The 144,179-nt window shown below is 38.8% G+C and overlaps 1 protein-coding gene across 2 annotated transcripts; it reads right to left on the bottom strand.

Annotated features, from left to right (window-relative positions):
• Window positions 1-4,668: 4,668 nt before the first annotated feature.
• Window positions 4,669-119,003, bottom strand: LOC114464460 (NT-3 growth factor receptor-like). Of its 2 annotated transcripts, none has more exons than XM_028448678.1 (18): window positions 118,585-119,003; window positions 96,290-96,364; window positions 95,427-95,498; window positions 95,132-95,203; window positions 71,575-71,729; window positions 66,575-66,717; window positions 63,774-63,915; window positions 63,092-63,204; window positions 59,581-59,764; window positions 50,612-50,638; window positions 46,298-46,344; window positions 43,008-43,110; window positions 38,379-38,567; window positions 23,145-23,275; window positions 22,877-23,049; window positions 21,706-21,949; window positions 7,142-7,300; window positions 4,669-6,915 (listed from the first exon to the last, which is right to left on the bottom strand). In XM_028448678.1, the coding sequence occupies exons 1-18, from the start codon at window positions 118,920-118,922 to the stop codon at window positions 6,730-6,732; spliced, it is 2,553 nt and encodes an 850-aa protein (XP_028304479.1). In that variant the 5' UTR covers window positions 118,923-119,003; the 3' UTR covers window positions 4,669-6,729. The 2 variants fall into 2 exon arrangements, with proteins under 2 accessions (XP_028304479.1, XP_028304478.1); XM_028448677.1 differs by having other exon boundaries at window positions 50,612-50,641.
• Between the last annotated feature and the right edge of the window lie 25,176 nt (window positions 119,004-144,179).

The raw sequence follows: 144,179 nt of genomic DNA on the forward strand, positions 1-144,179 counted from the left end.
CAAATGACTAAATACACAGTCAATAACATTAAGAGTTAGGCCATCCAAGTAGTCAAAATGGTAAAATACTGTACATACCAAATATTTCCAGCCAAGGTTTCATTCCATCTTCAGCATGTTTTTCCCGCTGTTGTCTTGACACTGTTTCACCTATCACTCTCTTCTGATGCTGTTCACAAAAACAAAACAGTAATATTGTAAAGAGAAAGGAAAATGTATTTGAAAATTTGCCTTAAACGTGCCATACTTGGTACAGTACATGTCTATTTGCAGTCGGCTTCATTACACCTAAATAAACGTGGTTCATTCTGATGCAGTTTACAATGAAGCACGTAGCCCTTTGATGACTAAACTAATTTACCACATAAATTACAAGTCAACATGTCTTCAGGTACTTTGGTAATTCATCCCTAACAAATTAAGCACATCAAACACAGAAGTTAATCGCTGGCAATGCTTTCCTCGCCACAGTAATTGCTAACTCAATAAAATTATCTATCATAGCTGTGCTGATGGGTTTTTATAACAGATATAATTTTAAGTTACATGTACTGACCTCAAGAGTTAATTTAAAGCTGCCAGGATGACTAAAAAGTCCAAACAGCTAAAATGGCGCTGGTACAAATTCAAAACTGCGTCCGTTAGCGAGGTCAACAGGTGTCCAGGTAAAAAGAGCGGTCTGTACACGTCTCAGCAGCGCGCCACGCTATTGGTCTGGGGGGGGGGTTCTTTTGGCGAGAGGCACCTAGTGTTGCAGGTGCACTACCGCCACCTACTGTATTGGAGTGTACCTTCAACTGAGAGGATCCATCCAACTTTAAATTAAAACACTTAAAGGTGGTCTGATAATATGGCGTGAGACATAACAGAACATAAAGTTGACCTCTGGTTTGGGTTCTGGAGATGACAAAATCAGGGTGTTTGAAAAGAGTTTGAAAACTTAGCATGTAAACATTGACTGATCATTTCCTTTTGATCATAATGTAAAAGAGAAGTGATAACAGCAGCAAACTCTTCTTGGATTCTCCTGTTCCTCTGTTCGGACAGGAAGTGGGAGAAGGTCCCACAGGACGTTGGAATAAAACCAGCTTTCTGTTTCTCGCTCAAATGAGAACAAAGAAACTGTACTATGTTTGAAAAGTCACAAAGGAAAGCATTATTGGAATGGTTCCTGCAGAAATTGAAATTGCAAATATTGTCTGTCCTATGCCACTCTCTTCAGGTAATTCAATATCCAACAGAATGTTATTGTGGGAGAAGGTACGTTTGCATTTCACAGACCAGACCTTCTGACTCTAATGAATGGTGAAACTCGTGTCTCTGGGTCAGGGTTCAAATTGGAGGATTTCATTCCCTACAATATATATATATATTGGAAATTTAAACAAAATCAAATGGACATGTCTAGTAATGAAAATGTGATCACGTTCTTCAGATCAAATTAGGGAGTGAGGTGAATTAAAGCTAGACACAGTTACACAGTGAAAAGGAAGTAAAATAAATAAGTTATGAAGGATCAAGAACAGCAACTAGTGCTATTTTTTGTAAACCGAGCAATTGAGTAAATCAATTTAAATACATATGTATATTTAAATACAAATAAATGAAAATATTTTTTCAGAACATTTCCAAAAACTACTCCAATTACATGGGAAGCGGAACATTTATTCTACACTGAGTAATAAGTTTAATCATTTCCATTGCCATGATTAGATGGAAATCAAAATTATCAGCCTACTAAAGGCTGAAGAAAAACACAGCAAACATCAGAAAGATTTTTTAAAAATGTGGCAGGCTTGTCTTTTTTTATTACAGCAACTCAAAATAGAATTAAGTAGTTTTTATGGCCTCTGTGTGATTTTAAGTTTCCTAATAAGATGAGATAAGGTTTCTAGTCGGACTTCCTCCCAGACCTGGACCAGGGAATCACTAAACTCTTGGAAGGTTTGAGGTGGATATACTATACTACAATGTCCCAGAAGTGTTCTATTTGATTCAGGTCAACAACATCACATTCTTCATCCTCCAGCAACTTCTGCTTAAAGGTAGGGTAGGCGATTTTCAAAAGCTTGCATGATTTTGAATGTAGCCTACCTGACCCCTTTACCCCCTCCCCTCTGTGCTCCGTCTCACTCACGTGCATGTGCACAGCTGCTGCAGAAGCAGACCTCAGCTCATCGCTTGTGTTGTGTGGAAACTTCATTGTCTCATGTCTCATTCAACAGTAAGTAAACAATAAACTTTACCATCATATATGTTAAAAAACATGACCAAAAACTCTGTTTTAACTCTGTCAGCGGTGACGCGCTTTCAGTGTGAGCTTGTGCATGCGAGGGATCGAGAACGAGCAGGGAGACATGGAGACACGATTGGTTAGAAAAACAGTTCGTTTTTTTCCATTGGTCGAAGTAATTACAGGTTTACTGCTACAGTTGATTGATTTTCTTCATTCCTTTTTCAGAGCACATAAGATCTTAATTTTTATCAGGATATAAAGACAATTTCAACCAAGAACTTAAAAAGTGTATCTGGAGAAAATTGCCTATCCTCGCTTTAACTGGCTAGATCAATATCAAAGGAGCATATTGTTTTACTTCATCAGTTGTAACACTGCTTATTGTAATTACAGTTGTCCTTCACTATAACGCGGTTTACCTTTCACGGCCTCTGTATTTCGCGGACTTATTTTTACAGTGCAATTTTGCATGCATTTTTTTTTTTTTAAACAACGTATTAAGGTGTTCTGCATCCTGATTGGCTAATGCTGCGTTCACACCAAATGCGTCTTTTGCGGCACCAGATGCATTTGCCGCATGAAACATTCCACATGTGTCGCAAGATCAAAAAATGGGCTCCTTCTTCTCCTCTCATAAACATAAACCACCAGTGAAAAAAGCAGCTGTGATTTGCGGCTAATGCAATCCTAGCTTAGTGTTGTAGTCGAGACCGGTCTTGGTCTCGAGACCAAGTCTCGGAAAGCCTGTTCCATTTACCGAGGTCCGTGTGTGTTTAATAAGTTCGTGTGTGTCCGTGTGAAAATCTGCATGTTTATGCCTCTGTCCATCCACTCTTTTCATTATATCCATGTCTTTTAAGGCTTTTATCAAATAGTGTCGGCTGTAGTCCGGGCCGCCACCATCTTAAATTATGTCGTCACCAGCGCGTCATCACCGCAAGTCGCACAAGTGCAGAATGACTCAAATAACTGTAAAGAGGTCTAATATTACTCTATTTTCCTTTTAAAGTAGTGTTTTTTGTGGCTTTAGTCTCCAATTACATTTATGTTTTTAATATCCTCCCTACAATATTAATAGGTTCACAATATAACTATTTTTTATAGTTTCTGTTTCCACTGTATCCAGAATAATAATAATCTTTCTCAACAAGAACTGTTGATTGATTTGTCACATGATTGTTCCAGGGTTTGAGTTTGTCTTATTTAGTTTCACCATGTTATTTCTTGGCAGAAATACTACACTCGCTGTACATTCAGCTGACAAAAAAATCTTGTTTTCAAATATGTACAATAATTGTGAATTTATCAGTAGCAGTAGTAGTTTTAATATTTTCGTTAATTTTTTGCAGGCACCATTTTTCTCCGTCAGATGTACTTAAAAGAATCAAAAATTAAAGAGAGAATGTTATTTAACTGTCGAACCTTGTCATAATTTTATTTATTTATATATATTTTTAAAATAAAATAAAAAATGTTTATGGTCTTGGTCTTGACTCGGTCTCGGCTCCCGGAAGTCTTGGTCTTGTTTTGGTCTCGGTGCATTCTGGTCTCGGGCAAGTCTTGGTCTCGGATAGTGTGGTCTTGAACACAACACTGTCCTAGCTCAGTGCCGACTTTCAAAGATGTAAACTACAGAGATAACTTTTATCTGCTGCTACCACCTCCTCGCTGATTCTTCTCCACACCAAATCCTTCCTAGTCCCGGTTATAAAGGCCATGTCATACAGCTCCAGGTGGTCACACACAGCTTCTAGATTAAGATTAAGAAATGGACTTGTTGATGAATACAGTATTTTGCATTTGAGTATCTTACAGTTCTTAAAAGTATGTAATCCTGTGGGCAAAAATAATTTGCTCTTTTGCTTCTCACCACGCTAACTTGTAGATAACTTTGTGATGAATACTTTAGTCATATATACTGGTACATACTGTACATGGAATTCTTTCTCTGCATTTAACCCATGCCAGAGGGGCAGCCACAATGAAGCAGTTGGGCTTAACAGCCTTGCTCATGGCCCACAGTAGTGGCCTTGAGCAGACTCCAATCAGCAACCCTGGAGTTCTACTTCTTTACCAACTACTACTCTAAACTTGAATGGAGTCCACTGTTCCTGTGAAATGTGTAGAAAAATTTTGGGCTTTGAAAGCAAGAATGGCTAGCCACCCAGAGGACAACTAGCAGCTAATGTCTTTGGTAATATATTTTATTAATAGAGTTTTAAGTTGCAACAACCACAGAAAGAAGAGCAAGAATGTACAAATGTATTTATATGCATTACTTTTACAGCATAAATAGCACTCTAAAATAGCTCAAATTAGTATTCATTTCATTCGTCAAAACGTTAATTGTAGCAGTGTATAATTGTGTATCAGCATTAAGACATGGATAACCCCTGAAACACGTGAAAAAAGTGATTTTTTTTATACCTTGGTTAAACTTGGAAAGTACATCTTAAGTTAAGAAAAATCATCATTACATTATCTCATGTTAAATAACATTTTCAGGAGACCTATGCATGATTATGACATTCTGTTTCAAGGACATGTTAATCACAAATACCACTATCAATAACTTAAGACACTAAGACTATTTATATTTTTTGCTTTACAGTATGTACACAATTCATCTAATAATTCATCCCAAACTGGAGAATTAGACCTGTGAATGTCTAATTATACAATGCTTCTCAGTCTATCTAGCATAGGAGGCACACAGGCAACAGTAACTAAACTTAAAGTATCTTAAAGTGTTTAAAAAGCTGTTGGAGGCATTTAATGTCAGTTTTTAACATGCATAACAAGAGAAAAGCTACTCTTCCAGGAATTTAAAGTCAGGACTGTACTCATGTATAATTAAAAAAAAAAAAATGACTGAATGAGAAGGTTTGTTTTGGGTGAATAAAGAATGAACTATAAAAGGGGACACAAAAAGAGAGACAATGACACATCTATGTAGGGTGTTTAAGGTAAAGGAAGCAACAAAAAATCCTATGGAGATGGCACAAAACTTGAGACGGAACAGATAAAAAATAAACTAATCTAAAAAAGGCATTAAATTGCTTAAACAAGAGCCCTCAAAGAGTGCAAATTACTACCAAGTGCCAAATAACCTCATATATTGGCGTACGGGGACACCGGGGATTTTGGGCTGGGTCGGGGCATGAGAAATAGAAAAAGAAAGAGGGAATAAACATACTTGTCAAGTATCCCGTTTTGGCCGGGACACTCCCGTATTTTACCCCTCTTTCCCGCCATCGTCCCTTATTAGTATTTTCCCTTAAATGTATCGGATTTTAATGTAACACTAATTAAAAGATAAATTAATAAAAACATTCCTCTGTCTCTCTAAACTGAACACTGTCACTAGCCTTGTGAGAACTGCCACCCAGGCCATTTCAGGTGCGAGCCAATCACAAGCGCCACAAATACACTCCTTTCAAAAAGTGTTAAAGGATGTAAATTCTGCAACAAATGTCTAAAATAAGTTATTTGTGAATGCTAGAGAACCACATGAGTGAGCATGAGAAAATATAAGAATATGTAATGAACATAAAATATTAATGTGTAACCTAAAGATAAGCAATGTGAAATTAACACTAAATATGCAATGTGTTGTATATTAAATAAACAAATGTGCTTCATATACACATTTATGTTGAAATTTAGGCTGTATTATAATTTAGGAATTAGAGCTGGGCAATATATCAAGATTCAAGATGTATGGACCCATATCATGAGGCATGTGCATACTAAATTAGGTGCATGCGCACGCAATCTCCAGGATTTAAATTTTACAACACACCAGCTGGTGGGCACCTTTTTCAGAAGACTAGCCAAAACTTATGTGTGCACTACACTCCTGTTCAGAAAGACTTATTATTATGCTTGGGGAAATGGTCCTTCTAATCAACAGATGTATCTAAAACAATCAACGAAAAAAGTCAGAGCTCTGCAGCAGCTGAAATCCTGTAAAAACTCTAACCAATCCCTGCCATTCAGTCCTAATGAAAAGAACCAATCAGATACCTTCACATTTCGTCCTGTTTTATCCATGAAGTATAGACATGCTTACACCTCTTGCTTTCACTGGCATTTCAATGGTCAGATGCCATGTGAGATGATTATTCTGACCTATTCAAAAAAGATCAGATATCATTTTAGAAGATCTGATTATTCTGTGTGGGCTAAATATGTGGTGCCAATTTTGCCTGTATTCTAAACATAGCCATACCATACTGTCAGGTTCTGAGAATGCCAGATACTTTTGGGGGGAAAGATTAAATGTAGAACATTTCAATTTCCTTTAATTAAGATAAAAAAAACAAAAAAAACAAAACAAATATTTTGTCTAAATGAGATAAATTATGTCACAAGAAACTTACTTCGTCAGTCAGGTAAAATCACAGACCATTTCTAATTTATACTTCAGTATTCTTCCTGATGTAGAAATAGGGTTGAACACATTACAGTCATAGCTCTTTCTTGTAGCAGTTTCATCCCAGTATGTCTAGGTAAACTGGTGTGGCTTTCATTAATGTAAACAGTTTCTTCTGAATGTCTTTTATATTTAGACGCTGTTGTGGCTCCCTCTGCCAGCAGCCCAGCATCATATCGTAGACTTCGTTTGGGCATAGTCTTGGGCACTCCAGGACACGCCCCTGTGTAATACACTCTATTACCTGAGGAGACAAAGACACAAGTGATGAAACAAGACAAAATATAATTAGTTTACAAATAAACTGTTCTCAATGATAAATGCTTAATTTTTCTTTCCTTCTTGACTTTGTGTTTGGGGTGCACAATATACAAATTTACAAGACAATAAACGATAGGCTCACGATAACAATATGAGACACTATTTTTGGAGTTTGACAAAGATTCACAAAGTATTCAAGGATAGTTTACCTCGTTGTTAGCCAGCTGAAACCATGGTTGTTTTCCATAAGTGAAGATCTCCCATAGAATGACTCCGAAGCTCCACACATCACTCTCTGTCGTGAACTTGCGATACATGATACTCTCAGGTGGCATCCAGCGGATAGGAAGCATTGTGTGACCACCGACCTGTACACGGTCCAATACAGAGGGAGTCATGTATCTGACAATCACTCATTGCTATAGTTTAGATATCCTCTGAAATATTGAAATAGAGAATGCCTCTTGTGAAAGGGTTACCTTTCATAATATATTGTTCAATGTCTCACTATGGGATGTATGCTCCTCTGCAGCCCTCAGAAGCAACTATCTCAATATGCCAATCCTGGTTGGCTGGTGAAACGTATCCGTCCGCCACAGGTAGTCCCACCTACTTTAAGTAGTAGAGGCGGATGGCACTACGTCATTCAAAATAAGTACCTCTTCTCACTCGCCGAAGCACGAAGGGCAGTCTGGTGAGAATTTATCTGAAGGTAATTTGAAGACAACTAATTTTTGATGCAAGATACATATTCCAAGAACTCAGATAATAGGTTAAACTCTGAGTCATTGAAGGAGCAATACAAATGAATATCATCTGCATAGAAATGATAGAGCACATTTTCAAAACCATGGATCAACCAACCAAGAGGCATTAGGTACAACAAAAACAAATTAGGCCCCAGAACAGAGCCCTGGGCAACTCCACATGACAGGTTGGACGCATTCAACATTACATTGTTGATAGCAACATTAAAAGTTCTTCAATTTATACATAAAAAAACCCATTAGAGAACAGCCCCAGAAAACCCCATCTCAGATTTTAGTCGATCTACAGTATTGAAGGCAGACGTCAAATCGAGTAAAACCAAAACTGTGTAGCGACCAGAGTCAACGGTCATCATCACGTCACTGGAAACAGTGATATTTATCATAAAATTCAAGCTGTTCAAAAAAGAAGGTTAGCTGTTCAGCCACCACTTTTTCATTTGTCTTTGACATGAAGGGAAGTTTTGATATGGGCCGGTGATTTATAGGTTCCACTGGATGAAGATTAGGATTTTTTGGAATGGGATTCACCACAGCATGTTTAAAGAAGCTGGGGACCGAGCCAGATTGAAGTGAAAGGTTTATCAATTTTACCACCCAAGGACCGGCAACGACAAAAACATTGAAGAAGAGGGGAGTAGGAACAATGTCCACAGGGCTCGATAAGGGTTTCATCTTGCCCACTAAACCCAGAACATCAGAGAAGTGAAGGAAAACCATGAGCACACAGGCTAATGCAGTGCATATGCTATCCAAGGGAGGATTGATTCTGGCCCTTTGTTCACAAAGAAGTTTAAAAACTATTACAGTCATCCTGTGTGTACACAGGCACATGGGGAGGTGAGGGTGCAACAAGATTTTTAATAGTGTCAAATAAGACTTTTCATCCAAATGGTCTTTTCCAAGGTTTAAAGGGGTTTTCTCCCATAAAAGTTTACTTGCCTCTGCAAGATTGTGTTCTTTTTGACCAGGCCTGGCTTCTCTTTTAGCAAAAGGTCACACATGGATTGTAGCTCTTCCTCAAGCTACTGGAGCTATTCCATGACTGTTGTTTATTCAATGCCTAAGCTGAGTAGCTATCAAAGCTGCAAAGCTTTGCAGGGTTTTAGTCAAATATTAACTTTAACAGGTAAAGGCATCAAAAAATAGATCTGATGCCCTGGGGCCTCATGTACAAAGACTTGTGGAAAATGATTTGGAAAATTGAGAACATTTGTCTCTCCCTGTCCACACCTCCATTTAACCCTCACGTTGTGTTCATTTCATGTAAACTTTGTTGTGTCCCTGGTCAAAAAAGACCGGTCCATTGACTCTTCATTTAAATGGACGTAACCTATTTATTATCACTACCTTTAGTATTGGATTGTTTTATTATACAACAATTTTGTTAACACAAGTGTTTAACTTATTTTAGCTTTTTTTTTAATATATTAACTAAAAAATGTCAGGATTGTTTTTAATATAAAGAATAATCAGATTCAACAAAGTGTAATGTTTATCATAGACGACATTCAATTTAAAGTATCATGATTATTTGTATAAAGAGCATTAAAAATGTGTATACAATCACAAAAAGTTACTCCTTTTGTGTTCCCAGTCAACAGTGAGTGGAAAGATTTTGTTTGCGAAGGACATAATACAATTACAATGCTTGAAAATGTTATTACATTATAATGTTGTTAATACATTAAAGCAGAAACACAAGAGCAATAACATGATAATGTGTAAGTTTGCTTGTTTCAAATATTTTTGATGCTCCATGGCAAAACCAGGAACAAGTTGGCATGAGAGAAACAGAGAAAACCTGCAAAAAACTTTTGTTTTCTGAAAAAACATTGTGATTTGAATTTTTATGCAACACATGGCAGTTGAAGTCATAAAGAAAGCACTCCATGCTTCAATTAACAATATCAGATATTTTAAAATGGTAAACTTTGTGATTGAAAACGTCTTGCTTTTAGTGCCGAGGGACTTCCTTGTTTGAGGTGACCATTTCCGGCAGCTGAGCTGACAGCAACAGCTGACAACAGCAAAAGACCAGAGTGGAGCTCAGAGGAATTTATTTACTAAACATGAACTTTTTCTTCTGAGAAATTACACGATACTTCAACATCAAACTCTATCATTTACCATCTGACTCTGGCTCTGAGGTAATCATCTACTGCTTTTTTTATTTGCTGGCTCAACTGGAAAGATAAGTAGCAAGCTAGCTAGCTACAAGTAGCAAGCTAACTAGCTACAAGTAGAAAGTTAACTAGCAGAAGAATGGCTCTTTCCACAACAGAATACAGCAGTCTTCTCCAAAAAATTACTGAACTGGAGACTACAGTGCGAGGAATACAAGTAAACATTGAGGTTAATGGACACTGTGGATATGATAATGATACGACTGTGCCGCTGTTTCAAAACAGCGGAGTGGATAAAGCTAACTTGCTACCAGCCCGTGCTAACAAAGCTATCAGGCCGAGGGAGGATCCTGTTCCCGTTGATAAGCCAACAGGTGCGAGTCCTCCCTGGAATACTCTGGGAGCTAAGCCTAAGAAAAAGTCATATCCACTTCAAAGACTAACGGGCCGAGCAAAGCGCCCTGATATCAATAATGAGATGGACTGGCCTGCACTGACTTCGCAGACTGCAGCCTCAACATCAACTCCCTTGTCTACCCAGGCACTAAAGTGGACATCTGCTAAAGGCAGGAGTATCACCAAATCACAAACCCAGTTTCATGTAGAACTGGGTAATCGATTCGCCCCACTGCTGAATGACCTAGGATCTGGCTCTAATGAGGGCAACACACAACCTTCAGGAACTGCGAAGACTGAAAGTGCTTCAGGAAAACAAAAGCGACATGGTAGGCCAAAGCAACAACCTCACACACTGATAGTGGGAGATGTTTCTGTTAAAGATGCTCAGAAGATGTTCAGCAGCAACGTAAAAGTGATCTGCTTACCTAATGACACAGTATCAGACCTGGCTGACAAAATCTTGCATATTGTTGCAGATTACCCACATTTTAAAAATGTTGTGATTCATTTTGGGTTAAATGATTTAGCCAAGGAGGAGTCTGAGGTGTTAAAGCAGGATTTCACCCAGCTGCTAAAAACTGTGAGCTGTTTGCAGCCTCAAGTGTTCATCAGTGGCCCGATACCTCCAGTCCGCAAAGGAGATCTGAAATTCTCAAGGATTTACTCTTTGAATAAATTTTTGTCTTCGGCTTGTGCTGCCCTTTCACTAAATTTTATAGAAAATTTTCCTATTTTTTGGGAACGCCGTCATCTTTTTAGAGCAGATGGACTGTGTCTAAACAAGGCTGGAGTGAAACTTTTCACATCCAACTTATTTTACCTCACCAGTCACACTGCTATCAGTCCAAATAAAGACAGAAGACAACATGTACCATCGAAGAACAAAACAACAAGGAAAGAACATGGAGTCGATGAGCTTCCAGCAAGAAATCAAAATCGCCAAAATGAAGAGGTCAACCCAACCCCCACATCTCAGGTCCCACCTGCTTCACCCCAAAATTCACCTACTTCCACCTCATCCAGCTTCTCTCCTACCCCTGCCTTCTTGGATTTAACTGCCCAGATGAACGAGCTGGTTCTGGCTGGCACAAGATTGACACCCCACCCTTTACCACACCACGGTCCCATCTTATCTCCTTCTAAAGAACCAATCTGCACCACCCATCCCTCCTCGACGAAATCATTTCCAGGATCACTCTTCTCCTCAGCCCAGCTGTGTTCAAATTAGAGCGACACAGGTCTGATGTGTGCTGGGTCCGGACTGCAATAGCTCTATATTTAGGAAGAACCAGAAAAAGTCAGAGCCTTATGGAGTTAATGCAGCTTCTTTAATTCCTGTGGTGATGGGTAACACAGGTAAAATTGTGAAATGAAAGAAAAGCAAAAAGCTTTATAGAGATACAAATTTGACTCCTATAACATGTCATCCAAAAAGTCCACCAGTGTCTCCAGTAAAGTCTTTAAAATTAGCTCTTCTTAATGTTAGATCTCTTGTTAACAAGTCACTACTAATTAATGACATTATTTTGACACATCACTTGGACTTTTCATTTCTTAATGAAACGTGGTTGAATGATGGTATCAGCAATACTATTCTCAATGAAAGTGCACCACAAGACTTTATTTATTTCAATAAGTGTCGTATTTGCAGGAAAGGTGGTGGAGTTGCTGCCATTTTTAAATCAATATTTCAGTGCAAAGAAAGAACATTTGGTGATTTTATCTCCTTTGAATATATGTCATTCTTACTGAAGGGTGATTCAAGAGTTCTGTTTTTAGTCATTTATAGCCCCCCAAAATATTCTGGAGAATTAATGGATGAGTTCGCTGAACTGCTGTCAGTTGTATGCACTGAATACAACTTTTTAAGAATAACAGGTGACTTAAATATTCATGTAGACAATAACATGGACAATACTGCCAAAGAACTGTATGCTTTAATGGACACTTTTGGTCTTACATAACATGTGACTGGTCTGACACACACTCAAGGTCACACTTTGGATCTGGTTATCTCTAAAGGTAGCCAAGATAATTGGCTACCAACCAACTGAGTCAATTCTTAACATTCAACAAAATATTTGATAAATTTCAGTCAGGTTTTTGTTCTCATCACAGCACAGAAACTGCTCTGATCAAAGTGATCAATGACATAAGGTTGAAAACTGATTCCGGAAAAGTATCTGTTCTCATTCTATTGGATCTAAGTGCTGCATTTGACACTGTAGATCATACAATTTTGTTGCACAGATTTCAAACATGGGTTGGACTAATGGAAAAGTAATGCAATGGTTTAAGTCCTACTTGGAGGAGCGAAGTTATTTTGTAAGCATTGGAAACTTTGAATCTGACAGATTACCAATGTCCTGTGGGGTTCCTCAGGGCTCTGTTCTTGGACACCTTCTGTTTAGCCTATATATGCTTTCTTTAGGACATATTTTACATAACTGTAAGGTTGATTATCAGAGCTACGCAGATGACACAACTATATCATAACCCAGATGACTATGGTCCCATTGAGGTGTTGTGTGACTGCTTAGAAAAAGTAAACTGCTGGATGAGTGAAAACTTCCTTCAACTAAACCATGACAAGATGGAGGTGATTGTTTTTGGTAACAAGGAAAAGAGGACTGCTGTCAGCAAGTATCTTGAGTCTCGATCTTTAAAAGCTAAAGACCAAGTCAAAAACCTTGGTGTTCTGATTGACTCAGATCTTACATTCAGCAGTCAGATCAAATCTATCACAAAAACAGCCTTCTACCACCTAAAGAACATCTCCAGAGTGAAAGGTTTAATGACTCAGAAAGATCAGGAGAAACTGGTCCATGCTTTTATCTCCAGCAGACTGGACTATTGTAATGGTCTTCTGACAGGAATCCCCCAAAAGAGCATCAAACAGCTACAGCTGGTTCAGAACGCTGCAGCTCGGGTCTTTACCAGAACAAAGAGGTCAGAGCACATTACTCCAGTTTTAAAGTCTTTACACTGGCTCCCAGTCAGCCTCAGAATAGACTTTAAAGTTCTGCTGCTGGTGTATAAATCTGTGAATGGGCTTGGTCCAGAATACATCAGTGACATGTTAGTCAGGTATGAACCCAGCAGGTCTCTCAGCTCTATGGACACAGGTCAGATAGTGGAGCCCAGAGCTCACAGTAAACATGGTGATGCTCGCTTTTAGTTGTTATGCTGCAAAGAAGTGGAACAAACTGCCAGCAGAGCTGGAGTCAGCATCTAATGTGAACATTTTTAAATCAAAGTTAAAGGCACTTTTTTTCTTTACTGCGTATGATTGAGAGAGAGATTTTTGGTCATGTTGTTGATGTAATGTGTTTGTTGATGATTTTAATTGATTTTACTGATGATTTTAAATGTTCTTATTGATTTTAAACAATGGAATGTTTTATCATGTAAAGCACATTGAGTTGCCTTGTGTATGAAATGCACTATACAAATAAATTTGCCTTGCCTTGGCTTGGAAATTCACAGCTAATTAACATACATACTTTCTTTGGCTATTCACACACTTCTGTTATTGGTTTGGTAGACATTGAAGTAAAATACATAGCTACTTAAAGTTTGCCTTCTTGTTTCTTAAGGCTCCATGCCTTAACTGGGATGGAAGCAGAGTTGGTGGTCATTAAGTATATATAGTGATCCTGTGAGTGAACGTTGTCGCTGCTCACCGGAGACTTAAACATTTCTACGATTTGACAGCATCAATTGTGGCTGTGTGGCTTCACCTGTGTGGGAGCTGAAGTGTCCAAACTTTTCCCCGTTCTCCGATCCAGTTGGATTTATGTGCTTGCGAGCTGTCATTAGCTTACCTGCTGGAAGTTAGCACCACACCCTGCTGTTCTATCTGGCTGATCCCTATGTGATGTGCGCTGGCAGGCCTTTCATCTTTTCTGCACTTTCTGAACAGTATCTGGACCATTTAGCCATCACCTGATGACAAAACTGCTTCAGTACACAGCTGCTGAGCTCGAGCGGATCCGCTGGCGGCTACCTGTACCTCCACCCCACTCACCGCTGCACCACCCGGACATCGCTTTCCTCTGCTGCTGGATATACATCCATCGTGGGTCAAGCAGGAACTTTCACCTGAACAACCTTTCAGCAGCTATAAGATCCCACTGGTCCAATTCTCGTCATCCCTCCAGAAACTCCGGCAGGACTGTTGACCTGCTAGCCTGCCTGGCTAGGTCGGCTAACGCCACTGTCAATCACAACTTCTATTCATTTCGGCCTGTTTAACATCCGCTCTCTTACAAGCAAGGGCCATCTCATCCGGGATCTCCTCACCGACCGTAAACTTGATTTCCTCTGTTTACCTGAAACCTGGCAGCATGACTTCTCACAACTCATTAAATCCACGACTCCTGGTTTTGTTTACATGTGCCGTCCCTGTGGCAAAGTTCGCGAATGAGGTCTTGCAGTAATTTACAGCGAGAAGTGGTAAGCGCTTCAGCTCATTTCAATGTAGTGTGTTTAAACTGCCTGGCCACACTCCCACTATTTTTGCCATGGTGTATTGGCCCCCAACACTGACTTTTTAACTTACTTTGCCATCCTCCTCACTCAACTTTCCAGCCTCCCACCTCAGTTATTACTGCTGGGAGATTTCAATATACACATCAATGTCAATACCTTGCCCCTCACCAGACTTTTTACCATGCATTGACAGCTTTGGACACAATACATTGACTTCTCGACACCTTCCAAAGGAGACATACTGGACAGGTTCTGGCCTCACTCCCTCCATCTGCACTTCTGAAGATTTTAACATAACAGACCACTTCCTCATCACGTTCAACATTGCACTCTGCCTGTTCTTGATTAAATCTCCGCGTCTCTTCTCCTTCAGAAATATAAAGGACATTGATGTTGACACTCCTCCAAAATCAAAATTATCACAATTCCGGACTATCTCTCCAACCCTGATGACATCGCATTCATCAATAATGGTTTAAGCAGCATCCTCAACTCTCTCACCTCACTGAAAACACAGACTGTTTCTTTCTCTTCTGTTGCCCCGTGGCAAACCCCTGAACGCCGCACAATGAAAACAAAAGGCCACCAACTTGAACGGCTTTATAAACAAGTTCGGATGAACTACGGCCGGGCACTTGTAACGTCTCTGTGCCGAATAGCTTGTACAACGTTTCCGAGAATTCAGTCAAATGACGTTTCCACCGAGTAAAAAAAGGTCTCAAAGAGGCTCTTGACATTTGCTCATAGAATATCCTTGTTAAAATACAGCCCGATTCAACAAGCATTTACAGAGGAGTAGTCATTTGAAAAGGCACATATGGAGCAATGGACCCCATTCATATATTGATATGTGTCAATGACTCGGTACTACCAACTGTCACAATATTTGATAGAAATTGCCAAAAAAAGGAGGGTGGGCCCCTGGGCTCCTTGAGCCCCTAATCGAATTGTGCAAGGCATAATCATAATCTACGTTGAATTACATTTGAAACAATATATCACATCTCTCAGGTGGTAGATTGGTCTTCCTCTGATCGAGAGGTGGGGGGTTCAATCCCGGTCTGTCTCATTAGTATATGAATATGAGTGTGAATGAGCTGATATGTAAAGCACTTTGTGACCTCTGTCTGTGAAAGGTGCTGTATAAGAAAAACTTACTTACTATGTTCCCATAAATTTGGTAATTACTGGAAATGGGGGGTGGGTGCGGGCACCATTTCAAAAAAAGGGCTCAGAGGGTCTCATCATGTTCATTCATGAAGTATTCATACCAAACTGCATTCCAATCTAACAAAAACTAATGGAGGAGTAGTCATTTGAAAAAATGGGGCCCCCGTGACACGTACGGGGTAATGGGCCCCATTTATATATTGGTATGTGCCAATGATTCGGAACCCCTCCCCACAACTGTGGTCAAATTCTGCCATTCCCTTATCTCTGCCGTTTCCACTGCCAGTATTGTCTCCTCACTTTTCAAAACTGAAAGCTGTCACCCCATCTTAGAAAAACCTGGATCAGATCCCAACGACTACAATAACCTTTGTTTTATCTCTAATATACCTTTCACCTCCAAAATCCTTGAAAAAATAGTCTCATCTCAAATCCACAAACATCTCACCATAACAGCCTCTACAAGCCATTTCAGTCTGGTTTCCGCCCCGGTCACAGCACGAAACTGCCCTCATCAAAATCACTAACAACCTCCTCACTGCAGCAAACACCGGTTCACTCTCCATCCTCATCCTCCTTGACCTGAGTGTGGCCTTTGACGCCATCTCACACCCCATCCTCCTCAGTAGACTTTCTTCCATTGACATCACTCACACCCCCTTTCAGTGGTTCTATTCCTACCTCACAGGCCGCACTCAGTTTGTGCAGCTCAAGTCATTCACATCCAACCCCTCCTTAGTCATCACAGGTGTGCCCCAGGGCTCTGTCCTCTTCATCAGCTACCTCCTCCCCCTTGGTCATATACTAGAGAATTCCACATCTCCTGCAAACCCAGTTGCCCTCTTCCATCTCCTTCCCTCTCCTCCTGCCTCTCTGAAATAAAATCATGGTTCACAACAAACTTTCTTAAACTAAACAGTAACCATCAGCACCAAATCCACCATCTCCAAAGTCAACAACTTCTCACTTTGCATTGATGGTACCTCAGTTCCCCCCCTCTCCTTAGGTTGAGAAGTCTGGGTGTCATTCTTGACAGTACAAAATCATTCCAGTCCTTCCACCCGTTCTGCTTATTTCTTCGCCCTCCCTCAAAAGTCTCTTCATAAACTTCAGCTGGTTCAAAACTGCTGCCTGTATCATCACTAAAACACCCTCCTTCCACCACATTACTCTCATCTTACAACAGCTTCACTGGCTCCCAGTCAACCAAAAAATCATTTATAAAATTTAGAAGGCTATCCACAACCTCACCCCTCCATACCTCTTCTCCATATTGTCACTCCATCCCGCTCACTCCGATTCTCCTTCTCCATCCACCTCACCGTTCCCCCTGCCCATCTCAGCACCATGGGGAGTAAAGCTTTCAGTCAGTCTACTCCTCAGCTCTGGAACTCATTACCACCTGACCACCATAATTCCACCAACCTCCCCACCTTCAAATCCAATCTGTATCGACTCGCCTATTCACAGACAAGCAAACAACAACGGCATGAAAAAGGTGACAACAAACCCATTGTAGGGGTGTCTGGGGGGAATTCTCCCCCAGATAATTTTTTTTTGATTTTAACACAAAAATTAAATAATCTGGAACACTTTGAATAACACAATAAGGCAAAATATACTATTTTCTTCAAGCCTAAAAACATTTATTTACACCACTTAAGTTGTGGTTTGTGAAAAATTACAATATATGATATAAAAGTACCTAAAATTTGCAATATTGAGTACAATATGAAAATAAATACTAATTTTATTGCCATCTCTGAATTTAAAGTTAGTTCATTCTGTTGTGACATAGTCCCCAACTGCATTCCGTCGCTTTATACATTTGACATTAACATTAGTAAACGGTTTAAACCCATTAGATAATTGTAGATGTGTTTCCTAATTAATACAAGATGTAATAGCGCAGACATAGGCAACTGGCGGCTCGGGGGCCAAATGTGGCCCCCTGTCTAATATTATGTGGCCCCCAAAGTAAATGTACAAAATGACAGAAAAATATGGTAAAAAACAAGAGAAAAACACAGAAAATACTCTAAAAACACACAAAACTACTACAAAAATGAACAAAAAACAGAAATAAACAAAATTACAAAAATGACAACAAAAGTACAGAAAAATATAGAAATATACAAAAATGGCAGCACAAATACACAATTTGACTGCAAATAAACATATATTTTACAGGAAAAATACACAAAAAGACTACAGCAATGCACAAAATATCTGACGAATAAGACAACAACATCCATAAACAGAATGACAGAAAGACACAAAAATGCTGGTGCTTCAGCCATGGTGAGTGTGTTGTTGCGTGTTTGTGAAGGTGTACGTGTCTGGACAAGACAGAACATCAGCTTGTTTGTTTGTTTTGATCCGTATTGCTATCGAAGCGGAGTTGTCTTTGAACCACAGACATGAATATGTGCTCAACAACTGACAGAAACACACAAACAGCCAATCAGCTAACAGACGGGTGAAACCAGTATGCGGAAAGAGCCTATCATAACCCAGGACGTGACCAGTGACAGGCAAACAGCCAATCATTCAGCAGTTGTGTAGTTTAACATTTAACATATATATATGATATAGATGATTCACAAAAATTTGAGTTCAAAATGGCAAATTTTGCCGAAAGATGACTGATTTACATGTAATTACTCACTATAACTTTACCATTTTGTCCCTCACCCTTTGTATTGTTTGCTGTCTTATCTTTTTATCCTACTTGTATTTTCATCTGTTTTATATTGTTCTGTACAGTGTCCTTGGGTGACCTGACAGGCGCTTTTAAATTGAATGCACTATTATTAGGGGGCCAAGCCCGCAGGGCCAGGGAACAGCATTTGTAACCATACGCGGTTCCAAGGACCAGCGGTGCTAGGAACCCTATTGTAATCGTAAGGATTTTTATTAGGGGGCCAAGCCCGCTGGGCCAGGGAACCGTGTATGTAAGCATACGCAGTTCCTCGGACCAGCAGTGCTAGGAACCCTATTGTATTCCTTAGGATTATTATTAGGGGGCCAAGCCCGCTGGGCCAGGGAACCGTGTATGTAAGCATACACAGTTCCTAGGACCAGCGGTGCTAGGAACCCTATTGTATTTACTCCGATTATTAGGGGGCCAAGCCCGCGGGGCCTGGGACAGCGCATGCTTACGACCAGCGGCGCTAGAAACCCTATTGTAATCGTAAGGATTTTTATTATTAGGGGGCCAAGCCCGCGGGGCCAGGGAACTGGTGCATATCTTGGTCAAAATGAATGCTCACTACACCAAATCTGAGAACCTTGGTTGGCAAGTGACTGTGAGGGTATGAGCAAAATTTTAATAATTTAAGACACGAGGGGGCACTGCAAATATGGGAAATGTATATCGCTTAAATGGCATAACCGATTTTCACCAAACTTTGTAGGTATGACCTTGGGTTGCTGCTGAAGCCACATCTCGAAGTTATTCGCAATTGGTCAAAGTGGGTGTGGCTCAGTAGAACATAAACAACAAAAAAAAAACTCCGCTCAAGTATTATGTTGAGGGCTGTGAAATTTACATAGGGTTTATATAGAAAAGCTCACAGATCACCCATACCAAAAAGTGCGGCAGTAGGGGCAGCTATAATGGGTGCAAAGGCATTTTGGCCTGTAACTTTCACATCTTAAATCACATCTTCATGAACGTAATATCCACGTGTTCAGAGCAAAAGACACGTTGGTCTGTGTCCTGACGCTCGCCCTAAGCCCGTCATCCTTCGTGACGAACTTCCACGGGCTTTGCAAAGCCTGTGGGCCGAGTCGCGCGGGAAGGCTTGGCCCCCTTTCATAACTGCTTGCAGTTCTAGTTAGGGGGCCAAGCCCAGGGAGCCAGGGTACCGCATATGTAAGCATACACGGTTCCTAGGACCAGCGGTGCTAGGAACCCTTTTGTAATCGCTCGGATTATTACGGGGCACCTGCGGGGCCTGGGGACCGCGTATGGAAGCGTGCCCTTTGGATGTTGGGTCCAGACCCCTCCGTGTACCTTGGACGCATTAACTCACAAATGTCCTCCAGCAGGTGGTGCTATAACTAAGGTCAATGCGTTTTGGCCTATAACTCCCACACCGTTGCATATTTAAAAACTTCATATCCACAGATTCCCTGAATAGCACTGAATCAGCTGGGCTAGGCCACACCCATTTCCGCCTTAACATTTGTCGGGGCAAAATCGCAAAAACTGTAAAACCTATTTTTTTTAACTACTCTTTGGGAGTTTGTCCAATCAGCGAGAAACTTGGCACGAAGAGTCTTCAGTTGGACCTGATCTAAAGTTCTGCGACCGATTTTTACCAAATTTGGTGGGTATGACCTTGGGTCGCTCCTGGGACAGTAATTAATTGCGATTGGTCAAAGTAGGTGTGGCTTATTACAACATAACAAAAATAAACTTTTATTGCAGCTGAATTATTATGTTGAGGGCTGTGAAATTTACAGGGTACATATATAAGAGCACACAGATCACCCATACCAAAATGTGCACCACTAGGTGGCGCTATATTGGGTGCAAACACATTTTGGCCTGTAACTTTCACATTTTAAATCATATCTTCCAAAACTTCATATCCACCTGTTCACAGCAAATGGCACGTTGGCATGTGTCCTGACGCTCACCCCATGCCCGTCATCTTTTGTGACGTACTTCCTAGGACCAGCGGTGCTAATCGTGAGGATTTTTATTATTATTTTTCCCCCGGTAAAAGTGGTGCTGTAGGCTAAACCATGCAAGGTTGGGCAAACCCTTTGGAGAGTGGTTCCAGAACCCCCCGCGTACATTGGACGCAAAAACTTACATATGTCCGCCAGCAGGTGGTGTTCTAACCAAGGTCAACGCGTTTTAGCCTATTACTCCCACACTGTTTGTTGCACATTCAAAAACGCCATATCCACAGATTGGAACTGGGAAACCTACTTTTTCGAATTACTCCTTGGGATTTTGTCCAATCAGTGTGAAACTTGGCATGTAGATTCTTCAGTTGGACCTGATCTAAAATTCAGTGAATAATTTTGTTCGGGATAAATATGCGCAAAATAAAGTTTTCCAGTTAGCTATGAAAACATGAACTGGTACATATCTCGGTCAAAATTAATGCTAACAACACCAAATCTGAGATCCTTGGTTGGCATGTGACTGTGGGGTTACATGGCAAATTTGAATAATGTAGGTCACCAGGGGGCACTGCAAATATGGAATATTTATTTCTCTTAAATGGCAAGACCAATTTTTACCAAATTTGGTGGGCATGACCTTGGGTCCCTCCTGAGGCCATATCTCAAATGTATTCGTGATTGGTCAAAGTGGGCGTGGCTTATTACATCATAACTTATATATATAAAAAAAAAAACATTTTTTCAGCTGAATTATTATGTTGAGGGCTGTAAAATTTACAGGGTATAGAAGATTACACAGACCACCCATGGCGCTATAATGGGTGCAAACGCATCTTGGCCTGTTACTTTTACATTTTAAATCACATCTTCATAAACTTAATATCTGCCTGTTCACTGCAAATGGCATGTTTGCCTGTGTGCTGACGCTCGGCCCAAGCCCGTCCTCCATCGTGACATACTTCCATGGGACCCGCGAAACCTGGGGGCCGAGTCGCGCGACAAGGCTTGGCCCCCTTTTAAAACTGCTTGCAGTTCTAGTTATTATTATTATTAGCCAAAGATACTTATTTTAAAAAAAAAAAGTCAATGTTAAGAAATATGATTAATTTTAGTTGTTTAATGTAATGAATATTCGAAAAAAAATGCAGTCACAATAAAATTGTGAGTGAAACTTACCCTGTAATAATCAGTGCTGTAGATGTCTCGAGACATGCCAAAGTCCCCGATTTTCACAAGAAAGCCACTTCCGACCAAGCAATTCCTCGTTGCCAGATCTCGGTGCACAAAGTGTTGCGATGCCAAGTATATCATGCCAGCTGCAATCTGACTCGCTATGTGAAGCATCTGAGACAGTCCCAGCTCACTGTTGGTCTGCAGAGGCAGTCCATCCACCAGGATCATAGCGTCTGGTCCATGGGCTCTGAAGAGACAAAACAGCGTACATGAGGACAAGTAGAGTCAATTAACTGCTTTTGAAACCTGTATGTATTTTGGTAATTTTTTAACTATTTTGGATTTGATTCTCATATTTGACCCTTATAACCAGCTTACCTTGACATGTTTGAGTTTTCTTCAGCAGACCTATTTTTCCATACAATTTTTTTAATTTTCTTTTTTGTTTGATGATTCAAGATTGCAAAAACCTTTAAGATTCTAAGTTTTAACATGACAATGCCATGCTGCTCAAACTGCCAGTGTCTTTAAAACTTAAAATATTGAAATTTTTGCCAACCAATAAGCTTCAGACTCAGGTCATATCACCAAGTGGACGGCCTTGAAGCATCCATTCATCAGTATATTATATCAGCGTGTTGAGGAGTCAGCCCACACAACGCAGACATTTACACTAGAGAACACACTCGGCTGTGTTGTTAGAACTTGGTAACAAAGCAATTTGGAAAGAAAATGATGAGTGTTACTTTCTGGGTCCGTGGGTGCATGAGTTTCTGGTTTGTTTTTGTTCGGGAGTATCTTGTTCTATGTTGATTTGATTAAGTTCTGTTCGGTTGATTTGTGAAGGTTTCAGATTCAAAGCTCGTCATCTTGGTTAATGATTAGTTAAGTCAGCCAGTCTAGTTTTAGTTTTGATATCTGTATTTGTTTCCAACAAACACTGCACTACACTGCAACAGTGACTGGGATAAAGCGGGATTCAAGCTGCCAACCCTTTGGTTATTGAACAACCCAGTCTACCAATGGGCTAGCTGCGTGATCAGGCTGGCATGAAAGTATACTATTAATGTGTAATTAGTGTTATATTAAATTATATTTTTGAAGACTGTTTTTCTCACTCACATTAGGTCATGTCTTTGATCCCATTATTCTTCATTCTTTTCTTGAAACTTACCTGAGAAACTTATTTAGATCTCCATGCTTCATGTACTCGAACACCATGATGAGCGGGTCACCATCTACACACACTCCATAAAACTTCACAATGTGTTGGTGCTGCAGGTTGGTCAGAAGTTCTGCCTCACGTTGAAAATCCTTCCTGGCTGAAAGCGTTGGGTCCTTCAGAGTCTGTAAAGAGGTGACGAGAGAAGTTTAGTTTGTGTAAAATAATCAATGATATTTCTGTTAAAAATGTTAATGAACATGCACACACACACACACACCTTCACAGCAACTAGCATCTTGTCCTTGGTGGGACTCAGGTCGTAACATTCAGCGAGAAATACTTTTCCGAAGGCTCCCTCTCCCAGTTCTCTCTTTAAGACGATGTCTCGTTGTTTGATGTGCTGAACATCTTGTAGAAAAGAAATGGATGCAGAGGATTTATAAAGGCACTGCTTTACAAACTATGATTTATACAGCAGAGAGAGGCTGACACCTGAAGAGAAACAACATTTAAATAACAATTAACAATCTCAGATTTTGTGCTATGACGTTTTATTGTTGTAATTAGTACTATATATAAAATGAAATTGAAAATAGCCGTTAAAAATGTTGGTCAAAACAGACTGCTCTCCCTAACCTTTGGATGTTAAAGTAAATTCAGCTAATGTTACAGAAATGAAGATGAAAGCTTGTGATAATCTTTTCTTTGATAAGATGAAGTGAAATTTTATTGTTGTTTATTATTGTTATAAAATATTACAAACATCTAAATGATTTAATTTAGGTATTTTAAACCCCTTCCATGTATAAAATCCAGCGCCTACAAACATTTATGAAAGAATGGGTCTCAGCAGCTCAGTGAGTTAAAGTGATAGGTGTGAATGAATAATGGTTTCTTTCCCTTGTCCATCAGTCATACCGGCGGTGGTGAGCTACATTACAGCCACAGCTGCCCTGGGGCATACTGACAGAAGCGCGGCTGCCATTTGGCGCCTACGGCCCCTCTGACCACCACCAACATTCATGCACAATTCATACCCATTAATACGAGGCAATGTGGGTAAAGAGCCTTGCCCAAGGACACAACAACAACTTAGAAAGAGCGAGATTCGAACCCCCATCCCTTCAGTTATTGGACGACCCGAAGCCATGTACCTTCTACTGCTGCACACTTGAAAAACATAATGTAATACAGATGTTTTTCAACCTTGGGGTTGTGACCCCATGTGGGATCGCCTGGAATTCAAATGAGGTCCTCTAAAATGTATCGTAATTTATAATAATAAAAAATACTGATTAAAAACGTATTTTTTAAAATGTTCTAATTATTATTCGTTTTTAAATTATAACACCACACACAAAATAAATCTTTAACAACTCTATTTTATACTTTCACTTTCTCAACTTTAGTTGCAGTATGAAAATATCTGAGCTCGCACATCTTGTCACATTGTGCACTAATCCTGGCAACAACAAACATTATCAAAAGCTAATTCTAAAGAGATTTTTTTTTTTTCTTTTCTGGAGACGCCAAAAATTTGTGATATTAAAAAGGGGTCACAACCCAAAAAAGGTTGGGAACCATTGATATGTCACATACAATGTAGCGCAACAGTAAGATTTATCTCTAACCAAATCTCTGACCAAATCAAATAATGTTGCAAATTCCACTGAGTATACTTACAACTTGTGAGAAGATAAGTCATAGTGTTTATGGGAAAGACAATTGTGCCCAGATGGGAGGACATGGATGCTCACAGGCCACATCTAGCCTCATTATTATTTTTAGTTACGCAGCGGATGTTTCCTGGAGGAATAATTTAACACGAAGTAGGCGACGGATTGATGGATATTTTTTTGTTAGACTGAGGATATACTGTAACTCTGCAAACGGACAGTGTGTGTTCGTCTTGCGTTGGATGGAAGGCTTGCGTTTTGGTACTTTTTTCTCAAAGGATATAATGACAGTGAGTTCTAATAATATTCAGTGGAGTCGACAAGTGGATATGGATATTTCGAACACTCGGACTTTGGACTTGGGAGTACTGGGAACTGTACGGGACATCTCCAAATAGACAGGAGTTTTCTGCGTGCGTCTGATTGCGTGTTGTTTGTGCGCGTGTGTGTGATTGTCAGCGCGTTGCTTGGGCATAAATGTGGATGTGTACGTTGTGTGTGTACGTGTCCTGCGTGCGTGTGCATGAGTATGTGCTCCATGAGCGTGAGTGGTCCTGTGGTTGGGTGTGTCCAACGCTATGCGCTTTCGGGGGGAATGTGTGTGTATGATAAAACTAAAAACAAATGTATGACAGTGAGGATGAATTGAGCGAAATGGATATTGATAACAATGATACAGAATATATAAATGGTAGTGAAGACATTCTTTTGTACGATGATACAAATTATAGAGTAAATGAGTTTGGCTGTGACATAGATCCGGATAAGCATTTGTTTAATAATATAATTAATGATTGTGATTACTATACTGACGAGCAATTTAAACGCATTAATATGAATGGAGCCTTTAGCATTATACACTTTAATAGTAGGAGTTTGAACAAAAATTATAACGAAATTAAACAATATCTTAGTCAGTTTAATAAATTCAGTGTCATTGCTGTTTCTGAGACTTGGTTGGATGCAGATAGGTGCTGTGAAGTTCAATTAGATGGATTTGAATTGTTCACTACAAATCGGATAAATAAAAGAGGTGGGGGCGTTGCACTATACATAGATACAGATCTGAGGTTTAAAAAGATTGATAGCAAGTCAACCACCATCGATGATGTTTTGGAGTGTATAACATGTGAAATTATTGTAGAAAAGTCTAAAAATATTGTTGTTAGTTATGTCATGTCTAGACATTTTCAATAAAAAAATGGACAGCCTTTTTAGTAATTTAAACAAGGTCCATATTGTGTGTGGTGACTTTAATATCAATCTACTGAACCCTCAGAAAAATTTAAGAACAACAGACTTCATTAATACTATGTATAGCAACTCTCTTTTTCCCCTTATTGTTAAGCCAACCAGAATTACCACAGACACATCAACGTTAATAGATAATATATTTACTAATCAATTAGCAAGTCAAATTACAGCTGGAGTACTTATCAATGATATCACTGACCATCTTCCTATTTTTAGTATTTTTAAACAATTGCAAAATATTACAACCAAAATAAATGATTTCAAATATGTAAGACATCGAACACCTGAAGCTATTGCTGCTCTCAAGGGGGACTTATGTGCCCAAACTTGGGAAGAAGTGTATGCAACTCCTGACCCTGATAAGGCATACAATGCCTTCCTACTTACCCTAATCCAATTGTATGACCAGCACTGTCCGTGTAAGAAATATTATACTAAAAACAAAAACAGCCAGGATAAACCATGGCTAACCAAGGGCATAGCTAAGGCTTGTAAAAGAAAACAACAACTCTATAGAGTACATTTAAAGCAAAGGACTAAACAAACTGAAGAAAGATATAAAATGTATAAAAATAAGTTAACTCAAATAATAAGATTCAATAAAAAAGCATACTATCACAAATTGCTGGAGCAGAACAAGAGTGATATCCAGGGTACCTGGAAGGTATTGAATGGCATTATCAGGAATGGAAGAAAAAAGGAAGAATATCAAAATTACTTCACAATGAATAATTCAATCATCAGTGAAAAAAAGGAAATTGCTAATGCATTTAATAGTTTTTTTGTCAGTGTTGGGCCGAAGTTAGCCAATGAAATTGTGCTACCAAGCAATGCCAATGAATTTGAAGAAATGAATATTAAAAATAATCTAAACTCACTTTTCATTAAAAGTGTTAGTGAGAGCAAAATCATTGAAATTGTACATTCCTTCAAAACTAAGAGATCAACAGATGGATCTGATATAGATATGGTCCTCGTGAAAGATATTATTGATTTTATTGTTACTCCTTTCATGTATATATGTAATCAGTCTTTCTCAATGGGTATCTTTCCGAGTAAAATGAAAACTGCCAAAGTAATACCTATTTTTAAAAGTGGAGAAAAGCAACAGTTTACCAATTACAGACCGATCTCAATACTCTCGCAGTTTTCAAAAATACTGGAAAAGCTATTTGTGAAACGACTTGATAGCTTTGTAGACAAGCATAACCTGTTAAGTGAACATCAGTATGGTTTTAGATCCAATAGGTCCACTTCAATGGCAGTTACGGAACTAGTAGAAAAGATATCAACATCTATTGAGAACAGTGAGTATGCTGTTGGAGTCTTTATTGACCTTAGCAAGGCCTTTGACACAATAGACCTTTCATTGCTTTTAAATAAATTAGAAAGGTATGGTGTCAGGGGCTTAGCACATGATTGGCTAAAAAGTTATCTAAGTGACTGAAATCAGTATGTACATATTGATAATATCAACTCAATGGAGGCAAAAATAACCCACGGAGTTCCTCAGGGCTCCGTTTTGGGACCTAAACTATTTATTATGTACATTAATGAAATCAGCGAAGTCCTCAACAAATTACAATGTATTCTATTTGCCGATGATACCAGTTTGTATTGTTCGGGAAAAGATCTTGAGCTGCTTTTGAACACAGTAGGAACTGAACTTAAGATACTTAAAAAGTGGTTTGATGTAAATAAACTTTTCATAAATCTGCATAAAACTAAATATATTGTATTTGGAAACAAGTAAGTAAACAAACCATGTCGAATCAAAATTGGGGAGGTAGAAATTGAAAGGGTGTATGTTACAAAGTTTTTGGGAATCAATATTGATTAAGTTAAATTGGAAAGCACACATAAATGCACTAAAGACAAAAATTTCAAAACTTATTGCCATACTGTATAAAATAAAAACCTCTGTGAATCAAAATGCATTATATATACTGTACAATTCCCTCATCCTTCCATACCTTAGCTATTGTGGAAATATGGGGGAATACCTATAAAACTAATATACAACCCATCTTCTTATTACAAAAGAAAGCAATTAGAGTGATCAGCCATTCAGAATACCTTGCTCCAACAAATCCACTTTTTATTAGATTAAATATCTTAAAATTGCATGATCTTGTTGATGTCTACACAGCAGCTGTGATGTACAAGGCTCACAATCTCATGCTTCCTCACTGTTTACAAAAGATGTTTCAAACTAGAGAATCAAGATATAACCTCAGGGGAACTGATCTGCTACAAAAACCCATGGCGAAGAGTAATACTAAGAGGATGTGTTTATCAGTCAAAGGAGTTGATCTATGGAACGGTCTACCTATACAACTTAAGGGCTCCAAAACTATTCATGCATTTAAGAAAATGTACAAGTTAAATATTATAGAGAAGTATAGAACACTTGAATGAAACATTAGAAAAGAAGTTGATTGAGGATGCTTAATATAATTTTGATTGTTGACGTTTAAGTTTTGTGCTTACATGTTACCATCGTTGGTATGAGGGAAACTGTATAATTGTGTCATCTTTGGACATACAGTAGTGTTTCAGTTGTAAAAGGGGTTAGGCAAAATAAGTCTAGACTTCAGCCTTGGTGTAATTCTATGGGACATGATAAATGTGCTGTTTTTTTCACTCATTTTTATATGTTTGTCGTTTGGTGTGTTTTTCTGTAATTATTGTTTTTTGTTGCCATTGTAGTGTTTCTCGATTCATTTTGTGTATTTTTGTGTCTTTTTTGGTGGAGTTTTGTGCATTTCTGTTGTCATTTCAGTGTATTTTTTTGTGTTATTGTTTAGTTTTGTGTATATTGAATCATTTTCATATTTTTGTTGTTGTTTGGTGTATTTTTATGTAAGAAATGTTTTTGGAGTCAATTTGTGTGTTTTTGGAGCTTTTTGTATATTTTTCTGCATTTCTGTTGTCATTTTGTGTACTTCCTATATAAATGTTTAATTTTTTGTTTTACATCATTTGTGCATTTTTTGTTTAATTATTGTTTTTTGTTGCATTTGTAGTGGGATTCTGGAGTCTTTGTTTAGCATAGTTTTTTGCATTTCTGATGTCTTTTGTGTATTTTTTGTATAAATATTTAGTTTTGTGTATTTGAGTCGTTTTCATATTTTTGTTGTATTTTTCTGTAATGGATGTTTTTTGGAGTCATGTGTATTAATTTTTATCTTTCAATTGTCTTTTTGTGCATTTTTTGTATAATTGTTTTTGGTTGCCATTGTAGTGTGATTCTAGTCATTTTGTGTACTTTTGTGCGTTTCTGTTGTCATTTTGTGTATTTTTTTTATAAAAATTTAGTTTTGTGTATTTTGAGTCATTTTCATTTTTCTTTTTGTGCATTTTTTGTGTTTTATTTTAATCATTTAGTATATTTTTATTATAAATAAATAAATAAATAAATACCTTGTGTGTGTTCCGTGCAATGTTTGAGACGGTGATAACCAAACTACATAGGCATTTAGCGCCAATCAAAAAAACAACAAAACTGCGCAAAACAAAACGTAAAGTTCCAAACTACATGAGTGAGTAAGTACATTAAAGTATTATCTACAATTCGGCTGTCTTTTTTTCAAAAACAAAAATCATTGTTTACCTTCGGACCGAGTGGTCAGAGCTTAGCTTCCATGCACGTCACCACAGAGAATCTGCAGTTTTCCAGATGAAGCATTGAACGGGTTGAGGACAATATCAGACTCTAGTGAAAATTGCGCATTATTGAGCAATTACACAGACAGTTATATGGTTTAAACAATGGGAAACTTGTCTGCAAAAGACTCACCAGTGGCTGACAGTTTCAAATGATCTATACAGAGAGCTCCCGTGTTTTAGACGCTAAGGATAGCATGGCACAGGAGAAAGTGTAGTCTTTTCGTCTTTTAGTAAACTAGTACAGTGCCCGTCGGAAGTATGCATTCATGTGGGAGCATAAGGGGTATATTTGCGGGTGAAAAATGTGGGTGCAATTTTCCTGGTTTAATGTCATCATTATGTGTTTTTTTTTATCTTTCAGTTGTCTTTTTGTATAATTATTGTTTTTTGTTGCCATTGAAGTGTGATTCTTGTCATTTGATGTATTTTTTGTATAAATATTGTCTATTTTTTTGTTTTATTTTACTCATTTAGTATATTTTTATTATAAATACTGTGTGTGTCTCTCCATCCATTTCCGCCGTGCGTTATCCGTCGCAAGTTGTTAAGAGAGACACAGAAGTACCACTAAAAATAAACGTTTTGCAACACCAAAGTCTCAACTCTCTCTAAACGGCTCTGTGTGAGTTCAATATTTTCATCCCGGTGTGTGTGTGTTTACATTGTAGCTGCTAGCATCTTTCTTAGCACATAGAATAATATAAGAAAGACTCACTCTTGTGCAGAACAAACAATCATAGGTTGCCCACTCTCACCTTTGCTTTTTGCAATATTCGTTGAACCTCTCGCAGCAGCTGTACGTCAAAACTCTGTTATTAAAGGGGACATATCATGCTAAATCCACTTTTTTAGTCCTTAAATGCATTTTGTTGTATATTTAGAGTGCTTAGAAGTACAGAAAAAATCAAATTAGTCTCTTCAGGTGCTCCGTAGATAACTTTATATTCTGTTTAGGTCATATTTTTCAATCTGTTTCGATTTTTTTATTCTCTATTACGTTTTTTGAACTATTATGTCACAGTATTTGCAGCGGAACTGCCAAATTAGGACATTGACTTTAGGCCCAACACTTCGAGCAATCCGCCATTTTTATTTCTCGCTGTGATTTTGTAGTCCACGCTCAAGGATGCCGAAGTTACGAGAGGACAAGTCAAAATGTTCAGTTGTTGGATGTAGTAACCCACACACTTCATTACACCGTTTCCCAGCATGAGAACCTTTTCAAAGTGCCTGGTTGAGTTTTATTTTTCACGGAAATGTACCCACATCTGTGGGTAAGGTCATTTTTGTGTGCGCGAAGCACTTCAAGGATGACTGCTTCTGCAACCTCTGCCAGTATAAAGAAGGATTTGCCGGAAGACTTTGTCTGATTGAGGGTTCAATTCCTTCTATCTTTGGAGACGATGAACAGAGCACTTTGGTAAGCTGTAAATAACTCTAAAAAGTGTGATGATAAGACGTACCTGTCATTGTTTTTTTAGCATTAGCATTAGCAGTTGCACCGTCTTCATATGTTAGCGCTGTGTGCTCGTTTTACATCCTTGATATGGCCTCGCTCCGCTGGGTCCGACTCTCGCTCCAACAAGTATGGCTGGATGGACAAGTCTTCCGTTGACATTTTGTAAATAATGTGTGAATAAAAAGTTTCAGCGCCGCTACATAGTCGCATCTCTTTTATCAAACTACAAAAAATGGGCGAACAGGGTGGAGTTGAACCGAGTGTCACCTCTGCAACCTGGAGAGGGGGCGGGGTATGAAGTGTCTCATTTGCATTTAAAGAGACCGCACCAAAACGAGTTGCTCTCAGAGGCACATCAGAAAAGGGGTAGAAAAGGGGCCTGTGGAGCTATAATAATGAGGAATTCAGACCCAAGCATTGCAGTTCCGCTTTATATAGACCACAACTGTATGATTTATATGTAAAAAAAGAAGGACTTAAAGGCATGATATGTAAAGAATCCATTCATCCATCTCAGAACACAATATAAATCTTAATGCGGATGACATATTACTCTATTTGGAAGAACCCCAATCTTCATTAGAAGAAGTATTTAAACTAATAAACAGCTTCTCTAAATTATCAGACTATTCCATTAACTGGTCAAAATCATCAATCCTCCCTTTAACAAAAAATTCATGGAACCCAGTAAGCCAAAACCCACAATAGCCCTCCCCCACAAATACAATTAAATATCTAGGCTTAAATATATCACCAAACTTAAATGAATGAATTAAACTAAACCTGGATCCGCTGTTGGATAAAGTCACAGATGATCTGCGAAGATGGAACAATCTCCCCATCTCACTCCTTGGCAGAATAGCCTCAGTTAAAATGAAAATCTTACTTAAAATAAAAAAAATGTTCTCTATGATCCCACTGAAACCACCAACACAATGGTTCCAAAGATTAGATTCAGCAATTACAAAATTCTATGCGAGGAATAAAAAACCTAAAATAAGTCTTTCAACCAAAAAAATAAAAGCGAGGGTGGTTTAGAAGCACCTAATTTCATGCATTATTACTTACCAAACCAAATATTATACTTAACAGAATGGCTAAAACCAAAAGATTATTTCAACACCTGGTTAAAAATAGAACAGCTAGACTGCAAACATATTAAACTCTCTGATCTCCCTTTTATCACTACGACCCTCAAATGTCACAACTGTTTTAAAAACCCACTGATTGCCTGCACCCTGACTGCGTGGTGGAAAGCTTTGGACGCTATGAATATTCAATTAAAAACTAGCATGTTGTCTCCAGTCTGGCACAACCCCGACTTTAGAATTAGAAAAACACTGCTCTATCTGAAGACATGGGAAGAAAGTGGAATCACTCATCCCTAAGACCTCTTTGTTATATGTCATGAGCTTGTTATTTTCAATCTAACCCAAAAATTCAATATGAATAAAAGTAATTTTTTTACAGTACTTACAAGTAACAGAAACAATCAAGAAAAACACTTCTCTAGATCCAATTACCTGACAACCTCCAGAACTGGCTATATATATGAAGAAAATCTCAACAAAATAAAAAAAAAAACTCTCAAAAATCTCGAACACTAACTCTAATCACTTACCAATCGCTAAATGGGAGGCTGAACTTTCAATCACCACGAACACCGATTTCTGGACAGAAATTTGTTGTAATACTTTTAAGATGACAAAAAACACAAACCTACAGCTAATTCAATACAAAGTCCTCCACAGATCTCATATTACCCAACAGAAAATGCATAAAATGGGCTTCTCCCCAACAAACATCTGCTCTCAGTGCACCCAGGGAACTATTGATTCTTATTTACATGCCTTATGGCTCTGTTCCCCAGTTCAACAGTTTTGGTCTCGAATTACTAAAAAACTGTCCTCCATTTTGGACTGCAGGATTCCTCTCTCTTCAGATCTATGTCTGATAGGAAACCTGACGAAGCTGATCTTCCAGCAAACCAATCACAATCCATCCTCGCGACACTCACCATAGCTAAAAAAAAAACATTAGTGAATTGGAAAGATAAAAAATCCTTAAACATAAACCAATGGCAAAACCTCCTCATAGAATATATTTCCATGGAAAAGATGCTTTGAGGAGCGCTGGACTCCTTTCTTAACTGCATTTAATCTTGATTTTTTTACCCTAATAATCTAGCCTGCAAGCGAACTGCCAGCACCACTCTTTTCTAACACACTAATCAAACTGTAGACCTGGATCTCCCTGGGCTTGTGGGGTGGCCTGGGTGGCTTGGGTGAGTTGCCTGGGTATCTGGGTGCCTCTTCGCGGGCGTGCATTCCTACTGGATGTCCTCCGGACACTGGGCAGTTTGATTTTGCTCTCCTGCCCCCTCCGTACATGCCTGGGAGGACCGTGGGGCTGGGGGCCTTCGTGTTTTTCTGCCACTCTTTCCCCTTGCTCTCTGTCCCCCTGTCCCGTTCTCCCCTCCTCCTTTTCCTTTGCTCTGGCACCTGCTCTCCTGTTGGGTTGGGCGTTGGGGGGCTCCTGTAGGCCCGGGGTACTGGTGGGGGGGCTGTGGCTTTCGCCGAGGGGGCGGGCGGGGCTGCATCGGGTGGGCTAGCTTGGGGGGCCTGGTGTGGTGGGGTTTGTGGCTCCTGGCTGGGGGGGTCTGGGGTGGGGGTGGCTACTGCTCTGGGGTCGCTGGGTGGCAGGGTGCTGCTGTGGGTCGTGTTTGTCCTGCTATCTGCGGATCGGTGGGTGGGTCCGGGGCGCCCTTAGTTTGGGACTGCTGTTCCGCACTGGGTGGGTGAAGTTGAGGTGCCTCCTTCCTGCGGTGGTGGCCGCCGGTCGCTCGCGCGCGCGCGCCGATGGGTGGCATTGCCTTGTGGCATTTTCATTTATACTATCATTCTTTACTCTATTTATTCTTTAAGGGCTTAACGGTGAAGTTGGGGATGTTATTTCATCATGTTCATGCACATGATGACAAATAAAAATCCTTGAATTTTTTACAGATTTCGGTGAATATATATATATTTTCATCTATTTCAGCCCAAGGCATGCCAGTGCCTTTGGCTAAAATAGTGTGTGGGCTAGACAACCCCCCACTTCTGTCCTTGTTTATGATGTCCACCCCATATATCATTACATGTGACCAGTAGTGGTAACATTTCAGAGCATGGAGGACGCCACAAGACGTTTAATGTTAACTTAACCACTATGAACGAGTGTATCATGTTTTTCCTGCAGTCTGTGCCTTTTCGCCCTCTGCTCTCTTTTCTGTTTCAGGTGTCTTGATGCTGGAGCTGGCGGTTCCTGATCGATGGCTCATGGCTCAACTAGTCTGGAACACTTGGATGGACTGATCAATGGTTCGCGGCTCAAATAGTCTGGAGCACTCGAATGGACTGATCAATGGTTCATGGCTCAACTAGTCTGAAACACTCGGATGGACTATCCTTCTATCCTATTCTGTTTTCCCCTCTGTCCGGACCATTGCGTTCTTATTTTCCAGGTTTTCCAGAGACGTGGAGTGCAGTGGATATGGCATCCTCGTTGGAGTGGTTTGGGCAATATGCAAATGGCAGTGGGTCGAGTGAAGGGGGTAGGATGTAGGTGATGTGAACTTTGACCAGTCTTCAGGATTGAATCAGCTCAATTGAGTCAATGTTGACTACATGTCAACATTGAGCTGTTGAGGGAATTATGACATCATCAACATTCATCACATCCATCATCACATTCTTTTGGTGGCCAGAACATCACCAAAATGTAATCATCTGTTCCTTGTTCCGTTTATCAATTTTCCTGAAAATTTCATCCAAATCCGTTTATAACTTTTCAAGTTTTCTAACACACTGACAGATAAACAGAGTGTAAAAAATTACCTTACCGCTCTGCGGCGCTTCTGCGCTTGGTGGAGGTAATTAGTTTGTTAGTAAAGAGTGGTGCTGGTAGTCACTTGCCGGCTAGATAATCAGGCTATAAAAAGAGGATTTAATGCATTAAAAAAAGAAATCCAATACTCCTCAAAGCAGGTTATTTTATTTTTTCTAATGGCAGACATCTTTTCCATGGAAATTAATTCTATGAGGTGATTTTGCTATTGGTTGATGTTTTTTTTAGCTATGGTGAGTACCGCAAGGATGGATTGCGATTGGTTTGCTGGAAGATCAAGCATCGTCAGGTCTCCTATCAGACAAAGATTTGGAGATAGAGGAATCCTGCAGTCCAAAATGGAGGACAGTTTTTCAGTAATTAGAGACTGAAATTGCTGTACTGGGGAACAAAACCGTAAGGCATGTAATTAAGAATCAGCTGTTCCCTGGGTGCACTAAGAGCAGATGTCTGTTGGGTAATGTGGGTTCTGTGAAGGACCTTATATAAAAGCCCTTTAGCTAATTCAATATATTGAAATAGCTAAAGGTTTGTGTTTTTTGTCATCTTAAAAGTATTACAACAAATTTCTGTCCAGAACTCGGTGCTAGCGGTGATTGAGAGTTCAGCCTCCCATTTAGCTACTGTTAAGTGAATAGAGTTAGTGTTCTTGAGAGCTCTGTACATTTTTGAGAGTTTTTTTTTATTTATTTGAGATTTACACCAGTGTACCTCAAGGAACTCATCAATAGTCATAAACCAACCTGGCATCTCCGCTCCTCTGACTGTCACGAACTCCTTGCCCCAAAGACAAATCTCCACACTATGGGCGATAGGGCCTTTCTGGCGGTTGCGTCTCGACTGTGGAATGCCCTCCCCAATCAGCTGAGGGCGCCAGTTTATTGAGGCTTTTAAAATTAAACTAAAGACCCACTTATTTTGTATTGCATTTTCCTAATGTGTTTTTTTTTTTTTTTGCTGTTTTTACTGTTTATATGTTTTTACCTGTAGCACTTTGAGATGTGTTTTCATGTGTAAAGTGCAATACAAATAAAATTTATTGTTATTATTATTAGAGGGCCAAGCCCGCGGCGCCAGGGATACCTATTGTATTCGTTAAGATTATTAGGGGGCCAAACCCGTGGGGCCAGCGAACCGCGTATGCTTTGTTCCTAAGACCAGCGGTGCTAGAAACCCTATTGTATTTGTTCTGAATATTATTAGGGGGCCAAGCCCGCGGGGCCCGGCAACCACATATGTAAGCATACGCGGTTCCTAGGACCAATGGTGCTAGGAACCCTATTGTAATCGTAAGGATTTTTGTTATGGGGCCAAGCCCGCGGAGCCAAGGAACCGCATTTGTAAGAATATGTGGTTCCTAGGACCAGCGTTGCTAGGAACCCTATTGTAATTGTAAGGATTTGTATTATTATTAGGGGGCCAAACCCGCAGGGCCAGGGAACCTAGGACCAGTGGTGCTAGGAACCCTAATGTAATCGTTCGGGTTTTTATTATATTTATTATTTTTCCCCCAGTAAAAGTGGTGCTGCCGGCTAAACCGTGCAAGGGAAGGTGGTGCCCTTTGGAAGATGGGTGCAGGACCCTTTGGATACCTCGGACGCAAAAATTCACATGTCCAGCAGGTGGCGCTATAACCAAGGACAACATGTTTTAGACTATAACTCCTACACCGTATGTCGCACATTCAAAATCTTTATATCCACAGACTCCCTGAATAGCACTGAATCTCCTGGGCTAGGCCACGGCCATTCCCGCATGCACTTTTGTCGGAGCAAAATCGCAAAAACTGGAAAACCTATTTTTTCAAACTCCTCCTTAAAGTTTTGTCCAATCAGCGTGAAACTTGGCACACAGAGTCTTCAGTTGGACCTGATCTAAAGTTGATAATAATTTGCTCATATTTTACCCGAACAAAATTAGTATTAAAGTAAAATTTTCTAGCTCGCTATAAAAATGCAAACTGGTGCATATCTCGGTCAAAAGAAATGCTAACACCAAATCTGAGATCCTTAGTTGGCATGTGACTGTGAGAGTATGAGCCAAATTTGAATAATGTAGGTCACTAGGGGTCACTGAAAATATGGGATATTTATATCTCTTAAATGGCAAGACGAATTTTACCAAATTTGGTGGGTATGATTTTGTAGCCCTCTTAAGGCCATATCTCAAATTTATTCGTGATTTGTCAAAGTGGGCGTGGCTTATAACATCATAACATATAAACATTTATTTCAGCTGAATTATTATGTTGAGGTTTGTAAAATTTACAGGGTAGATATAGAAGACCACACAGACCACCCATACCAAAAATTGTGCCACTCGGTGGTGCTATAACACTTTTTGGTCGCTAACTTTTACATTTTAATTCACATCTTCAAAAACTTCATATCCACTAGCTCCCTATATAAAGTCACGTCTTCTGACATAGGCCACGCCCGCTCCCGCGGCATATTGCTCTTTGTAAGTCACTACATATCAAAAACCTACTTTTTCGAATTACTCATTGGGGTTTTGTCCAAATAGCGTGAAACTTGGCATGTCCTTTAACCCTAACCCTAGGTCCTTTGGACCTGACCTAAAGTTCAGCGAATAATTTTGTTCTGGCAAAATATGCGCAAATTAACGAGAAAAATTTCGAGCTGGCTATAAAAACACGAACTGGTGCATATCTCGGTCAAAATAAAGGCTAACAACACCAAATCTAAGATCCTTGGTTGGCATGTGACTCTCGGGCTATGAGGAAAATTTGAATAATTTTTCCCTCTAGGGGCGCTGCAAATATGTAAAATGTCTATCTCTTAAATGGCATGACTGATTTTTACCAAACTTGGTGGGTATGATCTTGGGTCGTTCCTGAGGTCTTGAAGTTAGTCGCGATTGGTCAAAGTGGTTGTGGCTTATTACAACATAAATTATAAATAAACATTTATTTCAGCTGAAGTATTATATTGAGGGCTGTGAAATCTACAGGGTATATATAGCAGAGCGACCGTGGCTCAGGTGGTAGTGGGTCGTCTTCTGATCGAGAGGTTGGGGGTTCGATCCCAGTACCTGACTATGTGTCGAGTGTCCTTGGGCAAGACACTGAACCCTAAGTTGCTCCCAGGGGTCGACTAGCGCCTTGCATGGCAGTCCTGTCCCATTGGTGTGTGAATGTGAGAGTGATTGGGTGAATGAGCTGATATGTAAAGCGCTTTGAGACTGCTTCAGTGTGGTGATAAAGCGCTATATAAAATCAAGTCCTCAAGTCCATACAGGTCACCCATACCATAGTGTGCCACTCGGTGGCGCTATAATGGGTGCAAATGCATTTTAGCCTGTAACTTTTACATTTTAAAACACATCGTTCAAAACTTCATATCCGCCTGTTCACTGCAAATTGTTCTGTGTTTTGAGGCTCGCCACAAGCCCATAATCCTTTGTGACTTACTTCCATGGGCTCCGCAAAACTTGGGGGCCGAGTCACGTGGGAAGGCCTGGCCCCCTTTCATAAGTGCTTGCTGTTCTAGTTGTTATTATATCTAATAAAGCCCTGTACATTGTAGATCTAGATGTGGTTACTTACAGGTGGCAGGTTTGTTGCAGTTGTGTCCATGTCTGAAGTATTGTGGGTTTTCTATGATGGGGATTCTGCTCATTCCAATCACAACAGCCTCTGAGCCATTATCCAGGGAACAAGGGCTGATGATTCCATGGTTGACATGATGAAGGGGGCTGGCAGAGCCATCTTCACCACTCATCACTGCTGCTGTACCTTTATATGGGTAAGCAACAATGTCATACTTAACAACTTAAGGTACATAAATTACCCTGTCTAACAGATCCACAGACAAATTCCATACACAGTAATGCATGTTTAAAAAGTACATAAGCCATGATCGTATCATATGTAACTCAGTATGTTTGACCAGCATAAAGCAAATATTTGGGAAAATATTTAAAATACAATGTTTTACAATACCCCGCGACCCTGTTAAACGAGAATAAGCGGGTATGAAAATGGATGGATGGATGGATGTTTTACAATAGCAACACCAACATCTAGCATGTTTAAGGAAACTATCCCTTTTTAACATTGAGAAAAATACATTGACTGTTTTATTGAGCTTTTATTAAATCTGTCTATGTGGTTTGGTTTACTGACCTGGCTCTAAATGGGCAAAAGTATCTTAATTAAATCGTTTGTGGGCTGGTAAACCTATTGGTGAATCGAACCAGTGTCAGTACTTCACCCATAAGCAGAGGAAAGGCAAACTGTTCCCATCTTATGGCCCCCAAGGGCCAAACAAAAAGGTATGGACTGAGCTTTGAGCCTTCAGTGATCTCTTTTTTTAAATAGCTGGGCTCCGTTATTGCTCTTTTATCTTTATGCACAAGCACTTTTTGACAAAGTCTGATTAGTGTGAAATTGTCCTGCAAAGTTTAAAACATGTTGATAATGTGTTCCATCCTTCTGATGCCTCATGTTGGTCCTGTAAAGTCGCTTTTGTAAGTTTTATGTCAGTCTGCCATATCCCTCTGTAAAACCATTTTATCTCCCTATACAAATAAAGAAACCTAGCCTCGAATAAGTTACAACCTCATCCAAGTTAAATATTTGACCAATGGAGTGTTCTAGACTTTTTTAGTCTAACCTTGCTTTTGTCTGAAGATAATTTATATTTAAAAGTCTTTACGTATCTTTCACTATGCCAAAGTTTATCTAACTTTATACAATGGTGTGTAAAGTTGCATGGTTCTGCTGGCGAAAGTGGCAAGTGAGTAAATTATCTATCTATAAAAGCAAGAACGGTCTGCATGCGTGTGTGTGTTTGTGAAGCGAATTTCACCCTGACGCGGCGTCTGTTCGACCTGAAACATGAACAGCTTGCACATAGCCCGAGTGTGTGTTTGCGTCATTTGGGACTTATTTGGTGATTTCAAAATGTTTATTTTCATGTTTGTTTGACCGTTCCTGTTTAGACCGGACGGACGGGACCCGGAAGTTATGACGGGACTTGGAAGTTATTGGAGAGCAATGGCCGTGGCTGTGTTGAAAGCGAACGGCCAAAAATGCACATTTCTCCGAGGATACGGCATTATAAATGCTGATATTTTCACCACATGCTAGCAATCTATAAAAGCAAAGAAGGTCTGTGTGTGTGTGCATGCGTGCGTGTATGAGTGCGTGCTTGGAGCGAATATCTCCCCGACGCAGTATGAGTTCGACGTCAAACTTAGTCAACGGCTTCCAAAAACCCTGTGTGTGCATCTGTTATTTTGGAGTGATTTGGTTCTGCAAAAAGTTCATTTTAATTTTAAGATTACAGCTCCCTCTCGGTAGTGAGTGCGTTATAGAGTGTGTGACTTCCGATTCCGGGTCTGGGTCATATGACGTCACTGTGTCGCAGTTTGTTTGGGCTTGAGTCAATACTAAAATATTAAAAACTTTTTTGTAGCGCTAAAAGTTATTTAAGTTATTATGTCATGGTCATTTAAAATTATCCCCGTGATCCCAAATTTCCTTTAAATCGCGAGTCACGGAGTTCACTTGCTCTTCCGTCTCAATCACTGTACCATGCTATCGTCGTGTCTCAAAAACGGGAGCTCTCTGAATAGATCATTTGAAACCGTCAGCCACTGGTGAGTCTTTTGCCGACAAGTTTCCCACTGGTTTAAACCATATAACTGTCCATGTAATTGCTCACTAACGAGCTGTTTCACTAGAGTCGGTATTGAACTCAACCCGTTCAATACTCCATCTGGAAAACTGAGAATTCTCTGTGGTGCTGCGCATAAAAGCTAAGCTCAGACCACTCGGTTCAAAGGTAAACAATGATTTTTTTTTTTTTTTAAAAACACAGCCGATAATACTTTAATTTACCTACTCACTCATGTAGTTTGGAGCTTTACATTTTATTTTGCGCAGTTTTGTTGTTTTTCTGATTGGCGCTACAATGGCTATGGAGTTTGGTTATCAGTGTCGCAAACATTTCACGAGAACACACACACACACACACACACACACACACACACACACACACACACACACACACACACACACACACACACACACACACACACACACACACACACACACACACACACACACACACACACACGGTATTTATTTATAATAAAAAATATACTAAATGAGTAAAATAAAACAAAAAATTAAACAATATTTATACAAAAAGTACACAAAATGACTCCAGCATCACACTACAATGGCAACAAAAACAATAACTATACAAAAAATGCACAAAAACACAACAGAAAGATTAAAAAAAAAAAAAAAATACATGTAATGACTCCAAAAATATTATTTTGGAGTCATTTGGTTGCAAAACGTTCATTTTAAGATTATGGCTCCCTCTCTGTATTGATCGCGATATTGAGCGTGCTATTTCCAGTTCTGGGATGCTGACGTCACTGTTATCGCAGTTTGTTTGGGTTTAAAAAGAAGGTAATTATTAAAAAACGTTGTTGTACTGCTAAAAGTTATTTACCTCAATATTTCACGGCTGATGCACGTGCGTGTGAGAGTGCTGGTGTCACGGTCTGAGTGTACGTGGCTGCTACATATTGAGATCTACCTGTGCTGGATTAACCATGCACAGATATTGCTGTACTGATTTGAAAAATGCTTAAACACCACATCAGTCGACCATTGATTAAAAAAAAGCCGACCAATAAAAAAAAACTGTCATGAACAATATTTACACAAAAACTACACAAAACAACAACAGAAATGCAAGAAACTATACAAAAAGGCTCCAAACACACAGAATTACTACAAAAAAAACATTCATTACAGGAAAAAAAAACACCAAACAACAACAAAAATATTAAAATGACTCAAAATACACACAACCAAATATTTATACAAAAATACACAAAATGACAACAGAAATGCACAAAACTACACCAAAAAAAATACAGAAATACACAAAACAACTTGAGAATCACACTACAATGGCAACAAAAAACAATCATTATACAAAAAATGAAAAAAAAAACAAAAACAGAAAGATACAAAAAAACACATGACTCCAAAAAACATAAATTATGGAAAATACACAAAATGAAACAAATATAAAAATGAAAAACATTTATCAGGCACATGTCCCATATAATTAAACCAGGAAAAGTGCACACGCTATTTTACTTTGCACCTGCAAATATACCTCTTTATAGCACTACAGAGTACAGAGTATATACACCTCTTTGTACATCCAACCTTCAAACACATGCAATTATTTGGCCATAATTGACAACTCTACTTAAGCCCCAACTACTGTATATGAATACATACTTCCAACTGGCCCTCGAAACCCCACGCATGTTGGGACATGGCGCACGTTGAGGTGTGTTGCATATCGGGGTGTGGCAGAAACGTGAGTGGGTGTTGAGACGTAGCTGACCATTTTCAAGAAATATATCACAACCTTTCCTGCAATGTTCTGTGCAAATACAATGTCTATGATTTCCTTTTACCAACAGGTGGCGATATGACTCTGACTGTTGGGTTAAACCAACACACACCAACACACACACACACACACACTTATAATAATATACTAAATGAGTAAAATAAAACAAAAATCTAAACAATATTTATACAAAAAGTGCACAAAAAGAAAAAATACACATAATGATGAAAAACACACATTACAGAAAAATACAACAAAAATATGAAAATGGCTCAAAAGACACAAAACTAAATATTTATACAAAAAATACACAAAACTAAATATTCACACAAAAAAAATACACAAAATGACTCCTACAATGGCAACAAAAATAAGAATTATACAAAAAATGCACAAAAACACAACAGAAAGATACAAAAATACACATGACTCCAAAAAACATACATTACAAAAAAATGTAAAATGAAAAAAAAAAAACAGCAAACATTTATGCACAAAAAGACAACAGAAAGATACATAATTACACATGACTCCAAAAAACATACGTTACAGAAAAATACACCAAACAAAAAAATATAAAAGTGATGATGAAGTCATGCACATGTCCCATAGAATTAAACCAGGAAAATTGCACCCACATTTTGCACCTGCAAATGTACCCCTTATGCTCCCACATGAATGCATACTTCCGACGGGCACTGTACTGGTAAGTAGAGATTACTTCAAGTGACTTTTTAATCAGAGGAACTTTGGACTCCAACATAAAAGACATCAAAACTTACCTTTAATGCCAAACTTTGATCTTCGTCCATATTTGTTGACAAGTAGGAAAAGAGCGAGAAGCATTAAACAAGCAAACCCTCCGAGGCCAACAGCTATAGATACCTGTAAAGAGTATATAAAAACAGACAGATAAAGTGATTAAAATAAAAAAGATTATTAAAACTAAAACCTAATTGATTCTATAGTTGTGGATATAATTTTGATTTTGCTTATTTTTTTTTTTGCAGCTGTGGTCAGGGAACCATCAAACTGGTGTCAGACTTCATATTCGTCTTTATAGTCCCTTGATGTGCTCAACTAGATAACACATAGTTTCAACATTTTATCTGTTTGCTGCTCTGGTGAAACGTTTAAGGATGCTACTCGTTCACATTTGAATTTTCTTTGAGTCTGGTGTGGTGGCAAAATTGATTAATTATGTATACTCATATATTTGCTTTTTGATCTCATTCAACTTAATACCCCAATTTGTAATTTTCCACTCCTGTCTGATGTCTTTTCCTCTTCCTGCAAAGTCAGTGGGCCCATACTCCCATGATACAGCTTCTCTAAAGGATTGTCAGTTAGCCTCAGTTTAATCTCCAAGGCCAGAGCACGTCCAAACCCACCCCAGACATCACATACACACACACATACATCATATACACATACACACATACATACACACTCACTCACACACACACACACATCTAACTTTCACCCCGACATCGGAGGTGTCACCTCCGGCAGACTGACCTTCCCCCCCTGGTCTCTTCTTTGTTGTCTGTGGAAGGGGGGAGGTGGGACAGTGGGGTATAAATGTGTGTGAACGGAACTTTTGGTCCCTTCTTTTTCGTGCCTCTCCTCTGGCCAGAGGAGACCACTTCTTTGTCTATCCCGCTTTGTACCTTTTTATTTAGTTTAGATTAAATCATTTTTTTTTACTTCATCATCTCTCCTGTCTGGTCTTTGTCATTTATCACTGCAGAGTGTGTCAAAGACGAGGTAACCGTAAATTTCACCGTAACACTGGTAAACTACAACAAATGGATTAACAGTTAAAATAACATTTTAAATATGAGGACATCTAACAAAATCTAAGCCTGGATGGGCAAACTATTTGACTCAAGGGCAGCATTTGGTTTTAAAATCTGATCATAGGCAGATGGATGTTTGTTGACAAAAATAATAAAGATAATATACATATATAAGGACATTCTGCTTGGTTTGATTTTACTTCGATTTAACATTGCACTCTTGGACTGGCGCCCTGTTCAGGATGTAGCGCTGCCTAGCGCTGGAATTACTATTTAAAAAATAACAGTTGTATCGGATATTGTATAAACAGTCTGCACTTTTAATGTATATTTGATGTGAATATACACTTTGAAAAGCATCTAAAATAAACGGCTGACATAACATAATTAAAATAAAAGAAAATTAGACAAATGGATTACATTTAAAAACAAAGACATCAGCATTTGAAAGATAATGTGACTTGTTTTCTTTTTTTATATAAATGAAGATGAATGTAAACAGGAAGCCCATTTGTTCTGTGTTCACACACACACATATATATATATATATATATATATATATATATATATATATATATATATATATATATATAAAGAAATAATACTAAAGTGAAAACAAATTATTTGACTTGTGTGTGTGACATCATTGCAAAGATTAGAAATCACACTTTTTGTGATAGTGCTGTGTTTATTCTGGGGGGATGTCTACATGTTGTGTAAATAAAGTATGTCCTCACCATGAACAGTCTTTTTGTAAAGCTGCTGAAGGCGAGTGTGTGTTGGATGCCTGCATCACACAGGTGGGCGGGGTTTATTGGCTCTATAATTTTCTTCTTTATTGAGTTTTAACGTTGACTGATAACATGCAGTTAAGTGTTACTGGCCCAACATTATCCCCCAAAACTGGTGAGATTACAGAAAACATTATAGGTGAACCAACTGTGGTTCATGGTTTGGAAGCAAATCTACAAACTAATCTTTAACAAAACATTTATATTGAGCAATCAACTGAAGATTGTAACTTTGTGAGATTGCAGAATATTACAGATTTTCTCTATGAAGTAATTCTAAAAACATTTAAATGTAAATCTATCTATAGCCATACCAGCCTGTCATTGCCTGATCTCGTTAGATCTCGGAAGCTCAGCAGAGGGGTATTCCATAAAGGAGGTTTTACAAACTCTGAATCTATCCAAAAACTCTGGGTCAACATACCCAGCGATGGGAAACTCTGGGTATCAGATTCTATTATAGCTGGTATGAAGTGGGTCAATCATCGCTGAGTATGTAAACCTTGGGTTACTGACATGAGACCACTGAGAGTTCCAGGTGCCACAGTGGGGGACAGTCGCTTTAGTGGTATCTGTCATTTTGTCCTTGGGCAAGACACTTCACCCACATTGCCTAGTATGAATGTAGTGTGTGAGTGTGAATGGTGGTCGGAGGGACCGATGGCACACTATGGCAGCCTCGCTTCCGTCAGTCTGCCCCAGGGCAGCTGTGGCTACAATAGTAGCTTACCACCACTAAGTGTGGAGTGAAAGCCTTAATTCTGTAAAGCGCTTTTAGTGTCTATGACAAATCACTATATAAAATCCAATGCGTTATTATTAAAATGAATGTATGGGATATGTGCCAAAAGACAAGAGGTGTAACTTTAAAACAATGTATATTGTACAAATGTTTCTCTCCCTAATTGTCAATCAATCAATCAATCAATCAAAGCGAAACATCCATCCATTCTTTGTCGCAGGGGCAAACTGAAACAATTCACAAAATACGGAACTCTTCTAAAAAACCAAACTCTAACCCTGCACTTGTTAACAGTTTGTGGGATTGAACCATTTTCCAACATCTGTAATAAATTTAAACTGGTGTTGAAAGTGTTAACAACTAAATCTGGTGACTTTCCAACGCCTCTTTACGACTTTTTTCTTAAGTGACGAGCGGCAAATCTTGTGACTTTTTCTCGTGTTATTGAAGAGTTTTCTGATGTTTTAGAGACTCTGACATGAAAGCTGGTATCACTCTGTAGTTACTGTCCTTAAGGTGAGCCACTCCCCTGTCCCAAAGCTGCAAGTCAGAGCAGACCCACACCACTGTGGATGTGTGGAAATAAAGCTACCTTGACTTATTCATGCATAATACACAATTAAAGTGCCATAAGCTGAGCTTTGTGACTGTTCTCTGTCTTTAATCAGTGGAGTAACACATGAAGAGCTAATAGTTGAGATAAAAAATTAAAGTTCAGAAAAAGTGAATTTAAGACTTACTCCAAATGTGTCCTCTATTTGTTTTCGAGTCTCTGGAGTTGGAGAAACTAAGAGAAAGGGACACAGAGAAAATAACCTCATTTAAACACAAACAGACCAAGCTTAAAGGGGCAGTATCATGAAAAAAAAAACTTTATAATGGTTTTGCTACAGTGGCCGAAGTTGAAAAAGTTCTATTTCCTCTCTCTCTTGCTATTCCACATTTTGTAAAAAGTGAGCTCCAAATGGGCGAGTTGGAATTTTCTTGCGTTATGACATAATGCAGAAACACCTCCTCCCGACAATCCTCCTTCCTCCTACCCTATAAGAATTTTAGCCCCTTCCTTTCAAACTATCTCACAGGTAAAACAAACACTGCGCTTTAAGATAAAATATACACATTATACTTTATTGTCATATATAGAGTTGTCACAATACCAAAATGAGTAACCACAATACTATACCAGACAAAGTATCACGGTTCTGGGTAATATCGCAATATTGAAGCCTTTTTTATTATTATTTTTTTTGTGAACTGCAATGTATTTGTACAAGTTAGAAATACTTATTAATGACTTTGGTGTTGTTTGGTGCATGATAAGAGAAAATTAACAAAAGCATATAAGCAATGAAAAAACTAATAAAAGAAGTTGGAATTTATATGGTTGAAATAAAAAAAACAATCACTTAGTTTCCTTTGCGCATCAATTTATGTTCAACTAATATAAATAATCAACTTAGGACAACAAATCCACTGTCTTAAAAAAAAAAACAATTTCACAAATTTGACAATAATGCTTCTTCTCCAACATAATAAACCATAAAGGATAAAATACAATAAACAGGAACTCATTCCCTGAGAAAACTATATTTGTATGCATTGTCTGGGTGACGTCACTGGTGTTTTGAGATTGGATGTAATCTCTCCTTTGTCCATATATATATATATTATAGTATATGAAATATTATAGCTTTCCATATCACCAAAATAGAAAACTCCATACATCTTCTCGATATATTGCCCAGCTCTAATTCCTAAAAAAAAAACATAAATGTGTATATGAAGCACGTGTTCATTTAATATACTTACAGTTTATATACAAGTCAACACATTGCATATTTACTGTTAATTTAACATTGCTTGTCTTTTAGTTAGACATTAACATTTTATTTTCATTATATATTTTCTGATAATTTTTCATGATTACTCATGTGGTTCTCTGCCTGGTTTTCACTAATGACTTATTAGACATATTTGTTGCAGACTTTACATTCTTCAACACTTTTTTAAAGCAGTGTATATTTGTGGGGCTTGTGATTGGCTGATTTTGCACGCCGACTTCGCATGGTTCCTTCCCCCGTAGTAGACGCTAAAATCTCAGTTACTAATCATACAGACCGTGTAACTGTGTCCCATCCTGATGCTCTTTAGGAAGGTAAACTCTCTCACATTTTACAAGGTATTTACAAGTTATTTGTTTTTTTTCACCGCAAAGTCTTCATCCAGTTGTTTCCAGGTTTGTTGCCGCTAACAGCACCAAACGCCGTCACTAGCCTCGCGAGAACTGCCACCTGAAATGGCCTGAGTGGCAGTTCTCGCGAGGCTAGTGATGGCGTTGAGTTTAGTAAGATTTGAACCAGTGAGCCTATACGTTTACAAGCTCGCTATAGATCATCCAGTACAGAGATAATCCGAAGCGCAGTGTGAGCACTCACAATCACTTCCACTTTTAGTAACCGTTATTTCGCATAGTATCACCTTTGACATGATGATTTTTGAGGGAATTGGGGATGTAGATCTCTGACTGACTACTATGTCCACAAACACCAGACAGCAATTTGTGTTGATGGTAGAAGGTCTGATAAAGGGCGGTCAGCCTGAAACGTCACTTTTTTTGGTGTAAATTAAAACTGAAATTGGAAGCTAACCACGCAGTTGTGCTGACTTTTGTCTTAGCATCAGAAGGTCAAACCTGCCCCAGTGTGAGGGGAGGAAGAAATGTACTGTTTTATTGGCCGCATTACAATATGCAATGAAGCAAGTCAATTACTTGTTGGACAAAAGATGCATGCATATCATCTTTTTAACGCAAATGTTTATTGATTGTCTTTCCCATGGTTGTGGTCCTGCAACAGAAAGTAAAGTACGAGTGAACCTAAATGTAAAATGTATAATTGCGTGAAAAATGAACTTACTTTGTATCTCTGGTCTGGTCCCAGGTGTTCCGGCTAAAAGATTCCCCAGAGAGCCGGAACACCTTAAGAAGGTTCCAGGAGGGACCATTGTGTGAGGAGCAGGAGGGGTGTTTGATTTAAATGTTGTGCAAAATTAGATGTTTCTTTTTTAATATAGATACAGTTAACTTAATAAAACATACATATTTGGTAAATGTTATGAAATGTGTTTACATTGTTAGATTTGTAATATATAGTGTGAAAGAATAAAATTGTTGTTTTTAAGAACTTTCCTGTGCTTCAGTATAGGCTGGGGCTTATTCATCTGTCAGCCTATAAAAGCTGCTCAGCTGCATTGTTGGGGGAGAGAGCTGCATGAACTGAGCTATGTTTGGAGCTCTGAAAATGTTTTAACCTTGTTTTTGCCTATTTTTTCGTAAATACTTTTCTACTTTGAAGCAATTACCTCACTCTGCCACTGACGAGATAACTCGTCATTTCAAATCCAAACGCTCAGTGCCATTGACGAGATAATTCGTCATTTGCGTTTTTTCACGGGGATTACTAGAAAACACCCTGGCGGAGGTCCCTCATCAATATCTAAGCTGTGGGGTGTTGTAGTGACCAACTATGCCTGAAGATGGCTGCAGTACACCTATAGATGAGAAATTAGCCACTGATGCTACCCAGTAAAATTGACAATGTTGAGATGGTGAGATAAAACCATCAACTAACAGGGCCAAATGGGTCATCACTGCGTATTGTGAGGAGGGAGTGGGTGGGGTGTACCAAATATCCCCAGCCTGTGAGCCAGATAGCAAAATAATAGGCGACATGTAGGAGGTAGCAGCGCATCTTTGGATGAGAGCATTCATGCTGAGCAGAGCTGAGGGAGAGGAGGAAAGGCATTACGAGACAGAAAATGGCGCTACGTACGAGTGTTGACGTTCCCAGCAGCGCACACTTGACCAGAGCAGGTGTGGAACTCATGGATAGTGTGGCGATGGTGAGATAAAACGATAAAAAAAAACGCAGTCACACTCTGCATGTCCGGAAGAGGAAGTTGCGTGTGTGCAGACTGATGGGAAAGAAACTTGGAGGAATGCCAAAATACAGTAAGAAATCCATTCATTGCTGACCCAGATAGTAAAATAATAATAATTTTGCCATCAAAAGCCCGGTCTGTGTTTTTTTTTTTGTTTTATATAAGGAAATAATGTTCATATAATAGAGTTGTCACTAAAGCAAACAAAAAAAAATAGCTTTAAAGTCACTGACAGGGTTTTTTTTTTAGAAAAAGTATTTTTTCTCAGCTTTTTGCTCTGAAACTGAAGATTTGTGTAAAACTTGCTCTATTCAACAGCTGATTACAAAAGAACGAAACATGCCAGAAACAAATTCTTTTTTTTTGTTGTTGATGAAAGTAGAGCCTTCAATCTTTCAGAATCTGGTGTCAGATTTCAGATAGTCAGAGTAGAAAATATTCTGTGGGTCTTTAAAATCAGAAACCTCCTCACTGCCCCACGTCTACATATCAGTCCATTTTACAGCTTTCTATTGGAACCAGAATGATACACCGCTTCGTCCGCTCTACTAAGCGATCACAGCGAGTTGGACTCGGACTGAGTCAGAATACGGACGCGATAGCTTCCGTCTGTCCGTCTCCATCAGCCTCAGTGTCCAGAGCACAGATCAATCCTGAACAAACCTAACGCGGTGATTAAACAACTTTATGCTGTTTATCCTTGCTGACTTTTACGTCATCCACGTTGCTGCTGCTGCAGTTGCAGCAGGGTCTCTCTCTCTTTCTCTGACAACATTTATCCACGTAGTTGCTATAATGAGGTAGTGTGCATCATGTCAAAACGATAGATCAGAATAATGCAGTGCAAGCAAGAACAATTCAATGTTAATTTTGTTGTTCCACCTCGTCTAATGTGACGGAGCTCAATTTTGTGGCGACATGAAGCTTTATAAAACCGGCAAAAGTCCACAATTTAGCCGCGTCATTGTTTAAGCCGCAGGGTCCAAAGTGTGAGAAAAAAGTAGCAACTTATAGTCCAGAAATTACGGTACCTTAAATTTTTCAAACAACAACAACAACAACAACAACAACAACAACAACAACAACAACAACAACAATAATAATAACAAACTCACCATAATCGTAATCAGGACTGGAATAATCTGCTAAAAAGTAAAACATGTTTTGAAAAGTTTAATGGCACATAAATGTTTGAGTTTACATAGAGGGGAAAAAGAGGAACATTAAGTTAGGGGCATCAATAAAAGAATAAAAACACTAACACAGCAAGCCAGACCATGACAATCACTTCATATGTTAGGCACCATTAGCAAAACCAGGAACAAGTCGACCTGAAAAAATCCAAGATAACACACGAGACACCTTATTTTTTGAGAAAATTGAGATTTTTTTTAAATTTATTTTTCTTAGGTCATTTATTATTTATTAGGAGTCATTATGAAAGCACTCCATGCTTCAAATATTGGACTTTTTAAAACAGTAAACCAGTTAGTGCAGAACAGCTTCTGTGTTTCAGGGGAAATTCACCTCTGATTAACTTATCTTTCTTTGGCAATTCACACATTTTTGTTTTCGATTTTTGTCAATTAGCAGAACGTAAGTAGCAGTAATAAGTAACGTAGTAACATTGACTTATTTGCCTTTGATCCCAGTCTGAAAGCACAGGGTATATTCCTCTGACCTCCTATGGCCAAGCTGCACCAGAGGTGAAAATGGGACGTTTGTACTGTTATGACTGGTTCCTCCTACACTAAGTACTGGGACAATGTTGTAAAGCTACGTATGTAACTACGATTCTATGAATCCTGGATGACCGCCAGAGGTGGGGTTAAAGCACTGGATGTTCCATCTTGCTCATCCGCAGGTCGAGTAATTAAATCAGCAAAGTCACTTGTGACCCTTGGATGAGCTGGAGAGTCTATATCGTGTCATCAGGGGATCTGTTCCTGCAAATCTTCTCGCAAAGACACAAGGATCCTGAATGACAGGATGCTCTGGCGGTCATCCAGGATTCATAGAACTGTAGTTACATACGTAACTTTCATTCTATTTCATCCTTCCTGACCGCCAGAGGCATTGCTTAAAGCACTGGACGACTTATACCAGAAAGGTCATGAAAGAATCCTCACCTACACAAAGGCCTGAAGCTGTGGACAGCACAGCCATTGCCACAGGCTGGACACCAGCAACATTCACTCTGTAGAAACGTCTAAAGGTGCCTGATGAAGACCAGGTATCTGCAGCACAGATTTCCTGCAAGGGAACGCCCCTCAAGGCAGCCCATAATTCAGTCATGCCTCTAGTAGAATGGCACTTTATGCCGTGAGGCACCGGGATGCTCATTGCATGATAGGCATACTGAATGACCTCTGATACCCAGTCAGAGTCTCTGTTTAGAAAGTGCGGTTCCCCTTCTCCAGCCTCCATGGCAAACTAAAAGGCTGTCTGTTGTTCGAAGGCTAGCCGTCGCCTCTATGTAAGCCTTAAGCGCCCACACATGCACAACAGCGCTGAGGACTCCCCGTTTCCCCCTAAGGAGCCCGGAGGACTTAATACAGTTAACTCGATAGGCTGGTTCACATGATGAGGGGGCAACCGCTTGGGCAAAAATGAAGGATTTGGCCTGAGACTCACCCCAGAGCCATCAGCCATCCAGCGCAAACATGCCTGGCTCACTAACAGAGGATGCGGCTCCGCCACACATTTTGCCGTTGCCACAGCAAGAAGATAGGCTGTCTTGAGAAACAGCCACTTTAAATCAGTGTGTTCCAGCAGCTCAAAGGGTGGCTGAGAAAGGGACTGAAGAAAATGGTCTTCCCGGCCAGCATGGGGCAACCAGAAGCAGGAGGACACCACCCTGCTGGACCCTGTGAAGTGTTGCTGGTATGAGGGGGAGTGGATGGAATAAATATAGCAGGCCGTCCGGCAAGGTATGCGCCAAGGTATCCTGCCCGAGGGGGCTTGTCTCTTCCTGCAGAAAGAACCAGCGAAAGCAGTGGGTTGTTGCCTCTGAGGCAAAGAGGTCCACTGCTGCTCTGCCAAATGTGGCCCATATCACAGCCACCACCGCTTGATGAGGTCTCCACTCCAAGGATGGAGGCTTCTGACGGGAGAGGAGATCCGTGGCAGTGTTCTCGAGACCAGTAAGCTCAGTAAGTTGGGGTAAGCCCATGTGAGGAACAGACACCAGAGATCTGGTGATGTGGTACATGGCTGAGGTGTTGTCTCACTGGACAAGAACATGCCAATCTTTTAGAACAAGGAGAACATGCCTAAGCATCAGGAATACAGCCTGAAGTTCTAACACATTTACAGTATGTGATGCTGCTTCTGCTGGGCCCTCCACCGGCCCCTGACAGTCTTGCCGCACTGCACCCCAACCCACAAGAGAGGCGTCCATCTCAAAAACCTCCTGTCAGGAGGCTACCCTCCCCCAAGGGGACACCTGACATTATGCTGTCTCTCCAGGGTTGGAGGGTAAGGAAGCACTGGGCAGACACCCTGACCACATTGTGCCGGTGGCTGCTGGGGTTCAAATGTAGGCTGTTCATCCATTCCAGAAGGGGGCACAGGGTAAGGTGGCTGGACCATGGATGCCGAGGCCAGCATTCCCATGAGCCGCAGTATCAGGCCATACTGCAGGAGACTGCCATGCTGAAAAAGCCGCAGAAGGCTTAGGATGGTGGAGACTCGCTCTGGAAAGAGAGAAACCTGCATTAATGAGGAATCCAGCACCAGCCCTAAATACCTCACAACCTGGCCGGGTAAGAGGTCGCTCTAGGCATAATTTAACTTAAGGTTTAGATTGCCCACGTGACTGAGAAGAGCAGCAGTGTCCCTCAACACCTGCTCTCTAGTCGGGGAAATGATAAGCCAGTCATCCAGATAGGGAAGTATTCTTACTTTGCTGGCCTGTAACAGTGACAGAGCAGCTCCCACACACCGGGTAAATATTCATGGGGCCAGTGATAGCCCCATTGGCAGAACCCTGAACTGATGAATCTTGTCCATGAACATAAAACAAAGGAGCTGTCTGTGATGAAAGAAAATGGGAACATGAAAGTATGCATCTTTTAGATCCACCGTCTCCAACCAGTCTCCTGCGGAGACAGTTTGAAGGACATCTGCCACATGCAGCAAATGGAAAGGAACTTTGAGGAACCGGTTAAGCCTCCTCAAATCTAGGATTGGGCAAAATCCACCATCTTTCTTGGGCACAAGAAAGTAATTGGAGTAAAATCCGCTGAGGCATGCCTCCGGGTTCACTAACTCGATGGCACCCTTTCCAAAAAGGGTTGCCACCTCATGATGTAGCACAACGGATTTCATGGGATCTCTGACCACCAAGCCGTAGCTTGAGCACCATGCCTGGCTGCCATCATGCATGGCTCCCAGAGCCTGCCATCGCTTGTGTGATGGGAGAGAAAACTTGAGTCCAGCCAGCAACTGCGGAGTTTCGCAGTGTAAGAAAAAAAAAAACATTTGCCATTTGGGTAAGGATCAGGGCTTCACCCAATGCCAGGCATGCTAAGAGCGGCTGCACAGTGCCACGGTTGGACACTGAGCAAACAGAAGAGGTCCTACAAGAACTCTTTGAAAAACCATGAGAAGTACGTGAGGCAATCTCATCCTGCCCATCCCACCAGCATCACCAAACAGAGTACAGGATGTTGCCGAGGACAGGAATGGTCCTGCCAAAGGGTTAGCCGCATAGTCTGGCACCCTGAGTTCTGTCTGCACCCCGAACAAGATGGCCTTAACCTGCACAAACTTGATGTTGAGCATTCACCTTGTTAGCCAGAGCATCAACCTTCCTTGCCTTCTGAAAAAGATCACCGGACACTGTGCTTAGCACCGCCGGCCGCACTACCTGAAGAGGGCAGGTCTGTTGTGCCTCAGCCAACCTGGAGAGTCGCAGTGCCTAAGGCATAAACCTGCAGTTCATGCACAGATTATCGGACACCCCCTCTTTTAGGTGGTCAATGCCTCTGCAAGCAGGACACCCATCATGACCTTCCTCTGCCTGAAGGGGGACATGCAGAAGACAAACAAATGGCAGTCCATCCTTTTCCCACAAAATTATTATGAGTAATTATTTTTATTTTATTTTTTATTTATTGAGTTAATTTCCGACATGGTTGCAATCACAGAAATTCACTTTGACATTCAGAGCAAAATCACATCATTTTTTTTTTTTTGTCTTTTTGCATGCTGGAAAGGGCGACGGAAAAAAGCATTTTGCTTAACCAGATCCGTCCCCTGATTTGAACACAGATAATTTTACATAAAACCTCGTTTCTTCCCTGGTCAAACATTCTTATCTTCTTCATACCATAATTTCATCTTTTCATTAACGTTTTTCTTTTTTTTTCTTCCTTCTTTATGTGATGTGTTCTCGTCTGCAGTCATTGTTCCTGTTGTTACTCTTCCTCACTGTCCTTTTTCTCCGTATCTCCTCGAGCTTTCTTTTCCAGTCGTTGTTTACGTTCCTCCAACTCTCCAAACGAAAAGTTCTTCTTTCGAAGTACCTTCATATCTTCGAAAAGTCGCCTCAGCATACGATACATCAGAAAGGCACATGCACATACACATACCCCCATCATTAGCAGGCCAAAGATCATGACCCCTAGCAGATAGATGTCCTCCACATCTTCCACTGTCAGCAGGGAGAGACAGTGCATCTTGCTTCTCCCTCGTGCATCCATGACATATCCACTTGGGTATGTGTCCTTTGGACACGCTAGTTCGTGCTGTAGTAATCGCCTTGTCGTGAAGATTGAGTCGATGGCGCTCAATGACCAGTTGATGAGTTCCATGTCGTCGCTGTATAGTTCGATGAAGAGTTGACTTGGGACCTGTATGCGTGTAGGAATATCCTCCGTGTTTTCTCCTTCAATTTTGTCAGATTTATGGATTGTTGTGTCTCTGCGTCAAGGCTATTCCAGAGGTTCATGGCTCTGGACACAGTACTATGTTTCCCAACGTTCGATTTGACCCTGTCTGGTCTAAACACATTATTATGTCTGAAGTTGTAGGAATTTTGATTGTATGTGAAACGTTTTTGTATTTGATGTGGTAGTTTTTTAGATGAAGCCCTAAATGCATGTATTTGTGTGTTGTAGTGTATTATTTCTTGCAGTTTTAGGTATTTTGCCTTCTCAAATAATTCGTTTGTGTGTGCGTTGTGTGTTGCTTTATGTAAAATTCTTATAGCTTTTTTTTGTAGTTTAAATAATGGTTCAAGATACGTTTTGTAGTTATTTCCCCATATTTCGGAGCAGTAATTTAAGTGCGATGCTATGAGTGAAGAATAGATTGTTTTAAGTGATTTGGTATGTAGGATTTGTTGAAGCTTCCATAGGATGTAACTGCTTTTGGCAAATTTGTTTTTAACTATTTGTATATGTTTTTTCCAGGTCAGCTTGTCGTCCATCCACACTCCTAGTACCCTATATTCTTTTACTTGTTCTATTATTTCCATGTTTAGTTTCAGTCTTATGTCTCCTGTTATTTTTCTCTTTCCGAAATTGATGAATTTTGTTTTGCTGACGTTTAGGGCTAGTTTATTTACATCTAACCATGTCTGGATTTTTGATAGTTCTTCATTTGTTGACTCTATTAAAGTTTTAATGTCTTTACCTGAGCATAGGATGGTTGTGTCGTCTGCAAACAACGTTAGTTTGAGGCAATTTGAGACTTTGAAAATGTCGTTTATGCATAAAATGAACAGTTTTGGCCCTAAAATTGAACCCTGTGGCACACCACATTGTATGGTTTGGCATTTTGATGTGTGTTCTTCAAAGTCAACATATTGTCTCCTATTTGTCATATAGCTTTTAATCCATTTTAAGGCGTTGTGCTTTATTCCGTAATTTTGAAGTTTCTCTTCTAGAATATCATGATTAATTGTGTCAAAGGATTTTTTTAGGTCCAGAAAAATTCCGAATACAAATAGTTTTTTTTCTAATGCTTCTTTTATATTCTCCGTGGTGTCAATTATAGCCATTGCTGTTGAACGTCCTTTTCTAAACCCATATTGTCCTTCATGTAGTATATTATTGTCTTCTATAAATTTGTCGAGTCTTTTCATGAAGAGTTTTTCCAGAATTTTTGATAATTGTGGTAATATTGATATAGGTCGATAATTAGTGAAATTCCATTTTTCTCCACCCTTGTAAATCGGTCTGATTTTTGCAATTTTCATTTTTTCTGGGAAAACACCATTCTTAAATGAGAGATTACTTATATGTGTTAGTGGCGGGGTTATTTCAGCTGTTATGGTTTTTATTAGACTCAGATTATTAACGTCTCTGGATTTTTTTGAGGTACAGGTTGTGATTATTCTGTCCACCTCTGCTTCTGTTACTTCTTCAAGTACAAGGTACTTATCAATGTCTTTCTTGTCATTGTCAAAATGGTTCCATTTAAGTGTTGGGTGTTGATTAATCCTTTTCTCCGTGTTTTTTCCAGTATTTATGAAAAAACTGTTGAGTTCTTGTGCTATTATGTTTTTATTGTATTCTTTTACATTGTTTATTATAAAGTGGTCTGCATTTTTTTCTTTGCTTTTGCGCATGGTTATGGTGTTTATAATTTCCCACAATTTTTTTTTTTTTGTTTTTATTCTCTTTTAATTGTTTTTCATAATATTCTCTTTTTTTCTCTCTTAGTAAATTTTTGACTTTGTTTCTGTATTTTTATAACGTACTTCTGCTTTCAATGTTTTTTCTGTAATATATTTTTTATATAATATGTTTTTCTTTTTGCATATGTTGGCTATTTTCTTAATAATCCATGGTACTTTGTTTGTTTTACTTTTGATTGTTATTTGTTTCAAAGGGCAGCATTTATCGTATATTGTTGTTATTGTGTCTGTAAATGTGTCATATGCTACGTTCACGTCTTCTTCATTGAAAACACTCTCCCACGTCTCTCTTTTTATCTGTTGTTTAAAGTTTTCTAGTTGTTTTTCTCCTTCCAGTCTTCTGTATGTCAATGTGTTATGATTTTCAAGGTTCTTCTTCTTTTTAGTGTTAAGTATCGTAAATATTGGTGAATGATCAGAGATGTCATTTATTAATATACCACTCGTTAGATCTGTGTTTTGTATGTTTGTGAAGATGTTGTTTATCAGTGTTGAGCTGTGTTTATTAATTCTAGTTGGTTTCGTTATGAGAGGTTTTAATCCATTTGTGTACATGTAATTAGTAAAGTCTTCAATGTGGGTATTTTTTAAAGGATTTAAAATGTTTATGTTGAAGTCTCCACACATCAGTAATCTCTTATATTTAATTTCTTCTATCATTTTAGTTAGTTTCTCATTAAATATGTCTATTTTAATTAATAAATATTATCAATTATTATTCATAATGATTATATTGATGATAATTATATTAAAAATAATTATATTAATTATATTATTATATTATATTGCTCAAGCAGCATACAATTAAGAGGCGAATCTCTGCCTGTGACAGTAAAGTGCACTGTACTCACCACCTCAAGCAGCCCCCTGTAAACTGGTCACATTAGTCGAAGCGGCACTCTCACCTGCCGTGGACTGTGGTGTCCCAGGCACACTTGAAAAAGAAAACAGGGAGTCGCAGCTTCTAGCAGACAAGAACACTGGAGGCGCCAAACTTACGGTTACTAAGCTACAAGCGACAAGCTGTGAATAGCAAACACTGACCTGCTATTGTTATTCACAATCGCGAGAAGATAGAAAGAACAGATCACCTGATGACACCGGTAGATATATACTTTACGTACCAGGGGTCACTTTGTCAATATAATTACTCGACCTGCGCATGCGCGAGATGGAACATCCAGTGCTTTAAGCACCGCCTCTGGCAGTCTGGAATGATGAAATAGAAAGTGCTGTATCCTGATTCCTCCTACACTAACCCTTCCTCCTTATTCAGATCAGTAATTAGGTGCTGTGGGAGAAGGAGGAGTATTAAAGGACTGAGAGGATGATCAACATCAACCAAGAGCAGCAGATGCCTCGCCTCACACCACATTTTGTAGCTTTGATACTTGAAAACTAGTTTGGACTAAAACTAGTCCAAACTGATTTTAGTCCAAATTTGTTTTAGTAGTCATGTCTCCATGTTTACTTTGATACAGTTTTATTGGGTTAGTGTTGTGTACTTTGTGTAGTAGGAGGTGGACATTGCAGTGGGCGACAGCTCTAAATGGGGTTTTGTTCAGTTTGATCAGAGTGTCCAATCCCTTTTGTTTCTACATGTTAATTTTGTTTCTGTTGCTGATTCTGGATCAATTTTAAAAATAAAAAAAATCTTATCTCTTATCATTGGCAAAATTTCAAAAATTCATATCTTAGTTATAGTAATTGACCAAAAAAAAAAGAAAAAAAAGGGGTTTCCATACGTTTGGACCTACTGTATGGATTTTAATGGGAATATAAATTTCTTACAAGCCTTTGAAGTGTGACGGATCAGGATCACTGATCCAGATAACTGTTGTTAGCTTGGTGGAGGTTTGCCCTCTGTGTGATCTTGTTTCCTTTAATTTCTATAAAGCAAAAGGATGTTAAACTTTTAAAATCTTTCAAATGAATTAAACATCTAGTTCTTAACAATTGTAAGTGTTTTCTATGAACCTGAATGTATTACATGAGAAAGGAGGTAATATTTTAATATCCTGAATATTCTTCTGATATTTCTCAATTTCCATGTATATGAAACCATTGGAAAGGTTAGAAACACACTTTCAGAATCTGTAAAAAAAAATTAAATCAAAACACCCCCAGTAGGCTTGTTGCTGGTTTTGTCTTGGTCAGTGACATATTTACTGTTTTCTGTATCGTTTTGTTTACGCACAAATAATATACAAACATTAATTTGCACTAACACTAGGGTAAACACTAACAAAACCAAAAAGCATCGACTCTCTTCACTCCTCTGAACAATTTAGAGATTCTAATCCACCAAAGATATTTATGTTTTTTAGACTGTGAGAAAAAGCCAAAGTACCAAAGAAAAGTCCAACAGGCAGGGGAGAACATGCAAACTCAACCATGTAATGTCCCAGGTGTTTCCAGATGCTTTAAAAACATACTTACCATCAAAGGGCTTGTCCAGAAAGTGTCCATACACAGTGTTGGTGGCCACACCCAGAAAGTTGGTGGCCTCCAAAGTGTAGTTCCCATTATTATGATGTGTGGGGTTTTTAAAGGTGAGACAACCCTCAATGTCGTCCTGGTATGTGTCCATATCTGAACGCAGATACTCAGTGTGAAAGATTTCCTGGATGGGAAATTAAACTCATTAGTTGATAAAACCTGTAAACCAGATAAAGTCCTATCAGGTGATGTAATGAAAGGACAACAATAATGTGAACAAAACAATAGTTTTCCGACTTACCTGGGTGACAGAATTATTTTTTGTCATTGAATAATATTTTTTCCTGTTATAATTATTATGTACTGTATATAAATAAAATGGCTGAAACATTTACTGTTAGAATTCACAGCATTTACACATCAGATAAATCCAAGCAATATTTTTATAATACATTTTTTTAAATGACAAGGGTCCCACGCTCAAGATTTACTTTCGAGCAAGCGATACAATCCTGCTAAAAATGGTGTACTACGACACTGGCTAACTTCTTAATGAGCTAAATCACCATGGTAATTTAGGCTGAACCCCTAACCTGGTCCGGACCATGTTATGAAGTGAACAAATAAGATCCAAGCAAGCACTAAAGTACCGCCTCCTGACCAATCAGTTCTCTTGTAAATGGACCTGCCCATTGCTAGAAGATCATGGTTGGTGCAGATCTGAGAGGTGCATTTAGGAAATAAAGATTTTTAATGGGTTAATGCAATCCTTTAATTTAGCGATGACATCCTTCAGGAAAGGTATAGATTTACATCTGATTGACTGATTTACAGTCAGCTGTTGAAGCCTGTGTCGAACACTCTTCGTATGTACAGACGGATTCATTCATTCATACATATGCAATCGTGATGCGGGGACACATTTTGCTATACACAAAGTGGACGGGTCCTGTAACAATCATTTATATTACTTATACACTCCTGTACTAACGCACAGATACATTAAGACATGTTTCGGTTATGAACCCTCAGAAACCAGCTCAACAAAGATTAGTTCAACAAACTGAATGGTGTTTAGTGAGCAACCACAGAGTCGACACCACAGCGATAAGAGATTTTACTTAAGTTTTGCACATTTCTCTCTGATTAATATGTATAGTAGGCGAATCTTGTAAGGCGTGCATAAAAATGGGAGGAGGAAATGCAAATAAATTATTACACACACACAGAAATCCGCTGCAGTAAATGTTGACACAAAACACATCAAAGATGGAAAAAAAGGCTCCAGTTCACCTTTCTAGTATGAGAAAATAATTCAAATGAAACAATCTTTCACATTAACAGCCACTGAATGAGAAAAAAAAAATGTGAGAGAGTGTGTGTGTGTGTGTGTGAGAAAGAGAGGTGTGTGTGTGTGAATTAGAGAAAAAGCTTCAGGTGCATTTGAAATCTGGCGACGCTGCAATGGGGAGAGGATGTCACTATGGACAAACCACTCCAGTGATATTTTGACCATCAAACTCTTGTGTCACGTTGATTAAAGGAGTGTAGGAGGATGAGTTATTAATAATGGGTTGTATAAACAAGAATATGAATTATGAATATTAATATTACTTCAACTTTTGCGGGCTGCCACTCCTTTTAACAGGAGAAATATGTCTAAGTTTTTAGACTAAACCCATTAATTTGAAACCAGGGAAAAGTGAGTTCGAACAGCAATCTACACCATCATCACAACTTCAATGAATCAGAGGAATCAAAGATTACGTTTAACCTTTTATTAAAAATTCAACAATTAACACAGTCGAAATATCAATTAAAATGGGATAATTAAATCATGATAAAATGCATTTCTAGGCTAATAACAGTGAGGATTATATGTAATGAAGTGAAATCACTATTCTAGGAGAATGCTAATCTACTAAATATTGAATAAAAATGCAGGATACATATTTGAATAATAAGATCATAAAATCAAAGAATAAAATCATAAAGAGAGCTCATAAAACAAAGAGGGGAAGACAGACAGGGGGAGAACAGACAAACATGAATGAGATGAACTGTGTGGAACATGTTGTGAGTGTAAGTAAGTATGCAGTTATGGAAGTATGGATGTGAGTTATAGTGGATCATGTTTGCTGATCTGAGTTCATTCAGGTACCTTGAAGATGATGTCAGGGTTGGACCTGGAGGTGCTGGGTTGACGAAATGCAGCGGGATGTGCCACCGTTGAATTCTGTTGCGTTTCAACAGAGTATAGCCACTACAGCCGATCCAGGCAGTTCTGGCCTTCGCAGCTAGATTAGAAAACGGCTGTTGGCTTACTACAATGGGTTTTTCTTCCTTTTAAAAGATTATCTTTGAGACTAGCCTCTCAAAAAGGAAGCTTAATTAATTATTTACGCAGTGATGGCACAATATGAGAGTGTGGTGACAGCGCTACTCAGGAGGTAAAACATGCTGGATGATGGTCAGTAGATCATCCTAAAATGGTGCTAATCGACTGATTGTTGCTGTAATAACTCAGATCAATGGCGTCAACAGATCAATAGGATGGTTTCTGTCCAAAAATCCATATTTTTTCATGAAATAATCAGGGAAAATTTACAGGACCTGACGGAGCACCCACATTAAATGAGCGGGGAAAACAAATCATTAGGTTTTGATGTTGTTGTTTTTTTAAAAAAAAAAAAAAAACGTTGTGCAACTGATAGAGAACTCCATCTGCCTCCAATTCCTCAAATGCCTGTGCGCACTGTCGTCTCCATATTAAACGAGCAAAAGTTTAAACACTCATTTAAATGGGGCGGTCTGCACCACTTCTGCACACGCACTAATCATTGCTGCAATCTTAGTGAATTCCTTGCAGCAGGTGAGGAAACTGCGTCACCAAAGGATTCAGGGAAGCAACTGGTTTACCACCCTTTATTTCAGATCTTAGTGAATCCGCTCCTCAGCCCCATATCCACAAGAAATATGTATAATGACTCCAGTGTTTTAAATTCCTGACAGTGCAGACATCCCCATCAACCTCCAAGTCAACCAACACCATGACCATCATCAAGAAAGTCAATAGAAACTCCACTTCCTGAGGATGCTGAGGAAGCAACCTGGAAGAGAAACTGCTTGTGACCTTTGACCCAGCAACCGTGGAAGGCCTCCACATACCGACTTCTTATTGTGATACGTTGGACACACAGCGGATGACCAACATAGTCTGGAGGATATCACCAGCCCTCCCTCCGACAGCAGAAGAACCAACATCATCCTGTGTTTGAAATGCTGCCCTCAGGCCGGCGTTTCAAAGCAAACAAAATCTGGAATAACTAACCCCTAACTTTATCTATCTATTAATATTTTAATCACATATTGTTTTTAAAAGTAGGCTTAGGCCCTATAACATAATCTTTTTTCTATTCCTTTAAATCTGGGTTAAACTTTAGTAGGTAATTGATATTTTCCAAACATCTTGGAGCAAACGGGCATAAGAAAGTTGAGCAAAATAACTCACCTTGTCTTGATAAAACCACCTGAGGGTCGGGTGGGGTGAACCACGAACAGTGAACTCTATGCATGTGTCATGGCGGCGCTCTGGCTTCTTCAGCTTCAGGATGATTGGAGGATCTATGAATACAATGAAAGACAGGTGAGCAACTCGTCTGCAATAATATCTTAGTTATAGTCTGTTAGCTCTTAGTGACTGTTCTCCAGCATGGGAAAATGAAGCTTTTTCTGTGTTTTGCTGTGACATAAAAACAAAAGACAATGATGGCTGTGATCCTACACTTCCATTCTTCTACAGGAAAATGACTTGTTCATTTTAACAGGGAAAACAAAGCTAACTGCTGCTATACAGTACATCGTGTACAGTATTTGGCCTGTTTATGTGTAGGATTACTGTGTTAAATATTATTGTGTGTTTGAAGTGTCACATTTAAAGACATCTACCATTCACTTTGATCATGGCTGTAACCTCACTAATGTTGTTTTCATAAATTAATCTAATATATATAACATCATCAATCTGGTCTATTGACAAAGATAGTTTTCTCCTTTTTCAATGAAATTGTAGAGTATTGTGAATTTTTTTTGGGTTAAGGTAAAGTTGGTGTTTCATTATATTATACTCTCAACAGTTTGCATGTTAAATGTAAGCACATACAGTAATACATAATCAAATGTGCATTACTTACAATGTACAGTTAGCTGTATAGAAGCATTGGTCATGCCAACTATATTGGTGGCAGTGCATGTTAGAAGGAAGTTGTTGTCATCTCTGCTCACGTTGACAAGCGTTATTTTGATGGAATGAACAGTGTTGTTGTAAAATCGTGCCTGAGGATACAACAAAAGAAAGCGTGACATGATGGGGAACAAAAGCCTGGAATGGAACAGGGTGAAGAAAGACAGCACATCTTTTTGCTCCAGCCCTTTGTAATATTTTCACTGCACCGCAACAGTTCTGTGTTCACATTAGTCCTGAGACTGGGTCGAGAGGTATTATAAAAATCTGATTACAAATGAGAAACATGACAACAAGAACTTATGGAGTATCCCAAGTAATATGTTGGGAAGAAATGCTAAAACTAATTGGACATAGTCAATCAATTATTTTTGTAGTAAAAGTGATAAACTAAGAGGTGATATGGGGTAAACTGATAACATAAATAGCAATTGCTATTGTAACAAAACAATGGAGGGGGGGGGGGGGGGGGGGGGGGGGGGTGTAAGCAGCATGCTGGATTGACTTCAGGAAGAGTAGCTGTACTTGTTACAGCTAATGGAGATCAAAATAAACTAACTAACAAATCTGTTATTGAACAGGTTGGTCCTAGTGAATGATGGAGATATAGAGAGGATGCTCAAACAGCCAAAACAAATAAAAATACTAAAGATATAGCTGTGAGATTAAGGCGAGCTGTTGGAACAGCTTTACCAAACACTGCCTTCATCTACAGGACAACTCTGTACTATTTTTTTCCTGGTCCTTCTGGGCTGATATCTGGTTAGGATTTGGCTATGAGTCCATCCCACTGTGTATTACAACCATTAAGCAGCTTTGATTGCTGACCCAAGGCCACCATCACATGTTTAATGCCCAGCTTCTCACTAATAAATATTGCCTCATCAATGGCCAGCAGCTGGTTTGTAACACATTAGAGGGACCTAAAAGTTACTCCTCTCATCGTGTCCAGTTCCTCCTCATTTCAATGTCTCAATTTAAATGTAAAGCTGTCGGTGGTGGTTTAATTGTTAATGAAGCAGGCTGTAATCAGAAGGTCATTGGTTCTAATCCTGGTCCATCACCATGAGATGTGATCAGTCCCTGAATCCTAACTGATGAATAAAACTATGATTTAAAATTTGATTTATCACTTTGATTTATCACGTTTCAAAGTGAATCAAGCTCCTTTCGACGCTCAGTTCTAAATCTGAAAAAACAATCAGTCATACTCTGTGATGTGAACATCCATGTTGTGATGATACGATTCCCTGCAACATCTGAACTGCTTGAAACATTTTTGAAACAGGAGAGCACATCTGCTTTGCATCAGTGGGATAGAAGGAGAATTACATATTCTTCTAATGAAACTCTGGAACAATTCAGCTTTTCACCACAAGGTAGGGTGGCGCTCCAAAACTAAAACCTCCAATAAGCAGAAGACACTCATCATCCTGAACATGAAAGTAATGAAGAGCTGTTACACAACTTAAACACAGAGGGAACGAGAAAATAATCAAGACCTCCACTCCTATGGGCACGTCTTCTCTATGGTGTTATTACGATTTTGACAGATTTACGATTTTTAAAGATATTTTATACATGTAAATGCATATGGATTTTATTTTTTTCTCCAAATTTAGTTTTTCACATCAATTTTTTTAAATTCATATTTTTCATCAAAATTAGTTTTTAACTCCTGTGAGGAAACAAAATACTACCAAATAAAAAACTCATAATTAAACAAAAATATATATCAAAAATAAAGTAAGATACAATTAAAAGGAAGACATAAGTTGTACTGTGAGGAAACAAAATACTAATAAAAAAAGAAAACTATAATTAGACAAAAATGTATGTCAAAAAAAAAAAAAAAAAAATGAGTAAGATACAATTAAAAGGTAGATTTAAGTTGTACTGACATGGATTATTCTGACTGCTTCTTTTTAATTATTCATGTCATATAAAGATGTAAGATGTAAGCAGCACTGTCACCCAATTTACCTTCAGGGATCAATGGTTTACTGAATCTGATCAGGATTATTGATTACCTTTTGATCGACTTAATTTAAATTAACTTATTGTAAATGATCCTGATGACATAATTCCAGACCGTAATGATTAAACAAAAACAAATGTGCAAGAAAAATCAAAAAGTGTTTTTCACCACCAGGGGCTAGAATATTTTACGAAGTGTATGAACTCCTGTGAATGTGCTGGAGCCTTCATCAGTCTCCTCATCATCATCTACCTGTACCTGTCTAACTCTAATAGACTCAAATGACAAAATGAAGTCAAATGAAGCACATTTACAAACTAATACACTTTATTTAGTTTGCCATGGTTACACAAAGAACTCACAAATATAATGACTTTCGATTAAAATGTTACTTTCTAAACAATTATAAAGAATGCAAACGAGTCTTGAGAATAGATTTGTTTTCAACCTTGAAATTAGAGGAAAGTTAGGGCTTGTTGTACATTCATCTTTGGAGCTGCCACAATAATGTAATTCATTTAAATTAAAATACCTCAAGTGAAAGAGCATTTCTCAGCATTTTTTAGGTAATTAGATTAATTCATTACAGAGCACACATTTTTTTTTATGTCTTGACAGCACTAAGGAATTAATAATTCTCGTAACAGAAAATGTTGATCACTATATTTGTGACAAACATCAGTGCATCGTATTTATCTATGATTAAATTTAAGTACATATTTTATGTTTTTTATCTATATACAGTATATAGTGCATGAGGAGTGTGTTCTTACCTCTTGTGCAGTGACTGAATGTAAGCCTTTGACAGGCCAGTCCACCTCAGGTAACGGAGCTCCTGAACCATTACATACTGCAGTGATCTGATCTCCTTCAACAACTGTCAGGTTACTGTGGCTCACATTGATCTCTGGAAGGTCTGGAGATGGAAGAGGGACAGAGTTCAGGAAAGAAGAAGATCCAGCTATAGCAAAGGAATATAATGTTATGTTTGAAAATTAAATACATTTTAAATGTAAAAAATTATGGTTTAAAAGTTTACTTTAAACTGTTGGAAAAATGTGCCTGTGTTCACAAAGCATCCTCAGGCTAAAAGTAGCGCTTGGTGACATCACACTTTTCTTAATTTTTAGCCAAATCACACAGTCTTAAAAAACAAACTCCTCCAAGAGTGTTAATAATTTCCACATGAAATTCAGGATTTATGTTCTTGATAGGTTGGAGATCCATTGTTCCTAAAAACTGAGTTTTTAACCACATTGCCAGGCCTACAGGGGGTGGTAAATTTTCATCCAATTTAAAACTGGAGATTTTCGAATAACTCAAAACTCATTCAATCAAAATCCAAAGTCATGTGCAGAACGGGAAAAGCATTCTGCACGCAATTGCATGACTGCCTCCTGGTGGTGATAGTTCAGCACATACTTCCGAATGTGCTCACAAATGCTCTGACAAGTGGTAGATCATTTGTCAGGAAGATGATGAGTTTTTAATGAACGCACTTCCTGTGGCAGAGCGCCATTCCCCAAAAACGGAATGTCTCAATTGGAGTATATAAATTTTTTTGCGAGTGACCAAATTGGCTCTGTAGAGCCCCCTTGAACTTGTGAAATAGCAGCCCCTCATGCAAATTTGCAGTAGACATCCCAAACAGAGCTCATAGAATCAATTAAGACGCACATAAAATCTCTTGAAGCCATATTCCAAAGATGATTTGTAATCAAAATGTATTTTAATTTAATTTAATGGACTAACATTTTAGCCTCTAGCTCCAAGAGGAATCATTATGAAGGCCTGAAACTTGCGCACACCACTAAAGTACTGATGAGAAATCAATTGGTTTTGAAAGTATTTCCATATCTTAACACAGTGTGAACCTGGCAAGCCTTCAACTCTGGTCGGGATCGCCTAATCCCTGAAAGAGTAAATATGTAATATCTTTGCTGTAACATGGTCTTAGCAATATGATACTCCTCACAAATTATTAATTAATTGTTATTTACTACAACTAGCACATACAATACAATTAACTGACTGTAGACACAGCCCACTGGCTTGTGAGCATGAGGAATCTTTCACAAAATTTCAAAAAATCATAGGAAGCCTGAGGCAGTGTTGTTTTCTACAACGATGACAATGGCGAAATGATTTCGTTGAAGCCTCTTTTTTTTCATGACGATAATGAGACTGTGACAATAGGGCCGGGGAACAACGCTTCAACGTCATCGACGGAAAAATGCGCGCTGATGACCAAACAAAGTGGCGCCGCCGGAGAATAACTAAAGCGAGTGGCTCCTCCGAGTTTCAAAAGTGCAAGGCAGCGAAAGCAATGCACTCGTTTGTCAAAGGTAGCTGTTCCCCGTAACTCTCAGCCTTAATCCGCGGGTGTGACCGGAATGACAGCGGAAGTAAAACACCGCGCCGTGACATCAGTGGCGGCAGCAGCACGCGCACACCGAGCCAAGCTTAAAAAAAAACACACATTCTCCTTACAACAGTGCATAACATCAAATGGCTCTCACCATTAAAATATGAACAAAAAAAAGCTTTGCTCTTTTCCTGAGTCAGGTGACAATTTGCTCTACACCAGTGGTTCCCAAACTTTTATACAGATCATAATGATGGAATGAATGAGTGATAACACACATTTTAAAAAATCATATTTTGTAAATAAGTGAAATAAAACAGTATTTAGTGGCTCCTGAATAGATTTGTTTCAATAGTTTTTATCATTTTGTGTCATCTCCCCCCTCGTGTGGGACCAAGACTGACCCTTGTATTTGCAGTTCATGTTCTAATCAAGATCATTTACACCATCATTGTTATAATGTATAACTAAAAATGAACATTAAAAAACCCCATATTTATTTGTTGTTTTCCAATTTCTCTCTCATTTTTTGTTGGAAAAGCACTTTCAGTATTATCGTTTGGAATTTTGAGTTTAATAAAAATGTGGGTGGCAGAGTCTATTACTTTAAGTTGTTATTTTCATGTGAATAAAAAATTAAAAGATGCACTTTTCTCAGTAAGCTATGCCTATGTGTTTTCAACATAAATTTTAAATTATGTTGGTACAGGAAGGACACCATGACAGGCTGTCAGCTCCCACTGCCTTTTTTTATTTATTTTTTTTAAATGCTACCTCTGACTCTTAATGAATTATTTTGTACTTTTATAATCTTACTTGAACTTTATTTTGAATTTTGAGTTGAAGAACATTAAACATATATTCCAATGTTAAGTAATTCATGTTTTTTTTCCATTTTAGATATGTAAATCAACATGTATAAATTTCTTTTAGTCAATTAATGGGGAGATAATCGATAATCGAATCGAGTCGAATCGAACTGGGAAAATAATCGTTAGATTAATTGATGCATCAAAAAAATAATCGTGAGATTAATCATTTAAAAGATAACTGTTTATCCCAGCCCTAGGTGACGAGCTAAACGTGGCTCTTTTATGACTAAATCATGACGATACATGGTTGAGTTTTTGTTGACGTGACGAGACTGGGCAAAAATGTTAGTGATGACCTGCCAGACGGTCATTAATCACACATACACGCAAGTTTTTTAAATTCACTTTTGGATCATGATGGCAGCTTCAACAAAGAGGCTTGGTGGTCAAAAGCGACTAAATGATCCATGTGTAACCGTTCCCGTTCAACAGCCTAACGATGGTCAAAAAGCACAGGGAGGTTGATTCTCCAGGGCTGAAGTTACTGTCATTCGCTCCAGGGTTAACCTCCTTCACTTTAGCAGCAGCGTTAGAAAGCAGCACACACATCTGTCTGAGAAATGCAGCAGCCTTAATTACATTAACTGGTAATCCCTAAACATTTGCAGCTAAACTAAACTAACAATTTTCCTCTAATCATTCGGCCAACTCTCGTATCCTACTACATTCACTCTCGGCTCTACCGCTCCGTCTCTCGTCCACTCGCACACACACGTGACTCATTCTCTTAAATCCTTAAAGGAGCCACACACGTAAACCTTCATTCCACTTTCAAACCTTTATTGACCTAAATTAATGTTAAAAGACAATACTTCAAACAATAATAAAACAATAATAATAATAATAATAAAAAAACTAAAATTAGACTAAAACTTTTTTGAGCTTTTGTCGACTAAAACTAAACTAAAACTATCACATTTTGAAAAGACTAAAATGTGACTAAAATGAATGAGCATTTTCGTTCATAAGACTAAGACAAAGACTAAAACTAAAAAGGCTGCCAAAAACAACACTGGTCTGAGGAAACTCAAACCTGTCTACGTAATCAGCTTTCTATTGCCGACATTTCATACACTGCAATGTATGTGTGTACAAAGAAGTTTTAGCTCTATCTTTTTATAGATACTGTATGTCACGTGTTTGTTCTTGGTCAATAGTAATATTTCATATCAGTGCTTTATGCAGTAAACACACCATGTTACCAACTTTTAGCGCTGATTAGTAGCTTACCAACAACGTTTGAATGGTCGAGATCGGACTAGCGGTTGAATTTCTATGAATATTTTACTAAACATAAGTCCTCTGTGACCACTTCCTGTCTTCTTAAAACATGGCTAAAAAGCTGTGGTTTGTTAATTGAAATGAAGTTTTAAAATGTTGTTAATTATATACTTTACTTGATATAGTAAAGTTTGGTCACAAATTCTCCCGCGGTTATGCTGTTTTGCTACATTTTTCAAAAGTAATTCTTTTGTGACTGAGGACTAGTTGGATAAGGAGTGAGAAATCAGTGTCAGGTTACGCACGCACGCAAGGACACACACACGCAAGGACACACAAGCGAACGCGCACACGCACACAATGGGGGGTGGATTGCTTCTAAATTCATGTGCACCAGTCTATCAAATGCGTTATTATTATTATTATTATTATTATTATAGTGTTTCTGGTTGGTTTCTGTTTTTTTTCGCACCATCCACCAAGTCACATTTCCTTGTATTGTTTTTAATGAAACGATTCTGATTCTTACTTTTCCCACACAACGTAACGCAATAGCAGAGTGCTCAGTCAGACCATTACAGTGCTTTCGTAGCCTTGTATTGTTGCACAATTTGTTTGCGCCCTTGTAACAGCATTTCTCACACTCGTCACTTGTGCGCACTGTAGAGAGAACGACATTGATTAGTAGGGCAATGACCTCCCAGGTCTGCCTCTTCCTTTGTGCCGTGATTGGGAGCGCTTTTTTCCTTGTCTCTAACAACCAATCACAGCTTTTCGAAGACCGCATCATACCCAGCAACAGGGTCAACCACACCTCCTTAGTAAGATAGAAGTTTCTGTCCCGTCTTGCTCAGAGTTGCTCTCAGAAATTTCCTGAATCACTGTTAAGCTAAGATTCCTTGTTAGGAAATTTTAGGCTAAGTTAGGAGCTCTCTAATGGGACTCTGAGAAGCTTTGTGAATACGGGCATACGTTAGATTGTCTTATGATGCTTGAAAGAAAACTCTAAGCTCTAAATCAGGAATGAATAAAGGAGCTCTGAACTTTGGTTAAGTTTTGTTCTAATGAACATTGTTGATTTAAAATCTGACACATTCTGTAATCCACACAAAATCCAATGCTTGTTGTAATTATTCATTAATCCAAATGTTAATTAGAAAGTATGAATTAATCTTGTGGTTTTGAAAAGCTGCAAAAAAGAACTCCACAAAAAACTGCATAATTTGTGTTTAATTTTTATGTAAACCCAACAAAAGATAGTCTGATAATTATCACTATTAAGAACTTACAGGCCATTGGCCCCAATATTTCTCACCACAATTGCTGACATTCATATCCTGCAACAGTATCTTCTCGTAGCCATCAGTGCAGAATAACTGTTGACTGTTCAAAGCTGCCTCTCCTCTCTGTTGCCAAAGCTGCAGCCATCGGATTCCACAGCCACATGAAAACACCACATCCTCCAAATGTCTGAAAAGAATGTGATCAATTCCACAAATAGAATAAAGAATGCCACATCAAATAGAACTAGACCACATTCCCTGAAGAAAATGCAAGTGAGGATGCAGGTGCTGGCCGCTGCTTTAGATTAGCATTAGCCTAGCATTAGCAATAGTATTAGCATTAGCATTAGCATCACCAGTTAGAACATAATTGGAATACTGAGGATGCCGAGCAGACTCAGTAATGTAATTGCTGTACTTTATTTTTTAACTGTTTTGGGAACACTGATGATGCCAAGCAGCATCATATTTCGTCCTATTTTTTTTTTTCTTCTTCTTCCGTCGTTCTACTCACTTTTCAACTTTTTGAACTATTTAACTTTTTTTGGAACACTGATGAAGCCGAGCAGGCCTCGCTATTGTAATCGCTGTACTTTATTATTAACTTTTTTGGGAACACTGATGACGTCGAGCAGGCCTCACTATTGTAATCGCTGCATTTTATTATCATGGAACAATGATGACATCATCGGTGTGATGACGTCAGTTAAAACAAGGTTCTAACAGAAGTTCTACAATGTGGATGGGAAAACAAACATTTGAAATGTAAATAGTTTGAAAAGTTGAAGAGTTAGAACAACGCTAATGCGATAGCAGAGTGTCCAGAATATACCAGTATAACAGTTTGAGACCAAACTTGTTGGTTTCGGTTGCCGACTGCGGGAGTAGTTAGAGCTAGACAGCAAGAATAATAATAACTATGACTAGAATATTTGCATTTCTGAAGAAACTGCAAGTGAGGATGCATGTGCTGGCCCGCGTCGCACTGCCTTAGCAAAACCATTAACCTGGGGCGACCGTTGGCTCAGGTGGTAGTGGGTCGTCTTCTGATCGAGAGGTTGGGGGCTCGAGCCCAGTACCTGACTATGTGTCGAAGTGTCCTTGGGCAAGACACTGAACCCTAAGTTGCTCCCAGTGGTCGACTAGCGCCTTGCATGGCAGTCCTGTCCCATTGGTGTGTGAATGTGGTGATAAAGCGCTATATAAATCAAGTCCATTTACCATTCCATTTAACCATTTAAGTTTATTACCAGTTATTATGTGTTAAAATCCCAGTATGGAAGGAAAAAACCTAGTTTTAAACCAGTTAGAAGTCCAGTTTCTACCAGTATATGTGTTTAAAATCTCAGTATGTAATGGGGGAAACCAGTTAAATCAGTTAGAAGTTCCAGTTTAAACCAGTATATGTGTTTAAAATTCTCAGTATGTAATGGGAAACCAGTTTAATAATCAGTTAGAAGTCCAGTTTAAAACCAGTATTATGAGTTAAACTCCTAGTATGAAAGGAAAAAACACATTAAACAGTTAGAAGCCCAGTTTTAAACAGTAGTATGTGTTTAAAATCCCAGTATGGAAGGAAAAACCAGTTAAACCAGTTAGAAGTCCAGTTTATACAGTATTATGTGTTAAAATCCTAGTATGGAAGGAAAAACCAGTTAAACCAGTTAGAAGTCCAGTTTATACCAGTGTTTTGTGTTAAAATTCCAGTATGAAAGGAAAAAACACTTAAACCAGTTAGAAGCCCAGTTTAAAACAGTAGTATGTGTTAAAATCCCAGTATGAAAGGAAAAAACCAGTTAAACCAGCTAGAAGTCCAGTTTATACAGTATATGTGTTAAAATCCCAGTATGGAAGGAAAACCAGTTAAACCAGTTAGAAGTCCAGTTTATACAGTATTATGTGTTAAAATCCCAGTATGGAAGCAAAAACCAGTTAAACCAGTTAGAAGTCCAGTTTATACAGTATTATGTGTTAAAATTCCAGTATGAAAGGAAAAAAACACTTAAACCAGTTAGAAGTCCAGTTTATACCAGTATTTTGTGTTAAAATCCCAGTTTGATGGGAAAAACCAGTATTACCAGTTGGAAGTCCAATTTACACAGCAGTATGTGTAAAATCCCAGTTTGAAGGACAAAAACCAGTTTAAACCAGTTAGAAGTCCAGTTCACACAGTAGTATGTTTAAAATCCCAGTATGAGCTGAAAGTGAACAAACGTTGAACATGGCAAAGTTTGAATTGTGGGAAATTCATTAAAAAGGCAGCAGAGCAGTTAACAATTTTGTTTGTAAGTGTGAAATGATAACCTGCAAACTACACACAAGAGAAGGATTGGTGGTGAAAAGGATGAGTGACGTTGAAGAGTTGAATTTTTGAAACATTTCAAAGTTTGAATGGTGGAAACGGTTGAAAAAATGGCTAAGTAATTAACGATTTTAAGTGTGAAATGAGAACCTGCAAACACTCACACCCCTCCTTTGACAGTTCAAATGCCACAATTACAGATCAACAGTGGGTTCTTAACTGTCAATGGGGAGATATACGGGGGACTTCGACATGCAGATCTGACAATCAGAAATCCAAATAACCCATTCCATGAACCTGGTGCAGGATTAGGTCAGGCTTGGGTTAAGCTTACTCAGGAGGTACTGGAGCCTGTACGGATAAAACAAGAGAGAGAGAGACATAATCGATCACATGGTTACCAAAGGGGCGATCCACATCAACCAGAATATTCTTCACTTCACGTGCATTCCAATGATCCCAACACTCAGAGGAAAGTGTAGTGCACTATGAGTCTGATGATTTGTTTGAATCTGAGATTGATGGACAACAGCCTAATGAGATAACAGGAGAATTAACTGATCGAACATTATCTACTGGAGCCCAGCGACTTGCTTCAGAACTACAAAGAGTGCTTCCACAATCCACTTCTACACATGGATATTATCTTAGGCCTAGAAATCGTGATCAAGGTCAAAGTCATTCATCCAGAACAAATTTACAGTTTCCACTCATCGCCAATGCTAGTGGTACAGCTGTTACTTACAAACCATTCACACTGACGGATATGAAATGCATTGCGAATAACCTCCCATCTCCGGAGGAGGCGCGCCGTGGATGCAGGCCCTTGGCCAAGCCACTGCAGGGTTAATGCTTACCACCGCAGATGTGCTAAGTATTCTTGGACATAGTTTAACCACGGCTGGTTATACCGAGATATCTGGTCGGTGCGGGTTCACCAATTTCCCTCAAAATCAACCAATGAATACACATGACAGATTTCCAGTACCACCAGGTAGATTGCAGACTATGCATTATACTATAAAAGAGGGGGAGTCACCTATGGAATTTCTAACCAGCTCCAGAAATGACTTCCTTCAAACTACAGGAAGTGATCCAGGTTCTTCACAATTACATACACATTCCTATAGAACAGCTGTTATCAGCAATGCCACCTGACAAAGTAAAGACAGCGATCCTTTCGAACCCTGATTTACATGATGCTTCCCAGCCCCGCTGGGATGCTCACTTCTGTAGCCACATGCAGCAACATCAGATGGAGCAAAAGAAAGAGAATGATCAAACTAAGGATCTTGAATTGAAATTATTAAAAATGCAATTACAAGAGGCCCAACAGAAAGCTATACAGGGAAAAAAACATGTGCAGGAGGCACAGACTTCCATACAGGCTCCCCAAGCACCCTTCTTGCCTCCTCAACAACTCCCCCCAACCATATACATATGTGGTGAATCTGTAATCCAATTCTGGACCACGTTTTCCACACAGACAACAAGGCCGCTTTGGCAGGGGACGTGTGTGGTCAGGGAGGGCGGGGAAGGGGGGTTCGCCCGGGGTGAGTTGTGCTACAGCTGTGGTAGGCCTGGTCATTACGCCAGAGCTTGCAGGTCCAACCAGAACCCACCTCGGTCTGCAGCAGGTGGAGGCCAATGGTTTCAGCCACAAAACCAACTTCAAGGGGCTCCAGAGGTCCATGTGGTTCCCAATGCCGGACAAGCTCCTCCAACTTGGGGGAACTTCACACAAAGAGGACAGTGACGGGGCCCAAAGAGCCACCAAGACAGGGGTCTGGCAAACCCACGTCTACCGGTGATGGTGAACGGGATTGAACTTCAAATGATGGTTGATACGGGTGCTAGACATTCTTCTTTAACGCACCTGCCTCCTGGCGTTCACTTGTCTCGTGAATCTATATCACTTACTGGCTTCTCTGGGACTCCAATTGCATTGCTGTTCACCACGCCTACCGTGACTATGATCGCTGGACAGACCCTCCAACATCAGTTTGTCTATGCACCTAACTGTCCTATTGATTTACTTGGCCGCAATCTCTTAATCAAAGTTGCTCCCATGATTCAGTGTACTCCAGATGGAATTATTCTTCTGTTCCCAAATGGATACCGTTTCAACTCACTGCGCAAAAAGCCCAAGAATCGAACCCCGAATATTCCAAGATATGAGTCAAATACGGTGATATCCACCTGGAATACTCTCACGAACAGCAGGTTGAAGTCGATGTCATGTTCAGAGCATGTCAAACTCCGGATATGGGAACACTTTTATACTTGCCATATCCCGGAGTTCAATTCTTCCCGGATACTCTCCCCGGTCATATCCGAAGTCCGAACACCACTAGTATTTTGATTCCGAATACTGCACCGATACTCTCCCCGGTCATATCCGAAGTCCGAACACCACTAGTATTTTGATTCCGAATACTGCACCGATACTCTCCCCGGTCATATCCGAAGTCCGAACACCACTAGTATTTTTGATTCCGAATATTGCACCGATACTCTCCCTGGTCATATCTGAAGTCCAACAAATTATTTCAGCAGTCTGCATAATTCAGTATACAATTCATGGCCCATAGGGTGACTCACCATACCCAGGACAGTTAAGTGCAGTGTCCCTAACTATACTTGGTTCACTTGATCCTTTTTCTCTCTACACCAATTGTCTCATCATAAATGGCTGATCTACTTTGAAGATAGAGACTATCAAGATAAATACTAAAAACAAAAATCACTTAGTGCCACATAACTTTTATTCTATCAAAAAAATAAATTAGAAAGAGATAGGAACAGTTTAAATAGGTCTCTAGAACAAAGTAAGAAAAGAAAAGAAGAAAAAACACACACACACTACACCACACAGAAACAATAAAAGTGTTAAACATCTCCATCTCAGTCTTCTTCCTCCTCACTCACATGCAGATAGATAGATTTTTGATCTGAAGTGGGGGGGGGCTTTTTGAAAGTGTCCAGTGTCTTTACGTGTGCGATTGGATCTTGGCTCGATAGCCCTTTTTTCTATTACTGTCCAGTGCTTTCTGGCAGGTTTTCATTATTCCTGAGAGCCGTGCTGCTCGCCACTTTGGTGAGGCAAATTTGTAACTAGTTTTGTCCTCGTCACTGTCCTCGTCGCTGATGAAGTTGGCATCGGCCCCCACAGAGATACACCCAGTCCTCTGGAGAAAGGATCCTCTGCCCCACTTTGACACGTTTCTTGAAGAGCTGTGTGACAGATTGGAAGAGGTTAGACTTTCAAAGCAATCAACAAAACATGTTGTATATGTCACCCTTTCTCCCTGAGTAGTCAGAGAACATCTAATTCTATATCCTTCCGTTCTCACAGAAGTACAAAATAGTCAAAATCTACAAAAGATAGGGTTTAATTAACTTAGATTCGTAAAGGAGATTGGCAGTGACAACTCTGCATAGAGTGAAAATACGCACGTGAGTGCACAGACACGCAAACTGAGATCTGATACTTTCAGTATTCGGTCCGTGCTTGTAAATGGGTTGATTTATACTCCCCACAACAAACAGCATCTGTTCATGTAGATAAACAGGACTACTGAATAACAAGTGTCTGGAAGTCTACTTCAGATATTTATTCAATATTAAAGAAGATTTTTTTTTAAATCAAAACCATATACAGTATGTAGCATTATTATCCGTGTACCCTTCGTTCTTGGTTATTCCATTTTTAAAACCAAATCAAAACAAGAAAACCATGTTATTTTTGTTTCATATGCCCCTTAAAATTCATTTTTTATACTTAGTTTTTTATACAGTGTGCTATCATTAACATGTCAATGTTAAAATGATAATATAATTAATAATAATGCCAGTGACACTTTTTCCCGATCTGGTTACAGTTTGTTACAGTGATCAACTGCCATATTTTTGTAATATTAAAAACGTATTGCACCGTAGTAATTTAAATAAAACTACTAGATACTTTTTACACACAATTCAAAGTCTAACACTCAACATTTTTTCATGGATTCCCTCAATCCTTAGTTAGAGGGTGATTTGCTCTTTTCTTACTGCAGGGCGAGCCCAAACACCTCGCTCCAATTTGATGATGCGTTCCTACTTTGATGACGAATTTAACGCAGCACTGAGCTGAAAATGCCGTGCCTCCAAGAAGCTCTCTGCTGTGATTGACATGTAAACAGACACGCCCACGAAGGTGAGCATTTCACCTATATATGTATTTTCTACAGTCTATGTATGTACCGGCGGACGCCCTGCCCCCATACCTGAAAGATTTTAGAATAAAATGGTCAAATCATATTTCAGTTGTTTTTTGGGAGTTGATATACATGTAAATGATTGTGTGAGATGGGCATATGATTTCACATATCGATCGCAGGCTTGTGAATCAAATCGAATCGTATCGTGGCAGACTCTGTGCTATCGACAAACATTGTATCCAAAAATATCGACATCGCATTGTAATTTAATTTAATTTACGAAAGTAAAACACACATGAGCCGAAATTAAGAAATATTTTTTTCCCCCAGAAAATATTAGTTTTTAACTCCTGTGAGGAAACAAAATAAATACTTATCAATAATAAAATAAGATACAATTAAAAGGAAGATATAAGTTGTACTGTGAGGAAACAAAATACATACTAATAAAACAGAAATCTATAATTAATCAAAAATGTATGTCAAAAAAAAATTGTAATTTAAAATAATGAGTAAGATACAATTAAAAAGTAAATATAAGTTGACTAATCACTACATGTGCCTTGGTCGACCAACCATTTCCTTGGTTGACTACAGCCCTAGCAATAACTCACTCGATCTCTCCTGCTCGTAAGAGTCTTCCTCCTCTTTATATCCTCCTTTGTCCCCTTCAGGTCCTGCTTGTTGCTGGCCTTGTAGGACTCAAAAACTCTGTTGCAGGCTCCTAGTGAATGAAAATACAAACACAAATACTATGTCATGAACTCTAAATGTATTATTTTAAGGCATCTCAAAAGGATAGTGATCACTCGAACATTAGCAGACAAGTGCCAATTAGGTCCCCAGATTAACTAGATCAGACTTACTTCTAACTTGGCTTATGCCCCAGTGTGGCTCAGCATCTTTAATGGCCCCTATCACAGCCTGGGGTAACCTTTTCATTTTGATTAGAACGGAATCTGTTGGGGGGGGGGGGGGTTATTAATTAATTCAGCTAATTTTCACAAACAGTGGCAATTCAGAAAAAAAGAGACAAAACACAAAACATACTTGTTCTCTGGCTGAACTACCATTGCAGGTCTGTGAGCTTCGATATGTATGACGGACCAATGCCTGTCGGGATATAAATACAGTTGAAAATGAGCAAATTATAGGCCAGTCTCCATTGGTGAAATCAATGGAAGTATAAGTATAATTGATGATAGAAAACTACATACCATCAACTCTGGTGGGATTTTTGTGTGGTGGTGGATGAGGTAGGATTAGCCTCGATTCTTTCCAGCCTCTCCATCACGTCATCAAACTTATTATTTATGTTGTCGAACACTCTTCTGCAGTTGTACGATTGCGCTAAAAATGTGAGGGGGAAAAAAAAGTTAACATTCCACTGTGATGTAGGCTGGGGCAAACATGTCACAAGACAGAATGATACATTGCTTCATAATGTCGACAAAAAATGGACAACTGTTCATTTTAAGTGTGAAGCTTACTGTTGGTTTTACATAATTCCATAATAAAAATACACCCTATTGGTATGTTGGCATTGGTGGATAAAGTTTTTTTTTTTTTTACATTGCTAAACCAATAATGTGATGATAAATGGTAAATGGACTTGATTTATATAGCGCATTATCCCTACACTGAAGTAGTCCTTAGGCGCTTTACATATCAGCTCATTCACACACATTCACACACCAATGGGACTGAGAGTCATATTTGCCTCCAGTGTTTCCCTATGGAGACAGAAAGGACTTTGGCCCACGTTTACATGGGGACCTTTATTTCCCCTTTCATTCAGAATAAAAGTTAATTCCTCTTAAAAACTGAAAGTTATTACTATTTTATTACTTAACGTAATGACAAAAAATCACTAAAATTACATTTTATACACGTTTTCCAAAGCCATGTGTTGTAGTTTGTATAGCATAGACATGTTATATGTTTTTTTTTTTTTTACTAACACACATACACACGTTTGTTTGGAAACGCACAACGCGTTGCTGTAGCAACAAGCCACGCTAGCGAGAGTTCGTCGCCAGTCAAAATGGTCGGCACTTAAACTACAACACCGGCCATGTAGGTACACAATATAGCAGAATGATACAGCGTCCACACACACATACTCATCATGACGAAAACACATTTCAGACAATAAAGCAAGGAATCAAACTAAATATATTTACCTCCATATGTCATTCCGGGTTATCAACCCCAAGTGTCAGTGTGCTGGTGTCCCGTTCGAAGTCCCATTCAGTGTTCCATTTGGCGTCCGGAAAGACAATGTTTCTCCCCCGCCAGACGGAGGAGTCCTCCCCGGTCGTGAAAAGCTAGGAGGAGAACACGACCCAGACCTCGACCGAGACCTCGATCTGGAACGAGTCCGAGTCCTAGGCCTAGAACACTTCTTTGTTGTCTTGTGGCCCATATTTCCCTCCATGGTATCCATGCTTTTAAAATGCGAATGCAATTCCGACGATACGCGGGCTGTATTTTTTCACATTTGGCGCTTGTAATCTCAAAAGCCAATCAATGCCACCGATGTAGAACACACGGCCAATCACATTTAAACTTTGGACCGTTAAAGACCTGCAATGCATTGTGGGTCTTCCAGGTTGAAGTCACGCTTATCTACTGGGATAATGTATAGGTGACGCTCTCCATAGCAACCCACCGTAGACTGTTAATACTGTTTCTGTGAAACACCGAGAAAACGAATGGATCAACGGAGGAAAAGAACCTGGGGCTTCTGTTTTGCGACCACTTGTGAAGAATACGTCTCCAAGTCAACGTTTTATCGTCATCGAGAAATGGTAAGATGATCAAACTTAGTGCACTTCGTATATGTTGTAATTCGGTTGACTGTGCTTTCACTGTACAGTTTAAACATTAATAATAACAGTCAACTAAAAATGAACAAGTAATTTAAAGACTAATATGTACAAGAAAAATTAAGATAATTAATAGGATATAGTAGATGATAATTTTAATTATGACTGTATGTGCATGAGTAAACTTTATTTGCGTGCTCATGACTAAATAATACTTTCTTTGTATTGTGACCTCTAGAATATGGGCAGACCTTTTGCAAAACGATTTGTTGAGTCGTCATCAGATGAACAGCAACAGGTAACTGAAGGATTTTCTCTCTCTCTCTCTGTGTGTGTGTGTGTGTGCAAAGATGAAATTTTATTTAAAAAAAATAAAAATAATAATGTTGCCATTTATTTTGAAATGTGAGACTAATTACAATCATAAATGTATACTTATGTTAAAATGTAACACTTTTGAAACATTGATTTAAGACATTTTATTGACAATAAAGGGCTTATTTTTAGATTCATTAATTTAATGCCTTTTAAGACTTTTTATGGATTCACGGGATTCACCCTGGAGATTATACATGTGTTTTCAACAGTTATTTTTGAAAAACTAAATTTGATTGGTTGAATTCTAAAAAAAAAAAAAAAAAAGTGGGTCGTGATTTGATGACAGTGGTAAAAAGTGGGTCCCAGGGTGAGACCAGTTGAGAACCCGTTTTTACAATTTAGGTGTTTAGAAAACACTCTTAATCCAGAATGATTTACAGAAAGGATCAGGATGCTAATCACAAGGAAATTCATGAAATGCACACAAGGAATTTGACTTTGGTAGACTGTGCTCTCTCTGTACAATGTAAACAATAATATTAACAGTACAGTCAACTAAAAATAAACAAGTCATTTAAAGACTAATATCTACAAGAAAAAACAAGATTATATATATATATATATATATATATATATATAATATTGCAGTGGTGAGTAGTGCGAAAGGATGATGAAGTGAACATGAGGTAGTTATCTTTTCCAGTATTTATATTAAATAGTGTGTAAAGATGATAATTTAAATTAAATAATATGCGTGTGTACATTCAATAATGACTGTATGTGCATGAGTAAACTGTATTTGCGTGCCAATGACTAAATATTATTTTCTTTGTATTGTGACCTCTAGAATATGAGCAGACCTTTTGCAAAACGATTTGTTGAGTCGTCCTCAGAGGATGAACAACAGCATCAGCAACAGGTAACTGAAGGATTGTGTATGTCGGGGTTGGAGTAAATTAAAATTTTCAGTTACAATTACGTCTTCAATCATCCATGTTCAATTACAATTCAATTATGATTACATTGACCAACATTTATTTGAATTACAATTAAATTCCGATTATTTTTTCCCCCCTGAAAGTCAATTACAAGTACGCTCTCAATTATTAAATGCCTTAACCATGTCTTAAATGAACTGTAAAATACACTGAAACAATCGTCCGTCATCTAATTTGTTTCTCATCTTGTTAGGCTTAAATCAAGGCTATAGCCCTGTATTTATTAATTTTTTAAATAACAAATTATCCTCATAACAGCCAATCCATGTAAAAAAAAAAAAAAAGGAAAAATAACTGCCCTTTACGAGGTACGGCAGACCATGATTCATGCTGAAAAACTGTAATACCTTCTACCTGTATGGGTGTGAAGATTCACAAGGTATCATTCACCATGGTAACCGAGGAATGGACACCTATAGAATGCAACAACCAACCCTGATTAACATGTTGGGATTAACCCACCTTTTGGGAAGTAGAGCAGACAAGGATGCCAGTTGAACAATTGCAGCCCAGGCCGGGCTAGGTCATGCATGTGTGAAACCATAGGGGGCCATTGTGAGGCTTGAGTAAGTGTTAAATTCCTTGTTAAGGAGACCTTTTTGGTCACACATGTATTTTGTAGTCAGGGACAAGGCTGGCCTAGAACAGTGAGTGTTATCTGATATGTGTAAGACAAAGTTTTTATTGCATTTTCATGCCAATTACAATTACAACAGCAACACATTTTTTCAAGTATAATTTCAGTTATGTTTACGCCATAATTGTAATTATTTATCAGTTACGCAATTACAATTATAATTGACCCAAACCCTGGTGTGTGTGGTCCTAATTTCTAAGTCTCATTTTTCTTGATATTTTCACCTCCAGAAAATGAGAAGATTTCAACGGATTGAAGAATCCTCAGAAGATGAGCAGCAGCCACAGCAGCACAAGGTAACTGAGGTGATGAACAACTACACTGACACAGAAATGCTGGAAAAAAGGTCCAGGCACATGTACTTGATATTAATACCCCACAATCCAGTTAATAATAAAGTTTGTTTTTTGTGCTCCAGATGACCAGAAGCCTCCATTCTAGCTCAACTGAAATATCTTCTCAAGATGAGCAGGTAAATAAACTGAAAGTTAGTTGTTAGTTGCTAAACTTACGAAATAGATTTGTTTTGCTTAGCTAATCATCTATAAAAAACACACCAGAAGAAGCATGTGTAATGAGCATTATTGTAGAGAAGCTACTTATTCCCTGGTTTCATAGAATTTTTAAGATTGTTTTGAGTGACAATGACCTTTACTAAATAGTTAGAATGTGAAACATTCCACAATCCAGTTATTAATCCAGTTATTGTCTTAATGATTTGTGCTCTAGGTGACCAGAAGCCCCCCTTGTAGCTCCACTGAAAACTCCTCAGAAGATGAGCAGGTATGAAATTAATTGTTAAATGTGCATTAACACTGTTCATCAGTCATTTGAATGATAACAGCCAATCCATAAGAGTGTTGCAAATCTTTGACTGTTTCTTAATAGATTACCTCTGTTTGTCTTGCTGTCGAAGGTGCAGATGTAACTACAGCAAATCCTGGTTAACTATCCCTGTTGAAAAAATCCCCTTTCATTTTCATTTTGCTGATCATAATGTTTTCTGTCTTCTCATTTTAGTTTTCTGAGGACCAAGAAGTTTGGAGTGAAAATGAAGACAGAGAAAATCCTGAAGAAACTGGTGGTTGTGAACCACATGTCATAATCACATTCTTGCTTTTGCTACTGGCAAAGTGGAAGTCATTCTTTACAGTCTCTGACAGGGCATTTGAGTCAATTTTAAAAATTTTCAGAATTCTGTTTAATGTACTGAGTAGTACATTTATTTTCACGCCGGCTTTGCAAAATATTGCAGCACATTTCCCTGCAACTTTATACATGTTCAAGAAGGCTATATCTGTAAATGGAAATGATTTTACAACATTCGTTGTATGTCCAAAGTGCCATTCTGTATATACCTTAGATGAAGCTGTAATGTTAAAACATGATGCAAGTGGGAAGGTCATCCAGAAAAAGTCAACAAAATGTTGCCATATATCATTTCCCAGACATCCACAAAAAAGATTTCGTAAGAAATGTGACACTGTGCTAATGAAATCTGTTATCGGGAAAGATGAAAAAGAGTTTCTTTACCCCAAAAGAAAATTCTGTTATCGTAGTTTGATCAAATCTATTAGTGATATGTTAAAGAGGCCTGGCTTTAAAGAGTCCTGTGAAAAGTGGAGGCAGCGTAATGTTAAGGAGGGAATATATGCTGACATTTTTGATGGGCAGGTCTGGAAGAATTTTCAGGTTTATGAAGGCAAGCCATTTTTACAAGAGGTTGGGAATCTTGCTTTTATGCTCAACGTTGACTGGTTCCAGCCTTATAAATATGTCAACGACTCTGTTGGTGTAATGTACTTAGCATTGATGAACCTTCCAAGGGAAGAAAGGTTTAAGAAGGACAATATTATAGTTGTTGGTGTTATACCTGGTCCCCAAGAGCCAAAGGAGCACATCAATGGGTTTTTGGAACCTTTGGTCAGTGATTTAAAACATCTTTGGGCGGGGTTAGATATTGATGGGCAATTTGTCCGTGGAGCGTTGTTGTCCTTAGCGAGTGACATTCCAGCTGCAAGGAAAACTGGAGGTTTTCTCGGCCATATGGCAAATATGGGTTGCAGTAAGTGCCCAAAAAACTTTCCAAGGACTGAAGACAATAAGGTTGATTACTCTGGGTTTGATGATACATGGCCTGTTAGAAGTAACACGGACCACTGTAGATATGCCAGAGATGCTAAGAGGGCAAAAAACAAAGCGAGCAAAAGCAAGATTGAGGGTAAATATGGAGCCAGATACAGCTGTTTACAAGAATTACCATATTTTGATGTTGTTCGAATGCATGTTATTGATCCAATGCATAACTTGCTGGAGGGCACAGCTAAAAGAGTGATGCAAGTTTGGAAAGAAAGAGGTTCAATCTCCAAGGAAGGATTTGCCACAATACAGGAAAGGGTAAACTTGTTGAAACTTCCAAGTAACATTGACTCTGGTATACCGTCAAAGATTGAGGCAGCTTTTGATGGTTTCACTGCAGCAGAGTGGAAACTCTGGGTTTGTGTCTATTCCACCTTTGCCCTTAAAGGAGTCATAGGAGAAGAGGACTACTCTTTGTGGAGAGTTTTTGTTGCAGCAACACAATTACTATGCTCCAGAGTTATTAATGATGTGCAGATTGAGGATGCCCATAAAGCACAATGTCAATTTCAGACAATTTGGATCTGCTCTCAATGTTTAAGGTGATGTATCAGACTGAGAGAATTGAGAGAGTGTCTCTAAACTACATGTACAGCAACAGATATAGTTTAGCTGGTGATGTATTTTCAACATGTCGCTATAGGTCAGGATCATCATCATTTGTGACTGCAAAATGGTTGAGTGTTGATAGAGTCACAGGAGATCCCATGATCGACCCTAATGCACCATTGCGCCCGGGGGAGATATCAAATATATGGAAAGTGTTTGTGTTTTTGTGGATGGATGAATGTTTAACAAAGGTTGAACATGCAGTAGCAAAAGTGAAATGGTTCAAAGAGCATGGGGATGTGTGGCATTTTGGGCAAAAAAGCAACTGCACAGTCTGGGAAACTAATGAAGTACCATGGTCATATGCATCTTTCCTTCCACTGAAAAGAATTGCCAGCCAGTGTGCATGCTGTACTTTCAAAGTCGCCTTTTCTACTGCAAGGCAAGAAACTGTTAATGTGTTGGTAACACTGCCTTTAGCAAGATGTATTTAACCGACATGTCATTGTTGTTCAGCAGAAGGGACCCCAACGACCTTTACATACTGTACATATATATAAATTGCTTTTGTGTCTGTTATTTTTTTGTTGTTTCTGTAATGCATCTTAAATGTACTGTGTTTTAAACGTTCAAATACAAATTGAAACAAAATGAAAGACTCCCTTTTTACTATCTGACAGCCAGTCATTCACAACTGTATTAGCCCAACATTACGGGTGAAAAGGCTCGTTTTTTTGATGTGCTTAAGAAGAGTCCAAAAATAAGTTGCAGTGAGTTTTAAAAAAACTATATCCGATCCAATCCCAGACGCAAGCAATATGTCTCATTATATAACTTGTTGCTCATTTACTGTATGTACTTGTGTATTACAGAGTATCAAAAAAAATTTTCTCAAGCATTTTTGCCAATGTTTCACAATTTTTGCAATGCCCCAAACTGACAGAGATAAGGGTAAAACATCAAAAAACTCTATAGGCCAGACATGAGGCAGTAAAACATTAATAACTCAGAACTCCATAACATTTTAAGGCACACTAATGCAAGTTAAGGGTGGTAATATAGCCGATCAGAAAATGTGTCATTGACTGAAGACATGCAAAACTAGGGGAGACTAATGCATTGGGAACGTGTGTACAGGATCAACAGGAAAAACTGGTCAATTTTGAATATACTGAGCACAATATGCATGAAGTGGACTATGAACAAAATGACCCGGACAATAATTTATTTTCATCTATTAATAATTAATGTGAATATTTCTCAGATGAGCAATTTATGCAGACTTTCAATTGCATAAATTGAACACAAGGAACACAAGGTTCCTGCTGCTTAACAGAAGGTTTTCCTTGCCGCCATGATGAATTCATGTTGGGTGTGGGATACATATGTATGTGTATATACGTATATATGCATATGTGTGTATCCATAAAATGAAGAGTCCATCCTTAAGACTGCTCTACTGTAAAGTGCCTTGAGATACCATTGGTTATGATTTGGCGCTATACAAATAAAGATTGATTGATTGATTGATTGAATTGTAATGAAGCCTTATCTATTGTGTACTTCAACTGTAGAAGTTGAAATGCAGACTTCAATAACATTAAGGATTATTTACAGCAATTCACACAACCATTTAACATTGTTGCTTTAACAGAAACATGGATTAATAAACTGAAATAACTGAAAATTCCAGGGGCCACAATGGTCGCTTATCTGTCATTGTGTTCTTTGGCAAGGCACTTCACCTACATTGCCTAGTATGAATGTAGTGTGTGAGTGAGTGTTGGTGGTGGTGGGAGGGGCCGATGGCGCACTATGGCTGCCTCATTTCCGTCAGTCTGCTCCATAGTAGCTGTGGCTACAATTGTAGCTTACCACCACTAAGTGTGGAGTGAAATACTAATGCCTTAATTCTGTTAAGTGCTTTGAGTGTCTATGATAAAGTGCTATATAAAATCCTATGTTATTATTATTATTATTATCATTATTATTATTATTATTATTATTATTAACAGAACACAAACATGACAAAATCTAAATATTGTTAGTATCTTAATACAATATACTGTCTTCATGAAGAATATTGGGTCCGTATTTGACCAGATATGGGGCATATCAAAAAAACTCCGGGTATGCATCGGAAATGTCCGTATTCTCGACAGAATCAAAAACCGGATATTTAGGGATTCTGGGTGTTTTCACCCTGAGGACATTTCCGGAACACATATATGACAAAATCGAAATAATGTTAGTATCCTAACAAAATATATTGTCTTCATGAAGAATATTGGGTCCGTATTTGACCAGATATGGGGCATATCAAAAAACTCCGGATATGCATCAGAAAAGTCCGTATTCTCGACAGAATCAAAAACCGGATATTTAGGGATTCTGGGTGTTTTCACCCTGAGGACATTTCCGGAACACATATATGACAAAATCTAAATACTGTTAGTATCCTATCAAAATATATTGTCTTCATGAAGAATATTGGGTCCGTATTTGACCAAATATGGGGCATATCAAAAAACTCCGGATATGCATCAGAAAAGTCCGTATTCTCGACAGAATCAAAAAACAGATATTTAGGGATTCTTGGCATTTTCACCCTGAGGACATTTCCGGAACACATATATGACAAAATCTAAATACTGTTAGTATCCTAATACAATATACTGTCTTCATGAAGAATATTGGGTCCGTATTTGACCAGATATGGGGCATATCAAAAAAACTCCGGATATGCATCGGAAATGTCCGTATTCTCGACAGAATCAAAAACCGGATATTTAGGGATTCTGGGTGTTTTCACCCTGAAGACATTTCCGGAACACATATATGACAAAATCTAAATACTGTTAGTATCCTAATACAATATACTGTCTTCATGAAGTATATTGGGTCCGTATTTGACCAGATATGGGGCATATCAAAAAAACTCCGGATATGCATCGGAAATGTCCGTATTCTCGACAGAATCAAAAACCGGATATTCTCGATTCTTGATCTTTTTGCGCAGTGACTGTTCGGCTGACGATGATTTCATGATGTTCGTTGAGGAAGCGGGTGACTCCTCTATTGGTGAACCCATGGCAGACATCTATTGGGCAGTAATGGATTGTGAGGTGGGCGGCTTTGCCACGGCTTTGCGCACTTACTCAGAGTGGACTCCCTGGATCCAAACTATTCATCCGTACACTCCCCCTATAGATCCTTATCATTGTACCCTGTTTTATGACAGGGACGGTGATCTTCTATATGAAGGGAGTTTCATGGAGGAGGTGGAGGGTGCTTCTTGGGAAATAGCTCTTGAACATTTGTACGTTGGTCAACAGGGCACGGCTTTTACGTGTAAATTGACCCCAGATCAGCTTGCGTGGTACATGAGGAGTCATCATTTCCACGTTACCATGTCAGTTGGCGCAGCTGTTACCGCTACAGATTGGCAACAGTCTACCATTCCTTCTGTGGTTTATTCCCCTTCTCTTTCCATGTACAGAATTTCATTTTATGCTCAAGGTACATCACTATTGGCTCATCAAACACTAACACGTTTTCACGGTAGAGAGAGGCAAGATCATGACTCCACTCTTGCAATGCTGTCATCTTTGCCGCCCTCCCTGTGGACTCAGAGTCCCACTGATGTAGGTTTTTGTTCTTCTGTCAAACCTTTATCTTTTGATTTGGCGGACATAAATGCTATCTATATCCCGCAATACCCTACTTCGCCGTCTGGTAGGGAAGGTATTCGCTAAACAATTGGGGGATTACTTGGTGCAGACAAGCTTTATGAAATAGGTTCGTCGGAGTGGAAAACTCCCATCCTACCTGTGGAGAAAAAGGAAACTGGGAGATTCCGCATGGTTCACAATTTACGTGCCATCAACAAAGCGGTCAATACTAAAACCATTCCAGTCCCTAATCCTTACAGTGCTCTGTCTAAAGTTGGCCCTGAACACAAGTATTTCTCATGTATTGACCTTGCAAATGCTTTCTTTTGTTTACCATTGGCACCACATCTACAACAGGTTTTTGCATTCACTTTTGAAGGCAAGCGTTACACTTACTCCAGGCTTCCACAAGGCTTTGTGTTGTCGCCTGGGCTTTTTAACGCAGCTTTGAAAAATGTTTTGTTACCTCTCCAGATCCCACCAGCAGTTGTTGTTGTTCAATACGTCCATGACATTCTCATTGCGGCTCCCTCTGATGATGTTGCTCTACAAGTCACTCACAACCTATTGCAATATCTTCATGACTGCAGTTTCAAGGTCTCTCAATCTAAAATTCAGTGTTGCAGATCAGAGGTGACGTTCCTGGGTCGGAGGGTGTCTGTCAGGGGCACAGGTGTTTCATATGCTCACAGACAAACTATTTTACATCATCCTAAACCACATAGAGTGAAAGACATGTTGTCATTTTTGGGCTTAGCCAACTACAGTAGGCATTTTGTCCCTGATTATGCTGAACATGCCTCTCCATTGCGTCAGTTGATAAATGAGCATGGTATGAAGAACCTGAGGGCATCCTTAAACTGGACTCTCACTGCTGAACACTCATTCATTACTCTTAAACAGCTTCTATCACAAGCCGCAGACATGTTGGTTCCAGACTATCAACAACCTTTCTATCTAGATGTTTCTGAAAAAGCTGATTCCATGTCAGCTGTGCTTTTCCAGAAAAAGGGGGATGGTAATAGACAGGTGTTGATGTACACATCAGTTTTACTGGAACCAATCGAAAAGCGTCAACCACCATGCACAAGGTATGCTTCTTCGTTATCAAAAATACTGAACAAAACATCACATGTTGTGCTTAAACATCCTCTTACAGTACTCACTACGCACAGTTTGATGACATTTATCACAAGTACTGCATTCACACTCACCTCACAAAGGCAGACAAAGATTGAACAAGTGTTGACACAACCACACATTACATACAGTCATCAAGGTGTCAACATGGCAGATGGGACGTTGGAAGGCGAACCACATTGCTGTGAGGAAAGAGTGAAGATAGACCAGTCCTTAAGAGAGGGATTGCAGAGCACACCATTAACACATCCAGACCTCACCTTGTACACAGACGGATGTTGTTACAAGGGGGAGGGTGGACTGATGGCTTCGTACGCGGTGGTATCACAAGATCAGGCAGCAGAAATGAAAGTGGTCATAAGAGCATTGCAACTAGCAAAAAGTAAACATCTACTCTGACTCTGCCTATGTGTATGGTGTCTTGCACACAACTGCCAGAATGGCTAAGAGCAGGATTCAGAACAACTGCAGGAAAAGACATTAAACATGCAGCTTTAGTACTAGAACTTTTAGATGCATTGTTACTTCCACATGAAGTAGGGATCATGAAGTGCAAGGGACATGAGAAGGCTAAAACATTGGCAGCAGAGGGCAATGAAGCGGCAGACAGAGCAGCCAAAGAAGCTGGGGGATATAAGGTAGAAAGAGGCCTTATGATGGCAAGTGAAGTGGCACAAGAGACAGAGAAGGGACAAGTGATAAATAGGGACATGATAAGGAAGAAACAGGAAACAGCGGCACCAGAGGAACAAAACATGTGGATGCAGAAAGGGGGAGTCCAAATTTACGGTATTTGGTCTAATCCAGATGGAAGACCGACCCCCACTGCGGACTTATTAAAGGTCCGTATCTCAGAGGCACTTGGACCATGCCATGTTGGTAAAACTGAGACAGGACGGTTGCTGGAAAATTGGTGGCATCCGTTCATGAGAGAAACCATCCACGATGAACTCGACAACTGTTCGGTATGTAATCAGTTCAACGTAAGGCCAACCATCAAGGTTGGTACAGGTAAACAAACCTACCCACTGCTTCCTGGACAGGAAGTGGTGATTGATTTTACTGACATGGGAGAGAGAGTCTCAGGGCTCCGTTATCTGCTCGTCCTGGTGGATGCATACACCGGATGGCCGCAGGCGTATATCTGTAGACACGAAGACTCCAAGTCTGTTATTAAAGCATTAGTAAACCATTACATTCCAACACATGGTTTTCCAAAACTAATTCGCTCCGACAATGGTACCCATTTCAAAAACAAAGATCTACAAACAGTAGAGACAATTAAAGGACTCAAACACCGATTTGGTTCAGTGTATCACCCCCAATCACAAGGCAAAGTGGAAAGAATGAATCACACACTTAAGACTAAATTGGCAAAGGTCTGCAAAGACACGAAATTAACTTGGGTTGAGGCATTACCTATGGCCCTATTTTCAGTGCGATGTTCAGTAAACTCTCAGACAGGGTTTACTCCATTTGAACTGGAGACAGGGAGACCATTTCCGGGACCGGCGGCCTCCCTTCCAGTGCAAGAGCCAGGAGGTAAGATCGCCCATCGAATTTATCATAACCTCTTGAAGTGTATGCGTTCCAGGTTTGCCAGACAGACGGTGCGTGAAGACAGTACAACTGTCAAACCATGGACTGAAACAGCTACACATCTTATGCTGAAAGTCCTGAAAAGGAAGTGGCCAGGGCCCTACAGGGTCATCAAGCGTACCTCACACGCTGTCTGACTGCATGGTAAAGGCGATACGTGGTACCACATCACACAGTGCGCACCAGCAAGGACCGACCGTGCATCAGTTGCAGTGGAAACCACTCACTAAGGGCAGAATAATCTCTGAGTGTGTTTCCTGGTGACCAGGTAGTCTACCCTGGGTCGCCGAAGACGTCGTCAGAGGGAAAAGGTGCAAGACCTCCCCTCCGACCACCCTGGGTTGGGAGACAACAAGGAAGTGCGAGACCGTGCTCCTTCCCGACACGTGGCATGCCAAGCCACCACCACTTCTACTGCTTCGCTAAGTACCTACATATTTCCTTCAGAGCGTCTTGAGTCTCTTGTTGATCTGTTTTACATTCCAGTTGGTTGGTTATATACTGTTGATTATTATCTGTAATTTGGTTTTGTTGACCTCTGTGTTCAGAGGTCAAAAGGGGGATTGAAGGTTTTAAATAATCAATTGGGTGTTGCTCTAACCATATAATCATTGCTAAGACCATTGCTTAAGGCAAAGACAAGTGCAGCAGGTATACATCTCCAGTTTCAATAATTTGTTGTAATTTTCCACGCGCAGCTATTGCAGCCACTCACTTTTTTTTCCTTGGAATGGTCAAGGTCAATGCCATATATGGCATTATTGAAATCTTTGTGTAAACAGTTAAAAACTCACTTACTGAATTACTTGAGATGTCATTTGTAACATTGTGATGTTGTTGAATAACATGTTGAAAAGATTATAACGGTTCAACCACACTTTATGTCTGTATTAGTTATTGGAGTCAGATTACACATTATCACAGTGACTGAGAAACAGATGACAAAAGTGAAAAGCATAAATTAGTCCTGCACATGAAGTTTGGGGCTCTTCCTCTTTGATTTTACTCAAGACTCGGTGTTGGGCATTTTTATTCGAAGGGTGTGGTTGAGCCCTAGATCTCGTATTGAACTGCTTCCTGCACAACGGGTAAAATAAAAGGTCAAGTAAGAATTTGAACTGTGATCCTTCCTATTCACAAACACACTGGAATAAGAATTGATTATATTCCAACAAAAGGTTGAAAAAGGTTTAAAAAGGTTGAAAAGGTTGGAAAAGTTGAAAAAAGGTTGAAAAAAGTTTGAAAAGGTTTGAAAAATTAAAAAAAGATTGAAAAGGTTTGAAAAATTAAAAAAAGTTGAAAAAGGTTGAAATAGGTTGAAAAAGTTGAAATTGGTTGAAAACGTTGAAGAGGTTAAAAGTCCCAATGAGGGATAAAAAGGTTGGAACTTTCAATGTAAGTGGAAGAGAGCAAATAGTTCCATGGGAAATAATTCAAAAAGGTGGACCATAGCAGAGAAGTACAGAATTTTCTGAAAAGTTTGATACCTCAATTGTTGCCATAGCATCCTCACAATAATAAAGTACAGCGATCACAATAGTGAGGCTGCTCTGCATCCTCACTAATAATAAAGTACAGCGATAAAGTACAGTGATCACAGTCGTGAGGCTGCTCTGCATCCTCACTAATAATAAAGTACAGCGATAAAGTACAGTGATCACAGTCATATACACAGTCTAATAAAGATTACCACTTCAAATTGAATAAATAATACCACAAATACAATAAAATTCCCAAAATAGAATAAAAAAACCACAAAAAGAATAAAGAATACCACACCTTTGTTTTATTAGTAAATAAGAATGGAACCAAATTTTGCGAATTACAAAAAAACTGTGATATAAAATTCAAAGGTGAATGAAAAAAATCCAAGTACAAAAGTGTTTTAAAAAGCGCAGGGGCAAAATGACATTTGTCCCTTTTGCTTGCCATAGCAGTTTCCATGCTGCAGTGTTTACAAGATGAAGGACAGCGTAAAAATAGTGAATGCTCCATAGACTCAAATCTATTGTGTGTAGTGATGAAACACCGCGGTCAGCGTTCGCTTGTCTGTAAATGGACCAACGTGTCGATGGAGCGGCTGTATTCCTTTTTTTTTTTTTTTTTTTTTTTTTTTTAAGATTTTTTTGGCTCTAGTGGCCTTTATATGACAGTTGCTAGACAGGAAGGGGGTCAGAGAGAGCAGGGAATGACACGCAGGAAAGGGTCCCAGGCCGAGAATCGAACTTGGACCCGCTGCAGGTGAGGAGCTACAGCCTCCGTACATGGGGCGGGCGCTCTACCCACTGAGCTACACACCGCCCCGAGCAGCTGTATTCCAACAAATTAGAGCACTAAAGCTTCTTCAAAGCAGAAGTTGAGACAGAGCATGTAGTAAAAACAGTGGTGTGTTTGGTGGATGTGCAGCCCTCGGTGTCCACACACTGATCTCTACACAGCAGCACAATTCAGAGAGATCCTCTGACTTTCATAAACACTGTACTCTTAGTTTTTAAAACTTTTTTATATCATATTATGAGTATTTTGTTTCGTGAGCCCTAAATCGTATTTCATATTGTATTTTGTATTGTATCATGAGTTGACTATTTTGTTACAGCCCTATTAGTAAAACATCTTTTTCATGGAGGTGTACTAACTTCCTAAGGAAAAACTCCATCTTAGATGGAGTCCTAATGATGATGATCAACTTTCTGAGGCAGGAAACACTTCCTCCTTCCTCAGGATTCTCACTAATTGCAGATTTCTGATCCAGAGGTTGATATCAAACATCTGCAGGTAAATATCATCAGCTAGCACTCTAAAACACAAGATAAGATCAATAAAGTTTTATTTTATCTTTCATTGCTCTCTTAGTAGTTCTCAGTCTTTTGGTTCCAACTCTGGTACCTTGATGGTGATGGTCTTTAATAATGTGGTCAAACAATAGTTTGAAAGACTAAAACAAAGTTAAAAGTCAAGTAAAATCTGACAGCAATGTTGGAGAATTAGGAAGAAAACGGCTAACCCTAGACTTGTAGTAAAACTGTGTTGTGTACGCTCAGAAGATCAAAAATGATGAACCATGAACAAAAAGATGAACTTCAAACAAATGGACTGAAAATGTCCATTTTATATTAATTCTCAAAAAGGAGATAATAAAGATGATAAAAATGTTTCATCATTCATCATCTCCTCCGCCTTCAGTCTCTGACAATAAATGAACTTACAGTTCAGAGAGCTGTAGATGGTCAAAGATCTGCCAGGACATGGCGGTGAGCATCGGGTTCTTGGAGAGATTTCTGAGGGTCACATGCGAAGAGTGGTTAGAAAACAAGATATTAGAAGTTTAAACTTTACATTACCTTTAATGAAGTTAAAAACCAATGGTTCAGAATCTAGTTTACGTCCATCTTATATCTCAAAGCTCACATATGAACAACTAAAAATGCTTTTTTGCGAGTGAAAGAGTTCATGCTCACAGCTTATCATTTATTATATTATTATATTTGTGTGCAGACTCACATGTAGCGCAGTTGGGGGTTCTTGGAGAAAGCCTGAGTCTGAATAGTACTCAGCTTGGTTTTTGTCACAGTTCTGGAAAAAGGAGGCAAATATTAGAAAAACATGAAAAACAGATCTTTGTTGTAACATTTCAAAATAAAGTATTTAACAAAGTGACACAAAGGGTCAGACTGACATAATTTCAGAAGCTGTGTAAAATAATTTGATGTGACGACGTATGATCAGATGCTTAAGTAACATGAAGAAGTTCAGCTTCTGTTTCACATCTGAACACTTCTGTATTCCGTGTTTCTATGACAAGCCTAATATTGCCTTGTTATCCCACGTGTTCTTTGATTCTTTCATCTTATCATTTTTTTGAAATTATATTTCCATGTGCAAACAATCACCAACGTCTACACAAAGCTCCAGTCCCATGTCAGACTGCCTCAGCTGCAAAAACAAGCTAATCGTCCTAAAGGTGGGGCTAAAGCCAGCCTTTAAAGTTCAAAACAACAATACACCGTATGTGCTACAGATTAGCAACTTTCAACGAAATATAGCTCCAAAACCGAAGAAACTTTTGTTAAACCGGATCACCTGTTTTCGAAAACTGTAAAACTTATTAAATCTAAACACGTTCATTAAACATTTTCACAGAAAATGTTTAATGAATGTTAATCAATGTTAATCAGTGTTTGATTCAGATTTATATTTTAGTCGACTAACAGATTTATTTGACTTAAAGTATTAATGTAATTTAGCTGACTAAAACCACGCTATAACTGTCTGAAATAGTCTGAAGACTGAGTTTGGACTAAAACTAAGTTATATTTTAGTCAAAGGATTACAACTACAACTAAATCAAAATGCTGACTACTTACAGTTTTTGTAATCCAGTGTAGAGCTCCATGTCCACGTCCTTTAACATTTGGAGATTGGTCCAGTTCTCAATGTGTCTAAAGGAAAAGAGCAAACATTTCACTCATTCAACACATTCATGTTCAAAGGAAAACGTCTAAATGTAAAAGAACAATATTCACATCAGGTGAAATTGCACCAAAAAACTCCATATCAACATATGAAAAGATAATTACAAGTCTTGTTATAACCTACATTCATTTCTTCCTCCTCCTGAAGAGATTGATAACGTTTGACCGACTGATCCAAAGTTTACTGAACGTGTCCAGGATAATGCTTTATCTGTTTTACCGGGGCCAACCTTCAATAAATTTGACCCAAAGTCTCTCTGCTGGCTCGGGAATGTCAGGGACTTCCAGGCTTAGGACGCTGCGTCTGTGACCTGAGCCGAATAAGAGGGAGAGGATGAATGGACCCACAGCCCCACACTGATATTTAGGGGCAGGATTTACTAAAGGTTTTCTATAAACCTTTACTGTCACTTTATTCAATTGCTTCTAATTCTGTTTTGTGATTTTCTCACTCACTCCTTCATTCTCCATGCTGAACAAAATGTCAAAAGGTTCTGTACATAGTTGACTGAATGCCTACATTTGCACTGATCTTTGTAGGAATGATGCAGCAGTTGAAGAAATAGTAATAGTAATAATAAAAATAATAACTAGAAACTTTACATTGCTGCGACAATGCAACCGGGAATGCAAATCCACAGATAACTAACAGCATTACATTTAGTAATTAAAGATTTAACAAAGAATTATTTAGAGTTTCAGAGAATGACCAGAGCAGGATTTGAACCAAAGTCCTACTTGTGGAAGCAAAGTAAGAGGAAATGCAAAGCCTTCCCACTTAAAGTATTATAAAAAAGTAGAAGATTGTAACAACATTTTAAGCTATAAATTGTAGCTTCAGAATTAAAGCTTTAACAGCAGTATTACTACAAGTTAAAGAGCAACAGCTGACACTCTAGCAGGCCTAATCAAGCACTCAAGGGTTGCATGATCAGCAAAATTTGAACAAAAAATTGAACAACATTAAAAATAATAAAGTTATCATTCTACAAATTAGATATTATGATTGACACTGAGGAGCAGAGCAATTTGATCTTTGAATGGTGTAAATCGGTTAACATTTGCATAATTGATGAAAAATGGGGTTAATTGAAAAAAATCATATAAATTTATTTTGTCAAAGTTCAACCTCTAAAAGTTACTTAGAATTGTAGATTAGAGAGTGGGCTACATTTTAGTGCTAGAATGGTGTCTGAGTTAAAGATTGACAGAGATATGGCAGTTTACAGTAAAAGCATAAAACCTAATATTACATTAAAAGTACAAGTGTTAGCGTCACACAAATTGCTTAGCAGCAGTGTCACTATGCAGTGGAGCATTTTGATATTTGAATAGTGTGGATCGGTTAAGATTTGGCAAAGTAGTAGCGTGGCAAAAAGGGTCGCATTCCCACAATAATGAAGAAAACAGATCTTAAAAGTGGGAATGCTTCGCATTGCCACAATAAGTGGTGGCAGGCCCATGGGGGCGCCACCCTCCCGTATATGAAGGGGGAAAATTTAAAAATACATTTTTACAAATTCAGTTATAAATGTCGGTTTTACCCACTAGTGTTTGCCTACATGCAATATGAATGATAAAAACTACAATTCCCACCTATTGACATTCACAAGTGAATTTCTACACAGGAATTAATCATTTACGTCAATTGAGTGCAGTTGCTATGGCAGATAAATAAATAAATGGCCAATCAAAGTCACAGAATTTTAGGATCCTGGGGCGCTCAAAATTCCGCCTAAAAGTATAGCCCATTTCTTTCAAACTGTGTATGATCACAATGCTGTGTTTGGAGAACGAACTGAGCTGAATTTGAAGCCCTACGAAGAGAGAGGCTGTTTTTTTTTCCTGCCCATGCTGTATAACCAGGGGAGCTACACGTCTGTGTACAGTGTTAGCCAAATGTTAATTATCTTTGAATAGACTATATATAGCTTTTAATGTTTATCTCTCATCTCATTTAAACAAGGAATGTATCTGCAATGTTTAAATTAATTTGAAACGCTCAAATACAGTAGCTTAATTTAATACAGTCTTGGGCTTATTTGTTATAAACCAATTTTCAGTAATTACTTTTGAAACTGTTGTGTATTTTTTTGTATTGTAGTGGCGCTATTGTTGGCTTACGTGTGCTGTGAAGAGTGGATGTTACTGTAACCAAAATATAAAAAATTAAGTACCAAAGGCGATGAAGTCCGGTCGAATATGTCAATCCATTTATTGTAGATGATGAGCAGATGAGATGACCAAAAACCAGGATGATGTAATTATTGCAGGGTATGAAAAAAAAAACAGTAAACTCCACACGATGTTCCCATTCTGCATGGTAAAAACCGTATATTCTAAAGCGCCACACCTGACACTCATTACAGCCTCCTTTATAGCTGATTAGGGCAGAGCCACTCCTCTCGCGCCCTTATTCAACAACATTCCCTCTTCAACAAAACCTGACAGATCAGTTAACTTTTGTAACAAAATGTAGAGCAGTGGGATAGCTTAGTTTACATTTTTCACATGTCTTTGGTTTATTACACTGATTTGAGGAATGTCCTAGTTTTAAACACTTAAAGCAAGCACCTTTGTCTTTAAGAAAACTGATTTTGTCATTATGTTGTTTTTCAAAAAACTTTTGGCAATAATTAAAAGAGTGAGTTTGTTTACAAAATAAACATTTGAACGTATTTTCACTTTTGAGTCTTTCACTGTTGATTGGAGAATTACTTGTCTGTTGCACATTGACTGCAAAGTCTCGGTTTGAATGGTGTGATGGCAAAATTGATTAATTATATTTACTCATATGTTCACTCATATATTTACTCATATATTTGCTCATAGACCTTATTCGACTTAATGCCTTAAGTTGTATCTTTCCATTTCTGTATTTGCCTGCTTCTCTCTGGTATGTCAGTTGGCCCCAGCTTAATCTCCAAGGCCAGTACATACATACACCCAGCGCCCCTCCCAGACATACACACACACACACACCCTCACACACACACATACACATCCTCACACATACACACACACACACCTACGCACATCTGACTATCTCATCCGATAGCGGGTGGTGCCATCTCGGACAAACTGACCTTCCCCTCGCCTCTCCTTCTTTCTTATCTGTGGGGAGGGGAGGGGAACACTGGTGTAGAAATGTGTGTGTGAAGGAACTTTTAGTTAGTCTTGCATCTTCTCTGGCCGGAGGAAGAATCTTTTTGACCATCCTGCTTTGTATCTTTTAACTTAGTTTAGAAAAAAATAATTTTTCACTTCTTCATCAACTCTTCAGTCTGGTTTTCATCATTTATCAACCCAGAGTTTATATTTAATAATTAAATACGAGATAATCGTAAATTTAGCCGTAACAATTGGCGTCACAAACAGGATCCTTCTCCGGGTTTTGCGTGCCGTCCTGCGGTGACACTGGTGGACGCACCATATCCTAAGCCAGCATTTAATGGGCAGGGTAAAACCCCGGTGACGATCCCGCAGCGGACTGGCTCGCGGACCCGGACTGGAGCACGTACCACGATTGACCTCTAAACAATTTGACAAAAGACCAGGACCTCTTTGTCCATTCTTTTGGCTCTGCGCTGATGTATGATCCAGAGGCTGCGCTCTATTCCGGTTAGAATAAACAGTGTTAAGATAAACAGTGCTTATGTAACCCAGGTTAAGTGTTTATCAAAGTGAAAGTATGTTATAAATAGTAATAAAAAAGAAATAAATAAATTTGAAAAAAGAATTATTAAATGGGTAAAATATGATAAAATGTTTTAAAACGTTTTTCATATTTTATTTATTTATAAGAATTTGTTAAAAGTTTAAAACTGTTAATTCGTGGGTTATTTGTTCAATCTACTTTAATAATAATAATAATTTAAAAAAAAAGTGTATTTTCTTATTAAGCACGCAGCTGCGTGACCCATGTGACTAGCATCAGCCAACCGGATTGTTTCCCGGAAATGTACCTGCTAGGCGAGGGAGACATGCACGGAGCTGCTGCTGCTGCATAAAAAAGAGAAAAGGAGAACAGGCAGAAACATACACGGAGCTTCTGCAGAATAGAGAGCAGTGAGAACGCATACAGGCGGTGCTGCTGCGGGGAAGGAAGAAAGGAGAGCAGAAAACAAGTCTAAAAGTTGTTGGATAAGTATTTTTTGCTTTCCAACCTGTTCCAGTGCGGAGATTGGTACCGTGATAAACGGGACTTGGTGAGTGAGAGAAATGTATTTTTTTATTATTTTCATGTAAATGTAAAGCTATGGTAGCGTATTTATGTTGTTTTTGGTAAAATGTGAAGGTGTAAAGTGCATTTAAAAGCTAAATGAAGGCACAAGCTCTGTTCGCTGTTCCGTCTTTCTGCTCGTGTCCGCCATTACGTGATGGCGGTGCTGCTTCAAAAAGCAACATTTATGGACAGAAATGCACATTATCGTTGTTTTAGAGCTACCCAGTGTTTTTATTTTATGTATTCATACCCATTTTATGTTGTGTATGATAGGCCATTTAGTGTGGGTTGAAAAATATCCAGCTAAAGTGAACTTTGAAGAAGACGTGTTTGAAACAAGATGGCGAGCCGCTCTCGAACCAGCCTTCGAACCACGTGGACCTTCTGAACTGTGCATCTGCTCGAGTGCTACGCCCTCTGCTGATTGGTGCATGGTTTTCATCTGAACTGGTAGGATTCACCCATACTTCTGCAACACTGCAGAGGATAAAGACTGAACTGAACTGCTAAGTCAGAGTGAAGGGAGAAGAGACCTTTTCTGTGAAATACAGATTTGATTCAGCCTTTTGCTGAATTCTTTTTATTTCTATTTTTTTGTATTTTTATTTTCTAATAATTGTAAAAGGGTATTTTACAATTGTGTTTGTTGTAAACAAACTGTCCAACTTAAAAGGTACCTAAATGTGATTTAAACTAATTAGTTAGCTTATACTTTGAACCACTTGAATAAAAATAACTTGAATAGAAAATTAATTAAAAGGTTGCAACCAGTAAAACTAAAAATAGATCTGAAACTGAATTAAACACAAAAAGGGTTTAACAAAAAGGGATTCACACACAATTGTAATTTTTCTATTGTATGTTTTATGTTGTCATTGTTGTATGTCCTTCTTATTTTATTTTTCTAATACAAGCCGGCTATTTAAACTTATCCTCTGGTCTGTGGTCTTTTACTTATATTTCTGTAGTGTTAAGCTGTGAATTTCTCCAGCAGTCGTACCTTACCAAATTCTTCTGGTCCATTCTTGTGTGATACACTATTAGATGATATTACCCTGTAATTACCCCACTAGGGCGTTACAGAATTGGCGAGCCAGCCAGGAGTTATTCTACGGCTTTTCACGTGTTGTAAGTTGCAACTGAAAACGACTTTTTGACCCAGACCCCAAAATAGAAAAAAAAAACCGGCAAAAAACATGGACATAGTCAACACTGAGAACATAAAAATCCCAAACTCAGTCATTATTAGTGAGTTTACTGATGATGCTCTTGATGCTGAGTTAACTGACTTTTTGACAAAGTACGGGCGTATACTGAGAACCTTAAAAATTGATAATCTGCAGTCTCCATACCACAAACATGCTATTGTGGAGTACGAGAGTGGAGCTGCCCTGGAAGCACTTGAGCCTTTGCTTCCTCATACGCTTCGAAGTCAAACTGAAACATGCCAGATCAGAGCCCTGTCCTCTGAGTACATGGAAACGGTCACTAGTAGCGCCACCAACAGTTTCTTCAACAAACTGCAAGAAATAGCCAGACTGACAGGACAGTCATTTGAAGCAGTTTTAAATGAGCACATTGCAAAATGCAGTCAGTCAATAACAAATGAAACTGAAACCGAACCAGCTGAGACACCAAACATCAATGTTCCACTTGTCACAAAGGGAACCCAAAGTGAAACTGAACAAACGAGTCCACTCAACTTGAATGCTAATCCAACCGAACCAGCCAAGCCAACACCACTTGCTCAATCGACAAACTTTTCTCAGAGTTTCTTAACTCCCCCAGAAGTGCAAAAAGTAGTTGTTGAGCACATAGTCAGAAGTGAAGCCCATCTGTCCAAAGAGTCATACTCTTTCCGCTTGAGGCCATTCTCTGGTAAAATTCCTTGCCCCAGTCATGAGGTAGACTTTGACACATGGCGCAATAGTGTTGAGCTTGTCCTCCAAGATCCAGAATTGTCAGATTTAAAGCGCTCTAGAAAGATTTTGGACAGTCTTGTGCCACCTGCAGCGAATGTAGTCAAACCTTTAGGCCCCAAAGCGCTGCCTTCCGCTTACATTGAGCTGCTTAATTCAGCTTTTGGCACAGTAGAGGATGGTGATGAGCTTTTTGCCAAATTTCTAAACACGCTCCAAGATGTGGGTGAAAAGCCATCCCATTATCTTCACAGATTGCAAACAAATCTCATTAAAGCCCAGAAAAGAGGTGGCGTTTCAGCCAGTGAAACAGACCGACACTTATTGCGTCAGTTCTGTCGTGGGTGTTGGGATAATTCCCTTTTAGCAAACCTTCAGTTAGAACGAAAGAAAGATTCCCCACCCCCATTTGCAGATCTTCTTCTGCAGTTAAGAGTAGAAGAAGACAAACACATAGCCAAAGAAAGCAGAATGAAAAAGCACTTTGCTGCTACCAAACCCAAAGTTGCTTCACATGCCCTAGCTGCAAACACTGATCTGGACTCTGCAATGCAAATGGATCTAACTACAATGCGTGCGCAAATGACTGAGCTTAAGGATCAGTTCACAAAAATGAAAACTCAAAAAACAGAACCACCAGTCACTTCCCAAAACAAGCTTGTCAAAGAGTTAAAAGCCCAAATCGCTGAACTCCAGAGCCATCTTGCAAGACTAAACCCCCCAAGTGTAAATAAAAAGAAAACTGACACACAAGCCAACAAGACAAATCCCAAACCAAACCAATCGACACCCCCAGTTACTAAAAACAGACCCAAGCCATGGTACTGTTTCCAGTGCGGCGAGGACGGACATATTGTCTCCGCCTGCTCCGACGATCCCAATCCAGCTTTAGTTGCTGAAAAGAGAAAGCAATTAAAGGAAAAACAGTCACTGTGGGATAAACAAAACCGAAACCAGCCTTTAAACTGAAACCAGCTCTCATTACGGGACAAATGAGTGCTTCCAATGAATCGAGTCCCAACCAAAACTCTAACAGATCTAAAAAGCGCTTCTTTCACAACAAATCAGCCACTGCAAAACTACCAAAAGGTTTAGTTGGAGCAAAGTACACTGCTCAAGTACAAATCAATGGTCAAAATTGCAGCTGTCTCCTTGATACTGGGTCTCAAGTGACCACGGTGTCTCAATCCTTCTATGAAAACAATCTCTCAAACCTTGAGATCCACCCGATAAATGAGTTACTTGAGATAGAAGCGGCAAACGGTCAATCTGTTCCTTATTCGGGGTATATTAGTGTTGATATTACCTTTCCAAAAGACTGTTTTGGCTCTGAGATTAGTGTGTCCACATCTGCGTTAGTTGTTCCAGACACACGCTCCAACATTCAGTCATCGTTGTTAATCGGTACCAACACTCTAGACATCCTTTATGAGAGTTTCGCCCAGACAAATGCTGATCTCCAAGCTCTACCTTATGGTTACAGAGTAGTACTTAGTGTATTACAGCAGAGACAAAAACAGAAAGAAAACAGTAGTCTTGGTCTAGTCAGGTTGTTTGGGAAAGAGCCAGAAATCCTACCAGCAGGTCAGAGTAAAGTCTTAGAAGGGTTACTCAATGTAAACATCAAAACATCAGACAAGTGGGTTGTAGTTGAGTCACCTTCCACATCTTCTCTACCAGGTGGTGTCCTAGTCACACACTGTTTACTTAACCTTCCAGACAAATGTTCGCAAAAGTTTCCAGTTGTGCTGCGTAATGAAAGTCAACATGACATAGTCATTCCTCCAAGGAGTGTCATTGCTGAAATTCACGCAATCCAGGAAGTTGTGTCAGCCAATCAGATCCAAACGTCACAGAAATCAGGTGAATCTGCCCAAGTAAACTTAAACTTTGGAGACTCTCCTGTCCCAAACGAATGGAAAGACCGAATCACACAAAAGCTCAGTGCAATGCCTGAAGTTTTTGCACTACATGACACAGACTTTGGTTGCACAAGTAAAGTAAAGCACCAAATAAAGTTGAGCGATGAGACACCCTTTAAACATAGACCACGCCCAATCAGACCACAAGATCTCGACGCAGTTAGGAGGCACTTGAAAGAACTGAGTGAAGCAGGAATAATCCGCGAGTCAGAAAGCCCCTTTTCGTCACCTATAGTAGTAGTGAGAAAGAAAAACGGCGATGTAAGACTCTGCGTAGATTTTCGCAAACTCAACCTCAACACGATCAAAGATGCCTACGCTCTCCCTAACTTAGAGGAGGCATTCTCTGCCCTCACTGGATCGAAGTGGTTCTCGGTCCTTGACCTTAAGAGTGGCTACTATCAGATTGAGGTTGACGAGGAAGACAAGCACAAAACCGCCTTTGTATGTCCCATGGGTTTCTGGGAATTCAATAGAATGCCCCAGGGTATAACAAACGCTCCCAGCACGTTTCAAAGGCTGATGGAGAAGTGTATGGGGGACATCAATCTTAAGGAAGTCTTGGTCTTTTTAGACGACCTTATAGTGTTTTCCGAAACTCTTGAACAACATGAGACACGCCTTCTCCATGTGCTTGGTCGCCTCCGCGAGTATGGTCTGAAGTTATCGGTCGAAAAATGTCGCTTCTTTCAGACGTCAGTTAGGTACTTGGGGCATATCGTCTCACAGGATGGAGTCAAAACAGACCCCGAAAAAATATCTGCGCTCAAAACATGGCCAAGTCCCAGAAATCTAAAAGAGTTACGTCAGTTTTTAGGTTTCGCAGGGTATTATAGGCGGTTTGTCAAAGATTTCTCTAAAATAGTGAAACCCCTAACAAGCCTTACCGCGGGGTACCCGCCTTTGAGAAAGAGCCACTGTCCTAAGACCGACACCGCTCCTTACTTTGAACCAAAGGCCCCTTTTGGTGATAGGTGGTCTGGAAGCTGCCAGAATGCGTTTGAGACTGTAATAGCGAAACTTTCCACAGCTCCGGTGTTAGGTTTTGCTAATCCTAAACTCCCTTACGTATTACACACAGACGCAAGTACAACAGGACTAGGGGCAGCCCTGTATCAAGATCAGGAGGGGGAGATGCGCGTAATAGCTTACGCTAGCAGAGGTCTGTCGAGAAGCGAAACGCGATACCCCGCTCACAAACTTGAGTTTTTAGCCCTTAAATGGGCCGTAACGGAAAAGTTTTGTGACTATCTTTATGGCAGTCCTTTTACAGTCCTAACTGACAGTAATCCTCTAACTTACATTTTAACAACAGCTAAGTTAGACGCGACAAGTTATCGCTGGTTGTCCGCCCTGTCCTCCTTCGAGTTCCAACTTCAGTATAGGGCAGGCAAACAAAACGTAGACGCAGACGGCTTGTCTCGTCGTCCCCATCCAGAACCAGTAAATGACTTAGTCTCTCTGAAAGAACAGGAAAGAATCAGTCAGTTTGTCAACCATCACTTACCTGGCACCAATCCGTTCATTCAGGTCACTTCAGATACTGTCAATGCAATCTGTGAGAGACACCTAATACTCCATCCTTTTGACTCTGATAACCATGCTCTTCCTTGTCCTCTCGTAACATCCTGTTCGATGTCTGCCCAAGCTGTTCCAGACAGTTTTGATCATTGTTATGGTTTCCCAGTCATCCAAAGTATTTCTGAGGAAGAACTCAAACAAAGTCAAAGAAATGACCCAGCCATAAATGTAATCATACACCAACTTGAAACAGGTGAAACTTCTCCTCCTACAGTCCGCAAAGAAATTCCAGAACTGTCCATCCTTCTGCGTGAACTAAACAAACTTGAGTTTCAGAATGGGATTCTTTATAGAAAAAGAAAAGTTGGTGAAGACACTCAATGGCAACTTGTTCTTCCTGAAAGTCTCAGAGAAATGGTGTTAAAAACGCTTCACGATGACATGGGTCATCTCGGAACAGAACGGACTCTCGACCTTGCAAGAACCAGGTTTTTCTGGCCAAAAATGGCATTTGATATCGAACAGAAAATCAAGACCTGTCAAAGGTGTGTTTGCAGAAAAACACTGCCAGAGAAGGCAGCGCCCCTTGTAAACATTCAAGTCACCAGACCCCTAGAATTGCTATGCATTGACTTTCTGAGCATTGAACCTGACCGTAGCAATACTAAAGATGTCTTGGTAATGACAGACTTCTTTACGAAGTATGCAATTGCCACTCCCACTCCAAACCAAAAGGCTAAAACGGTAGCAAAAGCTTTGTGGGAAAACTTCATTATTCACTACGGATTTCCTGAAAAGATTCATAGTGATCAAGGCGCAGACTTTGAATCAAAAACTATAAAAGAGCTTTGCGACCTTGCAGGGATTCAGAAGGTCCGAACGTCCCCTTATCATCCCAGGGGAAACCCTGTTGAAAGATTTAATAGGACACTTTTAAACATGCTTGGTACTCTTAGGGATGAGGATAAGACGCATTGGCGCGACTACGTCAAACCGCTTGTACACGCGTATAACTGTACCAAACATGATAGCACAGGGTATACGCCGTACGAGTTAATGTTTGGTAGGCAGCCTAGACTACCCATTGACCTTGCTTTCAATGTTCCTTTAAACCAGCGTGAGCAACAATCCCACTCGCAGTATGTTAAAGCACTGAAAACTCACCTCCAAGAAAGTTATCAGTTGGCTACCAAAAGTGCTGCAAAAGCTGCTGAAAGAAACAAAGTGAGATATGACAAACATGTTACTGAATCTGCTCTCGATGTTGGCGATCGTGTGCTTGTGAAAAATGTCAGGCTCAGAGGTAAAAACAAATTGGCTGACAAGTGGGAGTCCACTGTTCATGTTGTCATAAGTCAAAAGGACAACTTACCTGTGTATACAGTTAAGCCTGAACAAAAAATTGGTCCCACTCGTACTCTTCATAGAGACCTCTTGTTGCCCTGTGGTTTCTTGCCAACTTTGCCTGAGCCTTCACCTGTAGTAAAAGAAAAACCCCGCAGGCCTAGCACACGCCAACATCCTGCACATGATTCTGAACATGAGTTTGAATACGACTCCAAGGAAAGTGATAGCTACCCACTGTATTTCCCCCCAAGTCCTCTCGAGGAAATCTCAAGGACAGTTGAGGAATACATAGTAGTCCATCCTCCCAAATATGGCCAAAGTCCTACTGTTGAGCAAAACGCATCTGATAACTCAGTTCCAAATATTGAGGAAATTCCTGAAAATGCTCCAGAGGATGTGAATGAACCTGAACATGACAACCTACCTGATTATGACAAAACACCTGAAAATGACAAAACACCTGAAAATGACAAAAACACCGATAGTGGAAACTTAACAGATTATGGAGACAAAACTGAAAGTGAAATAGAAAACTTGCCTGAACCTGAAATGAAAGGAGTAAATCCAAAGGAAACAACAAAAGATGAAGTAATCATAAATATTGACAATAGAAATGATGCAAATGATCCTGACACAGAGCAAAATGTCAGAAGATCTCTGAGAGAAAGAAAGACTCCCAAACAGTTAACCTACCCACAGTTGGGTAATCCTCTTGTTACTATAATTCAGTCTCTTTTTCAAAGCCTGAGTGAAGCTGTCACAGATTCTATTGAACTGCATGAAGTGAAAGTAGTCTGAACTATGCATTATGCAAAGGGACTTGCATAGAGTTAAGAGGGGAGGGTGTAACCCAGGTTAAGTGTTTATCAAAGTGAAAGTATGTTATAAATAGTAATAAAAAAGAAATAAATAAATTTGAAAAAAGAATTATTAAATGGGTAAAATATGATAAAATGTTTTAAAACGTTTTTCATATTTTATTTATTTATAAGAATTTGTTAAAAGTTTAAAACTGTTAATTCGTGGGTTATTTGTTCAATCTACTTTAATAATAATAATAATTTAAAAAAAAAGTGTATTTTCTTATTAAGCACGCAGCTGCGTGACCCATGTGACTAGCATCAGCCAACCGGATTGTTTCCCGGAAATGTACCTGCTAGGCGAGGGAGACATGCACGGAGCTGCTGCTGCTGCATAAAAAAGAGAAAAGGAGAACAGGCAGAAACATACACGGAGCTTCTGCAGAATAGAGAGCAGTGAGAACGCATACAGGCGGTGCTGCTGCGGGGAAGGAAGAAAGGAGAGCAGAAAACAAGTCTAAAAGTTGTTGGATAAGTATTTTTTGCTTTCCAACCTGTTCCAGTGCGGAGATTGGTACCGTGATAAACGGGACTTGGTGAGTGAGAGAAATGTATTTTTTTATTATTTTCATGTAAATGTAAAGCTATGGTAGCGTATTTATGTTGTTTTTGGTAAAATGTGAAGGTGTAAAGTGCATTTAAAAGCTAAATGAAGGCACAAGCTCTGTTCGCTGTTCCGTCTTTCTGCTCGTGTCCGCCATTACGTGATGGCGGTGCTGCTTCAAAAAGCAACATTTATGGACAGAAATGCACATTATCGTTGTTTTAGAGCTACCCAGTGTTTTTATTTTATGTATTCATACCCATTTTATGTTGTGTATGATAGGCCATTTAGTGTGGGTTGAAAAATATCCAGCTAAAGTGAACTTTGAAGAAGACGTGTTTGAAACAAGATGGCGAGCCGCTCTCGAACCAGCCTTCGAACCACGTGGACCTTCTGAACTGTGCATCTGCTCGAGTGCTACGCCCTCTGCTGATTGGTGCATGGTTTTCATCTGAACTGGTAGGATTCACCCATACTTCTGCAACACTGCAGAGGATAAAGACTGAACTGAACTGCTAAGTCAGAGTGAAGGGAGAAGAGACCTTTTCTGTGAAATACAGATTTGATTCAGCCTTTTGCTGAATTCTTTTTATTTCTATTTTTTTGTATTTTTATTTTCTAATAATTGTAAAAGGGTATTTTACAATTGTGTTTGTTGTAAACAAACTGTCCAACTTAAAAGGTACCTAAATGTGATTTAAACTAATTAGTTAGCTTATACTTTGAACCACTTGAATAAAAATAACTTGAATAGAAAATTAATTAAAAGGTTGCAACCAGTAAAACTAAAAATAGATCTGAAACTGAATTAAACACAAAAAGGGTTTAACAAAAAGGGATTCACACACAATTGTAATTTTTCTATTGTATGTTTTATGTTGTCATTGTTGTATGTCCTTCTTATTTTATTTTTCTAATACAAGCCGGCTATTTAAACTTATCCTCTGGTCTGTGGTCTTTTACTTATATTTCTGTAGTGTTAAGCTGTGAATTTCTCCAGCAGTCGTACCTTACCAAATTCTTCTGGTCCATTCTTGTGTGATACACTATTAGATGATATTACCCTGTAATTACCCCACTAGGGCGTTACACTTAGGGTCCCTGACGGTCCGTTATTAGGGTTTTGTGTTAAGTCCGGAGAAATACCGGAGGCTCCCAATCTTTTGTTTTAAAAAGGTCAACGTTGAGTGATGCTCCGGTTGCTTTGGGTCTTTTAAGGTCTCGAAATCTAAGCCGTGTGCTGGGGTTCCTTTAGTTGTGTTTACGCGACTTTTAGTTGAGCAGTCTGTCTGTGTTGTATTTGTTTCTAGCCGGTGTGCTAGAGGCTCCCCCGTTATTGGAAATAAATAAATATTTTTTTCTAACAGCTGGGTTGAGCTTTGTGGTTAATACTACTTTAGTTGAGCTGTGTCTGTTTATTACAAACAGGTTCTGAATCACTGGCCATTGTAATGTGTTTGATCAACACGGGACGGACCGTGAGGGAAATTATGGGCAATAATCAAAGTTTATCGTCCCCCAAAGGGGAAGTGGATTGGAGCGCACCTCTTATTAATCAGATGAAGAAAAAATATGGTGATGAAGTTACCTATTTGGGTTGAATGCTTCGGATTCGCGGTAAAAGGAAGTCTAAGCGAGCGGCAGCTGACACAACCTAAAGACAACCTGTTAGAACAAAAACAGAAACTCTTAGAAAAGAAAAAGGTTAAAGGCTATTACGTGAGAGATATGATGGCACATGAGCGCTGCTTGCAAATATGGGAAAGGGAGAGTTTATGCAGGGCTGCAAAGGAGAAAAAGGACGTGGCTTTAGAGGCCAAAGAGAAGGAGAAAAACACTACAGAATCATTTAAACACAGCAATAAGAATCCATTCATTTCTGATGCAAAGGTTCCAAACATTTCTCCTTCCACTGCACACACTCAAACCCCTCCCTCTGCATCTCTGTACTCGGTCGTCACGGCTCCGCCCTCCCACGTCCCTCCGCCGGCTCTCTGCCGCCCTCTGCTGGCAGAATTAAGTAAAAATTGAATAATCCAAATGGACAGTGTAATGCTCATTGTTGTCCGGTAGAGGGAGCCAGGGCTCCACCATACATTCACCCACAGGCTACAGCTGCAATTCCAAGCCAAACTATGATGACACACAATGGAATGACAGAGACTTTGCCTTCTCCTTTTCCTCCCATTTCCCAAACTTTGCCAAATTCTGTGTTTAATTCACCACCAGCCTACAAGCCAGCTCTACATGATGATGAAGCAGGAGCAGCATACTTGGTCCGACAAGCTCAACAGGTCTGTCCACATGGGCATCTCCACAGCATCCAACCCAGTCTGATTCTGCGACACAAGCTACGCCCAGCCTCACCCAAGGTTGCAGATGCAGACCGCTAACACGATCCCGGACACTTGCAGACTCCACTTCCGACCTTGAAGAGCCTTCCTTCAACGTGCCAATGATTGAATATCCAGGTGCTACAGACAATGTACTGGTTTATAGGCACATGTTACCTGAGATGCTTATCGCAGCAAAGTTTCTACCTATCTCAAATGGGGGTAAACCATTTGGAGAGGTCCTCATTCCTCTCTGCAAGGTCTGGCACCCAACTGGGTCGGAGATAAACAGACTCCTCAAAACTCTGCTGTCTTCTACTGAATATGCCCGGATCCAGGCCTCCATCGAATTACCCCAAACTGACTATCTGCGGCAGACTGTCCTGGGCTGGGACCCCAATGGAGAGTGGGAGAAACACGTCATAGCCACCGCCGCACTCATCACTCAAACTTTCAACATGCGCGTGGATATGAGGCAAATTCAGGCTTGCACACAGGCACCTAGCGAACTCGTTGAAGACTACAGCCGCAGATTAAGTGCCTGTGTCGACACCTTCAGCGGTCATGTCAAGCCACAACATGGCTTCAATTCTGCTGACGAATCATCCTACGAGGCTCTAGCCAAAAGCTTCTTCGTCTCTGGGCTCCGCCCTTCCCTCCGCTCTACAGTCGAAAAAACACTGGTTGGTGGGTGGCGAAAGAACCGTTGGCTTGAAATCCTCAAATACGCCTTGCACGCCGAAACCCTTGAAACCAATGCACGAGAGAACAATGATGGACTGATGCTGGCGAATGCTTTTCCTGCCCTCACATTGTTTCAACACAATCAAGGCAAAGACCGACGGACAAGAGATGAATGCTTCACTTGTGGCTCACCAGACCACTGGTTAAATAAATGTCCCCTCAAGAATCACCGACGACAGGGTAAACCCTACAATAAAAAACGATTCCCTGCTAGACAGAGTGGTGAAGGCCGTCATCCTATTAATATTAATATATTACAACTGCTTTTATTACTATTACTACTTTAACTATTAATATTATATTCCTATCAACATATTTATTATTATCAGGGCTCTACACAAACTTATCCAGTGGTGGCACTGATGTGACGAATGTTCTCTGTTGGTCTGGCAGAGTGTACAGTATAGCCATACATGCTGATGAATAGTTGACTGAACTGGCGAAATGTTTTAGTGTCAATATTAAGATATAATTATCATTATATTATAATATTACTATTACTACTTTCATTATTAATATTATTTCCCTATCTATTATTATTATTATTATTATTATTATTATTATTATTATTATTATTACTGTTTTATGTTGTTTATCATTGTATTATAGTTACTGGATTCTCATTATGTTATTTTATTGCCATTGTTATTAATATTATTATTGTATACTTGTACAACTACTGCTTTAATGTTATTGCTATTCTTATAATTACCAATATATTCTTATATTCTTTTTTGTTATTTTATATTATAGTTACTGGTATTCTCATTGTATCATTAGTATTGCTATATTATCATTATATTACTTCATCATTATTTAATATTGTTTATTATTAATAATATAGTTTTTTTTTTTATCATATTGTAGTTACTAGATTGTTATTTTTAACTTCTTTAATAATCACGTTTCAAAACGTTTATTTTGATTTTGAAATCAACACAAATTAGACCATAAGAGAGAGGAGAGTCTGAGCGACACGCACACTGATACTACGTACTATTTATACTAAGAACTAAAAGCACATTGTGCATGTTCCTGCTGATAATGTCTGTCCCAGCATATGAATTAATGAATGAATTGAATTCATGACTTCAGCCATCCACGCACACGGATCAACACAGGCTTCATCAGCTGACTGTAAATCAGTCCATTAAATATAAATCTATATCTTTCCTAAAGGATGTCATTGGTAAATAAAAGGATTGCATTTATAATTAATAATATTATTTCCTAAATTCAGCTGTCAGATCTGCACCAACCAGGATCTTCTATCAATGGGCAGGTCGTTTTCTAAGATATCTGATTGATCAGGAGGCGGGACTGTGGAAGCTGGTCATGTTTTTCATTTTTTTCAGTCGTTTTATTATTTCTTGCACAGAGCAGGTTTTTTTTGTGACTGTGCCCTTTTAAAAAAAATAAAAAATTAAAGCTGAAGCTATAGCTATGTTTTTTTTTAAATGTCTTGCACAAAAAGCCAACAGGTGTATGCTTTTGTGACTATACTTTTTTTTAAGTTAAACCTGAAGTTGTTGTTGTTGTTTCAATTTGTTTCAATATCTTGCACAAAAAGCTAGAGCGCAAATGGTGCTGTTACTGTTATGTAATGAAACCAGCAATTGGTCATGTTTTTCAGTTTATTTCTTGCACTTTTTAACCAGCAGGTGCTGTGATTATTATTTAATTAAACTTGAAGCTGCTTTTTTTATTACTTGTACAAAAATCTAACTGGTGCTGTTCATAGAATTTAAAGAGTACAATAAAAATATTGAAAATGTGATGGTGCTTTGTGTCAGTTCACTACGAGAGCAACTGTTCCAGGAAAGTCCGGCCCACAAACTACAGCCTTCCGACAATATGGCTCACAGCAAAGTGTAGTTGAATAGCCCAGCTATAGACAGTATATAACTTTATAGATGTATATAATAACTTTGACCTGTTTAAACTGACCCTCAGACTTTAGCGCATTAGTGCTTTAGTCAATATTGACGTCTGTTGTTAGCATTGTTGGCACATTAAATATCACTGAGCATCATATTGATCCCATTCATTGGATTTCTGTCATAATGAGTTGCTTTGTTTCTGCTCACAATGAGAATACAAAGCTGGTGATGTTTCCATTGTCCATCACTTGTTGGTTGAATGAAGACATTTTGGGGGTATGCTACAAATCTAGATGACCTCTTATCGCGCTAACTTCTGGGATTTAATCAGTGTGTGCTGGCCTATAAACCTCGCTGAAGCTTAATCACTATGGCAATTAATGCTGAAAGGCTAACCTGGTCCTGACCAGGTTTTTCTCTGGCTTGGACATTAGCTAGTCCTAAAGTCCCGCCTCCTGACCAATCAGATCTCTTAGAAAACGACCTGCCCATTGTTAGATGATCCTGGTTGGTGCAGATCTAACAGCAGCATATGGGAAAGAAGATTATTAATTATAAATGCAATCCTTTCATTTACATATGACATTCTTTTAGAAAGTTATAGATTTATTTACAGTCAGCTGATGAAACCTGTGTGTCGATGCACGGCTAAGTCATTAATTAATTCATTAATTAATTAATTCATTCATTCATTGATTCATTCATTCATTCATTCATTCATTTATACGCTGGGGCTGACATTATCAGCAGGAACATGCACAATGTGCTCTCATCCCAGTGTGTGTGATAGAGGTTTACTTGAATAGAATCACATGTTGTAAAGTTTAACTGCAGAGCACTGTCCATTTTTCATCCAACGGATTAATATAATAAATAATCTCACACTGTTGCGCATTAACAGTATCAGCAGATTCCTGCCTGAGTTCTCTCATTCCTGCCTTTTTTGTAACAACAAGGTTGTCTTTGGCCTGAAGTATGGATTTCAATTATTCATCATTTTAAACTGCAGCAACCTGGTCGGTACCAAGTTATAAAGTGGATCAGATCCGAGCGAGTATGAAAGCTCCACCTCCTGCTGTGCGCTGCACTACTACACTGTTGCTCTTCACCAATGACGTGCCATGAGCACTAGGGTTGGGTAGGCAGGGCGTGTCCAATCGAGACCACCAATGTCAACACCAATGACAATTCCATATGTTTCTGTTGGCAAGTGTTAATTCAATTCAACTTTATTTGTATCGCGCAATTTACAACAAAGTCAATGCGCTTATCAAAATATAAAATTCATAATAAGAAAGAAAAAACCCAACAAGATCCACATGAACAAACATTTAGCCATCTAACAAAATCAACATCGTAAAACACCAATAAAGAAACATAAACAATTATTTAATAGCGCTCCCAACAAAATATATCTCATGACACGGCAGCGCATTCGTTGTTTGTGTTAGAAATAAAGAAACATGAAGAAAGTGACAACAACAACAACTTGGAACAGCCGCAGTGAGGCGCATCGACAACGACAATCCTTCCTTTTGTACCATTCACTGTAAAAAAAAATGAACAATTTTCTGACCTTACCTTTGCTGAAGGTCTGGTTGCTCAGGTGTTGGTCTCCCATCTTTTAAAGCACTGTCATCCTTGCTGTAATGTTATCCCGCCCACTCGCTTGAAAACATATCAGCGGCAAGCCATGCTGGATCAATTCACTAATGAACTCTGAACTTCCGTATAGCATTTAGCATAGCGTGGATGGGTCCAAAGGCTGCGTAGAGAGCTGCCTAATTACATAAATGGTTTTCATCTTGGGGAACTGATTGCGCATGACATAAAAACACACTATGGAAACAGAGGCTTGGCAGCAATGTGTTTTTGGGAGAGGGTGTGGCCTCCTGCCTTACAGCGGAGTGTGCAGCGTCTCTGCCGTACCAGGAAATAGCGCTGTTTAGTCATTTGGGCAATGAAAAGCACAAAATGCTGACTTTCAAACTTATAGGTACTGTAGGCTATCAGAAATGGAAAAAAAAATAATAATAAATTACAATTATATTATAATTAAAACAAATAATCAAAATGTCAATTCACCCTTGGGTAGGCACTGCCTACACTTGCCTACCCTGACTGCACATCACTGCTCTCCACTGTCATCATGGATTTATATTACTTATATTTATTTAAGATCATAAGCTGTTCCTCCATTCATTGTAAAGACGCTCAGTTTGCCATTTAGCTCCATTAATTGGTGAGACGGTGCAATCATTTTTTTTTTCATGTGCACTCGCACGTAGTGAGGCTGTAATTACTCTGCTTCAATTAGCGTGTTGTGATCATAGGTGATCGACGTCCGTAAGACAGCTCCTGTCTGACAGGGAATGTTTGGTTCATTGAAGACAGCTAACGGAGATTAATCCAATCTCGATTACAAGTGTACATAATACAATATTGCTGATATATGGAAAGATAACTCAGCTAACTGAAGAGATGGAGGTGTTTGTGTGTTGTTGTTGTTGTGTGTGCGTGTGCGTGTGCACGCATACGCTGTGCATGTCCGCTGTTGCGTGTGTACGCGTGAAAAAAGGTACAATTGTATTTTATCTTAGGTGTTTTTAACGTGATGGCTTACTACCTGCTAACATTTGCATGGCTGCTCTGTTTGTATGTTGAAGTAGTGAAAGCTTTATTTTGTGTTCACTAATAGGAGGATATCACACACTTCTCTCATTCTACATGTTACTGTTCAGTTAAAATGTGATTCCTGAACATGTTATCATTGAGAGCTGAACAGTAATTCTGATATCTGATTTATTAATTGTCTGTTTTTTTTTGTCTGCCATTTTAATGTAGTTGTTGATCTTAATGATTATTGATCAGTATTATTGCTTCTGCCTGTTGGCCTATTTATTGTTCAAATATTTGAAAGCTTTAATCAAACTAAAGCAATGCTTGAAAATGCCACACATTCATTCCTGAGCTCATTAATTTGTTTTCAGTTTGATTTGCTTCCTTTGATTAATTCTGAGGAGATACGTTGATGCTCAGCAGAGTTCAGTTGCTCGTCTCTCACAGTGTGAACATCTCAATAGTATTTAAACTAACTAGTATGATGTCAGTTGAAAGTATGTATTCATATAGTGGGGACAAATTGAGTTGTCAAATATGGCCATATGTTTGAAGGTTGGATGTCCAAAGAGGTGTACATACTTGGTACTCTGTAATGTTATAAAGGGGTATATTTGCGGGTGCAAAGTAAAATAGTGTGTGCGATTTACCTGGTTTATTTTTATGGGATTGGCACATGATAAATGTGTTTGTTGGTTTTTTTACACATCTTTATATTTTTTTGCATTTCTTTTGTCATTTTGTGTATTTTTTGTATAAATATGAAGTTTTGTGTATAAATGTTTAGTTTTTTGTTTTATTTTACTCATTTAATATATTTTTATTATAAATACTGTGTGTGTGTGTGTGTGTGTGTGTGTGTGTGCTCCCATGAAATGTTTGAGACGCTGATAACCAAACCCCATAGACATTGTAGCGCTAATCAGAAAAGTAACAAAACTGCGCAAAACAAAATGTAAAGCTCCAAACTACATGACTGAGAAAGTAAATTAAAGTATTATCTACAATTCGGCTGTCTTTTTTTTTTTTTTTTTTAAAACAAAAATCATTGTTTACCTTCGAACCGAGTGTCAGAGCTTAGCTTTCATGCATGTCACCACAGAGAATCTGCAGTTTTCCAGATGAAGTATTGAAAGGAATAAGTTTAATACTGACTCTAGTAAAACAGCGTGTTAGTGAGTAATTACTCGGACAGTTAAATGGTTTAAACAATGGGAAACTTGTCTGCAAAAAACTCACCAGTGGCTGACGGTTTCAAATGATCTATTCAGAGAGCCCGTGTTTGAGAGACGATAGCATGACAGTGATGGAGACAGAGGAGGAAGTGGACTCCGTGACCCATGATTTAAAGGAAGTTTGAGATCACAGGAACAATTTTAAACAACCATGGAATATTAACTTAAATAACTTTTAGCAGTACGAAAACGTTTTTGAATTTGACCATCTTTTTTAAACCTAAACAAACTGCGACACAGTGACGTCATGAACCCGGAACCGGAAGTAGCATGCTCAATACCACGTTCAATACAGAGAGGGCCGTAATCTTAAAACGAACGTTTGGAACGTTTTGTCACACCAAATTACTCCAAAATAATAGATGCACACACTTGGAGTATTTGGAAGCCGTTGACAAAGTTTCAGGTCAAACAAATACTGAGTCGGGGAGATATACGCACGCACACGCACACACACACTTCTGATAAATATTAAATACACACAATAATATTAAGTGATTTGACCTTGTAGAATATTTTTGTGCTTAAAATGAACTGTTCTAGAAAAACCTTGTGTAATAAAAAATTATATTTTTGGGCATGTAAATCTGTTATCTGTAACTGATTACATTTTTAAAGTAACTTTCCAAACACTGTTTAATAGCTACATTTGTCATAATTTAAAAGCCCAATCCATATAAATAGTGACACATTAAATCTAGTTAATAACTACTGGACTGTGGGAGTTTTTATACTGATTATTATAATAGTAAACTCTTCATTAAAGTTTAAGTTAAAGTGATGAATCACATTAAAATCAATTTAACGTCATGAGCTGAAACACGTCAAATAAAATAGGAACAAAACTAACTCCGTGACTTTAGAGAGATTCAAGAATTCAGACACGTACACGCACACGCACACACACACACACAGTCTTTAAACAGGAGCTTCTCCTCTCATCAAAATCAAATATGATTTATCTAGGGTTAATTTAAAAAAAACAGGTACTCAGATTTTCTCTCTCTGTCTGTGCATGTGTGTGTGTGTGTCACTCACATAGTGCTGATGTTCTGCAGGAGTTCTTCCATGGTTCCTCCTGAGACGTTGCTGTGTAGCGACATCAGAGGGAACACTTTGCTGCTGTCGCTATGGTTACAGAATATCTCTGAGGGGGGGCAGGAGCAGGATGGGGGGCAGTCCAGGACCGGCAGAACCGAGCAGGATCCCAGAGCCAGGACCAGGACCAGGACCAGGCTGTGCAGCTTCCAGCATCTCCAGGAGCTGATCATCTTCTCACATCTCACGGTCACAGCTTCTCTGTCTGTGGCAGCCCACGGATTCATGTCTGAATTGTTTGTGCTCGTGATGCTGGTCACGAGGTGACAAAGAATCATAAAATCCTTCCAATCTTTCAGTGATCAAAGGTTTGAAGTGAGTGCGTCACTGAGGAAGAGGAGAGAGGAGGGCGGTAAGCCACGCCCACCGAGCTGTCACTGCACGAGCACCTGTGGACTCACAACACACACACACACACACACACGTTCAATTATTAGTACAGAAATTACTCATCTATTTTGCACATGTCACATAAATAGAGTGCAGGTAGAGGCAGAAAGCTCTAACAGCTTAAATGAAAATTATTTATTTTCAAATTAAAACACAGCACATATTCTCAAACAACTGTATTTTATACTTTCACTTTCTCAAATATAAATTCAGTTCAAATATTATTTAGTATAAAAGTATCTGAGCTGGCCCATCTTGTCACTTTGTGCGTGAATCCTTACTACCCCATATATGTATACACACACAGTACAACAAATATGATCAGAGAACAGACTTCAGAGGAAAAGTCTTTGGGCTCACCAGAAATTTGTGAAATAAAAAGAAAAAGGTTGGGAACCACTGGACTAACGTGTTCAAACATACATATTGTATGTAACTGTATGTACTGTATGTCTTTAACATTAGACTAACGTGTGTTCAAACATACATACTGTATGTTGTACCATTAGATTCACACATGCTCTTTGTCTCTTTGTGTTTTGAAATAAGTGTGTGTGTGTTTTTGTCTATTCCTCTGAGCCTTTTAGTTAAAAGGTTGAGCTGCTCCCGTTCAGAAGACATCAATCAGATCTTCTGTCATGACTTTTTAATGTTGCTCTATGACCAAAATACATTATGGATGAACCATTGATTCCTAATGGCTGGTTAATGTACTGCAGGAGACCCACTGTGACTTTGGAACAAATGGATTCACACACACATGCTCTCTCTCTCTCTCTCTCTCTCTCTCTCTCTCTCTCTCTCTCTCTCTCTCTCTCTCTCTCTCTCTCTCTCTCTCTCTCTCTCTCTCTCTCTCTCTCTCTCTCTCTCTCTCTCTCTCTCTCTCTCTCTCTCTCTCTCTCTCTCTCTCTCGGTTCCTGTTCTATCTTGATCTACTGTATGTGATATAATCTCTCACTCACGCTGTGTTCATCTTCTCCCCACGTTCTAACGGCAGATGGTGTCCACTAATACTAAGCTAAGCTAAAAACTAAAGGAGTTTTCTTACCATTACAGTTTTTCTTGATTGTTTACACACATTTTCTGAAAGCATGCTTCATACTCTCAGAACTCTACACACAAATCCAAAATAACGCACACAATGGGCAAAAACCCCTCAATTCTCTTGCAAAATGAAACTTTTTTTTTTTTTCAAATGACACAAATTGTCATTTGAATAGACATTTATAAGAACCAGTTGAACACTGATGTGCTCAATGTAAGCACCTCATCCACATTGCAAGCAATGCTGGCTCCGACTCTGTTTCCAATGTTGGCATCCATTGCTCCAAAACAGAAGAGCTCACCAGTTTAACTTTAGAATTTTGAATGACAGTGTGTTCCTTGTGAAAACAAGATATTTTCTTCATAAAAAATGTGTGAAATGCAGTGAATTGTGTCTAGTGTTTTGAAAAAAGTGTGTTTTAGAACTGCAAATTGAGGGTAAAGCAGGAATTGTGTTTGTAGTTTTGCAGAATTGGTTCAGGGCATTGGTGCATTAGTTACATGTTGTGGTCATTCTGTTTCAAGGGAGCATTTTACGAATCTAGATTGGATTAATCTCCGTTAGCTGGCTTCAACTAACCAAACGTTCCCTGTCAGACAGGAGCTGTTTTACGACCGTCACACACCACAGATGTGCTCACATCATTACTAATGTTGTGTTGCTTTGCGTTTTTTTTTTTTTTGCAAACGGTACTTTTTTTATAACATTGTGGATACAATGTCTTTCATTAAGTGAAAGACAGTGAGAGGTTCATCTGCATTAAAATGCCTACTGACGTCTGTAGACGTCTGGATAAAAACCTGTGGCAAATGTAAAGGGTCAATTTAAATGAATCCACTTTTAATGCTCGATTGTTGTTTCATACTGTAATACAGTTTGATCTATAGACCACATAGTGTTGTAAGTTAAGGTGAATTAAGACACCGCTCTTGGAAGCATAGGGTTGTGGTTCGTGTCCCACTTCAGCCCTTTTTTATGACACTTTTTGGATGTCGAAATAACTCTGGTGACAATTTTACATTAAAAAATCAATATAAATGGTGCGATATGAAGCGACATGTCACTGTCTTTATAGCCAGTGTAACCGGAGGGCTCTCTATGTAGCCATCCTATGCTGCTGCCACGTAAATGGTAAATGGACTTGATTTTATATAGCGCTTTATCACCACACTGGTATTTAGAAGCACAGAAAAGTTCAAATTAATCTCTTCAGGTGCTCCGTTGATATCTTTATATTCTGTTTTGGTCATATTTTTCAATCTGTTTCGATTTTTCGATTCTCTATAACGTTTTTTGAACAATAACGTCAGCGGAACTGCCAAATTAGGACATCGACTCCAGGCCCAACACTTCGAGCAATCCGCCATTTTTATTTCTCGCTTTTATTTTGTAGTCCAAGCTCCAGGATGCAGAAGTTACGAGAGGAGAAATCAAAATGTTTGGTTGTTGGATGTAGTAACCCACACGCTTCATTACCCCGTCTCCCAGCATCAGAACCTTTTCAAAGTGCCTGGTTGAGTTTTATTTTTCACGGAATTGTACCCACATCTGTGGGTAAGGTCATTTTTGTGTTCGCGCAGCACTTCAAGGATGACTGCTTCAGCAACCTCCGCCAGTATAAAGAAGGATTTGCCGAAAGACTTTGTCTGATTGAGGGTTCAATTCCTTCTATCTTTGGAGACGACGAACAGAACACTTCGGTAAGCTGTAAATAACGCTAAAAAGTGTGATAAGACGTCCCTGTCATTGTTTTGTTAGCATTAGCAGTTGCACCGTCTTCATATGTTAGCGCTGTGTGCTCGTTTTAGATCCTTGATGATATGGCCTATATGATTTAATTTAAGTCTAAAGTTTTAATTGGTCATTTCATTTTGCCGTTTTTGTCTCCGAAAAGACTGTATTAAAATGCATTTTGTGATGTTAGCTTGGCGCTAGCGCTAGCTCGGTGCTTGTGTTAGCTCACTTGTTAAAGTTCTGCAGGTTCATCATCTTCATTTTCATCTCGCTCCGCTGGGTCCAACTCTGGCTCAAACATGTTAAGCTGGATGGACAAGTATTCCGTTGCTGACATTGTGTAAATAAGGTGTGAATAAACTTTTTCTGCGCCGCTACATAGCCATATCTCTTCTATCAAACTACAAAAATGGCCGAGCAGGGTGGAGTTGAACCTGGAGAGGGGGCAGGGTATGAAGTGTCTCATTTGCATTTAAAGAGACCGCACCAAAACGAGTTGCTCTTAGAAGCACATCAGAAAAGGGGTAGAAAAGGGGCCTGTGGAGCTATAATAATGAGGAATTCAGACCCAAGCAGTGCAGTTCCGCTTTATATAGACCACAGTATGATTTATATCTAAAAAGGCAGGATTTAAAACCATGATATGTCCCCTTTAAAATATGTTTGCCCCATATTAAATTCTCTTCACTCTGTAGGAGGCGCTAACGCGCCATTGTTCATTTTTCCACATTGTGTTGGTTTAGGGCCGGGAGTTTAACAACTGAGTCACATTTGATGCAAATCCGACTTTGCATGTGCAAATGGGAGCATTTAAAAGAAAAAAAAAAAATTAGGCCAAGATTCACGCCTCCGCCCTGCAAACACCGTAAAAGTTATCATCTATAGATTTTGGTGTCCCACTTCTCTAGATGATCTCTAGCTACTTTGAGCCCCGTCAGTGTAATACCCTAGGAGAAGTGCGTTAAAATAGGACATTTGTCCCATATTAAATTATTAGGACAACAACTGATTCACATTTGACGCAAATCGGAGTTCGTATGTGCAAATCAGAGCATTTTCCAAAAATTTTATATTTTGTCATTTTTGGCCAAAATTCATGGCCTGATAACTTTTACGGTGTGTAAAAGTTATCAAAAATCCATGGATCGCTTTCGGTGTCCCACTTCTCTAGATGATCTCCAGCAATTTTGAACCCCGTCAGTGAAATACCCTAGGAGAAATGCTTTAAATTACAACGTGAGCGAACAGTTTATGTAAACGATCTGTAGTTTTTTTCATTATGAAGGACATGTATACTCTTTAAAACTGTGAATTATCTTAATTACATTAAAACCATTTGAAATCTTGTAATGATCAGGGGTGGAAAGAGTACAGAAAAAAAAAATCTACTTAAGTAAAAGTACTGTTACTTTGATTCAATTTTACTTAAGGTAAAAGTAAAGCTACTGGTGTAAAAATCTGCTCAAGTAAAAGTAAAAAGTAGCTCACTTAAAATGTACTCAGAGTAAACGTTACTTAGTTTTTTTTTTTTTTTGGGAGGGGGGGGCATCTCCAATGCAATAAAAAAAAATAACAAGTCGTGTATACAGATCAAACTCAGTTCTTTTTTTCATTATTATAATTTATTAGAGAACATCATTTCAAAATAACGTGCATGAGAACAAGTGTGGCTAACCTGGATAAACAAAATAAAATATATGTCAAGGATGTCAATTCGAGGAGGTAAGTGCTTGTGTCAATACATCCAATGTGTCAGAGCATCAAATAAATCACCTCTGAAAGCAAGAAATGCGTACAGTATGTTATAAAAAACATTCCAGGTGGAATGAGCCGAAGGAGGAAAAAATTATACTGACGTCCCAGGGTGACCTGCACGCGCCTACAAATACAGTTTTATATTAATAATTGTAATTCAAATCACATGATCATTGCGCAAAACTGCTGATCAATTGGCTACAACACCTTGAACTGTTATAAAAAGAAAGTCACACACAATGCGTAAAGACCCAAAGTGGCTTATCAGGCACTGCTGGAGGATGAGGTGCACGGGAGACCAGAGTCAGCGCCAGGCAGTATTAAATGGGGGGGCATTAAGAAAACTTTGGGGGGCACAAAAATGCTCCGCTCTGAGTCGCCCACAATCTAATGCTATATAAACACAGCCACAAAAACAAAGTTAGCTCGTTAAATATCTTAGATGAAGTGGTCGCTGCAGACTTGGGTATCAGCAGACTCTGCTCCTCCCGACCACAGAGGTAGGTTTAAAATCCACTTTTTACGGCGTTGTTCTGTGAGCTTATTACATTTCTCACCTCTGTGAACAACAATCTTTGGTACTCTATAAAATCTCTTCCTTTTCTCGGTGAGAACGATTGGAGCAGCCATAAACTCCACAAAACATGAGCATTTTTATGATTTCAGACGGCAGATTCTCAAGTTTCCTGCTCTCCATCAGAATTTAGTGCTCTTGCTTTGTTGCGATGCAGCAATGTGAGTGACGTCACATGAATCTACAGGGCAGATCATAGACATACACACTGATCTTAACAACAGCTCTAGGTTACGTTCAATAGCAGAAATGTAGCAGACTCCTTTCCGCGTGCAGAATTTATTTTACTCTGTAACGAAATCTATTACAAATGTAACGAAGTACTTGAAACAAAATTGACTTAAGTAAAAGTAAAATTACAGATTTTGAGTACAAGTACACAAAAAGGCTACTCAATTACAGTAACGAGAGTAAATGTAATTTGTTACTTTCCACCCATGGTAATGATGGACAATGTAAATAAATTGTGTCTTAAAAATAATTACTATTTTTAGATTATTAAAGTAAGGTTATTATACAGGCACAAAGCAACATTTTTTTCTTATTTTAATAAACTATATTTCAAAACATATTTCACCTATTTCTGTTAAAAATTCAAGGATTTTTCTTTGTCATCATGTGCATGGACATGATGTAATATAATGTCAAATGTAGGAGGAGTCAATAATAATGGGTTATATGAATGCGAATATTAATTATGATTATTAATACCTTAAATTGCCAGGGTGCCACTCCTTTTTGATAAATATGTCAAAGTTTTTAGAATAAACCCAATAATTATTAAACCAGGGAAAAGTGAATTCGAACAGTAATCTACACCATAATCACAACCGTAATAAATCAGAGGAATTGAGAATGCAAATTAACCTTTTATTACATATTCAATCAAACAAACAATGTGATAATTAAATCATAATGAGATGCATTTATAAGCCGATAAAAGTGGGATTATACCTAGATAAGTGAAATCGCTATTCTAAGGAACTAACTGGGCTAAATATTTGAATAAAAAGTAAAATATATATTAGAAATTAAAATTAAAGATAATGATAATGAGCTCATAAAACGAAAAGGGACAACGCACAGGGGAAAAAGACAACAGATATGACATGTATCAGTCGGGGAAGCATATAATTATAACTGCGATGCACGCTGTGTAGTTATGGGAGTTTGTATACGTTTGTGTCAGGTCTGCGGGCCTCGATTTTTGTACCTCGTAGGTAGTTTCCGGTGGGACCTGGAAGCATGAAGGCTGCAGAGTTCCGCGCTCTCAGCTGCAGGAACAGTTTGTTTTGAGAGGGAACATTGCAAGTTCTGCTCTTTTAGCAGACCAAGTTGTGAGCAACACCGGGTTTTGTTGAGTTCAGAGAGTAGCCCTTTCAGCCGGCTGATCTTAGCCGCTGATTTGGAGAAAAGGCACTTTGGCACACTTTTGGCTCGATTGTGATTGGTCAGTGAGCTCCAGCGTGTCCGCTTAAAGCCGTGTAGGTGTGGTCTTATGTGTCAGTGGGGACAGACAACAAATAAAAAGGTGAAATAGGAGGTCTGTGTTTTCCACAGTCCTGCAGTTGGTTAATGTCAGTTTGACAATTCTCTCCTTTGAAGGCCAGAAGCCCCCAGCTTTGGGCCTGAGTTTGAAGGTGCAAAACAGTTCATTTTGCACTTCTTTAAGGAAAATCCTGCCTCTTCCTTCCTTGGAAGTGGTACGAGATGGTACCGTGAAAGTTCATGAGTAGATAAGGAGAGTTTGGAATTCCAGAAATGCAAAAAACCTTTCTTGTAATTCCTGTTAGAAAGGGGAGCTTTCTTTGGATAAATCTTTAAGAAGAGTCTGTTCCTTAATTGGTAAGTATGGTTTCCTACACAGAGAAAAAAAAAAATTGACCCTTGTGAAATTGGGAACATACAGGGTCTGTGACTTGAGCACTCATAAGAGTTCAAGCATTAAGAGGGTCAAAGTTGAAAAAGTTATGTTTCCTCCCTCCCTTTGTATTCCACATTTTGTAAAAAGTGTGCTCCAAATGGGCGAGCTGGATTTCCCCCCCCTTAAGAGTCATAAGGGTGAAACTCCTCCTCCTGACAATCCTCGCTCCTCCTACTCTACATAAGATCCAACCTCCTCTAAAAACTACCTAACATGTAAAACAGACAAGTTGACATTAAGTCAGTTTGATATCAAAGTTCACACCAAGTCCCTTCATACTAAGCTGCTTACCTATTGCTGATTCAGTCTTCCCAGCCTGGTGCAGGTCTACAATTTTGTTTCTGGTCTTTGATCTTGGCCATAGTGGAGTTTGGAGTGTGACTGTTTGAGGTTGTGGACAGGTGTCTTTTATGCTGATAATGAGTTCAAACAGGTGCCATTAATACAGGTAACGAGTGGAGGACAGAGGAGCCTCTTAAAGGAGAAGTTACAGGTCTGTGAGAGCCAGAAATCTTGCTTGTTTGTGGGTGACCAAGTACTTATTTTACAGCGGGATTTACCAATTAATTCATTAAAAATCCTACAATGTGATTTTGTCTCTCATAGTTGAGGTATACCTATGATGAAAATTACAGGCCTCTCATCTTTTTGAGTGGAAGATCTTGCACAATTGGTGGCTGACTAAATACTTTTTTGCCCCACTGTACATACATAGCACTGCATGAAGGATGCTGAAATACTCACCTTTGTGGACGTGTCTGTTTGCATGTCAATCACGGCAGAGAGCTACCTGGAGGCGTGGATTCTCCAGCTCAGTGCCGCGTCAGATTTGTCATCAAATTGGAGCGAGGTGTTTGGGCTCGCCCTGCAGTAAGAAAGGAGCAAATCACCCTCTAACTAACAATTGGGGAAATCAATGAAAAAAACACTTTGGGTATGTGTATGAAGCCCAAATAGCACTTTTATGATGTTTAAAGCGCATTAAAGTCGATTTAGCTTAACATGGGCCCTTTAAAGTGGCCGAAAACTTCAAACAACTTACCAATATTGACGCTGTGGTGAAATCACAACAGTTTAAAAGGCTACAAGAACACATGGACGACCTCGAAAACCAGTCCAGACGCTCGAACCTTGGGCTGGTTAACATTCCAGAAGGTTGGGAAAAGGACCAGGCCCCGGAAAGTTTATGACCGACTTGATAATGCATCTGGTTGGTCCCGGTGTCGTCCCCAGTCTTCCTGAAATCGAGCACGCGCATCATTCTGGACGCAGATCCACAGAAGCTGGGGCGGGAAAACAGAGGCCTTTCATCGTGAAGTTTATCAGATACCAAGACAAGGAAAGAATCATAAAGCCAGCCAGACAGCAGTCTTTGAAGTACCGCAGCGCTGCGATCAGAGTTTACCTGGACATCAGCGTTCAAAGCGGTAAAGAACACTCTTTACCAAAACGGGATAAAGTTCCATTTGCTGCACCCCGCACGTCTCCAAATCTAGTATGGATATAAACACTACGACTTTGACTCTCCAGAGACAAAACTTAAAGACACATCCCAGTTACAACACCTGCACGTGAAGAGGAAACTGCAAGCGGGATGAACTTAAATATAGTCATTGTAAACCAAACATTTAGGGCCGAGAGACAAATAAAACCAAACAAAAAAAACATAGATTATACCTTCTAACAGAGCCCCCTGTGTAGCTTCATGGACAAAATGAAGGCGACACACATTGTCCTGCTGCTTGTACCAATTTTGGCTACAAACTTAGGAAAACTGTATATACATATATCCTTCCTACAAGAGGCCCACTTAATACCCAAAGATCACCACAAGTTAAAAGTGTCATGGGTTGGCCAAACCTTCCAATCCAAATTCACAAGTAAAACCACGGGTATTGCTATACACAAAAAAATACAGTTTATTCCAATTAAGGTGGAAGCTGATCCACATGGGTGTTTCTTAATAGTTACAGTTTCCTTAAATAACACAAACGTTGCTTTAGTAAATGTATACGCTCCAAATAAGGATGATGAATCCTTCTTTCAAAAAATAATTTCTTTTCTGCCTGACTTGAATATTTACTGTCTCATTCTGGGGGGTGATTTACATTTTACAATTAATCCTTTATTGGATAAATCTGTTTTAAAAAACTCCTCTCCCCTGAAATTGTCAAAAGCAAATTCATTATTTATGGATCAAATTGGGGGTTTAGATCCATGGTGGGTTTTTAATCCAAACAAAAAACACATTTCTTTTAATTCAAGCCCTCATAACACATTTTCTAGAATTGATTATTTCTTCATAGACAATCATATGCTTCCTAATATTACAAACATAACCTACTCAAGCATAGTGATATCATACCATGCCCTTCTTTTATTAGACATGGCCTTGACGCCAATAAAAAAAACAAAAAACACATATATACCATGGAGATTTAACTGTACATTATTGACAACATAAACTGAAAAAACAAAAGAAGGAACAGTTACTAAAAGATATAGCTGAACTGGATGTTATACTGGCAAATTCTCCATCTCCGGAACTAAGCAAAAAGAAAGACCTAATCTACAGATGACATACAATCTCCTAACCACCCAAGAAACTGAACATCTAATGACACGACTCTGTGGAACTCAGTACGAAGAAGACGGGACGAGAAGGTTGGTCGATATCTAGCACACCAGCTTAAATGTCAATCTGTCGATAGTAAAAACCTCCTCAGGCAAAATTACTACTGATTCCTCTTTGATCAAAGAAACTTTTACTGTTTTAAGCTGAATTTTTTAGACACTCTAAACTTTAATCTAAACAAGTCAAATGGATAAGCCATTAACAATAAATGAAATTAAAAGCTCAATAATGTCAATTCAAAATGGCAGGGCCCCTGGACCAGACAGGTACTCAATAGAATTTTATAAAAATTCCAAGACCAACTTGCCCTCCTTCTACTTGAGATGTTCAACAAATCTCAGGGGTCCTTGCCACAGACATTAAAGCTGCTATCCGGAGTTTCTGAGAAGACATCTCGATGTCCCTCCCTAAACAGCTCCACTTCCTCCCCCTGCCTCTGCAATCTACCAGAAGCCACGCCTCTACTTTTCTGCATGCGCATCGTGGAACATAACGAGGTTGCATCGGGTCACATTGATATAGGTCTATGGGTCAGGTAAGAGCCAAAATCATACTTACCTGTTTGCTGTTGTGACGCTCTGTCTTGTTTCCGTGCACAGCATTCACTTTGATTTACACTCTCAAAAACACTAAGTCGAAGCTTATTGGCTGGGCGCAGTCAGCGATCGTTTCCGTTTGTATAGGGGTCTATACAACAAAGGATGGACTTATATACATTAATGTATTTGAATGACCACCGACAATAGACCATAGTAAAAGACTAGTTAGAAATGATTTTGCATTTCAAAAGAATCTTACATAAACATAGATTTCTCAGAAACTCTGGATATCAGCTTTAACGGAAGCCACTATAACACTTATTTTAAAATCTGGTAAAGAAGTCAACGTATGAAGTTCTCACGATTAGTTCTTAATATTTTATCAAAATTGCTCACATCACAACTTGATCCAGTCATGCCTAATATTATTTCATCAGATTTAATGCGTGGAAATGAAGAAAATCACTAGGAATGAGATTTGGAGCATGGAGTCTGGTAGGCTGAGTTTCCTGATCAGATCCACATATGATGTCCTGACCTCTCTAAACAACCTACATCTCTGGTATGGAGAGGATCCTGTCTCCAGTATGCAGCCCCTGCAACCCTCAAACACATTTTGGTGGGTTGCAAGACAAGTCTAATTCAGGGAAGATACATCTGGCGCCACAACCAGGTGTTGAAGTGCCTGGCTGCTAAACTTGAGGAAAAAAGGGTAACCACCAACGCTATGCCTCTAAATGAACAAACTACCTTCCCACGGAAGACTTTCATCCGGGAAGGGGAGAAACAGAAGACCAAGCCATCACCTTCAGACTCAAACCCACTGAATGCAGCCAGGGATTGGGAGATGCGTGTAGATCTCATCCAGAGGCTGACTTTCCTACCGGAAATCGCAATGACCAACCTGCGGCCAGACCTCGTCCTCTGGTCCAAGTCCTGCCGCTGCGTCTTCATCTTTGAGCTTACAGTCCCATGGGAAGAAGCCATCAATGAAGCATTTGAATGGAAGAGGCTGCGGTACGCCAAACTAGCAGCTGAAGCAGGGGGGTGGGCTGGAACATGAAGGTGTGGCCTGGTGAGGTGGGATATAGAGGCTTTGTAGCTAGTTCCACCGCAAGGCTACTGAAGGAAGTAGGGATTAGAGGACAGGCCCAACGGAAGGCAATCAAAGAACTTGCCACTGCAGCAGAATGGAGCAGTCACTGGCTGTGGCTGAAACATAGGGATGCAACATGGCTAGTAAATGATGGCATGAGATGGTGGATGATGTTCGCTGGGCGCCACCATGTAACACACACACCCAGGTTTGATCAGCCTGTGGTGGGCCAACCTCGGGAGAAGGTGTAATGTGGTAAGCGGCCGAAACACCCAATGAGGTCGTGGCACACAGCTGATAATGCATTGTAGGGGTGGCGCCCTGTGATCCGCAGGAACTATTTGAAACTTCCGGGAACTTGTCGCAACTCTCTCTCTAAAAGGCTCTGTGTGCGTTCAGCATGTACATCCAAGGTGTGCATTTGGTTACATAGCACGTGGTGAAAATATCAGCGTTTATAATGTCGTATCCGCTGAGGAATAAGCATTTTTTGCCGTTCACTTTCAAAATAGCTGCGGCCATTGGCCGCCAATAACTTCCGGGTCCCGTCATAACTTCCGGGTCCGGTCCGTCCGGTCTTAACATCAAACGGTCAAACAAACATGAAAATAAACGTTTTGAAATGACCAAATTACTCCAAAATAACGGATGCACACACTTGTGGTATTTATAAGCCGTTAACAAAGTTTCAGGTCGAACAGATACTGCGTCGGGGAGATATTCGCTCCACAAACACACTTTTATAGGTAGACTAGTACCGTGCCCGTCGGAAGTATGCATTCATGTGGGAGCATAAGGGGTATAATTGCGTATTTTTGTATCTTTCTGTTATTATTATTATCTTCTCTATTATTTTTTTGTTGCCATTGCAATGTGATTCTGGAATCTTTTTGTGTGTTTTTGTATCTTTTTTAGTGTAGTTTTGTGCATTTCTGTTGTTATTTTGTGTATTTTTGTATAAATATTTAGTTTTGTGTATTTTGAGTTATTTTCATATGTTTGTTGTTGTTTGGTGTATTTTTCTGTAATGTATGTTTTTTGGAGTAATTTTGTGTGTTTTTGCAGCCTTTTTGTTTGTTTTTATGCATTTCTGTTGTCACTTTGCGTACTTTTTGTGTAATTTTTTTTTTTAATATTTTTGTTGTTTGGTGTATTTTTCTGTAATGTATGTATTTTGGAGTAATTTTGTGTGTTTTTGGAGCCTTTTGAATATTTTTATGCATTTCTGTTCTCATTTTGTGTACTTTTTGTATAAATATTGTTTAGTTTTTAGTTTTATTTTACTCATTTAGTATATTTTTATTATAAATACTGTGCGTGTGTGTGTGCCAACCATCTCCTCCGCGCGCTTCTTGCACATAATCCGTCGCAGGTTGTTAAGAGAGACACGGTAACTTCGGTACGCCAGTTAAGTCAACTATTCATCAGCATGTATGTCTATGCTGTACAACTCCTCGACTAACTTTCTCTGTTAGTTGTCACACCAGTGCCACCACTGGATAAGTTTGTGTAGAGCCCTGATAATAATAAATATGTTGATAGAGATATAATATTAATAGTGAAAGCAGTAATAGTAATAAAAGTAATGTTGTAATATTAATGTTAATAATTGCAATAACAAAATAATATAATGCACTAAAAACAATATTAATAATAAACAATATTAAATAATTATAAGGTAATATAATGATAATATAGCAATGCTAATAATACAATGAGAACACCAGTAACGATAATAAAAATCTAAATTAATAATGAAAAAGAATATAATGGTAATTATAAAAATAGCAATAACTTTAATACTATAATAAAATTATACAATAACAATAACAAAATAATATAATGAAAATCCAGTAAGTATAATACAATAAAAACAATAATAACATAAAACAATAAGGTAATAGCAATAAAAATAATACAATTAGAATACCAGTAACTATAAGATAAAAGTGTGTGTGTGTGTGTGTGTGTGTGTGTGTGTGTGTGTGTGTGTGTGTGTGTGTGTGTGTGTGTGTGTGTGTGTGTGTGTGTGTGTGTGTGGAGAAAATATCTCCCAGAGTTTCACACTTGGGGTTCCAAATACCCCAAGTGTGTGTTATCTGTTCTTTTGGAGTAATTTGGTCATTTCAAAATGTTTATTTTAATTTTATTTCACTTTTGGACGGCCCCGAAATGAAACCTATTCAACTTTTGGGTGGTAGTGACTGCAGTGTTGAGTCAGATCAGTAAACGGTGCTACATAGTGAAGCCCGCCTGATGATTACAGCAGCTTCACTCACGACACACCTGCCACTACACCTAACTACTGAAAATAGATAAGTTTAGTGAAAGTTAGGAAGGCACACACTAAACGACAACAAAAAATATGAAAATTACTCAAAATACACAAAACTAAATATTTATACAAAAATTACACAAAACAGAAAAATACAACCAAACGACAACAAAAACATGGAAATGACTCAAAATACACTAAACTAAATACTTATAATCCCACATGAATGCATACTTCTGACGGGCACTGTACATTACAGAAAAAAACACCAAACAAAAAAATATAAAAATTAGTTAAAAAAACAAAACAAAAAACAACACATTTATCATGCGCACGTCTCATAGAATTAAACCAGGGAAATTGCACACACTATTTTACTTTGCACCTGCAAATATACCCCTTTATAATGCTACAGACTATGTTATTATTATGCCCATAATTGACAACTCTTCTTAAGCTCCCACTATATGAATACATACTTCCGACGGGCACTGTACTCGACTTCAAAAAAACATTTACAGAAAAATACACAATTACTCCTGATTCACACTACAATAGCAACAAAAACAATAACTCCAAAAAAAACATACAATACAAAAAAAAATTAAATAAAAAAACAGCAAACATTCATGCACAAAAAGACAACAGAAAGATACACAAATACACATGACTCCAAAAAACATAACGTTACAGAAAAATACACCGTACAAAAAAATATATAAGTGATGATGAAGTCATGCACATGTCCCATAGAATTAAACCAGGAAAATTGCACCCGCAAATATACCCCTTATGCTCCCACATGAATACATACTTCCGACGGGCACTGTACTAGTAATATTAAATAACCATGAAATATTAACTTAAATGACTTTTAGCGGTACAAAAACATTTTTAATTTTGACCTTTTTTTTTTTGACCCAAACAAACGTCATGAACCTGGAACCGGAAGATATAGATGGTGCGCTAGCGCCCCCTCACACCCTGAGGTCAAAAGTTGAATAGGTTTTATTTCGGGGCTGTCCAGAAGTAAAATTAAATTATAATAAACATTTTGAAATTATCAAATTACTCCAAAATAACAGATACACACACTCGGGGTATTTGGAACCCGTTGACCGTTTCAGGTCAAACTCGCACCGCGTCGGAGAGATATTTGCTCCATACACACACATCCACACACACACACACAGACCTCCCTTGAATTATAGTATAGACTAGTACAGTGCCTGTCGGAAGTATGCATTCATGCGGGAGCATAAGGGGTATAATTGCGTATTTTTGTATCTTTCTGTTGTGTTTTTGTGCATCTTTTGACTAATTATTGTTTTTGTTACTCATTTTTATATTTTTTTGTTTGATGTATTTTTTTGTAATGTATGTTTTTGGAGTCATTATGTGTATGTTTGTATCTTTCTGTTGTTTTTTTGTGCATTTTTTGTATAATTATTGTTTTTTGTTGCCATTGCAGTGTGATTCTGGAATAGTTTTGTGTATTTTTGTATCTTTTTTAGTGTAGTTTTGTGCATTGTTGTTTTTTTGTGTATTTTTGTATAAATATTTAGTTTTGTGTATTTTGAGTCATTTTCATATGTTTTTTGTTGTTTGGTGTATTTTTCTGTAATGTTTGTTTTTTAGAGTAATATTGTGTGTTTTTGGAGCCTTTTTGTATATTTTAATGCATTTCTGTTGTCATTTTGTGTGCTTTTTGTATAAATATTTTTCATATTTTTGTTGTTGTTTGGTGTATTTTTCTGTAATGTATGTATTTTGAAGTAATATTGTGTGTTTTTGGAGCCTTTTTGTACATTAGTATGCATTTCTGTTGTCATTTTGTGTACTTTTTGTATAAATATTGTTTAGTTTTTAGTTTTATTTTACTCATTTCGTATATTTTTATTATAAATACTGTGTGTGTGTGCCACCCATGTCCTCCGTGCCGTGCATTATCTATCACCCATGCGCGCGCGCGCTTCTTGCACATAATCCGTCGCAGGTTGTTAAGAGCTCATAATTAAGATGCAATAGGCATAGACTGCCGGGGGGGGGGGGGGGGTCTGGCATGCTCGGCTGGAGAGAGGTTGGAGAGGGCGTTAACAGAGAGGTCATTTAGGCTAGAGAGGGACCGGAGAGGGTCCCATTCCTCTCTCAAACACTCCCTCTATGTCTGCTTCTTCCCTTGTGTGTTTGCTCCTGTACTCCTTCTGGCTTTTGTCTTGCAGGTCCGTGGGATCCTTAGTGTGGAGTTACGGAGTCTCAGCGGCTCTGTCTCCACCCTCTCCTCTGCACACACCCAACACAGCATAACGTGGATGGCTGTTCATCATAGGAATGGGATCCACACAAGGTTCCTGCTGCTTAACAGAAGGTTTTCCTTGCCGCCATGATGAATTCATGTTGGGTGTGGGATACATATGTATGTGTATATACGTATATATGCATATGTCTGTATCCATAAAATGAAGAGTCCGTCCTTAAGACTGCTCTACTGTAAAGTGCCTTGAGATACCATTGGTTATGATTTGGCGCTATACAAATAAAGATTGATTGATTGATTGATTGATTGATTAAGAGAGACATGGTAACTATGATACACCTGTTAAGTCAACTATTCATCATCATGTATGGCTATGCTGTACACCCCCTCAACAAACAGAGAAAGTTGGTCACACCAGTGCCACCACTGGATAAGTTTGTGTAGAGCCCCGATAATAATAAAGATAATGATTTCTCTGGTCTTTTGGAGAGAGCAGACACGTTTTCACTCGCTCCGATAACACAACCTTGGCTACAGCTGGCTACAGCTGAACAGCCTGAAAAATTGGGCCCAAGACAAAAGGAAAAATGGTTAAGAAACCGCATGGAGGCCCTCCAGAACCTGATCCGGGTTTGGAAGAGGTCAAGGAGATGATACGCGAGGGTCTACGAAATCTCAAAGACGGTCTATCTGCCAAGATAAAGTCGTTGGAAAAGACGCTGGAAAAATCACTGGAAAACCTTCAAAGTGAAGCAAAGGTACTGAAACAACAGAATGAGAGAAATGCTGAAGAAATAAAACTGTTGAACGCGAGGGTTGAAGAGCTGGAACAAAAGGAAAGAGAGAAAATTGTCATCATCACAGGCCTAAAGATAATACCCAGGAGTTACGCGAGTGACGAAGAAACAAAATCGATTGAACGACAAGTCATTGACTACTTGGAGTCGAAGGACATTGTCCTGAACCCTGACAACATCAACTCCTGCCATCTCCTGCCAAAGAGAAATGATAACAGAGCTTTAAAAATCACCTTCATTAATGTGAAATTGAAAGGAGATTACTGAAGCAAGGCAAAAAACTGAAGGAAACAAAGGTATTTCTTAATGAAAACTTGACAAAACGAAACGCAAGCATTGCATGGAAGGCACGCCAAATAAAAAAAGGAGGAAAGATTCTAAAGACGTGGATGAGAAACTGCAGGATTTATATCACACCACTGGGAGAAGAGAACGGAAAACCAATATTCAGCAAAACGATGGAAGACTTGGGAAAATACGAAGGATCCACCTAAACAACAACATTACTGATGGTAATCATGGACATGGACCCAAATCTATATAAACACTGGAAACAAGACTCACACTGTGAATAATTTACTGACACTGAATTCAATGTGGAAACCAAGAGTAAAAAAGATCTGTCACTTATTCATTTCAATTGCTCGGTGGTGGGGTGATTAAGGATTACATTACTACCTTGCTTATGAACTAAGACATAGTAATGTGTTTATACAAGAAAGGGTTAAATCTAGCAGTGGAAAATACAACACTGCCAATAGAACTAACAACAGCTGGAATAACCTTGATGTAGAGACAAAACAAGTTGCAAACTTGTGTGTCCAAAAGAGACATTCCCGAGTGGTGACGTCATGTATGGAAAGGGAAAAACCTTTCGAACAACTTCGAAAGAAGATGAACTTTTCTTGAACTGGAGGAACGCAAACAACTTCTGGCAGGGAACAAGGCCGACACGAACAACGATAGAAAAAAATAAAAAAAACACTGACGACAGATGAGAATAAATCCTACACAAAAAAGGACTGTTCAGAACAACCTAAGAATGTTTGACCAGAGAGACAAGCTTTGATGTAAATTTTCGGTGTACAAAACAGGGGACGGGACCGAGATAAGCAAACTGATTCTCTCGTCTCCTTTTTCGGCATGTACAAAAAAATGAAAAAATGTAAAAAAAAAAAAGTGAATGTAACCATGTTGGAAATAAACTGAATAAATAAATAAAATAATAATAATAAATGATACGGGTATCATATTATTAGTGAAAATAGTAATAGTAATAATAGTAATGGTCATATTAATAGTAATAATAGCAATAACAAAGTAATATAATAAAAATCTAGTAACAATAAAACGATAAAAAACAATATGAAATAATGATAAGGTAATATAATAATATAGCAATGCTAATAATACAATGACAATAAATATGATGATAATATAGCAATGCTAATAATACAATGATAATTAATATGAAGGTAATATAGCAATGTTAATAATACAAAGATAATGATATGGATATAGTATTAATAGTGAAAGTAGTAATAGTAATAAAAGTAATGTTATGATATTAATAGAAATAAAATAATATAATATGCTAAAAACTATTAATAATAAACAAAATTAAATAATTATAAGGGAATATAATGATAATATAGCAATGCTAATAAAACAATGAGAACACCAGTAACAATAATACAAATATTAATAATGAAAAAAAAATATAATGGTAATTATAAGAATAGCAATAGCTTTAATAAAATAGTAATAAAATTATACAAAAACAAAATATTATAATAAAAATCCAGTAACTATAATACAATAACATAAAATAATAAGGTCGGAAATGAACTGAATAAATGAATAAGGTAATAACAATAATAAAAATAAAATCAGAATACCAGTAACTACAAGACAAAAGAATAATAAAAAAAGAATATAAGAATAGCAATAACAATTATACAGTAGTCGTACGATTAGACACTGTAAAAAATTGAACAACTTAACATATGAAACTATGATGAATAATACATTACTACTATATTATTACACAAATAACATTACTACACATAATGCTAATGAAATAATAATACTGATTTGTATTTACTGCAAGAGTTGTTTTTTCATGAAGATGATGTGTGTTAATATTCCAAAAGTATTAAGATTTCTGTCCTCACAGCTTGATATGTTCAGACTGACATTTGATCTGCTAGAAACTTTATGGTGGAAGGCAGGCTGACATGAAGTAGCTTATCTGTCTCTCAGTGAAGAGTGCTGGCCATAGTTCAACCATTCTCTGCACATCAGGCTCCTGTGTCACTATCTTCCTTCTGCCCAGTGGGAATGTTTGGTCCATCATTTGTGAGACTTGAGTGGCAAAGGGGATTTTTTTTCTTCATTTTCTCTATGACATATTCAGATATGCAGATTTTCATCATTTCTATCATTCAGGTGAATTTCATTTACTTCTATTAATAACTGAGGTTAATCATCCAAATTTAATGACATAGAATAAAGCAGCATGTGTTGTGGGAAGCTCATACTGTAATCACAGTTCTAGAAAGTGAGGCTGCTCAATTATAGAAAAAACAATAATCACAATATTCTAGTCATAACTGAAATCATGACTATTCAAACAATTATTTGTTAGGCAAAAAATGATTCATTTTTTGTCCAAAACAATGTAAAATATATTCTTTAAAAGTAAATAAAATCCTTGAAACGTTAAAATCAAGAATGTTCACTTTTGCACAAAACAAAAACACATTGCACATGATGTGCTCTATCAAATAACTCAACGTTAGCATCAATAATCGTTTTTACTCATGTATGCCACACTTTATTCTTTGTAGATATCCTAAATCATCATTTAGCAAATTAAAAATATGTATAATTTCAAAATAATAATTGTTTTTTTCTCAATTATGTTATTTTTGTAATCATTGAGTGCAATAATTGAAATCGTGATCAAATTTCGATTAATTGCACAGCGCTACTAGAAAGAATGCCGAACAGATGATTGATTTCAGACAGCTCCAAATGTACAACCAGGCCTAGACTCTCGACTGTTAGACCATGTTTGAAGTGGTGAAATAACTGTGGGCATGTGATCCACTCCTCTGATTGTTGTTGATTAATGTATTTTCAAATAGCTTCAAATTATCAGTGCATGTTGATCAAACTGGGAAGCAGTATATGCGGAGAAAATCCCATGCAAGTGGAGATGACATACACGTGCGCAGAGCAGCCGTTCACATATAGATAAGTCATGTACTGGACCGAATAAGCCAATACTGAAGAGAAAGAAACAAGTCTGCACATTTGAGCTCCATTTCCGTGTGCATTTATGCTTCTCCACATGCATGCAGACTTTTTTCCTTTTCTTCCACACGCAACATGCACGCATTCCGAATTCACTTCTTTTGGCTTCTTTTTTACTGGGCACTGCGTCTGCGTTTCTAATGTCACACTTTTGTTTGTATACCTGTCCCCACCGCTGAGTAAATTCCACTGCCCCTTCAGTATGATTTAGTTCACGTAAAGTTAAGCTAGCATAAACCTCTCCCACTTCCCAATAGAGTTACTAGCGCTGTCTCTCAACATAATGACTTTAAATTCAAAACACCATATGTCGTCAAAAACGGAGTAACTTACCATACACTGTAGTCTTAATTTGTTTCTAAAAGTGCATGTGTGGGAATGTTGGTTTCAGGAAGCGCGAAGTAAACCAGGAAGATTTGCGCATGTCTGAAAGAACGCCCGAAGGACACTGGGTACAATAAAAAAAATTTTTTAATTCGACTTAACTAAGATACATCAAGTTAAGCAAGTTCTCCAACTCCAAATTACTACTTACTACTTTCTAAAACTCGTGTTCATCGTCGATGAAAACTGAGTTTGGTTCACTTATTATATTTAATTAATTTGGCATTTACAGTGTATATGTCATATGGGTCTTTTGTGACTTTTAAATATATGATAACAGGTTTTTCCACAGTTCCGCAGGTGGTTAATGTCAGTTTGACAGTTCTCTCCTTGGAAGGTCAGAGGTCCCCAGCTTTGAGCCTGAGTTTGAAGGCTCAAAACAGTTATCTTACCCTTCTTTACGGGACATCCTGCCTCTCGCTTCTTTGTAAGGGGTACGAGCTGGTACCGTGAAAGTTAATGAGTAGATAAGGAGAGTTTGTAATTCCAGATATGCAAAACAGTCTTTCCTGTACCTCCTTTTAGGAAGGAGAGATTTCTTTCGACAAATCTTCAAAATAGTCTGTTTCTTAATAGTAAGGTTGATATATTTATATATATATATAGCAATTTACCACTAAAATATATGAGATACCTCGTACGTAAAATGCTTACAATATTTCTTGTGAACAAATGTTGCTGTTACACGTTGTGCTGTGAGACTGGGTTGTTAAAATAGACCTCATGTTCAGAGAGGTATTACCTTTGTTATCTTCATCATCTTTGTCCACCAAATATTCTTATTCAGCCGACATTAAAACAATTGGATTATCGTACTGTCTGTTTGAGAAAGAGAAAAAGTAAATCCTATTAACACACACACACACACACACACACGCACACGCACACGCACACACACACACACACACATTATTAATGTGCCTTTGGCAGTAAACTCCATCATACTTCAGACAAATAAAAGCTATTTTATGGGACAGACCTTGAACCAGAGCTCAGAGTTCGTCAGAATAAAAGCAAATCCACACAACATGTCCCCTGCAGTTTTTCTGGTTTCCAAACGTGAACCCTGGGACCATAAGCCTCTTAATAAGTGTCTTAACTGCATAAGCATCCTCACTATTGTATTTACTGTCCTTTATTAGTGACTGTTGTGATCCTTAAACTTTATTCCAGTTATTCTTCTTCTTCCGTCTTGCTTTAAGTACTCCCACAATTTTCATCCGATTTCAATGAACTTTGGTCTCAAACTGCTCAAAATATTTCTGGCATTTATGCTATGTTCAAGTTTTTTGTAATTATTCAACTTTTTGAGTTATTGTCGGTGTAACTTTGCTCCCATCCACTTACTTTGAAAGTTCCAACCTTTTCTCCCCTGCCACATCTTGCTCCCATCCATTTTCATGCACAGCCATTCTTCAACTGATTCAAACCATTCAATCTTACTGTAAACACAGTGGCGGCTGGCCAATAGAGTGTGCTAGGGCGCCACCACACCAGATATTCAGAATAAATATTATATAGACAATGATGATGTGTAAAGTTGTTTCGTTCATCTGTGTCTGTATGGTGACGTATTTCCTCTTTGGGGTGCAAATTTTTTTTTATCGTCCACTCTCATTAAAAGTTGTGAATGCACAGTAGAGTGACTGGGAGCAGCTTACTAGGGCCAAGAGAGACTCTGCGGCTGCACAGTGGTGAATGCAGCTGGATCATTTACACAGGGCGACCGTGGCTCAGGTGGTAGAGGGTCGTCTTCTGATCGAGAGGTTGGGGGTTCGATCCCAGTTCCTGACTATGTGTCGAAGTGTCCTTGGGCAAGACACTGAACCCTAAGTTGCTCTCAGTGGTCGACTAGCGCCTTGCATGGCAGTCCTGTCCCACTGGTGTGTGAATGTGAGAGTGATTGGGTGAATGAGCTGATATGTAAAGCGCTTTGAGACTGCTTCAGTGTGGTGATAAAGCGCTATGTAAAATCAAGTCCATTTACCATTTACCCCCCCCCCCCGCCATTGGAGGGGCTGACATCATAAAGTGGCTTTGACAGCGGAAACTGTGGGAGGTTAGAAGGAGAAGCAAAATGAAGAAAGAGAAATTAAATAGTTCTGCTTTCCCTGTCCACCTGCCGACCCAGCACGGATAAAGACAGGTACTTTTCAGAGAAGGCAAAGAAACGTGAACAAACTAAATTACATTTTGTCAGGTCAATTATGCACCACTTCCTTTGTCACCCTTGTTGGTAATTAATTAATTACTTAATTAAACTAACTAAAACTAAAAGAAATAGGTAAAATCTGAAAAAGACGATGACACGTGTAAACTGAACTCTTTTTTAACCCATTTCTACTTTTTTCAACTTAATTGCTAATATTAAGCTTTTGCTAGTTTATTGCTATAGCTAGATTAAATTAAATTGGCTTTAAGCCTTTATTGGTATATGATGTTACACATATGTTGTTACACATTGTTACGCATATAAATTTGTTCTCTGCAATTCAACCCATTCCCTCGGGGGCAGTCGGCAGCCATTTGAGGCGCCAGGGGACCAGCTGAGTGCTAATGCTATTTTAGTGATAATGTTAGGCGAATGCTAACACTAGACTAAAAGCAGGCATACACTGTGCATTTTTTGGCCCATTTTGAGCCGATTTTCGACTCCTGTGTCTATTTTTTGTGATCGTGCGAGTCTCTGCTAGATCGTGTGTCATGCATTGTGTAGTATACATGGGGTCACGAGAAGCAATTAACACCTCACGATCAGCTCCCAATCAGCAATCGTATGGTCGTAAGGAAATCAACCATGTTTGAAATCCAGTTGCTCCCCGTGAGGGTATCTCACAGCTGAAGCAGTGCCACAGACTGGCTTACCTTCAACTCTCACACTGCGCATGCGCGAACACCGTAGGACCACTGTAAAATTGACGGACTGTACTGCCCACGTCTGTCCAGCCAGCTCCTGGTCCATCACATCGCCGTCTTTTCTTTTTTAAAGCTCTTTTTGCTGAGAATTGCAAGTGTCTCTCCACTTCCGGGTTCTTCTTCGTTGTCTGTTTTAATAGCGACGCTTCAGAGTTCTTCTTCTTCTTCTTCTTCTAAATTGTATGTTGCATTTCCGGAAATAAGACCCCGACGTGTCGTGTATGAACATATACTGTGAGCAGTCATGTTGTGTCAGAGTATTGGTCCGTATAGTGTGAGAACATGAATCGTTAGCTGCGCACATTCAGCCTCTGCACATGAGTCGCACAGTTTGAGCTGAAGCTGAGTACAATGAGTGAAACAATCGCACAGTGTATCCCAGCCTTAATGCAGTGCGACGTGAGCCAGCACCTCCATCCTCTCTTGCATTTTCTTCAGGAAATGCAAATTTTCTAGTTATTATTGTTTTACTAATCTTATTCTGGTGCTAGAACCTCCATCATGTCTTTATCATGTCTCAGAGTCTCATCAATGCTAAAACCTTTCAGAGATCTCTGTTCTGATTTTCTCTCCCTTCCTCTGATCCCATTCCTTACTTTGGAGGACAGAACCGTTTCTCTGTTGTTCACTAACCCAAACCTCAGAGACCTCACAAACCATAACACATTTAAGAAACACCTCAACAACTTCCTTTACAATATTTCTACTAATACATGCTGTTTTACTGAAGTTTCTATAACCCATTTTTATACTAAAAATGTTTGGTATTTGTGCTAAATTATTATTATTATTATTATTATTATTATTATTATTATTATTATTATTATTATTATTATTATTATTATTATAAGATAATAATAATTTTAAATTAGATATAGAAAATGTACTGAAAATATTTACTGTAATGAAACAACTCACTTTGTAAATGTAAAGAAATGTGTGACCTAATAAAGATGTTAAGTGTCACTTGTCCCTTACACAGTGTTTGAATCATTGTATGAAATCATATTTTACTAAAGAACACATTCAAAGAGCTTTTTGAAGTAATGTTAGAAATTGCAAAATTTTAATGCACCACACCAACACCCCACGCTGCACTCACTGCTCCACACAGAGAACACACATACTGCTCCACACAGAGAACACATACACACTGCTACACACAGAGAACATACACACTGCTACACACAGAGAACACACACACTGCTACACACAGAGAACACACACACTGCTCCACACAGAGAACACACATACTGCTACACACAGAGAACACACACACTGCTCCACACAGAGAACACACATACTGCTACACACAGAGAACACATACACACTGCTACACACAGAGAACACACACACTGCTACACACAGAGAACACACACACTGCTCCACACAGAGAACACACACACTGCTCCACACAGAGAACACACATACTGCTACACACAGAGAACACACACACACTGCTACACACAGAGAAGACACACACTGCTCCACACAGAGAACACACATACTGCTACACACAGAGAACACATTCACACTGCTACATGCAGAGAACACACACACACTGCTACATGCAGAGAACACACACTCTGCTCCACACAGAGAAGACACACACTGCTCCACACAGAGAACACACATACTGCTACACACAGAGAACACATACACACTGCTACATGCAGAGAACACACACACGCTGCTACATGCAGAGAACACACACTCTGCTCCACACAGAGAACACACACTCTGCTCCACACAGAGAACACATACACACTGCTACATGCAGAGAACACACACTCTGCTCCACACAGAGAACACATACACACTGCTACACACAGAGAACACACACACAGAGAACACACACACTGCTACACACAGAAAACACACACACTGCTACACACA

The sequence above is a fragment of the Gouania willdenowi genome, chromosome 6 (genome assembly GCF_900634775.1).
Source record: "Gouania willdenowi chromosome 6, fGouWil2.1, whole genome shotgun sequence".
NCBI classification, from domain to species: domain Eukaryota; kingdom Metazoa; phylum Chordata; class Actinopteri; order Blenniiformes; family Gobiesocidae; genus Gouania; species Gouania willdenowi.

Coding starts and splice junctions, on each gene's coding strand:
- LOC114464460 (XM_028448677.1), bottom strand. CDS start 118,922: ATGATTCTTTGTCACCTCGTGACCAGCATCACGAGCACAAACAATTCA. Junction 95,499..96,289: donor TACACTGGATTACAAAAACT/GTAAGTAGTCAG, acceptor TCCTTTTTCCAG/AACTGTGACAAAAACCAAGC. Junction 43,111..46,297: donor AAATAGAGGACACATTTGGA/GTAAGTCTTAAA, acceptor TACTCTTTACAG/GTATCTATAGCTGTTGGCCT.